Source organism: Chionomys nivalis, chromosome 18 (assembly GCF_950005125.1).
Source record: "Chionomys nivalis chromosome 18, mChiNiv1.1, whole genome shotgun sequence".
Taxonomy (NCBI): domain Eukaryota; kingdom Metazoa; phylum Chordata; class Mammalia; order Rodentia; family Cricetidae; genus Chionomys; species Chionomys nivalis.
This window is the reverse complement of record NC_080103.1, coordinates 17,899,229-18,042,618: the sequence shown is the minus strand read 5'-3', so window position 1 is coordinate 18,042,618 and position 143,390 is coordinate 17,899,229. Positions and strand designations below refer to the sequence as shown.

Sequence of the window (143,390 nt, the reverse complement as noted above, 5' to 3'; positions counted from 1 at the left end):
GGTATCGCTTTGTGTTGTATGGTATTTGCGTGTGATTCTGTTCAGTCACACAAAGACTCTCTCTGTTCCAAGTCTATATGGCTTTTTTCTGTGGTTCCCACAGCCTGAAAGCATGCTTGCTGCATGACCTATGGACCCACACTCCCTGTCTGGCCAAAGAAAATACTATTACCCGCACTCCTTTAAATTTTTAATGATGGAAACAAAAATATACCTAAAATTGAAGTTTCTAGAAAAACCACTTGTTCTTCCCTGTCTTTTACCTTTCCTCAAACTTGACTTTGGCCTCCTGCCTGGCCTTGGGTTTCAGAGCTCTTAAAGGGTCTCTGAGACATCCTTGTTGACAATGATTTTGTTCAAGGGACTGACCACAGAGTACCTTGTGGGCACGAGGGGATTGTAGTTATATATTTTACAAAGGATTTGATCTTTGATCTCTTGGTGGTTTCGTCTTGCCCACGGCAGCTGTCACACTTTGGGGATAGCGGTCAGTTCCAGCCACCAGAGCATGGCTGTGAGGGCGAAGGTCTAGGTACCATCATTGATGTTCTTCACCACAGCAGATTTGCATCTAGCAATCCAGCCCAGGACCAGCACCACTTCCCCAGGTTTCATGAACTTGTCCATTTCCACAGCAACTTTCTGGTACCCAACAGAAAGAAACAAAGGCTTATTTTTTATCCCACTTTACAAACGAGAGAGCTGAGGTCCTGGAGATGAAAGATTATTTAACCTTGGAGATTACTCTGTGATTACCAATACAACCATCCGCAGGCATCTCAAAGTTCTGTCTTCTTCCTTTGAGATGCAAAGCTCTCATCCTTTGGGGTCATGATGAGGATTAAACAAAAGGCCTATAGAAAGGGTTTCATAGATACGAACTGTGTCTGCATTATTGTTACAAAGTGCCTGTCAGTGCTAGTTCTAAGGCATCTAACAAACATCAGTAGCCTCTACCCAGCCTCACATGCAGCTTGGCTAAGGGTCAGGATCAATTGCTATCTCAGACAAGCTGACCTCAGCATATCGATTTATGATTCACGCACCTCCACAGTGTCTCACCTCTCTATTTAGCATATTAAATATGTCATTGGGTAGAGTATGGTGTGTGCCTTTATCCCGAAGTCTCTCCACCTTGAAAAGGATATCTAGATATTTTTCTTCAAATTTTTAATCCTTTATTTTTATTTCATGTGTATGCATGTTTCGCATGCATGCATGTCTGTGCACCCTGTTCCTGCAGTGCCCAGAGGCCAGGGGAGGGTGCTAAGTCTCCTAGTACTGGGGTTACAAGTGGTTGTGAGCTGCCATGTGGGTCCTGGGAATCGAACCAGGGTCCTCTGTTAGAGCAACCACTGCTCTTAATCACTGGGTCATCCTACCATTCCCAGTATTTATGTATCTTTAGAGCTGTTCAGAATCCCCAGCTGTCTTCCCTTCTGGGGGAAGGCAGTGTGAATCATTTGTATTCTAGCCTGGTATCTCAGGAGATGATGTTCCTCCTAATTCTTCTTAAGTTTGTGTACACAATCAATTCCATACACACAACAAAGAAGCCTGAACCAATATTATATATATATATATATATATATATATATATGCAGAAGTTTAATGTTGAAATCAATCTTAAAGCGAAGTTAATCAACACATAATCATCTTTGTGCTACATGGTGATTAGCTATAAATGAAAGCTATTTGTGTAAATGAAAATAGTCAGTAATATTTTGTATAATCAAGCTAAGCACTCACAGAAGTCAAGCCCTTCTAGAGCGATCAGCAGTCCTGAGCGTGGGTGGGTAGCACAGTCATAGCTCCCAGGGTCCCTAAATCGCTTGTGGAAGGGGTTGATCCGGGTCCCTCTGATCCTTACTGCAATGCCTTGTGGATGTGAGTGCGGTAATCTATTCTCTTCCTCTTCCATGTCCGTTTCTTCTTTCCTGTCTCTCTCACAACCGTTATTGTGGTCATCGTGGTATCTTAGCCTTAATTCAAACAGTCTCAGGACCACCCGTCCAGTGCTCAGTGCCCGAGGGTCTAGGACCATCCATCTTCTAGGTACTTTTAACATTTAACAAGGTTAGAGGCGTGGGAACAGAATAGCTATCATGGCAGAATGAAAAAATAAATGGCCGAAAGTGGGGCTGGAGAGATGGCTCAATGGTTAGGAACGCTTGCTGCTCTTGCAGAGAACCAGAGTTCAGTGCTCAGCACCCAAGTCAGGTGGTTCTGTAAGACCACCTTGTAATCCCCGCCTGCCCAAGGAGCAGGTAACTTCCTGGAATGCTGCCAGTTTTATGAAGCCCTATGGGAAATACTGTGGCCACATGATTTTGTCCTTATAATTCCATATGACATATGTCTCAGGGCCACTCACCGGGCAATCAGGAGCGGTCCTGACCAAAGTCCATCCTGGTCAGTATTTAATTAAAGTTTGCTTCAAATTTGGCTCAAAATTGTGGAATTGGTTTTTCTCTTGCAAATCTTTTTTTTTTTGTTTGTTTGTTTGTTTTTTGTTTTTCGAGACAGGGTTTCTCTGTGGCTTTGGAGCCTGTCCTGGAACTAGCTCTGTAGACCAGGCTGGTCTCGAACTCACAGAGATCCGCCTGCCTCTGCCTCCCGAGTGCTGGGATTAAAGGCGTGCGCCACCATCGCCCGGCCTTCTCTTGCAAATCTTAGGATTGATAGTTCACAGCTGCCTGTAACTCCAACTCCAAGAGATCTACCACCTTCTTCTGGCCTCCGTGGACATCTGCATGTATGTGTGCATTTGTGCATGCATACACGTGAACATTAAATAAATAATAAAAAGAGGTTCTATTTACTGGCGGTATGTCTAGCATGGTAATGCTATTTGGGAGGGTGCTGTCTAGACCTCAGTAACCTTGGCCTGCGACCCCTCCCTGTCTGGTCTGTCTAGTCACTGGGAAAGCTACCAAACACATACACATGTTTGTTTACCTGGCCAGCAGTGGATTAGATCAGGAGTAGATTCATACTCAAGCTGAGACTGCCAGAGTCTTCTTCCTCTGCACAGAACTGTGGTTCACAGAGAGAGACCCTGTGAGGGCTTAGAAACGGGACATCTGACCTTGGGCGTTGATCGCTAAAACTGCAGGGAGAAGCAGAAGCAGGAATCCACATCACTTTTCTCACCACCTGACAAGAAGCAATTTAAGGGATTAAGGATTTACATCTGCTCACAGTTTGAGGTACAGGCCAGCGTGGCAGGAAAGGCATGGTCACAGGGATGTGTTTTCTCACACTTCCCTGAACCAGGAAACAGAAACCAGACAGAAGCTTGGCCTGGCTACAAAAATCCAAAGGCTTCATCTCCTAAAGGCTCCATAGCCTTTAATATGTCACCATCTATCAGGGACCAAGAATTCATACATACGAAAATGAAGGGAACATGTCACATCTAAACCCACAAAAGGGTTAATATGATCTAGCGTGAAAGACAGAGAAGGGATGGGTTGGTTGGGTTCCTAGTGAACTTCCAGAACTTTTCTGAGACCACATTTCCTTCCTCATCCTCAGATCTATGAGGTACTCTAGTTTCTATACAGTTCATTTTTCTCTCTAGTGTAAGCCAAATGGGTTTTGTGATTTGCTAAAAAGACAGCCCTGACCAAAAATGTAGAGAAAGGCAGACTGTTTTCCCAATACCTTTTATAAAACAAAGAAGAATTTGAGAGGTTTTGCTGAGAGGTAATATTGTCCCCAAATTAACTCTGTTGCTTCTAAGAGGTGACTTCCAATCTTAGTTAACCTTCTTTAAAGCATTTCCCTTCCAACCGTGTTTGGAGGAATTAGACCCAAATGGGAGTAGGTGAGCAGAGTCTGGCATGGATGTGAACTCAGTCTCAGAAGAGCGGTGCCCATGTCCAGGACCCATCATCTGAGGTTTGGCTTCTCTCTGCCCACTGCTTCCTGTGGACTTTTGAAGGGCCTCGAGAAACTCGCTTCAGTGGGTCTGATTTCTGTGCCTGGACAGTCTACCCAGGATCTTTGGAGCTGGGGACAGAGATTTCAAAGTTAGTGGTCTGGGGCTGGCAAATGGCTCAGAACGTGAAGGTACTTTACTGGCAATCCTAAAGATCTGAGTTCAATTCCTGGCACCCATGTGGCGAAGGGAGAGGACCACTCCTGCAAATCGCCTTCTGACCTTCACACGTGTCCCTTCCGATAAATAAATAAATGTAATAAAAAATTTAAAGTCAATGGTCCATCAAAATAGAGCGCCGAGGGAAAGGGAGAAATCAATTTCAAGAAAACAAACATTTGCATTGATCATAGAAGATGCAGTGCATCTGAGAACAACACTAAATGCAGACTTCATTTTAAAATGGTCCTTGTTTTCTTTTGTTCTTTTTACTCTGTCTCCCGAGGCAAAAAAGCTCATTTTCTTCAGCGGCTTGGTGTGGTAAGAGATGCTGAATGACCGGCAAGGGGCTCTGAACGTGTCCTCTGTGCTGGAAGTAAAGATCCAGGAAGTGCTTACACATCCGAGCTTAGCTGGTCGGTCAGGTGCCACATTTGAGGCCGGTCAAGGCTTCATGCATGTGGAGGATGACCCCGTTTCCCAAGTGGAGACGTCCTTTATAGAAAAGAAATTGGGTGTGTGTTTCTGGGTCTTTCCTATGTGTATGTTTCTGGGTCTTTCCTATGTTTATGTTTCTGAATGTAAACTCCTTGAACTGCCAGAAAATTCTATATCCAAGAACAGAAACTTGGATATAGTTTCTGTTACACAGAAGAAAGACCTCTCTGTGTGGCCTATAAGGATTTGATGAATACCTGCGTGGACCTCAGTGGTGACCAAGGAGCAGCAGACAGAAGAGAGACACCAAAGGTGCAGGCTCCACCTGGGAACTCAAGGTTTTTTTCTTGCCAGGCAACCTTTATGAAACACCCATGGAGCCAGACTGTAATATGGGCATTAGAATAAAATGATGGACCAGGATTAAAAAGAAACTTGGTATCATGGAGGGACATGAAGGACAAGCCAAAAAGTAAGTTTATAAAAAAATATGTTAATTTTCAGAGACTGAAGGAGTTAAAACCAGGTAATTGGATGGATTGGAGCTAGGGGATGGGGATAGTTTTAATTGAGGGGTCAGGAAAGGACTCCGAGACCTGAATAAAGAGGAAGCAGCTAGATGAAGCTCTGGACAGGACAAGATTTTCATACCAAAGGCCCAAGAAAAGTTCCAGGACTACAGAAATGACTGATGGTGAGGCCACAGGGTAGGGCAGAGGTCAAAGGAGTCCCAGGGACCAGAAAAGTTGTTTCTTTAGTTCTTCCTCCTTCCTTATTTCCTTCCTCCTTCCTTCCTTCCCTCCCTCCCTCCCTCCCTCCCTTCCTTCCTTCCTTCTTTTGTCCTCCCTTCTTCTTCTTCTTCTTCTTCTTCTTCTTCTTCTTCTTCTTCTTCTTCTTCTTCTTCTTCTTCTTCTTCTTCTTCTTCTTCTTCTTCTTCTTCTTCTTCTTCTTCTTCTTCCTCTCTCTCTCTCTCTCTCTCTCTGCTTTTGACACAGAATATCATGTGATCCAGGCCAGCTTCAAACTCCCTGTGCAACTGAAACTGGCCTTGAATTTGTTATCCTTCTCTGTCTACTTTCCAGCCCTGGGATTATAAGTGTGTACCACCGTGCTCAGTTTCAAGCAGCATTGGGGACTGAGTCCATAGTCTCTGCATGCTAGGCAAGCCCTCCCCTAACCCAAGCGTTGGTTTTACTCAGAGGCTGATGACAGGGCTCTGGAAGATTCAGGCAGGAAGATTTCATAGAGCACTGAGCTCAGAGTAGGGACACTGGAAGCTAGAGCCAGGGTAATGGCCATGGAGACTGAGAGCCATCATTGGTCTTAGTATACAGCCAGCCGGGTCAGGATTTGATGGGGGAGGGAGTCAAAGTAAAGATGATTTGTGTTAATACACAAAACCACCAACTGTGTCTGGAGGGAAGGGGGAAGAAAAATGTCCTAATGGGAAACCAAAGAAGATAACTAAAAGGGAAAATGAAGATTGTGGTTTTGGACAAGCTAAATCTGCAGCACTTTACTGCACAGTTTCAACATCATTACAATCAAGTAAAACGAAACAGCAAGTTTAGAAAGTGTGGTGTCCAGAGAGACTTCAAATAGCCAACACCCTTCACACTAAGATCCTTATAATGGGATCCCATTTTTTTTATTGGTTTTATTGAGCTATATATTTATTTCCACTCTTCTTCCCTTCTACGCACGTCCATGGTCCCCATGTTCCCAATTTACTCATGAGATCTTGTCTTTTTCTACTTCCTATGTACATTGGATCCAAGTATGTCTCTCTTAGGGTCCTCTTTGTTGTCTAGGTTCTCTGGGATTGTGATTTGTAGGCTGTTTTTTTTTTTATTCCTTTCTTTTTTGTTTTATGTCTAAAACCCACTTATGAGTCGAGTACACATGATATTTGTCTTTCTGGGTTTGGGTTGCCTCATTCAGTATGATGTTTTCTAGATCCACCCACCCATTTGCCTTCAAATTTCAAGATGTCATTATTTTTTTTTCTTCTGTGTAGTATTTCATTGTGTAAATGTAACACATTTTCCTTATCCATCTTATGAGTGAGTACATGTGATAATTATCTTTCTGTGTCTGGGTTACCTCACTCAAAATAATGTTTTCTAGCTTCATCCATTTTCCTGTAAAATTCAAGATGTCATTTTTTTCTGCTGTGTAGTACTCCATTGTGTAAATGTACCACATTTTCCTTATCCACTCTTTGGTAGAGGGGCATTTAGGTTGTTTCCAGGTTCTGGCTATGACAAACAATGCTGCTATGAACATAGTTGAGCACAAGTTCTTGTGGCACGATTGAGCATCCTTTGGGTATATACCCAAAAGTGGTATCGTTGGGTCTTGAGGAAGGTTGTTTCCTAATTTTCTTAGAAATCGCCATACTGAAATCCAAAGGGGCTGTACCATCTTGCATTCCCACCAGCAATGCATGAGTGTTCCTTTTTCCCACATCCTCTCTAGCATAAGTTGTCATTAGTGTTTTTTGGGGGGTCCCAATTTTTAAAGATGAACTTCACCCTGGCATGGGTGGTTGTGGAGATATTTGTATATCATCATTTGTAAAACATGGCTAAAACATTGATGTCTTTCCAAGATTTCAGCAAAGATTGAGTGAGCAGCATGCAGAGCACTTGACATAGCTCCTGGTCTATAGTAAGCAGTTGAATAAGTCCTAGCTATTGGTGGGTACATTCATTCCCTAAGTCTGCTATAACAACGAGCTACCAACTGGCTGGTTCAAATAGAGCTTTGTTGCCTCATAGTTCTAGACTTGGGAGCTCGGGTACCATGTTAAGAATGGGGTTATGCTCCTCTTACAGCAGGACTCCTTCTGGCCTTTTCCAGCTTTTGGAGTTTGCTAGCAACTCTAGAATCCTGGGCTTGGAGCTAACTCTGCTGGTGCCTTTGTCTTCATGTGCTATTCAATCTCTATCTCCTCCCTTTCTATCAAGATACTGGTAATTTATTTAATTATTTTACATTATTTATTTCTTGGAGACAGGGTGTGTTAATTAATTTTCTCATTTAGTGTAATAAAATACCTGAGCAAGGGGAGGAAGGAGGGCTTTATTTCAGCTCACAGTCTGGTCGTGCAGTCCATCATGGTAGGGAAATGGCATGAGGGAACATGACATGGCTGGCCACACTGAATCACAGAGTTAAAGCAGAAAGGGAAGAATTCTGGTGACCATTTTTTTCTCCTGTTTTCCTTTTTATTAGCTCTGGGACCTTAGGTAATGAGGTGGTGCCACCCACTTCCCATTCACGGTGACCCCTTCCTCCTCAGGTAAGCCTCTCTAGAAGTGTCCTCATTGACAGATGCCTCTGATTCTAAGTCCATTCAATGTGACAGTAAATAAACATCAAGTGTGATTTCACTCTGTGTCCCAGGCTGGCCTTAAACTCATTACGTAGCATAGGCTAGCTCAAACTTACAGAATTTGCCTGCCTCAGGTCCCAAGTGCTGGGATTACAAGTGTATACCACCAGGCCCAGTCGAGACCTCAGTCATTTTAGATAGATCAAAGACGGATCCTACTCTAATGTGGTCATATAAGCTTACCCAGTTATATCTGCGGCAGCCCTATTCCCAGATGAGACCACAGTCGAAAGTACTGGAGACTTAGGAAAAAGAGTCCTGATTCTATCCCCCGTGATGATAGCATTAGTGTGATGGTCAGCACTAACTTCTGTATCTTGGTGCACAAAACCATCGACTACTGGTTCTTTCGATTTGAGTGGCAGTCTTCTCTAACAGTGGACACGATCACGGGCACTCGACATTTAGGTAAAAGGTTGAGACGATCTGTTTATATTTAGAATCATGGGATTTTTTTAAAGCGAATCTGAAGTGACTAGGAATAATTTAGTTCAGTTCCCTTATTTCACGGTTGAGAAGATTGAAGCCTAGAATTGTGATGTGATTTGACAGAGGGCACATATCTGGACAGTAGCCAGTCCAAGTCTAGAAACATTGTCTTGTGTGTGTGTGTGTGCCTGTTTGTATGTGTGTGTGCGCGTGTGTGCGTATGTTTGTGTGTATTTGTGTGAGTGTGCATGTTTGTGCATGTGTTTGTGTGAGTGTATGTGTGAGTGTGTGTGAGTGTATGTGAGTGCATGTACATATGTGTGTGTGTGCATGTTTGTGTCTGTGTGGGTGTGCATGCTCATGCATGTGTGTTTGTGTCTGTGTGGGTGTGCTTGTTCAAGTGTGTATGTGGGATGTTTGTGTGTGTTTGTGTGAACGTACGTGTGAGTGTGTCTGAGTGTCTGTACATGTTCGTGTGAGTGTGTGTGTGTGTTTCCCTTCAGTGTTGAAGATGTAAACTCCAAGTCTTGGGTGCACTATCTAAGGTCTCTATCATGGCCTATTGTCTCTGCAGCACTAAGAAATCTTGTCTTCTAAGATAATGCTCCTGCAGTTGAATAGAAATTACATTTCATTCCCTTCACCCATACTGAATCAAGTCCGCTCTCCCAAGGTATAGCACCCACCTGAGGCCGGCTGCATCTTGAAGAGAAAACATGCGCTGTGAAGATCCTGGAGTCAGGAGAGAAAGTACGCGCGTCCTTTCCCCTTCTCAGCTGGGTTCAGGGCGCCCGTCTTTGCTTTTTGCTTGATTCCGGGAAGGTTCTGTGGCAATGAATGAGGGCAAATTCTACAAAACTGGAAACAATTGTGAAGGGTCACTCCAATGCCCTCTGCAGTTCCTATAACCTTGGGGGTGATGTCATTTCAAGCGACGAACTCATTCTCTAAAGAGCAATTCTAGTTCAAGAACATAGGTCAGCGTTAGGAAATTTCTAGTAAACTGAAGGACAAGAGATCGTCCTAGGAAGACAGCACGATGATGGAACAGGAGAGGCTAAAGCAGGCATTTGCTAGCTCGTGGCGTGAGGACATCAGAGGTAGGCAGTTCAGGACTGCTCAACTTGGTAGCATAACTCAGCAGCTGGCTTCTCCCATGATCACAAAATGGTTGCAGCAACTCCAAAAGTAGTTGCTGCCTTCCGGATGTTCTTTGAACAAAGACCTTGTCCAGTGGGGATCTTGCTGTCTCCTGGAAAGCTTTCCTTTCAGGGACCCTCAGGTACTGGTCGCAGGAAGCTGCTTGTCCAGGTGTGTGTTGGCCTTCTTATGCAGATTAACTAATACAGAGTTCATGTTCCAAAGTACTTTTTGCCAGGCTCTTGTCCTTCGGGCCTCTCTCCACCAGCTCTAACCGCCCCACAGTCAGCCAGGAGGCAACTGGAGACAGTCTCTAGGCTCCAGAGCTAGCTGAAGTTCAGTTAGTCCTACACCTGGTCACACCACTGTTCACGCTGCAGAAGGACTTTAGGGGAACTTTCCTTAGCTCCCATCTCTTCCTGAATGCCCTTGGGGGTGTCCCCGTGTGGCACTGGGCACTGTGGCACACTGCTTTCTCTAGAAAACTGTGAGAACAAACTATTTTCTTTCCATGGCAACTAGAATCTTAATAAAGCCTATATTTTAAAACGGACCCAAACCACGAATGGGTACATAACAAGATTAAGTCCACTCTGAGGACACTGGGCTGAAGGTACCCGGAATGTCAGGTAGACAATTTCATTTCTGTCTTAAGCCCTAAAAGACTACAGCTAGAGAAAAGAGAAAAATGGAGTGGGTGTAATCAGGGCAGGTTTTCTGGGATGTGTGTGCTCCCAGGGAGAGCTGAGAGTCCCAGGTGGACTGGATGTGTGGCTCAAATGAGTTGGACCTTGATGGGGTGGCTAACAGGTGTACTTGATGTGAGGAGAGTGGTTGACTTGCCCAGAAAAAAAAAATGTGTTTGGGCCTTGGCTTGCAATCAATCATCTGCTTTGGGAATGGAACCAGACAGTCATCTCATCAAATGAAGCAACCTGGCTGTGCGGAGCGCTTGGATCCCTCCCCTCCTAGGAGTCCTGGTTGCAGAACTGAGATGCTGTGACAAAGAACAGTGGCTCATACGATCTATTTCTGCCTCCTGCGAGTGACTCACTGCATGACTCAAGGTGAATCTACCAATCTCCGAGTCCCGCCCCCTTCCACGGGGGAAAAGAGCTCGTCAGAGTTTCCCAGCGGGCAAGGTCGGCTGTCAGGAGGGGCTGGGCAAAGACCACCAGCCTGTCTTCCCGGTGTCTGTCTCCCCTCGGGCCTTTCTGACTCTTTCTCTCTTCCCTCCCCAGCTTTATTTCAGGCTTTTTCTTTTCCCAAATAGCACTGCTCCCAAGTAACCCAGGCATGCGTCCTGGGATGACATCGCCAACAGCGCAAACTCTGAAGGCTCCCCCTGATCTGCAGGGGAGCGAGCCCATGATTGCTTGTTGTTCGCAGGATAAATAATGCGAACCTGAGTGCTGGCCCCTGCGGGTTAGGGCAAATTTCCATTTTGCAGCAGGTCAGCTTCCCAAGCGCTGGAGCTTTGAATGCTAATAGGCGGTTCTCTCCAGGCACCCCTCTCCCTTCTTTACAACGGGCCCCGGTCCTGGTGGGACTTTGCATTAGAATCCAACGGAGAAACGATTGCACTTCTCATTGTTTTCCTTACAAATTAGTTTTCTAGATTTAATGGCTCTGGTTGCTGAGCAGATTGAGGAAATTGGGGCGGTTGGTGGGGTGAGCCGGAGAGGCCATTACAGGCGCTTGGTTATTGGTTGTTCCCCAAAACGGAGGGGTTTGAGATTTAGGTGGAATTAACTCTCACCAGAGTTGGGGGGCAGGTTGTGAAGTGGGGGTGAGTTTTCTCTTTCTTTGGAAGGGAATTTTATTTGTTGTTATTGCGTGCTAAAAAAAAATTAGAGAAATTGTGGTGTCACAATGTAATAGATGGAGAAGGTTCTCAATGGGGTGTGGGGGTGTGTTGTATTGCTCAGTTGTGGGAAGATCTTGTTATAGTCAGACCTGGGAATTGAGCATCTCCTGAAGATGGCTTCAATAATACCACGCAGCACAAAAATGAAAACCAAACAAGAGGGGACAGTCAACCCACGCTGGGAAGCCCTGGTCTAGAAATGTGGGCTTTGGTACATATTGGGTGGGTAGAGAAGGGCACAAGATGCAACTCTAGTTCCAGGAGACCAGGGGTGGGCTGGGCTGGGTCTTGGAGGAGGTCACCAGGTCTGGGAGAGAGTTGGCAGGAGCTGGTAACCTGGGTGATTTATCTTTGGGTTTAGAATGTGTTAGTCATCTCTGCAGCAAGCTGAGACCAAACAGTGCCTTTTAGGCTGGAAATCAATGCTGAGTGGGAGCTCCCACGCGGGGCTGAGCTTCCAAGTAGGGAGATGGAAGTGGACTGTGGGATGCGCAGCAAGGTAAGCAGCTCTTCTTAAAGGAGAAAGTGAGGAGCCGCGAAATTATACCAAGTGTTAGCAGCCTCTGCTTCGGGTGGAAGCCTTTTGGGGCCAACAAGGTGGTATTTTGCAATAAAAACTAAGCTAATAAGGAGGTGATAATGTCCCTGTAGGTAAGACTAAGCTAATTTCCCAAAGAGTAGGATTAAGACTGGGTTGATAGGAACACTATGTATCCCTTCTCTATCCTATACTTACTGCAGTCTTTGGAAAGAAAGAAATTTGTTATTGTACCCAGGGGTGTTTGTTTTCAGGTCATGCAGGGGAAAGCAGATTGTAACATTTGTTCTGGAGAGAGCAGAAAGAGTGGAAACGGTTCATCATGCCCCTCCCCCAACACACAGGCGTTGTTCTCGGCTGAGAACCCAGTGGTTGGAAGATCTCACACACATCCACTCAATGAATAGTGGGACCAAGAAGAAAATGGTGAGTCTTGCTCCATCCTGTGATGGCTAATCTTCATTGTCAAGCTGATTGGCTTTAGGATCACCATGGAAACATGCCCCTGGGTGTGTCCATGAGAGTGCTGGCAGAAAGGTTAAACTGAAGAGAGAAGACCTACCTTGAGTATGAGAAGGCTCATGCCTGTGGCTGAGGGCTCAGGTGAGTAAAAAGGAGATAGTAAATGGAGTACCACCATTTGGCGCTCTCTGCTTTCTGACTGTGGATATAATGTGACCAAATGCCTCACACGCCGACTGCCCTGCTATCCCCACCACGATAGACTGTATCTCCTTGAACTAAAAGCCAAAATAAACGCTTCCCAACTTGTGTTCCTTCTTGCCTGGTATTTTGGTCAGAGCAATGAGAAAGGTAACTAGTACACCATGGGAGGGGAAGAACAGCCCAGCTGTGGTGGTTTGAGTGAGAATGGTCTCCAGGGATGAATACGTTTGAATACTTGGTCACCAGTTTGTGGAACGGTTTGGAAAGGGTGTGGAGGAGGTGTGTTACTGGGAGCAGGCAAGCTTTGAGGTTTCAAAAGCCCACACCATTCCTAGTTAGCCCTCTGCCTTGTGGTTATGGATCAAGCTGTGAGCTCTCACCTATGTCCACTGCCATGGTTTTGCTCTGCCACCAAGACTCTAACCCTCTAAAACAGTAGGCTCAGTTAAATCTTCCTTTTGTAAGTTGCTTTGGTCATGATGTTTTATCACGGCATTAGAAACGTATCTAATACATCAGCAGAGGACAGGCTTTTTTTAAAAAAATATTTATTTATTCTGTATACAATATTCTGTCTATATGTATGCCTGCAGGCCATAAGAGGGCGCCAGACCTCATTACAGATGGTTGTGAGCCACCATGTGGTTGCCGGAAATTGAACTCAGGACCTTTGGAAGAACAGGCAATGCTCTTAACCACTGAGCCATCTCTCCAGCCCCAGGACAGGCTTTGAAGGAAGAGGCAGAAGGGATGGAGTGAGACAAAGAGCTGGGAGAGCGAGGGATGCTCACTTGGTCCTTGTCTTCCTTATATGCAAATACAGTATCTGTCATTGATCAGAGGACCTACTGTATTCTAAGTTCCTTTACACGGAGGTCTCATTTAACTCTCATAATAATACTAAGAAGGCACCAAAGGATGAAAAAGTTCTCTGATACTGAGAGGTGGTAGCAAATACTTATAATCCCAGCACTTGGGAGGCTGAGGCAGGAAGAGCACATGGTTTGTTTTGTTTAACTTTTTATTGATTCTTTATGAATTTTACATCCTGCACCCCAGTCCCACTCGTCTTCCCATCCTTCCATATCTGCCCTCTGCCTTTGCAGCCTTCCCCCCATGAAAGGAAAGAAAACAAATCTCGCCATGGATGCTGCACTGTGTCACCGTGTGTCACACAGCTTTACCTGCAAATGTTCATCGCTACGAACGAGTCATTGGTATTGTTTGAGGCCCCTGGCTTCTGTTACTCGGTTATCAATACTGGGTTATCAATACTGGATTATCAATACCAGGACTCCTCTTGGATATCCCGTTGTTCTGTGTCATGAGGTCCCACAGCTTTGGTTCTGCAGGACCGGTCCCTTCACATGCTCCAGCGGTTCCTAATGGGGTAGGTGTTGGGGTGGGCCAACTCAAAGCCTTGGATCTGCACTTGAGTGGTAGCTGAGTTAGTCAGCCTGCTCACTCTCTTGTGCCTGTGCCACCGGGGCCAGCTATCCCACTCTACCCAGGCAAGGGATGTGGCAGGTCTCCTACATCTATGACACCAGGGCCATCTCTCCCATGCTCCTGCCTTCAGGGCCCAGCTCTCCCACACCCATGCTACCAGGGCTAGCTCTACTGTGCTGCCTAGGTGAGGTGCAACCCCACCCCCACCCCAGGAAGGGGCAGGGCCAGCTCTCCCATGAGAAGAGCACATAGTTAAGGCCAACATGGGGTATGTAGTGAGATACCTATCTCAAAAAAAAAGTTCCTGTGACTTGTCCAAGGTCATTCCATTAGTCACTGGTGGATCCCAGCTCTGTCTCAGGCAATGGGACCCTAGAACTCAGGCTTCCCACAGTGTACATATGGTCCTAGGAAACAGAGTGGGAACATGAATTGACATTCTCTGAAGAAGCTGTATCTAAAGATCCAGTGAACTGTTTGGCTTTGGCCTTGACCTTGGAGACCATTGTGGCAGTGGAGATACGGAATGCTATAGGTAGGGCCGAGTCAAAATTATCTGGGATTATCTTAGGGCCTCTTATAGCCAATTACTTTAACTTTTATATGTGACCTAACACTTTTAGGACTGATAGATAAATTCCTCAGAATGCTTTATGGGGCTTAACCTCCACGAAGCCTAAAGTAGACAGTGCTGTCAGATAACATCTGAAGTCCACAGAGGAGGGTTATGGTTTCGTAACTGGAGTTTTTATGGAAAAAGCCTAAGCCCCGGCAGCATCCTCAGAATGCTGACTGGGCCGCCCATCATCACAGAAGCTCGCAAAGCAGCGAGAAGAGATTTGGTTGTGGGGACGCTGGGTGTGCGACCAATAGAGGGGTCTAGAGACAGCAACTTCAGGCTGAAGTAGAGAAAAAAATAGGGTACGTTCTGAATAATCAGGCAGTCTTGGTCAAGGTGTGGTCTCGTGGACCACTGCCTCTGTTCCGCCTGTGCAAGGCGGTCTTGAAGTTGTCCCTGCCCTCGTTGCTTGATGGGAGCAACCTGGTTCTCGTGAGCTGCCTCCGGCTCCAGGGCGCCGCCTCCTCAGCCTGGAGAACGGTACCCCGCTTCCCCCACCCTGCCTCCATCTTGGGCACAGCTGTTCTGGGAATCCCAGGTGTGACTGGAGAAAAGGTTAAGGATAATAATGACTCATCTGCACTTTCTGCCACAATAAGAACAGACAAGACACAGAAACCAAGACGCTGGTGTCAGGTGTTTGTCCTGCTTTAGTCACTGCTGTCATCTAGGGCCACTCCGTCTTGTAAAGCTCTTCCATTCTCGTTGAACTGTGACAATTCCAGAGACTGAAGTAATTTGATTCCTTGAGCTAAGCAACTTCCTTCTGCCCTCCCAGCCCTATCAACCCCTAGCAATGCCTTGCCGGGAAAGATGTTTATCCATCACTTGACATCCTTAAACTGCCATTCCCTGGTTACCCCTAGCAACGACCAACAGTGAGCCGAAAAAGGAAACTTCAATCTCCTTTCTCTAAATCCTATAAGAAAGGGCTTCTACTCTGGTCACCGGGGCCTGGGCTCCCCTACGGGGTCCTGCCATGCTTGTCTATCTGCCTGTCTGTGGAGTAAATAACTCGTCTAGTAATTCTCTTACCCAAAGGGATAGCCTCCCTCCGTGTCCCCCTCGAACCTCAAACCCAGAACCTTTCAAACTTGTCAGCCTGAGTGTGGAGTGTCAATGCTTTATAGCAAAAGCAGTTTCTAAGAGCTATGAGTTTAGATACCAAGGGTCCTCCCACATCCTGGCCCAAAGACTCATTGAGTTGAGGGCTTAGTTAATGGGTTTGGGGGAAGCCATTGGATCCTAAGGGCTCTGGCCTAACCAATGGCTAAATTGATAATCTGTCAGTATTATTAGGAGGTAGGAGAAAGAAGGAGGCAGGGGCTGATGGCAGGAAGTAGATCACTAGGGGCACGCCCTGGAAAGATGCCTCTTTGCTTCCTGCAGGCTGTGAGGTGAACAGCTCTGCTTGTCTAGGGCCCTGCTGCCGCTACCGTGTCTCTCGTCCCCTCAGGCCCAAAGCCACCCAGACAGCCAGCCATGGCCTATAATGTCTGCATCTGAACATTACCTCCAATTGAGGGGCTTATGCCAGGGGTTTGTCACAGTGACAGAAAGTGATGGAGAGAGACTCCTCCAATCCACTGCCACCAGCCGACCTGATGCTCCCACCCTGCAACCGAGAAACGAAGCCACAGATCTGTGACATTCTCTTGTTCGGTATCTATTAAAGTGGCTCAGAAGGACTTCCATGTGTGTTCCTGGATCATCATCCCTCATGGCGTAGAATAAATGTTTTTTTCTTATTTGTTCTAAAGTAGGATATTTATTGGAGGACTGGGGATTGAGTGCAGGGCTTTGTATGTGCTGGGCGAACACTGCACCACTGAGCAACACCCCTGCCCCTGAGCTCGTATTTTAGGTCCGCAGTAGTCACAACCTTCGGGGCTCTGCATCTTTCTAGCTTTGGGTTCCCCTGGTGAAGGACTGTCACCTGCTATTAGAGGTGGGACCATAGAGCCTCGTAAAGAACAGATAAACTGTTAGAAAAGGGGCAGTGGCCAAAGCCAGTGGTCACCCTGCAGACCTAGATGATAGCTTCTGTTAGAGAAGACGAAAATTATGACAGTCAGTCCCTTGTTCTTTGGGGACCTGTCACATGGGCCACAGTGGTCACTGTCGATTATGACACTGGGGTGCCACATTCCAGGCTTAACAAGACTCATCTGAAGGTGGTTCAGGACAGCAAAGGTCACAGAAGAACTGAGCTCCTTGGTGCTCATCTGTTCCCTAAGTCAGAGTTCTTCAGACAATTGTGTGTTACAGGAGAATAGGACCAAGGTAGACCTTCCAGAGAACTACCACGGACACCTGGGAGACAGATGTTGAAGGTAGGCCTTCCAGAGAACTACCACAGACACCTGGGAGACAGATGTTGAAGGTAGGCCTTCCAGAGAACTACCACGGACACCTGGGAGACAGATGTTGAGGGACCTCTGTTTGCTCATTTATTCATCCAGTTACTCGGATAACATTCACTCTGCAAGTACTGTGTGCCAAATACATTAAGAATAGAGGATCTAGGTTAGACCTTCAATGTTTTAACAGTATAGCTAGACCAGAGATATACAACTATGTGTGAAAAGTAAGAGCAAGTCCTGTGGGCTAACTTGGAGTAGGGGAAAGTGTAAAAGCACTCGGGAGGCAGAGGCAGGCAGATCTCTGTGAGTTCGAGACCAGGCTGGTTTACAAGAGCTAGTTCCAGGACAGGCTACAAAGCTACAGAGAAACCCTGTCTCCAAAAACCAAGCCAAGCCAAACCAAACCAAACAAAACAAAAAACCCCGACAGTCCTGTGGTGCCCTGTGTCACAGATCACAGGACCAGTTGCGTGAGCCGGAAACTGGCCTGGAGACTTAAAATCACATGCACACACAGACAGACAGAGGCACGAGTACACAGGTCACTCTTGATACAAGAATGCCAAGTTTATTGTGCTCAGGGGAAGCTTCTATAGTGCTCTGGCCACGCCCCAGCTCTCGGGATCTTTCAGCTGCAGGCCTCATCAGAACCCACTCCGCCATCAGGGCCTCATGCTCAGAGCAGCTGCAGGCTGATCAGAGCAGGGGAAAACAAGCTGTTTACAAGAAATTCAGGGTCTGGGGGTTGACAGCCCCCAACAACTCCCAACAGGAAAGCCAGACAGAACTCTTGAAAAAGATACTGTCTATGCTGACTCCTGAGAGCCAATGGGCATGAGGCTTGGTGAGAGGTAGGCAGACAGAGAGGTAAGCTTTCTCAGGTAGAGGAAACAACATGGATGAAGATCCACAAGGGAGGGATAACATGATAGGCCTAGTTCTCCCCACCTACTGAAAGTCCATATCAGGCTGTGTCAAGGAAAGCCTTGTGAACTTTGTCTAGAAAGAAATAACATTGCTTGGCCTTCAGATAGGACATCCACAACCCAGGGGAAAACGTTTGGGTGCTGTTTGGAGCCAAGATTTCCTTTGCCACTGTTCATGGATCAGGGTACGCCTAGAAGTGCCAGTGTGGGCAGAAGTCTAAAGTGGAATAGCTCAGAGGGATGTGGTACCTCACACTTGTAATCCCAGCACTTGGGAGGCTGATACAGGAAGATTAGGAGTTCAAGGCTAGTCTTGGCTTCCAGGGAGATCCTGCTTCAAAAATCAGAACAGTATCATAACTAGAGGTGGTTCTAGAAGAGACCAGAAATTCTATCAGATGTAGAAAAGTCAAGTAGATATCCTTGGGCTAAGGCCTTAGAAGCTCAGCAGCATAGCCAGGCAGGAAGCACAGGTGAGCCCAGGATGAGAACATCTGCAGGCACATGAAGTGAGGTCAGGGACACAGAACCAGGACATGGGGATCCATGAGTTTCCATCTCTGCTGTTTTGTCAGTTCTTGTGATTTTAAAATTTCTTTAGATCTGTCATTTCAACCCCTTTTGCCTCTATTGTCTGTGGGAATTGGTAATATGAATTTTTGAAAATGCAAAGGGTGGTTGCTTGTTTTGATGAGGTTGGTATGGTAGATATTGGGGCGGTGTCTATGTCTTACTTGGTAGGAGAAAGTTTATAGAGGAGGGGTTGGACAGAGGTGGTTCCTCTGGAGAAAATAAATGAATCAATTTGTTCACTACTTATTTTTTTAAGGCAGGGTCTTACTTCTAGCTGGCCTAGAACTCATTATGTAGACCTGGTTGGCTTTGAACTCACAGAGACCCACCCTACCTTCCAAGTGCAAGGATTAAAGAAAGGCATGCACTGCTACACCTGCTTCACAAATTCTTTTAAACCCATCCTTTCAAGAGGTGAGGTATAGTTTTTGTCCCCTGAAATACAGGTTAGGTTGAGCAATGTGTTTCTCATGACCTTCTAGAATATGGTGGAACTGACAGTGTGAAAGCCCTGAGGAGAGGTTATCAGTGACATTTCTCACGGCTCCCCTCAGATGATTTGCTCAGGGGAAGCCAGCAGCTATTTGTGAGGCTGCTCAGCTAGCTCTGTGGAGAGACACACAGAGGCAGTAACCCACTTGCCACGGGCATGGGAGGAAGCAGTGTCTGCCCCCAGTCAAGCCTTCAGGGGCAATCAGGTCCTGGCTTTCAGGTTTGCTAGCTGAGATCCCAGAGTGAAGAGCAGAAATGAGTCATTCCTGTTGGGCTCTGTCTACAGTTGTCACATAGGGAAATTGTCTTATGTTTGTCAGTCCTAGGGTGATTTGTTCCATAACGAAAGAGACTAACCCAGAGATGGAGTTGTATCTGACTGTGTTAACTATACTCTCATAAGAGAATAGAGGGAATATACCTTCTCACTTATGAGCTTCAGTCACTTATTCATCCATCTGCCCATCTATCCAATTACCTCTCAACCCACTCACCTACCAATCCATCTATTTATCCATCCATCCATCCATCCATCCATCCATCCATCCATCCATTCTCCCACCTATCCATCTGCCCATCAACCCACTCACCCATCTGTTCATCCATCCATCCTTCTACCCATCCACCCATCTGTCCATCTACCCATCAATCATCCATCCATCCATCCATCCATCCATCCATCCACCCACCCACCTACCCATCTACCCATCAACTGATCCATCCATCCATCCATCCATCCATCCACCTATCCATCCATCCATCCATCCATCCATCCATCCATCCACCCACCCACCCATCCATCCACTCATCCATCCATCCACCCACCCACCCATTCATCCACTCATCCATCCATCCATCCATCCATCCATCCATCCATCCATCATCCACCCACCCATCCATCCATCCACCCATCCATCCATCCATCCATCCACCCACCCACCCACCCACCCACCCATCCACCCACCCACCCATCCATCCACTCATCCATCCATCCACCCACCCACCCATTCATCCACTCATCCATCCATCCATCCATCCATCCATCCATCCATCCATCCATCCATCATCCACCCACCCATCCATCCATCCACCCATCCATCCATCCATCCACCCACCCACCCACCCACCCACCCACCCACCCACCCACCCATCTATCCATCCATTCATCCATCCACCCATCCATCCACCAAATTCTATCTAAGTTCTGGGAGAGCAGGAACTCTGCTGCCCACCCATTCCCCTCCTACTCTCTTTTCTTTTCAGGTTTTCTGAGACAGGGTTTTTGCCCAGCTGCTGAAACTGGCTCCTGCCTCCGTCTATTTAATGCTGGGACCACAGGCGCATCTCTCTACACCCAATTTTCTTTATTTGTTTTTATGTCTCTAACACCTAGCACACAATCAGAACTCAACATGTAACTGTTAAAGAGACAAAAATTGTCGCTTTCAGGTAGTTCTCAAGGTCAGGGTGTTAGATGAGAATATCAGCATTCAAAGAATGCTAGAGTAGGGATAGGTACCACAGAGGACAAGGTTGTTTAGGATGGTGGAGTCAGAAAAGGGTTGTTGACTGAGCTGAGTGTGTTTTTAAATTTGAAGCAGGATCTCACTATGGAGTCCAGGCAGACTTCAAATTCAGGGGAATCTTTTTATCTTGGCCTCCCAAGTGCTAGGATTATAGGCAAATGCCACCACCCTGAGCTTTGAGCCCAGTTTTACAGATAGACAATTGCATAGGAAGTTGAGGCAGGCTGTTGTGAGACCATGTGGCCCCATGGATTCTGATAGAGTTCTGGGTACCTGAAACCCTAACTTGGGTTCTTTAATTTGGAGGGGGCAGGACTTCTGAGGGGGCACACATGGAGGAGAGCCCCTACCCTGATCTCAGGAGCAGCAGCACAACCTTGTCATGGTGGTGCTGGGTGTTCTTCAAGGGGATGCAGCCTTTAGGTGTCTCACTCCCCTGCCCGTAGGGGTGCTCAGTCATGTCTCTCCAGCTTGATGTTTCTCCTCATTACTGGGCTTCACTCAGTTCATTTTCTTTGTCTGGTTAATACACAGTCACCCTTAGTACTCAGTGCATGAATCGTCCCCAATCAACCTGCCTGCTAGCCCATTTTACCCTGGTCCCATCCTTCCTTTTCATCCTGTTGGGTTCGATGCCCGCTACTGATGGGCTGCCTCATTCTCTTGGGCATTCTCAGGTCATGTTTCCCAGAGAGAGAACCTAATCTCTCAGCTTTCTCAGAAAACTGTTCTTTAACTAATTACGAGCTATCAGTCAACAGCTGTTGGGAGCACAGAGGTCCTTGTGCTCACAGATAACCACCAAGGGAACCAGAAATGTTAAACACACAGACTTACTCGTTCAAAGGAAAGGCTACATAATTTATGATCCACCCAAAAGGCTGGGAGTGGATGCGGTTAAAAACCAGGTGACATCTGCACTATCTGTATGGCCAAGACCACATTGGATCCTTCTCTGGATCCTTACTGTGAGCTTGTCAGTCTGTAGAACCTATCTTTATGGAGGGAGTCACATGTATTTTACAAAGAGTTTTGATGTAGTCATATCTTAAGCTTTATTGTGCATGTGGTATTGAGTTCATTATTACCAGGAAAGTTTTCATCAAATTATTCTATGCTTAAAAATGCCTGAGGTAAATTACACATAGTCAGACTCTCAAAGTTTGAGCCAACACCGGCTACCGAGTGGTGCTGAACTGAACTACCTTCCTACTTTCCTCAGATGGTTACTCTGTTGGCTGCGGTGGGTGTAGAGACCCTAACAGAGTAGCTCAGTGGCAGGGAAAGTTCCCTGAGGATCTAGGGAAAGATGTCCTAAGTCACTTTGTGCTGCTCTGCCAGGGTAGCATAGCCAAGGTCATTTAGAAACAATAAAAGTCTATTTGGACCATAATTTTGGAGACTTCAAAGTTCAAGATTGAGAGGCTGCATTTAATGAGCACCTTATGTTCTGTAATAACATAGCAGAAAGAAACAATAAATGATGTGTGTGTGTGTGTGTGAGAGAGAGAGAGAGAGAGAGAGAGAGAGAAGAGAGAGAGAGAGAGAGAGAGAGAGAGAGAGAGAGAGAGAGAGAGAGAAGAGAACTGAACTCTGAGTTATCAGATCCACTCCTGGGATAACTAACTCACTCCTGTGACAATGGCATTAGCCTATTCATATGCAAGAGCTGATCTCCTCTTGAAACAACATGACACTGTTGTCGATTAGAGATTGACTAGCCGACGTACCAACTTTGGGGGAAATGTTCCAAGTGCAGCTGACAACAAGCAGCAGACTGAAGGCATGGGCTTTTGTAGCAGACAGCCTTTGGTCATCACATCTCATCTACTCCAACGCCAGCTGCGGCAGTGTGGGAAGGTTATGACTGACCCTGTACTCAAGGAGTTCCACACTAAGCTCACCTTGCCTGCTGCTTCTGAGTATCAACAAAGCCATGTTCACTTGGAGCAAGGGAAGGTTGGTCAGTGTACCAGGACAACCTCTGACAGGGGAGATCCTGGAGCTGGTGGATAAATGTTCGACAGCCTGCCTTGTAGGTGGGCAGTTTGAGAAACGACTTGCAAGCCTGTGGTGGAGTCGATCCGTCCATTGTCTCCAACTGGCCATGTCCCCATTGCATTGTCTCTTCCTGTCCCCTCACCGCCCCCGTTTTGATAGCCGCACAAACACTGTTGCATTAGAATCCTAATCTTAAGACTGTTCGTAGGGGAACCGAGGATTTATTCTGAAGGCAATGAGGAATGCTCGCAGCGCTTTCCCTCTCTCCGATAATATCCCATGATAAACGCGATGTACTCTTCTGGGCAGAGAGGGTACAGGCAGAGTAGGTCACAGTCCTCCAGTATAAGGAGCTTATGGCCTCCCCTCTCTGTAAGCGCTTCTGGTGTTTGTATTTCTGTTATCTCCTTTGGCCCTCTTGGCAACCTTTGCAGAGAACCAGTGCAAACATCATTATCCTCATCTTACAGGGAAAGCAAGAGGAGACAGAGGCGGTCAACGCGGCCTACAAGGTCACACAGTGGTCAGTGGCCTTTTAAGCAATTAAAATCTTTAGCCAAGTATATGAATTATCTTAGTTACTCCGAGAAAGCAATGTTAAAAGCAATGCATTTGCAATAATTTAATTATCCGCTTGCCTTCATTATTTTTTTCTTTGCATTCTCTGTTTCTCCTTAACTTTCCAAATATTGTACTGGCTTTTAATCAGCGCTATATAATTTCTTCCGAGAAACTAGGTCAATCTACAACGTGTTAACACAGCTTTCCTTTCGCAGTTTAAACAAAATTTTAGTAAAATTTCATCTCACAAGGAGGGAGAAAAAAAAACCCTTTGAGTGCTATTGCATAATTTGAAGCCGAATGGCATGATTGCATATGCATTTTAGATGATCAGAGGGCGGAGGGCAGCATGGAGGGAGCCTGGCAGGGTAGGAGTCTACCTTCTCTCTGTAGGTGGTTCTAACCCGCTAGGGGCTTTAAATAACACCCTCAGGCTGGTGACTCACACATTTCCATCCCCAGCCCCGAGGAGGTCTCCTGCACTCCCGGCTGGCATATTCAGCCGGTAATTGACATTGCTTCTCTACTGGATGTCTCGCAGACACTCAGACTTTACGCGGCCAGAGCAGAAACTCTTGGTTTCCATTACCCTACCACGGAACTGCTTCTTTCCCAGTGTTTTGTCTCTTGGTGGGCGGCGCCACCCTGCTGCACTATTCAAGCTACAGGAACGTGGAAGCTGTCCCTCACTCTCTTCTCCCTCACCATTGGTTTCCATTCTGTTCCCAAGGCTGAGAGCTTGTGTCTCAGATCTGCGTCCTCTGCCCTATCCTGGCCTCCTCATTGGTGGAGCCACTGTCAGCTCTTGTCTGAGCTACGCCTGGGTCCTCCCAACACGTCTCTTCCTCTCTCACCCTTGCTTTCCGTTGAGTGAAGGGAAATTTTTCTTCCATTGTCTTGAATGTCCCTGTTAGATTGGGACACTGGATAAACAGTAGTGGCTGCTCTTGGTGATCCAGGGAGCCTAGGAGCTGGCTCATCTATTTGTCTTTTGTCTCTGAGAGATGCTGAACTTCAGCAGTGTTTTAAGAGCAAGAGATCCCGTCCTTCAGTTAGCCTTTCTGTTCCTGTGAGAAAACGTTGACCAAAAGCAACTTGGGGCAGGAAAGGGTTAATTTGGTTTACAGATTACAGCCCTTCATGGAGGGAAACCAGGGCAGGAACTTAAGGCAGGAACTGAAACAGAATCCACAGAGGAACGTCGTATACCGGCTTGTTCTCTACGGCTTACTTGACTTGCTTTCTTATAGAACCCAGGGCCCCTTGCCTAGGGGATGGCATTTCCCACGGTGGGCTGGGCTCTCCCATATTGATTGCTAATCAGGAAAATTCCCTCACAGACATGCCTAGATCCCAATCTGATAGAGGCAATTCCTGAATTGTAGTTCCTTCTCTTCAAGAGACTCTAGTTGGCGTCAAGTTGACGAACACTAGCCAGCACACCAAGAAGGACCCCCCACCCCAATGACTGGGCCACTCAGGAAAATTTATGTTTGGTCAGTTTGAATTGGGCCCTAGAATCGATGGTGTGTGTGTGTGTGTGTGTGTGTGTGTGTGTGTGTGTAGGGGAAGGGGAGGGGAGGGGACAACTTGCTAGAGTCAGTTTTCTCTTTCTACTTTGTGGGTTCAAGGATAGAAGTCATATCGTTAGGCTTGACAGCAGCACCTTTGCCTGCTCAGCCATCTTTCAGATTCCAGAACGTCTCCCTTAAGCTTTTGTATCTGAACCTTGGTCACTGGATGGTGGTGCTGTTTGGGGAGGCTGTGGGTTCTGGACATGGGACCTGGCAGGCAGACATAGGGCTTTAAGGATTATAGGGTGACAGTTCCAGCCCAGGCTCGGCTTTCTGACTGCTTACTGGATATAACAAGCTGCTTCTGACGCTGCCACAGCCATAAGCCACTCCGCTGCCAAGTCTTCTCTGCCGTGATGGGCCGTAACTCCTGAACAATGAGTCAGACTCGCTCTCACTCCCCGGAGCTGCTTCTGTTAGGTGTCCTGTCACAGGGAGGAGAGCGATAGCAAGTAGTCACCACCATGGGATCAGCCAGATCAATAGGTCTTCTCTTTATGATGCTGTTTATATGGCTAGATTGTCGATTTGACTAGCTTGATAAAATGGGCAACCCCACAGCTAGCAGAAATAGAGTGAGGTGACATGAAGGTGGGGGCAAGAGGACCAGGCTGGCAGTTGGGCTCACAGGTCATCCCGTTAGATATGGAAGCCAGGAAAAAAAGTGTGCCTACTGTGAGCTGAGCAAGAGTGAGAACCTTGGGAGACTTGGAATTGAGGTTGATGGGGAAATTAATAAAAGCCACCTCAACTGAGGCTGCGGGTGTGGCTCAGTGGGTGGAGTAGTCGTGTAGCATGAAGGAAACACTGCACTTGCTCCCCAGGTCTACAGAAAGCAGATGTGGTGGTGTACAGCTGTAATCCCAGCACTCTAGAGGCGGAGGCAGACAGACCAGGAGTTCAAGATCATTCTCAGCTACATAGCAAGTTTCGAAAGTCAAATCCAGCTTGGGATATATAAGGGCTTGTCTCAGAAACAAACAAGATAAAAAAGAACTACCAATGAATGTGATTCCCTTTGAGAATAATAGGAGAGTTTCTGGAATACAAAATCCACATCTCAGAGTAGGATGGAAATGATTGTAACTCAGGGTGTAACCCAGTGGTTAGGGTCTTACCATCGCAGCTGTTTTAGGGACAGTCTGTGAATGCTGAAGATTGATCAGGCTCGGCCACGATGAAAAGTTTCAAGTTTGGAGTTCAAGGAGACACTAAGGAAGATTGTCCTCTGGGGTAAGAGACTTATTAGAGGTTATTAATTCCATAGGCAGACAGACAGACAGTTACATGATGGAGGCTCTGAGGAGAGTTCAGGCCCCTGTGGTAGAGCGGCGTTAGTGAGCAGTCCACAGCATGTGGTTCTGTGCTGCAGTATTAGTGAGCAGTCCACGGCACGTGGTTCTGTGCTGCGGTGCTAGTGATCAGTCCATGGCACGTGGTTTTGTGCTGCGGTGTTAGTGAGCAAGCAGTTCATAGCACGTGATTCCGTGCTGCAGCATTAGTGAGCAGTCCATGGCACGTGGTTCTGTGATACAGTATTAGTGAGCAGTCTATGATGTGATGTTAGTGAGCAGTCCACAGCACGTGGTTCTGTGCTGCGGTGTTAATGAACAGTTCACAGCACGTGCTTGCAGACAGACTGTCTCTGAATCAGCTATGAGGATGGGCAAGCAAGAAACTAGAAAGTAAGTTCCTTTAGCTCTGAAAACAAAATTGCTGCAGTTTTGGAAATTGTTAAGGTTCATCCAAAATGGAGGAGCCTCACAAAATGATGTGACCCTGGCTAACTTTGAATACAGCTGGCCGCTTTTTGTAGTTTCTGCACATAGCAAAATGCTTCAAACGCGTATCCATTTGTAACCCTTGTTCCCTACTCTCTTTGCAGCGCCCCCTCGCCTTGCTCCTTCTCCACTCCTGTATCATCTGTACTTGACAGAGTCAGTACCTGAGCCAGGGACAACCATTTATGATCAGCTGTCTGCACCATACTTGTACGTGACCAATAGCACGGCAGGCGAGTTTACACTCCACAGATGCCTGAGCGTTGAGCTGAACTATGACATCACAAAGTCACTGTGTATGAAAGGTCTTAGATTCAGGTTCAAGAGGGACATTTAGGTGGATTGTTGGGGCAAGGAATTTATTAAAGGAGTTACTAACACCATGGACAGACAGACAGAAAGCAGCATGGCAGGGGCTGTGAGGAGAATTCGGGCTCTAGCACCAGAGAAAGATGATCAATGTGCTGGGGCCTCTCAAGAGAGGAATTGGGGTGTGGGCGGAATCTGCATGGCAGGAGTGTGGTCTCTTCTCTTCCCACAGCTTTCTTATTAAGGGGCGTGTTCCACAGCAAGAGTGTGCAACCAGACTTTCTGATTCCCAAACAGGCAGCATGCAAGGGGGTGGCCACCAAACTCACTTTTCCAGAAACCTAGAGAATCACAGACAAGGCCCTCGGGAGGCCTGTCCATGCCTGTGAGCCGGGAGGACAGCTGCAGGTGTCCTGGCCGGGGCACTCGGCTGGCCTGGATCCTAACATTTAATGTGTGTTAGCCAGGGTTTTCTAGAGGAAAGGAACACATGGAACATTGATATTGAATGAATGTATATTAAAAGAGGAGGATGTATCGATCGGCTTACACGATGTGGTCTGAATAGTTCAATCCTGGCTGTCTTCACACTAGGCAGGCTGAAAACCTGATATCTGCTTGATCAATGGGGCTGATGCTTCAGCGGTCCCAACCTGGTGCTGAAGGCCTGGAGGATTCCTGGAGAGTTGCTGGTCTCCAGGCCATGCTGGAAGCCCAAAGTGGGTACTTCTGTGAGCAAAGGAATGTGCCAGCAGCATCAGGGTAAATAAACGGGCGGCAAGACATAAAGCAAGCAGGCAAAAGCGTTCTTCCTGGGGCCTCCTGCTATTCAAGCTGCCTCATTTAAAATGAGTCTTCCCACTTCAGATAACCTGATCAAGGAAACCTCTGTGCCCTGCAGCCTGTCTTTAAGTTGCTTCTAGATCCAATCAAGTTGGCAATGGAGAGTCACCATCAGTCTACGCAATGAGAATTTTTCAGCTCCATGCTAACCTAATGGGCCCATAATCGTGTATATGTTCCTCACTGACTACAGCATCGCTACTACCTACTAATCAGGTGTCTGCAAGAGGGAAAGTCGGGCAGACCCTTCCTGTTCAGGTATGTGGGTCCTACCTCTAGAATAGAGGCCTCAGGCTTTCTCGCTGTGACCCACCAAAGAACAACACAAACCCCGAAACTTTTCAATCACCCCAAATTTCACAGGTGAAGAAAAATTTCGTGTTGCACAAATTATCACCAGTTAATCCAACGGCATGGAGCGATGAATACACATTTGCACTCATGAGGCAGGCTGATCCTTGTTTGGAACATAATAGTTTCAAAGTTATTCACAAATTATAGGCCCAAAAGATCATGATACACAATAACCATAACAAATTAAACTGGAAATTATAAAGGTAAATAATCATGAAACTAAATTTGCAGTGATTTATAGTAAATGCAAATTTTAATTAAAGGCCAGCATTATTAACCTATCAAAGCCTACAGTCAATTCAGAGCAGCACTGTTTAAAGCACCGACAATAATATGCCATTACCCCAAGCTGCAGGAGTCCCTGCTACCTGTGAGTCTGCACACAGGGAAAGCGCCATCTCATCTCCAGCTGTAACCTTAGCAGAATATCAAGTTGGAGTCCCGAGGAGACTCCGACCATAATCATTTTCCTTGGAGTATTCTAACTTTTAGTAGCCCTGGTGATGAGTTAGCCGGTTAGGTGGAAATAGTCCTGGCGTATAAAGTGTCTGGCGTGGATACAAAGGTCATTTGCATCTAGAATGATCCCAGACACACATGCATTTAGGGAGGCGGGAGACTCTGCAGGGAGCTACTGCCCCAGTGAGAGAAGCCCTGCTCTGGAGAAAGCTCACAGACACGTGTGTGTTACAAACGTGCAGCTCATCTTTCTTGACTCAGATTTTCAGATGTCCTGATGGCTTCAGCTTTAGTCATAGGTCCACTCTGGGGCAATCATCCGTGGGCTGGGGGTGGTGTGTCTCTGTGGGTGGGAAGGGCAATTCCTGAACGCCACGGAGGATTGTATATGATAACAGAAAATAGCAGAATAAGCTGTATCACGACTGGTAAAACCCATACCTTTGGAAACCCACAGAGACTTGGAATCTCTAGTTTTTCTCTAGCCTCGGGGTAGCTGGCGGTAAAATCTAGATTTCTGTTCACAACAAGACAACAAGCTAAACAGCACCGGTAGGATACTGCTAACCTTCCGGTGTAGAAATGCTTGCTTCCCCAGCCCTCTGGGCTCCATCTTGGGTTACTCGTCCTGGCCATAGCATGCATTGCCCGAAGCTGGCAGCTAGAGGGACTGGGGATCTGGTCTCTCTCAGCCTGGTCAGGTCCTATCATTATCTCCCTGCAGGCTTCAGAGTATCTCTGGATGGGTGTGTGTGTGGAGGGGGAGGCTTCTGAGTTTTCTGCTGGTCCCGTGTCCTGGCTCTGCTGTGGTCTTCTCTGCTGCATCTCTAGGAAGGATCTGGAACTGAGAGAAGTACAAGACAGCTGACCACACCGTCCTGCGTGGCCGGCTGCATGGCCCTCACGTCCAGGCTTCGTCAAATGAAGTCTCGATGTCCTTAGAGCTTGCCGTTTTATGTCGTTGTAGTCAACCTCAGTTCTCTGCCTCTTGGGGTAAGAGCCTGGACTCAGAGATCAGTGCTTTTCATAGAAATCTCACTTTAAATGTCAATAGCAGAATATTAACTTCTTATTTCTTTTTGCATCATTGTGTAGCAATTTAATCTTTCCCCAGACAGATGGATACATGGGACCAAGCATGGGAAAAGGTCAGGTCCACTGAAAGGCGAGTGAGAAAAGCACATTAATCATTTTTCCGAATATTGCTCTTCTTATCATAATAACAATAAAAAGAAAACAATTACACAGAAACATAAGAATTTGAGTGTGACGGGGGGAAACATAGACGATGCTCAACTAAACACTGAGCTTTTTCTTCCTGTTTTACAGTGTTTGAACATAGGGCCTTATACATGCTGGATGAGCACTCTACCCCAAGCCACAGCCCAGTTTCCAGGTCTGACCCTTGCCAGTGAGATGTCCTCACTGGGCTGCTCCTGATAAGAGCTCCTCGAACTATGTAGCAGAGAGATGTTATGTGAAGATGTCGAGAAGCCTCGAGAACTGCTCACTGAGGAACTCTTCTGACCACATATAATCACTCAAGTTTCTTACCCTGGGTAGGTGAACCTATCTAACCGTTATGTTTTCTGTGGTAGCTAAGCAGACCCGCATCCTGTGGCTAACAGGAGCGATTCCCAAGGGAAATCTCTTATTGATTCTGAGCTGTTGAATCCTGAATAGACACAGCTGAGAGGAATGGTGAACAAGCGCTCTCCCATGGGACACACCTGGGCAGCCAGGCGTTCCCAGAACCAGCCTCCTGCTCCTCAATCTGGGTTCTGTGATCAGAAAAGTGTCAGGAAACGGCTTCGGTGTGAGGCTCTGATTGATGGGTGCAAACTACAAAGCACAAACAAGAGCAAGGGGTTGGAGGCAAACATGGATAAAACTGAGTTTGAGTAAAGTAGGTAGCTGAGGACTGAGCAGCAGGGTTAGCAACCAGTCTATGGAAACTCTGAAGATGTGTGACACAGGGGGTGACAAGAGAGTGGGCTCTGGCCCCAGCTCTGCACCCGACAAGCCGTGTGATCTTGGACAAGTCATCAGTCAGCTCAGGAATCCAATTCTTCCTCTAAACCTTTTTAGGGAGGACCCAGGGCTCTAGGAGGCCGGGATGTTTACTCCCACCAGGAAAACCAAAGCAAACAAGTACAATCGGTGCTTGGCTGCTAGACCAGCTATGCCAGTGGATAAGATTGTTTTTTCCTCTTACAGAATGAGCATGGATGTCCTTACTGATGTAGCAGGTGGGTATTTGGTCCCTAAGACCTCTGATGAAATACCAGAGATTTATAGATAGTAGAACCTTTTGTGGGATGGGAACTAACAGCAAGCACCAAGAGGGATGAGTCTGGGGTCAGCAGAGATCCATGGTCTGGGTTCAGTTTACTGGAGAACTTATTTTTATTTTTTAGAAATATTTTATTTTTATTTTTAAATTGTATATATATATATATAAAATGTATGTATGTATGTATGTATGTATGTATGTATGTATGTATGTCTGAGTACTGGTTTATGCACATGAGTACAGCACCTGCAGAGGCCAGAGGAGAACATTGGATCTCCTGGGACTGCAGTTACATGCAGTTGTGATTCACCTGATGTGGGTGCTAGGAATCCAACTCAGGTCCTCTATAAGAGCACGTAACCACCGAGCCACCAGCCAGTCTTTCCATACAGGATGCTAATTGACCCTCAAGGATGCAAGCTCTGCTTCCACTGTTAGTACGTGGGACCATAGCAAATATTCAAACAACTCTTAGCACAGCAGGCTTTGTAGCTGCGGACTGAGCCCAGTCCAGTACCTGCTCTCCTGCTTTCCCAGGATACCCACGTTAGTCTTTGCGGGTAAGACTCGTATCTGACGCCTTTATCCCATCTCACTAACCATGGAAAGCAGATTGTAGGGTCTCTAGATGGCCCTGTGTCTTCAATACCCATGTACCTCTCAGGACAGCAACAACTCCTTCCAGAGAAGTCCTCCATAAATTCCCCCTTTGTTTCCCTGCATTTTTTTTTTTTTTTTTTTTTTTTTTTTTGATCAAGCTGAAGGCACCAAGAATCAGAGAAGGGCTCACGACCATTTCCTTGTAGATTTTGTTTTGTTTCGTTTTTTTCGAGATAAGGTTTCTCTATAGCTTTGGAGCCTGTCCTGGAACTCACTCTGTAGACCAGGCTGGCCTCAAACTCACAGAAATCTGCCTGCCTCTGTCTCCCAAGTGCTGGGATTAAAGGCGGGCACCACCACTGCCCGGTTTCCTTTGTATATTTTTATAGATGGTTACCTAGGCTCAATAACTCACATGTATTTCCTCAGTGTTTAGCTAGGGCACCTTTATTCTAACGTCTCATTACACAGGGAAGCAAACACATTAAGGGGAATGTAATTTCAGACAGTAATAAACTCCACGAAGAGATGGGAAAGATGATGTGATGGAGGGCAAGCTGGGGGAAGATGAGCTCATTTATAGCATGTCACCAGGGAAGTCATCTGTCTCCTCTCAGGCACCAGGGCATGAAGCCACTTCCACAAGATGTGGAGAGGATAAAGTATTCTGGGCGGTTGGAAAGGTAAGTAAAGAATTCTGGGTAAAAACAGGTGTGGGATGGACAGGCACTGGAGAGCCTTTGAGAGGGGTCATGGCAGCCATCAGGAGGGGCTGAGGGTGTGGTGAGGATTTGGGCTTTTATCTGCAAGAATAAGAGTCTGGGGCAGGGGAGTGGGATTAAGCCCAGACTGATCGGGTTTGATTTATGTTTTCTTTCTTTCCTTTTTAACATGTCAGACAAGTAATGTCATGCTGTGGTAACACAGTTTGAGAGAAACCTATCCCTCACAGTGATACGAAAACTCAATCATCGGATTTCTCAATCACAAGGAACATCTCAGTTTATATTTCAAAGAGAACAATGCCATGAGCGCACAGGAGGAGGGCTGTTGAGAATGAAAGAGCCTCAGGGAGAAAACCAAGCACTGCACCCCATCTCATTTACATCCTCTCGAAAACATCTTTGGAGCAAACCCAGGAACTCTGAATAGAGGTCACTATTCAACAATATTAGTATTTGTTTTGTCAGGTGCAATGATACCATGATTTCTAGGTTAAAGCCTGGAGAAGCTAGAGATACAAAAGGCAGGGATAGATATGAGTGATGTGCTATGATGCCTGAGATTTTCTTTGACATGTCTACAGAAAGAAAAAACAAGCAATCGGGGTTTTGGATTCTCCCTAATACAATTTGAAGACCTTTTTCTTTTTTTACATTTTCTTTTCTTTTTACGTGCATGCGTGTGTGTGTGTGTGTGTGTGTGTGTGTGTGTGTGTGTGTGTGTGTGTGTGAAGGGCTTTCCCTCCACTGGCCAGCAGCAATCAGTCCTGGAACAGATACTAGCAGGAGGTCCTCTAAGTCAGTCCAGTTTCTGCCTTGTCAGGCTAGCAATAGCTGCAGGTCTCCCAGACTGTGGGCACATGGCCCAAGATTGCTCCCAGCTGAGGTACCAGCTGCAAGCCTGGGCCTTTGGAACTTCTGATCAACTGCTACAGAATGAGGTTCTCACGACCCCTTCTTTGGGTTGGTTAATTTGCTAGAGAGGCTCAAAGAACTCGGGAAAAGACATTTACTGCTTTATTTTTCTATTGATTTTATTGAGCTATACATTTTTCTCTGCTTTGCTCCCTGTCTCTCCCCTTCCCTTCAGCCCTCTCCCATGGTCCCCATGCTCCCAATTTACTCAGGAGATCTTGTCTTTTTCTACTTCCCATGTAGATTAGATCCATATACGTCTCTCTTAGGGTCTTCATTGTTGTCTAGGTTTCCTGTGATTGTGATTTCTAGGCTGGTTTTCTTTGTTTATGTTTAAAGACCACTTATGAGTGAATATATATGATAATTATCTTTTGGGGTCTGGGTTACCTCACTCAATATGATGTTTTCTAGCTCCACCTATTTGCCTACAAATTTCAAGATATCATTATTTTTTTCTGCTATGTAGTACTGCATTGTGTAAATGTACCACGTTTTCCTTATCCATTCTTTGGTCGAGGGGCATTTAGGTTGTTTCCAGGTTCTGGCTATGACAAACAATGCTGCTACAAACATAGGAGAGCACATGTCCTTGTGGTATGATTGAGCATCCTTTGGGTATATAGCCAAAAGTGATATTGCTGGGCCTGAGGGAGGTTGTTTCCCAATTTTTAAAGAAATTGCCACACTGACATCCAAAGGGGCTGTACCAGCTTGCATTCCCACTAGTAATGCAGAAGTGTTCCCTTTACACCACAACCTCTCCAGCACAAGCTGTTATCAGTGTTTTTGATCTTGGCCATTCTTACAGGTTAGGTGTAAGATGGAATCTCAGAGTTGTTTTGATTTGCATTTCTCTGATGGCTAAGGATGTTGAGCATTTCCTTAAGTGCCTTTCAGCCCATTTTAGATTCCTCTGTTGAGAGTTCTCTGTTTAGGTCTGTACTCCATTTTTTTTTATTGGATTATTTGTTCTTTTGATGGCCAGTTTCTTGAGTTCTTTGTATATTTTGGAGATCAGTCCTCTGTCTGATAAGGAGTTGGTGAAGATCTTTTCCCATTCTGTAAGCTGCTGTTTTGTCTTGTTGACTGTGTCCTTTGCTTTACAGAAGCTTTTCAGTTTCAGGAGGTCCCATTTATTGTTTCTCTAGGTGTCTGTGCTACTGGGGTTATATTTAGGATGTGGTCTCCTGTGCCAATGCGTTCAAGTGTACTTCCCATTTTCTCTCCTATGAGATTCAGTGTGGCTGGCTTTATGTTGAGGTCTTTGATCCATTTGGACTTGAGTTTTGTGCATGGTGATAGATGTGGGTCTATTTTCATCCTTCTACATGTTGATATCCAGTTATGCCAGCACCATTTGTTAAATATGTTTTCTTTTTTCCATTTTATATTTTTTGCTTCTTCATCGAAAATCAGGTGTTCATAGGTGTGTGGATTAATCTGGGTCTTCGATTCATTTCCAATGGTCCTCCTGTCTGTTTTTATGCCAATACCAAGCTGTTTTCAGTACTGTAGCTCTGTAGTAGAGTTTGAAGTTAGGGACTGTGATGCCTCCAGAAGTTCCTTTATTGTACAGGATTGTTTTGGCTATCCTGGGTTTTTTGCTTTTCCATATGAAGTTGAATACCGTTCTTTCGAAGTTTGTGAAAAATTTTGTTGGGATTTCGATGGGCATTGCATTGAATTTGTAGATTGCTTTTGGTAAGATTGCCATTTTTACTATGTTAATTCTACCCACCCAAGAGCATGGGAGATCTTTCCACTTTCTGGTGTCTTCTTTAATTTTTTTCTTCAAAGCTTTAAAGTTATTGTCATACAAGTCTCCTACTTATTTGGTTAGGGTTACTCCAAGATATTTTATGCTATTTGTGGCTATTGTGAAGGGTGGTGTTTCTCTGATTTCTTTCTTGGCCCATTTATCCTCTGTGTACAGAAGGGCCACTGATTTTTTTTGAGTTAATCTTGTATCCTGCTGCATTACTGAAAGTGATTATGAGTTGTAGAAGTTCCTTGGTAAAATTTTTGGGATCACTTATGTAAACTATCATATCATCAGCAAATAGTGAGAGTTTGACTTCTTTTCTGTTTTGTATCCCCTTGATCTCCTTCTGTTGTCTTATTGCTCTAGCTAGGACCTCAAGAACTATATTGAATAAATGTGGAAAGAATGGAGAACTTTGTCTTGTTCCTGATTTCTGTGGGATTGCTGTGAGTTTCTCTCCTTTTAGTTTGATGTTGGCTGTTGACTTGCTGTATATTGCCTTAATTATGTTTAGGAATGTTCTTTGTATCCCTGCTCTCTTCAAGACCTTTATCATGAAGGGATGTTGAATTTTGTTGAAAGCTTTTTCGGCATCTAATGAGATGATCATGTGGTTTTTATTTTTCAATTTGTTTATATGGTGGATTACGTTGGCAGATTTTCATATGTTGAACCATCCCTGCATCTGTGGGATGAAGCCGATTTTATCATGGTGGATGATGTTTCTGATGTGTTCTTGGATTTGATTTGCCAGTACTGAGTATTTTTGCATCTATGTTCACGAAAGAGATTGGTCTGTAATTCTCTTTCTTAGTAATGTCTTTCTGTGGTTTGGGTATCAGGGTAATTGTATCTTCATAAAAAGAGTTTGGCAATGTTTCTTCTGTTTCTATTGTGTGGAACATTTTGAGGAGTATTGATATCAGTTCTTTTTTGAAAGTATTGTAGAATTCTGAGCTGAAACCATCTGGTTCTGGACTTTTTTTTGGTTGGGAGACTTTTTTTTTTTTTTGGTTTTTCGAGACAGGGTTTCTCTGTGGTTTTGGAGCCTGTCCTGGAACTAGCTTTTTTTTTTTTTTTTTTTTAAAGATTTATTTATTTATTATGTATACAACATTCCTTCCGTGTATGCTTGCATGCCAGAAGAGGGCACCAGATCTCATTATAGATGGCTTTGGGCCACCATGTGGTTGCTGGGAATTGAACTCAGGACCTCTGGAAGAACAGTCAGTGCTCTTAACCTCTGAGCCATTTCTCCAGCCCTGGTTGGGAGACTTTTGATGATGGTTTTTATTTCTTTAGCAGTCATAGGTCTATTTAATTTGTTTATCTGGTCTTGATTTAATTTTTTAAGTGATATTTATCCATAAAGTTGTCCATTTCCTTTAAGTTTTCCAATGTATTGGAGTAAGGGTTTTGAAATATGACCTCATGATTATCTGGATTTTCTCCATGTCTGTTGTTATGTCCCCCTTTTTATTTCTGATTTTGTTAATTTGGATGTTTTCTCTTTGCCTTTTGGTTAGTTTGGATAAAGGTTTGTCTATTTTGTTGATTTTCCTGAAGAACAAACTCTTTGTCTAATTGATTCTTTGTATTGTTTTCTTTGTTTCTATTTTGTTGATTTCAGCTCTCTATTTACTCCCATCTAGTTCTCCTGGGTGAATTTGCTTTTTTTTTGTTCTAAAGTTTTCAAATGTTCTGTTAATTCAGTAGTGTGGGATTTTTCCAGCTTCTTTATGTAGGCATTTAGGGATATGAACTTTCCTCTTAACACTGCTTTCATTGTGTCCCATAAATTTGGGTATGTTGTGTGGTCATTTTCATTGAATTTTAGGAAGTCTTTAATTTCTCCCTTTATTTCTTCCTTGACCCATTAATGCTTCAGGTGAGTATTGTTTAATTTCCATGTATTTGTGGGCTTTCTGAAATTAATGTTGCTGTTGAATTCTAATTTTAAGCCATAGTGACCTGGTAAGATACATGGGGTTTTTCCTTTCCTTTTTTTTTTTAATTTGTTGAGGTTTGTTCTGTTACCTAGTATGTGGTCAATTTTTGAGAAGGTTCCATGAGGTGCTGAGAAGAAGCTATATTCTTTTATGTTTGGATGGACTGTTCTATAGATGTCTGTTAAGTCCATTTGAGTCATTACATCTGTTAGTTCCCTTATTTCTCTATGAATTTTTTGTCTTTTTTATCTGACAGACCTTTCCAGTGGTGAGAGTGGAGTATTGAAGTCTCCCACTATTAGTCTGTGGGGTTTAATGTATGATTTAAGCTTTGGGAGTGGTTATATATATATATATATATATATATATATATATGAGGGTGCCCTTGTATTTGGGGCATAGATGTTCAGTATTGAGATTTCCTCTTGATGGATTTTTCCTGTGACTAATATAAAATGTCCTTCTTTGTCTCTTTTGATTGATTTTAGTTTAAAATCTATTCTGTTAGATATTAAGAAAGCTATGCCAGCTTGTTTCTTAGGTCCGTTTGATTGGAAAATTTTCCCCAACCCTTTACTCTGAGGCAATGTCTGTCTGTGAGGTTGAGGTGTGTTTCTTGTATGCAGCAGAAGGATGGATTCTGTTTTTGTATCCAATCTGTTAGCCTGTGACTTTTTATAGGTGTGTTGAGTCCATTTATATTAAGGAATATTAATAACCAGTGATTGCTATCTCCAGTTAATTTAGTTTTCATTGTTGGTGATGTTATTTTGTGTGTTTTCCCCTTCTTTGGGATTTGCTGCTGTGAGATCATCAAATGTCTCTGGTTTTGTTGATGTAGCCAACTTCCTTGGGTTGGAGTTTTCCTTCTAGTACTTTGTGTAGGGCTAGGTTTCTGGCTAGGTATTGGTTAAATCTGGTTTTGTCATGGAATATCTTGTTTTGTCCTTCTATGGTGATTTGAAGTTTTGTTGGGTATAGTAGTCTGGGCTGGCATCCATGGTCTCTTAATGTCTGCATAACACTTGACCAGGACCTTCTGGCTTTCATTGTTTCCATTGAGAAGTCAGATGTAATTCTGATAGGTCTGCCTTTATATGTTACTTCACCTTTTTCCTTTGCTGCTCTTAATATTATTTCTTTATTCTGTATGTTTAGTGTTTTGATTATTATGTGGCTAGGGGACTTTTTGATCCAGTCTATTTGGTGTTCTGTAAGCTTCTTGTATCTTCATAGGCATAGCTCTCTTTAGGTTGGGAAAATTTTTTATGATTTTGTTAAATATATTTTCTGTGCTTTTGAGTTGAACTTCTCCTTCTTCTATACCTATTATTCTTAGGTCTGGTCTTTTCTTGGTGGCCCATATTTCCTGGATATTTTGTGGTAAGCTTTTGTTAGATTTAATGCTTTCTTTGACAGATGAGTCTATTTCCTCTATTGTATCTTCAGCACTTGAGATTCTCTCTTCCATCTTTTGTATTCTGCTGTTTATGCTTGCATTTGTGGTTCCTGATTGTTTTCTCATGATTTCTGTTTCTATAATTCCCTTGGTTTGTATTTTCTTTATTGTCTCTATTTCAGTTTTCAAGTATTGAATAGTTTCTTTCATATGTTTGATTGTTTTTTTCTTGATTTTCTTTAAGGGACTTGTTGATGTCTTCCAATTTTTTGTTTGTCTTTTCCTGCATTTCTTTGAGGGAATTTTTCATTTCCTCTTTAAGGGCCTCAAACATTCTCCTAAAGTTCTATTTTAGGTCACTTTCTTCTGCTTCGTCTATATTTGGTTGTTCAGGTCTTGCTGTTGTAGGACTAGTTTTTACTGGTGTTGTGTTGTTCTTTGTGGTGTTGCATGTGTTTTTACCTTGTCTTCCCATCCTTTCCTCTGATTGGTGTAGCTGGGGCTGTCTGTGACCCTGGTGATCAGTTTTTCAGGTGCCAGTGGATCCAAGGCTCAGATGACTGCTCCTCATGGTGCAGTCAGGGCCACAGTTCCAGTCACCCTGTTGGTCACTCCATGTTCCTGGAGGTCTCTTGGCACTTCCGGGGTTTGCTCTGCAATTCCAGGGGTCATTCGGGCCTGCACCAGAGATTGCTTGCTTGGGGCTCTTCCTGCTAAAGTTACTTCCTTGGGCTTGCTCTGGCAGAAGGCCTGGCTCAGGTCTACTCTCTCAGCAGTTCCAGATTCGCGCCCGGGGACCAGCAGAGGCTTCTGGTTTCAGGGCATTCCCTCAGAAGTTCCAGACTCATGCCCGGACCTGCAGAGGTCCTGGCTCAGGTCTACTGCCTAGGAGGTTTCAGACTCATGCCCAGACCCACAGAGGTCTCTGATTCCAGCCCATTCCGTCAGCAGTTGCTCCCTTGTACCTGCTCCTGTGGAGTTCGCTGTCTCAAGCCTGCTCCACCCTAGGTTGCTGGCTCAGTCCTGTTTCCATAAATGTCCCTGGTCTGGATCCAGTCCTGGGGAGGTCCCTGGCTTGGGGCTGGTCCCACAAAGGTCTCTGGCTCCGGTCTACTCCCTCGGAGGTCCACTAACGCCTGGACTACAGAGATCTCAGGTTCCTGCCTACTCCCAAAGAGGTCCCAGACTCACGCCCAGACCCGTAGAGGTCCTGGCTCAGGCCTCTGTAAAAACATTTTAAAGGATACAAAAAAGCAGCCAGATGACGAGACGCATGGGATAAAGGTCAAGAAGCATCGTGAGCACAAGATCTCACCCTGGTGTTGGGATGGGCTGCTGGCTCATCACCTAAATGAATTCCTGTTCAACTTCCTGTACGCCTCGTGTGTTATGCTAATGAGAAGTTCTCCCAGCTCTGTCCTTTGGGGTTTTAGAAAGATTCTTTGAATAAGTGGGACAGAAATATAGATGCCAGTGTGGGAAGGTGACTGGATACAGAGAGTAGGAGCAGATGCTAATTAACAGTTGGAAACCTGGCAGGGATGTGGGTCCAGAATCTCCTTGCCTCCACTATGTAGCACTCCTTCCTCTAGGACTTAGGGCAGGCCCCTTCTGAAAAGAGCATGGCCTGCTGTTGGAGAATTTCCATATGACCACACAGAAAGTCCTCTGATTCTCTTCGGGGAAGAGATATTCTAACTTCTGTGGCTTTCCTCACGGAGAAAAAGGAGTAGGTTAGAGAAAAAGAGACTGCTCTGTGGACCACTTCTGGGGTCCCAGACTCCCTTCTACGCTCTTTAAAAAAAAGGACTATTTTTCATTTTTATTGCTCTGAAACCACTTCAGCCACTAAGGATGAGATGCCAATTATTCTGCTTCAACAGAACACATGCTCATTGTTCTAGTTGTTCAGGAAAATAACGAGGGTTATGATGGGAGTTGCAGTCCAGGATCTGTGCTAGGAAAACAAAGCGTCTATGTCCTATTATCACAAGGGACTGGAGGCCAGGCAGAGGCTGGCTTACAGCTCTTTGCAGTAATCTGATGAGGACCAGGGATGGTGAAGGGTGGTAGGGGTGGGCTGGAGATGGTGACAGTGACAGGCAGGGCTGGCAGGTTGGATGTGATAGATGTAATATCAGTCCTGGTAAGACTGATATGGAAGCGGCTCTGGGCACAGCGCTGAGGAACACAGGTCTTAAATTTACTCATTGTTAGATCAAGTATGTGAACACATGTTTATCTGTAGAACGATTCTGTCGGCGTTTAGGGAGCTTTAATTCAGTCTTAAGTCTTGGCCCCAGCAAAGGAATTTCAGCCTGTCTTGAGATCTGCCTGTAGACGAGGCTGCCTATTGGTAAGCCATTTGGTTTTGGTGTCACTGTTTTTTCCTTTCTGGACAGCTGATAATACAAATGGAGGTATGCATCTGTCACCACACACCTGCCGGTGGCTTGGGTTTCCTGGATATAACCTAATTTAATTAATGTCTTTTATTCCTGAGGCTGTCTACCCCCTGTATGTGAAGTGTTTTTGTTACTAATATGCTCTGATTTCCTGTCACTAAAATAACAATAATAATAATAAAACAGCTGCAATTCCGGTGGTGGTCCTATTGATCAGGTGTAGAGACTCTGAGTGGTGCTGGGAACGCAGATAACTGGGCTAGTGCTGTAAGACAGACAGACGTCACCCTCACGGGCAGTAAGACAAACAGACCTCACCCCTCATGGGCAGTAAGACAGACAGACCTCACTCCTCACGGGCAGTAAGACAGACAGACCTCACCCCTCACGGGCAGTAAGACAGAAAGACCTCACCCCTCACGGGCAGCCACTGTTTGATTCATTCTGTATTTGTTCTGTCGTCCTCCCTGGCCCTTGATTTCCCCCCTCTGCTTGGCCTACCTTGTCATGCTGTTCTCTAGAAAACCAGGTCACCCTCTACCTAACTTTTCCCTGGCCAATGATGTTTTAGCTGCTTACTGAGCCCGCTGTGTTGTACCTAATCCTCACTCAGCCCCAGCTCTGTGCACTGCCATTAGGAGCATTATAAATCACCACTTAAGGACCATAATACCTACGTTAATGGTTGGAACAAAAAGTCACCCCCTCCCTTGTGTCCAAGCGGCAGTCGCAGGCTCCCGGAAGAGGCTCTGCACTGTCTTCCTAGCCATGGCCGTGTCTTCCACATTCTCAGCCCTCACCACTCACAGAATATCCTACTCCAGAGCACGCTGCTGCTTGTCCTTTCTCTGCTACCAGAGATGGGGACCTGCTTTCCAACCACGGGGTTTCCCTGAAAGGAACTAACCACAACCACTTGCCAACAGATAAGATGCTTAATGTATTTAAGGCACACTTCCTTATATGTAAATAAAAGAGTTGTTGTTTCTTTGCTTTTTTTTCTTAACATTGTGCCAGGATTGGGAAGACTTTATTGATGATCCAAGGACATAAAATTTTTATCTTTCATAAAAAGACAAAGAAGAGGAAGAGTAGGAGGAGGAAGAAAAAGAGGAAGAAGGGGAAGAAGAAAAGGCCCTACACAGATGCTAACAGCTGCTGGAAAGATGAAGTACATACATGGGGCAGGTTACACATATATGTGTGCATGCATATGTATGTTTTATTTTATAATACTGAGTGGCATATGTGTCAAGTATAATGATAAAAAGATACTTTTCTGTGTAATTACTTTCTCTCTCTCTTTTGAGACAAGGTTTGATGTAGCCCAGAGTGACTGTGACTTTGGAGTTGCTATGATGATGACCTTGAATTCCTAATCCTTCTTGCCTTTGTAGAATTCCTGTGGACTGGGATTATAGACATCCGCCTCCACATTCACCTAAAAATTTCCTGAGACACAAACAGGCAAGGGAATAGGCACTTGCAACAAAATGATAGGAACTATCATAATGATGATTTCCTTATGAGAATGCACGGAACACAACACATACTAATTCAGTTGAAGATGGAGAGGTATTGGGCATGGTGCAACCAAAGAAAGGGAAAACAGGGACTCTGAGAGCTGAAAAACTCTTCAGAAAGGATCTCTCTAAGAGTGAAGTCAAACGGGAAGGCTGGAGGAGTAGGCAGAAGTCACATCGTAGAGGGGTTGGAACACTGGAGAGCTAATGGAAGGTTTTAAGCAGGGGTTCACATAATCAGATTTATCTCAGTGCTCTACGGGAAATATCTGGAAGGAGAAAGATGAATTAAGGGAGATCAGTTAGGAGGCTGCTAGGGTAAACTAGTCAAGAATATAATTTCCCGATCCAAGATAGTGCTGGAGGCTTACACAGAATGGGGTGGACTCGAGAGATATGAGGGAGGTAAAATCAATAAGACGTGATGTTTAATTAGATATAAGGGATGGAGTCGAGGAAAGAGTGAAGGAAAGAACACTCATTATATCTGGATAACCACAGGGTTGATGGTGCCCCCCACTGAGATCACAGTCATAGGCAGAGAAGGAGGTCTGGGGTGTGGAGAGATGATAATTTTGTTTGGGATGTAGCATGGGGAACTTTGGATTCCATGAGATGAAATAAATGTACACACGCACACACACAGATACGGAGACATTTTGCTATTTATATTTTCTGATGAATTCTTGGATGCTTCTAATTCCAGAAAAGGGACAGGATTACAGACTGCATGGCTCTCACATGACTGCCAGTGCTGACTAGACATGGGACAACTGTCAGGAACAACATCAACCAAATATGCTGGCTGACCAATAATTTGTGTGGTCAGGTTCAAATAAATGTCAATCAGATTCTTTCACTGGGTTGTTTCAACCAGGCAAGCTACCCAGAGCTTCCAGCCACAAATAGACAAGGGCATGGGATTGTCTTTCAGGCTTGGGCTGTGGTAGCTGCTGGGTCTCTGTGTAAATTGCTAAGAAGACAGCAAGATGCCACTATCATCTGCCTAAAAGATTTGAAAAGAGAGGAAGATGGAACAAAATACAGACTGATGGAGAACTTGGAAACCAAACCGCTATCCTTGAGTCTCTGAAAGAGAAAGACATGCAGAAAGAGACAGGGAAAGAGGAGACACTTGGTTTGTTCTGACTTTCAATTCCTGATTCCTTGAACATGACCACGTGCGTGCACACACACACACACACACACACACACACACTCGCACATATCGTACATGCTGAGTATTGTGATGGCTGCTCTTGGTTGTCAACTCAATTATATCTGGAGTTAACTAACCCAAGAGGCTGAATAGACCTGTGAGGGGTTTTTCTTTTTTTTTTTTTTTAATATTTATTTATTTATTATGTATATAATATCCTGTGTACATGTATGCCTGCAGGCCAGAAGAGGACAACAGACCTCATTACAGATGGTTGTGAGCCACCATGTGGTTGCTGGGAATTGAACTCAGGACCTTTGGAAGAGCAGGCAATGCTCTTAACTGCTGAGCCATCTCTCCAGCCCGAGGGGTTTTCTTAATCAAATCATTTGAAGTGGGAAGAACTGCCTCGATTCCAGATCTTCTGAGGTGGGAAGAGCCACCTTAAATCTGGGTCATACCTTCTGCTGGCAGCCTATAAAAGCACATGGAAGGAGGAAGCCCTTGCTCTTTGCCTGCTTGCCCACACACTTGCTGGCAAGTTCATTCCTTCACTGACACTAGATTCTACTTCCTCAGGATTCTGACATATACTGAAGAGCAGCTGAGACATCTAGTCTCCTGGACTGAACAACTGCTGGATTCTTGGGATTTCCACTGGCAGGCAGGCATTGTTGGACAAGCTGGAACTCAGCCTGCAAGCCACTCTAATAAATCACAATATAAATATATATTCATTATATCAGTTATATTACTTAAAGAGCCCTGACTAATACAAATACTTATTTTTTATCATTTTAGTTCTTTTGAGTATTTAGCCAGAGTTCTCATTAAAACAGAAATCAGTACCAGAAGTGGGGCTTCAAGTGATAAGGCCTTAAAATCTAAAGCTAAGCTATGATATCATTGGAATTATATATAATAAAAACATACTACAAGACAGGAAGTTTGCAGCCTGTGATTTGGGGTAAAGAAATAAATAATAGCCACATATAAGCCCTAAAAACCCAGGTCATGTGAATAGGTTAAACCCACTGAAGATTTTATGACTGAATTAAGAGAAAATGCATAAGACTATTTGTTGCTTATGGCTTTAGCTAAAGGCTAGCAGCAGAGAGACAGGGTTCTGTCTGGAAGGCCTGTCTATCAGAAAATGAGTGCAGGGTGCTTATATAATTTTGGTGCCAAGAGACCATTTTGCCTGTAGCTGAAGCTCTCTGATTACTCAGAACCAAGTTCAGAAACTAATGGTCCTTGCTAAACTATGGTCTAGTCCTAATTTTCTGTCTCATTGAGTTTCTAGTGCCAATGCTAAGTCCCTGATTGACAAAGACAGATATTGGGGCTGCGGGGAAAGGGCTGTTTGGGAGGAGACATTGCTGGGGCAACAGCCTCAAAAATCTCCTTCAAGATGTTTCTTATCTGCCTTCCCTACAAAACAAAAAGACCCCTTTACACTAAGTAGCTAAGGTTAGACCACAGAGGAGAGGAGCTTGGAGGGGCATACCCCGTGCTAAGTAGCTAAGGCTAGACTACAGAGGAGAGGAGCCTGGAGGGGCGTACCCCATGCTGGCCAGTTGCATCTCTTCATGTAACATGGTATCACCATTTGAGAGAAGGAAAACCAGGTTGAGGACGCCAATCCTGCGTTCTAAACAGCAGGAAATGTATGGACATGGTACTCAAAATTTATTTCAACTATTAAGAACAGGCACTATCCTAAGGACACCGTCCTTGTGGGGCCAGCCAAGGTGCTTTGTTATGGTAGTATTTAATGTATACGTGAATAAAAGCACGATGCTATTGTCTGTTCCCGAAGAGCTCTTCCTACCCCTATGCAACTATTTTGAATTCTGACTCCCTGCTTTTGCAGCTGTGCTGGTTGCTGGGGGTGTGGCCAAGGTTAAATCCACCATTTACTTTACAAATTGAAGACAAGAAGTTGCAGAATCTCACAGAACAAAAGAGAAATGGACCTAGTTTGAATATCGTGATGACTTCTTGACACGTACTGCCTCTGAATGAAGAGCAGGCTATACCTTCAAGATCTTCTGTAGGGAGAAGGGGTGTGGCTTGAAGTTACAGAGGTGATCAAGGTAAAGCACAGCGTCTCCCGGAAAATACTGGGACAGAGAAAAAGTCCCGTGTGTCAGGCAGGTGAGCAGAAAAACAGCACTGGCAGACTCGGATTATTTGTCCTGCCCGGTGATGTTGGAAGGGACAGCTCTGTGTGTCACTTAGACATCTCCCGCTGTGATGCCACAGTATGGGATCTGGGATGGATAGCTTATGCTGGGGATCTGGGCCTATGAACAAACAGGCTCATCGAACACCCTTGAGGTCTGAGCAAAGAGACATGGAGTCCGGAGCGTCCTCTGGAGCTGGGCTCCAAACCCTGGTAAGCCAGTGAGCGAGCTGAGGAAGGGGGTGGGGTATGGGATGAGAACAAAGCAGGTCTTCGGAGAGGAAGAGAACCTCATGCCTAGCCGGTTTCTCTGCTTCCCAGATCTTCTGAGGTCCCTGAAGTCCATTGTCTTCTGCTTTCTTAACTCAAGCATAAATATAATAAGCTCAAACTGCAAGTTCAAGAGCAAGATCTAGGCAAACATAGATTTTCCATATCCATTCATATCTCTATGCACCTAAGACCCTGAAAGTGTATGAAATCACACAATAAAAGTGTAGATGAAACACATTCTTATTCTGGTCATTACAAATGCCTTGTACTACGTAGTACATTCAAGAAAGTAAATATTTGCCTTTATTATTCTTTTTTTGGGGGGGGGTTCGAGACAGGGTTTCTCTGTGGTTTTGGAGCCTGTCCTGGAACTAGCTCTTGTAGACCAGGCTGGTCTCGAACTCACAGAGATCCGCCTGCCTCTGCCTCCCGAGTGCTGGGATTAAAGGCATGCGCCACCACCGCCCGGCTTGCCTTTATTATTCTGTCGAGCCGTCCAAGCTCCATGAGGAAGCTACTGCTGCTGCTCGCTCTCCTTTTATAATGAGCAAAGTGATGGAAAGGGTGGCACTACTTTGGCTGGGTCACACAGCCTACAGGAGTAACTGTGAAAGCCTGGGATGAGTCTATCTTTCAGTTCCTTAGCAACAGAAAGGACTCAGAGTTCACAGGGCAGAGTTATATGCCCTGGACTAGAATCTGGAGGAGCAATTCTTCTCTTAAAATGAGTACCACTTTGTAGCCACCAGGACTGCCATTGCATGACATTTGCAGAGATGTTGGAAGAGAGCGAGCGAATGACAGGATGTTTTGTCAGGAGCCACGTCCCCCCAAAAAATTATTATAGGGAGCATTGCCTTGAGAAGTTTGCAGAGGGCTCCACTTCCCAATTGTATTGAGAATTGTTTTATTGACAAAGCCTATCCCACACCCAAATTGTCTGTTAATAGAGAGCTATCTGTTAGCGGAACCTGCCTCACACTCTAATTATCTAGAGAACTAGGTGTGTGAACTTGTGAACTCCTGGCAGAGGAATTGTGACCTGACCGATCATAACCTCTTGGCCTACATGACGGACGTGGACCACGTGGCAAGACCCCGTGCCCCAGCCCCCCAAGCTCCTCATCCAGGGGCTATATAAGCTGTAACCATGACTCTAATAAACGGAGGCTTCGACAAATTTGCCTAGCCTCCTTCCTCTTATCGGCCCATGTCTTTCAGGTGGTACCTCTCCGTGACCCTGGAATAACTGACCAGCCAGGTGGGTTACAGACCCTAGACAGAGTAACCCGTCAAGGCGGTCTACAATGTTTGTCCCCAGAGTTTCTCAATTCCCCTGTGCGTGTGGGGGTTCTCGTCCCCCACTCCATTCACCCATCATTTCTAGTCTCACTGCTCTCTGTTCTCTCTGGGTGAGATGCACTAACCTGTCTGCCCACTCATGAAACAGAGAGAAGCTAGTGCCCCACATCTGTCCTTCCTCAGTCCTATCCCCACTATTCTTAGGGTAATGCCCCCAGTTTTACTAAGTGGAAGTGGGCAGTGGATAAGGACATTGGTAAATGGTATTTTGTGGGAAAATTTTACATAGCCCAAATCATTGGGGAAATGCTGAATTAAACAAAAGGAGATGTCTGTTCTTGATTCATATCTCTTAGACGAGGGCATGCCAAGAATGTCCCAGATGGACTTGACCAACCAACAGCTTTCTAATGTGGCAGGATTTTAAACAGTAATGGAGGAAGGGAGAAAGACATTGTGGAGGCGGGAGGTGGGAGGTGGGAGGCGGGAAGCGTTCGGGAACATCTCAGATCCTCCTCAAGGGTTTGCAACCACCCACTCTCCTGTTCATGTGCAGCTGACCTTGGCTGGGAATCGCAATAGGTAGGCAGGGGTTTGTCTGTGTGGGTTGAATGTGTGGTGCAGGCAACTGTGTGTTTGTACAGCTGTGCACCCACGCACCCAAGCACAATTGCCGGCAAGCAGTTCAAAGGTATGAACCGGGCGAGATTTTATTATTCGGCATTTGAAGGTTCCCATCGCCTAATATTTGCTCAGATCTCTTTGGGGACACTTTGATAAATAAAGCAGAGCCTACCTCGTGGTGGCTGCAGCTTGTTGCTTCTGGTTGGAGCTCTTATAGTTCTTCAAAGTCTGAGGTCGTTTGAGAGGGTATATGCTCCGACTCCTTCTCCTGCCCTACCTGCTGAGGACATTCTGGAAGAGCCTTGAACTTCTTCCCAACTTGACACCTCTGTTTATTTTTGCACCCCTAATTACCCTCTCAACTTGCCCTGGTTTATTTTTAGAGGTTTCCTATCCACCTCATTAACAACTTGCAAAAGCTCCTGTCTCATATTTCTCCCCTTTATACCCTTCATTAAACACAGTGGCCTTTGTTATCTCGGAGCAGGGGCCTTGTTAGGATTTAAATGGAATGACTGGAAGCTATTGCCTAACTGATTTTCAGGCGTGCCTTTCCAGTCCTCCAATCATTCTGTTTGCCTGGGAGTCCAGGGCCTGTCTCCCCAGGGTTCTCTCTGTTCTTTTTTGGTTGTTCTTTTTAGTAATCAAAGACTGAGCCTGGAGAAGAGGCTCGGCTTCTGGCTGCTCTGTTTTGGTCTTGTTGATTTGGGGGGTGGGGTGGACAGGCAGCTTGCACTTGTCCTCTTCCTCTGTTCCCACCAGGGGTTATGAGGAAAGAGGTTGGCTGGGATTTTACCCCCAAGCCTTGGCAGCCAATGTGTGAACCGAATGGAGATGCTTAATTAAATGAACACCAGGACCAAGGTACCGAGCATACACCTGCTGATCCGCCCATCTCATCAGGAAAACTCTGCCTCATTACTCCTTTCCTCTGGCCCAGTTTGTATTCAAGCCTTCTTGGTAGGACTGGCCAGCATATTGAAAGCATCCTTCATCAGAGATACAATATCCGGGTACCATCCTGCAGAGGGAGGAAGGGCTGCAAAAGCCAGAAGAGGGGCTTTCGGTATGGTGACCCTCAGTGGTCTGATCTGGGTTTTCTGGGCAGGGTTAGGAACTCTGAGGGAACCTGAGGTTTGACCAGAGCAGGGGAAGCCTGGTCAGTAAGCTGTCCTCTTTTGTGAGATTTCTGGTGTCCCTGGCAAGAGAGGAGCCCCACCATCTGTGCTACTGGCTCAGGACTGATGGGCGTGGAGAGAAGGAGCCAGGCTTCTGGAAGCAGGATGGAGTGGGTAGGACCAGACTCCTCTGTGTTGAAATCTTCGCTTCTTTCATGGTCTGGAAAGTTCTCTTACTTCTCTCGGACCCTCATATATGTGATAGGATGTTATCTCAGGAGATATCTCAAGGGTGATGGCAGAAATGATCATAGCAATGTATGCAAAGGGCTGGGCACAGTGCCTGGCACGTCATAATCCCTCAACAGACAGCAACCGATACGATTAGTATCATCAGTAGAAGGTAGCCCTCCTGGCTCTAAGTGACTTCCGGAGACCATAGGAGAGCATACTTAGAGAACTGAAGCGACCCGATCCTGTGCTCTGTGCATGGGACAGGACAATTTGTGTTTATTGTGAGGCTGCTGGTTTCAGTCTAGGGGACGTCATCTACTCATTCCTTCCTAGTTTTCTTTGGTGAACAAATATCTGTAAACACCATTCCATGTCAGGCACTTATGCAAGGCAGTCTGGAGACCTCAGCTCTTAAGCATCTCTAACTAGATTATACTCTAGAAGGAAGACACAGCCATTGGACTTGGAGAGGGAGAAAAGGGAGCTATTGATTTTGATCTGAAAAGTACAGAACTCTGGGCAGACATTGGAAGGATGTTTTGAGCAAGAACATCCTCTTAGTTCATTTTCCTGTTGGTATAGCAAATATTTAAAACTTAATAATTTATCATGATAGTGAATTTATTCAATTCATGGTTCTGGAGGCTGAAAGTCTTAAGATTGGGCAGCTGCAGTTATGGGGTGAGGGTGGCGTCTATTATGTCATGACATGGCAGAAAAGCAGAGCAAGTGGATATTCAAAAAACAGGCAAGACAGGTGACTCCATCTCATAAAAGCCCGCCCTTGCTCTATGAGTCCATAGTCATGAAAACGAACAAACTCCCGTGAGAAAGGCAACCCCTCTTGATGACTGCATCTCTCAGGGGACCCGCTTAACCAAACTACCACAATGGCCACCAAGCCTCACTGGACACGAGTACCAGAGAGGACAGCCCATGTTCAAACTGCAGCAAACGTGAACGATGAGAAGCCTTTTCATGGGCAAAGGAGGGACGGAAGAACATTCTAGAAGGACGGAAGAGTTTTAGTGAACTCCTGGAGAAGTGAAAATACATGGGTGCTTGGCGAATGCAGCCTGAGAGAAGAGAGGAAAGCAAGCACACAGGGCAGGACAGAAAACCTCAGACAACAGTTGATGACTCCCAGGTATGGAGGGTGCTAATCTGGGAGCCAAGGGAGTGGACAGTAGAATAGCAGAGACCCACAGACCACTTAATAAACCCCTATACTGCTTGGGGCCTAATGGAAGAAGCCTGGACTAAGGCATGTTGTGGTGTCCAGATGATACTGGAGACAAGTCTAGAACATTCTTTGGATGGAACAGTTAGGATTTGATAAGTAACTGGCCTGGGGAGAGGGTGAACCAGGAGTAGAATTGGAGGTTCTGGGCCTGGTGTTGAGACTATTAAGGTGCCACAACCAAGAGGAGATACCCAACGAGATTGGTAGTCTATTAGGGTGGGTACCGTGTATAAACATCCTGTGGAATCTGTATGGAATTCTCTAGCAGGAAATTGGGAGCTCCAGAGAGGTGACTGCTTTGGGCAGCTCAAAATACGTTCTCATGGGCTGAGCAGTGGAGGCTCAGCTAAACTCCCATTCTTGGGCTCAGTGGTTAAAACCAGTGTCTGCCCAGGCTCTCACTTTTACCTTCTGAATCCATCACTCCCTCATTGTCTAGCATCTGCTTCGTAAAGCCCTCCAGGATTTGCCCTTGGAGCCTGTGCACTGCTTGTTGGCTGTGGGAAGGTGAGGATTGGTGGAAGAAGATGGGCAGCTGAAGAGAAGCCCAAAGAGCTGCCTGGCCAGAGCAGCGTTGACCAGCTTCCTCATGTCCCTGTTTGTTCTCAGCCTGGGTTGTGAACACATGTCCTCAGTCAGGGCCAACTATCTGTCTGCCTTGTTTTTCTTTCAGTCTGGAAGACAGAAGTAAGGATGTGTTTGTGGGAAGGAGGTGGCTCACTCTGCTGCCATGGAGGCTGAGGTGTGTAACACCGATGAGAGCAGAATGTGACGTTCAGGGCCCTGGACAGAGCTTCTGGAATGGTCATCTCTGCCATGAAGACCTTCTTTCGTTTGTGTTGAGAACAAGGGCTGCCAGACAGATGCCGCCTGGGGTAGACCTGAGTCTACTTTCCTGTGACAACCTTGCGGGGAGAATTTGAGCACATCACCGCAGGAGCCAGGGCTGAGTAGAGGTCTTCTCAGAAATGACCATGCACACTCAAATCCAGTGTCTAAGTCTGAGACCAAATGCACCTGAAGACACAGACCTGGACTTCACACTACATCAGAACCAGCAGTCGGGAGCTGGGATCCAGGTTGCTATGTTACGACACAGGAGCTTCTGGCATTTCTGTGAGCAGTGAGTCCCATTTCTACCAAGCTTTCTGGTGGTTAGGGGCACATAAAGTTTAGATATTGCTGCCAGACCTTGCTCTCAGTTTCTGCTGAGCCTGGTGCTTGACCATCTGTCCCCTTCCAGTGATGGATTCTTCCCTCTAGCAGAATCCTACCTGACCCACATGCAGGGCAGCAGCAGGAAGGACCTGGATGATGAAAAGGCCCTGATTGGTTCCCTGGTAGAGGACAGATTTGATGAGAAAGCGGTAAAATAAGTATGTGGGTTCAGTGCCGGCTTCAGCTGTGGAGGGAGGAACAGCCCCTTTGGGACTTCCCAGAGAGGCTGAAGTTAGGCCCCAGACTCTGAGTGGGACTGGGAGCTTGGTTTGGCGAGGACAAGCTCAGTTACAGAGGGTTACTGGCTGGAGAGACAAGTGTGGAGATCTGTGACATACTTTGAATGTAAGATGAATGCATGCCAGTTTTATAGGCAGCAAAGGCCGTGCTAATTTTTAAAGCTCTCTGCAAACATTAATTATTCCTTTCTATGCCTGTGGGCAAAAGGAAAATCAGTAAACAGTTAACAGAAAGGTGTATGCCACAGTCTTATGGTGGCTGAACTGCAGGATAAGCGCAGGGAGGGCTTGGGTGCAAGGTCATTATCCAGGGGCCAAACATGATGAGTTTGCTTTAAAAAATTGTCTTTAAGTGAGTCTTCACTGTCTAGTTCCCACAGCCTGTCACTCTCTCTTCTTACACATCTATGCTACCTGCTCAGCCCCAGGACAGTACTGGAGTTCTCAAGTCCTGGATTTGCATAAAGGAGGATAAGCATTGAAATTCCAAGTAGGAGAGATTGCAGGAGTAATCCAGAAGGGATTTCATGAGACCTGGAGACAGAGTAGAATAGTGAGAAAGACTTAAAGGGGACAAGAAAGATGAAATACACACAGCACATGGAGAAGGAGATGGAGGGAGGGGAGTCAAAAGTCAAACCAAGGGACTAAGGAGCCGCAGAAAGGAGGTCTGCTGGCCGTGCGGGGACCAGGCTGCACAGTATATTTTAGGGCCTTTGGTGTGGGAGAATAGACTTGTCTATATTCTGTCAACTACGTTTTAAATCTCATGTTACAGAATAGCACCCACGTGGATAACTGCATCCATAGAAAGTCTGAGAAAGCTTGGGAAAGAATAGAGTAAAGCATGTTTTCTTTGTAGCAGCAATTTCTTGGGTCTGCTCTGCCTGCTAGAGGCAAGCGTAAGAGAGGCTTCCTGACTCAGCTTTAGCTGTAAAACCTTGCAGCTCTTTAAGAGGTCCTGCCACAAAACACTTAAATGGTGTTGATAAAAGCTGACTGCATGCTTTTCAGTTTTCAGCCATAGCAGGAAAAAAGTTGCGACATTTTAAAATGGCGGCCATCCTGCCAGGGCAAACTCTGACTCTTTCAGGCAGGCAGTCTGACTACAGACCATTTGAATGTGGCTTGTGAGCACACTGCTTCAGCTTGCTTGCTGGCAGGGACCATGAAATGCCACAGAGTTGTGGCAATAAACATGGCTCTGGCCGGTACCTCCGCCATGAGGCTGAAATCTCAGAAAGCTAAGAAATGGGCTGGATTCAGCCATCAAAGCCACAGCTTTAATTGTCTCCTTAAAGACTCATGCAGTCAGAAAAAGAGAGATATGCAGTAAAGAGAGATTCAAAGAAAAAAAGCCTCTAAATGGTTTACAATATGTTAAAAATATATGCAGGCTTGAAAAAAAAAGGTTAAAGTCCTTAATATAAAAAAGAAAGAAAGAGAGTTGTTGGGTGTGGTGGTACACACCTTTAATCCCAAAACTTGGGAGGCAGAGGTAGACTGACCTCTGTGAGTTCAAGGTGTGGTAGCACACACGTTTAATCCCAGCACTGGGGAGGCAGAGGCAGGCGGATCTCTGTGAGTTCGAGGACAGCCTGGTCTACAGAGGGAGTTCCAGGACAAAGATACACAGAAACCCTGACTCAAAAAGGCAAAAATTAAAACTAAAAGAAATAGAGGTTAAAATAAAGCCATATAAAGATGAAAAATACACAGAGAATCTTGATACTGTATGTTATTATGCTCTCTTTGAATTGCTTGAATGCTGAGGAAGGAACAATAGCTGCTAAAAGATATTTGCTTATAAATGCTGCTGAATTAATCCAAGATAGGTATTTTGAAAATACCTTGACTTCAGAACTGAAGTCAAAAGGTATGTTACTTTGGAGAAGAGATTTTGCTTTTGTTTCCACAGGAAATGAGAGGCTGTGGATTCATTCTGAATTAAGAAAAATCAGGTTTGATCAAGGAAGACCATCTGAGAAATCTCCGGTAGGAATGGATGGCCCAGATGTCAGAGTTCTACATCCAGAACAGATTCAAGACTGCTGCCTGAGATGATCAAGGCTCACAGGATACTCCAGTCAGGACTTGATCATAACTCTAAATTTTCTTTAGGTCCTCACAAGATTGTCAGCACCCCCAACCAGCAGGAAGTAGCCTGGAATACTATGCCCTCATTCTCCAAAAATGAACTATGGATATTTTCCTTTGTTTAAAAAAAAAGAGGGGGAAGTAGTGCAAGAGAACTGTCTGTATTATGTTTTAAATAAATGCTGATTGGCCGATAGCCAGGCAGGAAAACCAGACAGGAAGTAGAGGCAGATCAATGAGAACAGGAGTATTCTGGGAAGAAGGAAGCTCTTTCCCAAGTCCTGCCCAGATCACCGAAGAAGTAGGATGTGACCTATTCCACCAAAAAAGGTACTGAGCCATGTAACTAACATAGATAAGAATAATGTGTTAATATAAGTTATACAAGCTAATACGAAGCCTGAGCTAATGGGCCAATCAGTTTATAATTTATGGAGACCTCTGTGTAATTTCTTTGGGACTTAACGACTGTGGGAACTGGGCAGAACAGAAACCCCCACAAAGCAGGTCCTCCATGTTACAGGCCTTGCTGAAGGGACTTGGGTACTCAGCCAGGATGTGGGTCAGTTCTCCACAGGGTGGTCTGAGATGTGAAAAGGTCTAAGGACTAGACCATGGCTTCTCACTTGTAAGAGTGTGTGTGTAAACTGGGGTGACAGCAAAGATGGATCCCGTGATGGAGACCAGAGTCCCTTAAGGGGTGAACTCCAGGGGAACAGGGGGGCTACTATCTCTAGTGATAATCCACTGGTTCTCTGAGCTGTAGAGAAGGCAGAGCGGTGAGTACTCATGAGGTTTGGTAAAACTCCCTAATGAGTGTAGGAAGCAGAGCTCCAGTGTATTTGGCTTTGTTTACGGGGCTGGCATGGGCTCCCTGAACACCTGGATATAAGCCACTCCACGGAAGGGTGTGGCTGCCTCTCTGCAGGTCACTGTGTACTCACAGCAGCTGTGCTTGGCCAAGGCTGAGCTGTTAAGTGGCTTGGAATGTCATTGCCCTTCGTTCCAACCAGAGGAGCTGCGCGGTACATGAGCCGGGGTTGCTGGAGCTCCTACATCTGCCCAGGCCACTCCAACTTGCAGGTTGGCCAAACACCAGCCAGCTTTCTGTTTGATCTCAGCTGTTCCCACTTACCTAAAGCAGCCTGTGAGGTCAGAGAGACTAGCTCTCAACTGGGGCCCAAAGTGAGGAGCACACTTTCAGTGACAGAGGTTGTACGTCTGGGGTGAGAACAGCTTGGTACCACATGTCTTCACATTTCCCCTAAAGTGAAAATCCAGCTGGTGTGTTACCTGCTTGGTCTCTGAAGCAGAATCTGGTATTTACAAGGGACCAAACCAAGGGCCAGTCGGCTTCCAGAGGGAATTCCTGAGCCCAGAGTTCTCTGGAGCAAACACTGCCTGGCTTTCTCCCACTGGAGTTCAGCTAAGGTTTTCTCTGGAAAATGCAAAGCTCTATTTGGAGAAGTTTGAAGGAAGTTTGAAAGAGAGAGAGAGAGAGGCAGAGAGAGAGAGACAGAGACAGAGACTGAGAGGAAGGTGGAGACAGACAGACTGAGAGAGAGACCCATACGTGCTTGCTGGCACCAGATGCTCTGTGTTTATGCATACAGAGGCCAGAGAAGGGCTTGGGTGTCTTCTTCTGCCACTGATCTTTATTACTTCGAGACAAGAATCGCTCCCTAAACCTAAAACTGAGTTTTTTCAGTTAAGCCCCAGCAATCCTCCCATCTCAACCCTCCCATTAACACTGGGGCTTCAGGCTCAGGAGAGACCACCCTTGGCTTATTATATTGTTTCGGGGGTCTGAACTCGGGTCCTCATGCTTGTAAATGTTCTTAGTCACAAAGTTAACTCCAGCCCCACCTTGTCTTTCTTGATGGCAGGAAAGTGGGTGAAGTCTTGGAGAACGAATCAGTTGTGTGTATGTGTGTGTGTGTGTGTGTGTGTGTGTGGAGGGGGGATCCAGAGCTCTCTGGGTATGCCAGGCATTTTCCCTTTCCCCTGCAGCTGGCAGTACCCCCTGCCTCTGAAATAGTGCCTCAGCTAACTCACTGTGCAGAATCTAGGCCTGGTGGTTGTTATGTGCACGCGCACACACACACGCACGCACACGCACGCACACACCTGTCAGCTGCAGGGAAAAGGACTTGTGAGATAGCTGACATTTTAAAAGACAGCTGGAATGAGTGAGATATCGACTGACAATTCATTAAATGTCACCACTTTTTGTTTCTTTTCAATGCTCGGTGCTTAAGTTATTCCAAATTAATTACGCAGCCCCTTGATTTATTCCTCGCAAGCATCCCTCGTCCTGCCCCTCCCGCCTTTTCTCTGCTTCAGAGCAGCCCAGGGCCTTCTTCCCTTTGTGTTCAAATTACCCAGTTAAGAAAGGTGAGTGGAGGGAAGCCTTCCAAGTCCTGGGAGGCCAAGCAAGCGCTCGGGGCAGTGTGACCTCAGTGCACCCTGCCCTAGAAGCTCAGCTGAGCAGGGCATTGCTGCTGTTGAGCAGAAAAGAGGCTCCGAGAGGCTATGGGACCCACCAGGGAAGACTTATGTCACCTTAGTCCATTTTCTGATGCTATAACCGAATGTCACAGACTAGAGAACTCGCAAAGGAAAGAAATGTATTTGGTTCATGGTTCTGGAAGCCAGGGAGCCTAAGAATACGGTGGTGGCCTTTGCTTAAGGGCCTTGTGCTGGGTCATATTGTGATGGAAGGGCATGGGAACACTTATGGTGGAGCAGAAGATCCAGCAGGCTCATTTTTATTAGGAATCCATTTCCAAAAAAACCAACCCATACCCATGGCAGCAACACTGATCTGCTCGTGAGGCCACCACTCCTATGGATCTAGTAATTACCTGCAGGTCTCGGCTTTTAATAACATTAAGAAGGCAGTTATCTAACAGGAGAGTCTGGGAATACAGCTCAGTGGTTTAAGGCTTGCATAGCATGCATAAAGCTGGGACTCCAATACCCAATGACAACAGCACACACACACACACACACACACACACACACACACCACATTTTGGAGGGAACATTCAAACCACAACAAGATCAAAGAAATCCAAGAAGTCAGGAATTAACCCAGATCTTCTTGGATCCTGAGTTTACAACACATTGGAATCAAAGAGATAAATCCATTCCCACCAGGGAGATCTGGCAGGAAACAACGTCACATGGCAGGTGGCCATTGGGATTCAATAAGCTGGTGAATTCAATTGTACCCTTGCTTCCTCGGTAGGAGGGCAGGCGAGCAAAGGGCACAAGGGCATCTGCGAGCATGAGGACGCCTCTGCACAGGGAGCTGGGCATGTCTGAATCATGGGAAAGCGAACACTATTGGTAATTTAAGGAAGACAGTGTCTGAAGCTTGTGTGGCTCTTTGATTTCACAATCTATTTTAACTCCTGGGTGTCACTGTCAGGAATTCTTCCAGAGAGATGGAAGGCCAGGGCACAAAATGATTCTGTCCCCTTTTCTGGTGATTAGCAAGACTCCTGGCATCTCAGGGAGTCAATTTTCCAGAAATTCTTAGAATTTCTAGCCACAAGTTTCCTCCTCATTGTCCCAGCCTGAAGGGACCCCTCACACCTGGCTCTGGCGATTTTCAGGAAGAAGCCACAGAGAGGAGAAATGTTACAGGTCTCCAGAAAGCCTGAGGCACCCGCCCACGTGGATGCTCTTTGGGTGTCTGGATAGTCCCTGATATGTCACCAAACCTCCCCATCCACAGGAGTAAGAGAGAGCCACCTCAGGACACAGCGTCAGGCGCCCTCTCGGTGCCTCTCCGCAGGCAGCACTCATGTTCTGAGCGGGCTGTTTTCAGCTCAGAGCCCTACAGCAAAAGAGTCCCATTCTGGTACTGCGGGGAAGGAGACGCGTGACAGCTGGGGACTAAGTGGACCTGTGGAAGTGCCTCAGCTTGAAGGACGCCCCCAAACCCTGTCTTTCCTGACCTGTGATGGCTTACATCCAGCTGTCTATGTTTTGAGTCTAAGGGTACAGGTCTCGATTGGAGCTATACATGGTACTGGAGTGAGCATGCTTGCCTTTGTTGAGCCCCATGCTGCTTTCCAGTACAGCTGCCAGGGTACACCAGGGCTTTGCCTTCCTAGCATCAACCATCATAGAGCATGCATATGGGGTAATCGACGAGGGTGTTGAGCAGATCCCATGACATTTTAGTAGCTCCTGAAGGAAATAACCGATGTTGGGGACCAAGAGGCCATTGCCAGGCCCTGCCATGGAAAAGATGAGACTGGGGCTTCAGTTAGTTTTAGAGATGCCCAATGAAGAACAGATGTATAGATGTCTGGATTAGGCGACCCTTCTTTGGGAGGTCGCACATCTCTGCTGTATCCCTGGCATCTCCCTTGCCATGTTACAGGGAAATGAACCTCTGTGAATGTGGCTGTCTCCTTGGGACTGTGAGGTCCCTGAGAGCTGTGCTTCATTAGAAGGCAGCTAAACATCATGGTTGAGCATGTGACTCTGGGCTTTAATCATCTGGATTCAGTTATGTGACCTTGGAGAGGCTCTTTGATTTTATAGGATTGAAGAGAGACTTGGATGAGACGATGCCTGTGGAGCCCTTTGAATGTAGTCTGGCATAAAGTCAGTTCTTAGCGCATGCTAGCTGTTACTGTTATTGCCTGGCATATCCTCGGCCTTCACGTGATGCCTGATGCTCAGGAGGTGATCAGCAGGTTTACTGAGTAAGTGAATGAGCAAATACCTGCATGCATGCGGAAGAGGTTGGCCTCCAGTGATAGGAACTTTAAGGCAGCTGAAGTGGTTGAGCACTGGGGGCCTGGGATAAGGCAGCAAAGAGAAGCTGGGCTGGAGACTTGAATTTTGTTGGTAGTCGTGGGAGATGATTTCCCAAGGAAATGAGTGGAAGATAAGTGAGTGTTCAAGGTCTGGAGGGCTGAACTTGACCTCTAGACCTGAGCTTGGTCCTGAACTAAGGGTCACAGCCTACAGGATCCCCCAATGAGCTGAAGTGACTTTGTGAACAGAATGTGGGTGTATGGTATCTTGTGGGAATCATTATAGTGTCCTCAAGAGTGGGTCCCTATCAGCATTACTCAAAGCAATCCTCAGAGACATGACAATACCTGTCAGAATATAAGTGATGCTTTCTTAAAGAAATGGAAAGACTCATCCAAATAGTACTTATGTATTTGTGGTACTGAGGATCAAATCCAGAGCCTCACGTACGCTAGACAAGTGCTCTACCGTACAGCTATGGTATTTACAGGTTGGGAAAAGAATGAAGTTGGAGAAACGATGCTCTCGGATTTCAAAAGTTATACAAAGCTATGCTAATAAGAATGGCATGGTATTGACATGAGGATGAATCTGTGGAACAACGAACTAGATTTGAGGGCTTTGAAATAAATTGCTGCATGTGTGGTCAGATGATTTTTCAGTCTAAACAATTCAGTGTACAAGGGTCCGTCTTTTCAACAAATGCTGCTAGGAAAAGTGGGTATTCCCACGGAGTGGGTGCCTATCTCATAACACACACAAAGTGTAACTCAAAATGGGTCACGACTACACATAAAAAATGCTTAAAGGAAAACATTAGGTTTTCTTAGACATCAAAAGCACAAGCAACAGAAGACACAGTCATCAAAGCTTTTGGGTGTTAAAGGACACGGTCAATAGCGTTAAAGAGCAGGGCCTTCAGAGATGATTAAGCGGGTAGCAGCACCTGCTGCAAAGTCATCACGATGAATGGGAGTTCGGATCCCAGTACCAACAGAATGAGTCAGGCATCCCACCTGAAACGCCTGTGACTCAGCTCTGAGGGATCTGGTGCCCTCTTCTGGTCTCCAGGTGCCTGCAGGTGCAAACGCCACCCACACAAAGCAACACCAATGGGAGATGATTTTGTAAATCACGTACCTGAGAGAAGATTAGTTGTCCAGAATATGTAGAGAACCCCCACAGCTCAGCAGCAAACAAGCCAATTCAAAACGGGCAAAAAATTTGAATAGATATTTTTCCAAAGATGCTAAGTGGCCAATTAGCACATTGATGTTCAGCACACTAATTACTAGGAAATGCAAATCAAAACCGTAATCAGGCTGGGGCCGGGGCTCAGTCGGTAGGGTATTAGCCTAGCACACACAAAGCCCTCAGTTTGATTGCCAGCAGCATAGGAGACAAGGAACTGTGGTGAGTGCCTGGAAATTTAGCATCCACAGTGGAGTAAGAGGAGTGTGAGGCCATCTTTGAAGACATAGTTGGGTTACATAAAACTCCATCTTAATTAATTAATTCATTACCATAATTAGATACCACTTTACACCCAACAGTGTAAACAATAACAACAACAACAAAACCACCGTGGCCAAAATGTGGAGAAATCAGACATCTTATGTAGCCTGGATGAAGATAGTAAATGGTACTGTTGCTATGGAAATAAGGATGGGGGTTAAAAAAGAAACAAAGACATAAATTTTATAATCCTGCAATTAATTCTACTTTTAGGTATGTATAAATAAGAGTTGGAAGTAGGAATTGAAGGACTTTTGTACACCAGTTTTGAGAGAAGCATTGTTCACAATAGCCTAGAGGCAGAAGTAAGCAAGTTCCCACTGACAGATGAATGCATTAGCAAAATGTCATGTCTATACATAATGAAATATTAGCCATAAAAATGAAGAACATTCTAACATATACTGCAACATAACACATCTTGAAGATTTGCTAAGTGAAATAAGCCAGCCATAAAATGGCAAACTCTGAGATTCCACTCCTGTGAGGGACCTAGACTTGTCAAGTTTATAAAGACACAAAGCAGAGCTGCGGTTGCTAGGTTCTGGGGGTGGCGAGTTTTGGTTTTGCAAGATGAAACAAGCACTTTGCATAGACGGTAGTGACGACAGCTGCAGACCGCTGAGTTCTGCCCCAAAAAACGACCAAAACAGCCTGGTTTTGTGTGATGTATATTTTACCACAGTTTGTAAAAGGTAGGGCAGAGCAGAGGGGAGAAGAGGAAGAAAAAGAGTTGCAAACATGACCGAAATGGGCTTTTCTGAACAGGGTTATGTGTAAGCAACTCCGACGAGCCTGTTCTGAAGATCCATCTTCTGGAGCCCTTGACTGATCTGTTTTTGTTCATCAGCCTTGTCATTGATGACTCCTTTGTGGCCACCTCCCAACATTGTTCATGTTGCTGTCTTCTCCCCTGATCTCTGAAGGCCGATGGTTCCTGAAGGCCCTCCCTGCCCACTGGTACCCACTCGGCAGAGTCAGCTTCCTGTCCTCACATCACATTCTGGGCATGCAAGCTTTCGGTAATTATCATCTCAGGCCTGACCTCTCTGCCAGGCGGCATCTGGAACTGCAGCTGTCTGCTAGACTCTGCCCCAGCATCTCCAATTGTTCACCCCAAACTGAACTCTACCTTTGTTCTGCTGTTCCTGATGGTAGCAAACAAATCCGGACCACTTGGAGCTCAGGTGTAGAAGATAGACGCGGAATGGCTTCCTCCTGCCTGGCTACCAGCTCAGCTCAGCTGTCAGCACTGTGCTCGTCCCTCTGTGACTACATACTACACAGGCATCCCGCTTTCCCCATCTACTGTTTGTACTTGGCCTCCTTCTTTTTCTGAATCAACCATTCGGTAGCTGCCACGCTCCACAGGCGCTAACGTTTGCTGTGGTCTTCCCTAGGGCTATTCAAGTAAACATTTTCTTGTCTTCTTCCCCTGAACTCTTGAACCTCGCGTGTTCTGCGAGGTCATATGGGTAATTCTAGCAGTGGGTTGTGAAGGAATGTGATGTGAGTCACTTCACCAGAGCACATAGGCCAATATGATACCAGTGTTCTTTCCCCTTAGGCATGGTAACTAGCGATGTTTGAGAGGTTGGCTGCTTTGTTGTCTTGTGCCTCTGGATAAATATATCGAGCAGGCCCCCCCTTGTCGACGTGATGGACATGTAGAAAGAGTGAGAGATGTGCCTTTACTGCGTGAGCTGAAGGTTGTTAGTGCAGCGCAACCCAACCTGTACTGACGAATACGGACCATGTTAGGCTTTTTGTTTGTTTGTTTTTCTTTTTCTTTTTCGAGACAAGGTTTCTCTGTGTAGCTTTGGTGCCTGTCCTAGAACTAGCTCTTGTAGAGCAGGCTGGCCTTGAATTCACAGAGATCCACCTGTCTCTGCTTCCCAAGTGGTGGGGTCAAAGGCGTGTGCCACCCTCACCCCCCTCCGGCTAACCCTGTTAGTTTTTAAAGCTCTAGTTAGAAGAGGTGCCTCAGTGACTTCTGCTTGCTTGACCTGCTAGGAAAGTGGCAGAAGGCACACAACTGCTTGGCCATCAGAGCCCTTCTCTCAGCAGTTCGGTTCCCTGCAGAGTAGCAGCTATTCAGATACAGTTGTGCCTCTTCCACTCACCTCTCCCCAGGCCACCTTCTAAATGAATTAGAAGCTTGGGGTGAGCAGAGAAGCCATACTCTTAAGCTGGAGTGTTCTTTTAGAAATCTCAAGTCTACGATACTATTTTTTTTATATAGTTTTTTTCCCCCTGAGGCTTTCCTAAGTTGTGCTTTTACGAGAGTTAGCATCATTTCTCTCCTGGAAACACAAAATACAAAAGCAGTGTGTTTTCCAGCTAGGTGCGTGACCCATTTCTTCACAGAGGTTTCAGTCTCTATAGGGGTTGCCTGTGATGCCGCGTGGCTCTGGGATAGCCAGGTCTTATGTCCCAAATGCTCTGTGCTTCAGCCTGGCAGAAGGTAGGCAGGACCCAGCCTGTTGTGGTGCCCAGATGTCCTTTGGGCAGAGTGAAAACCCAACGGCCCTTCTGCCCATCTCTGACTGGAGAATTGGCTATCTACGTACGCGAATGAAGACAAAAACAGGAGTTATGTTGTGCCCTGTGTAAGTGCTGCCTGCTGAATCCCAGCAACATAAAAAGACAAGAAAAATGGGCAAGAGACAGAGATTTAATTGAATAAAAACTCCAGGCTGTGACAGGGGTGGGAAGACACAAAGCAGTAATTAACAACATAATTTTTTAAAATGATGATACAATTAATTAACATCCCGGATAAGTGCAAAGGGGGAGGGGAACATCTCTCAGCCAAGAAACACTGCAAACTAAAGGGGGAGAATCTGGCATCCTTTGCAAACCTCTGTATGCAAATGGCCCCAGTTATCACAACTTCAGCAAAGTCCCCCCCCCCAAAGGGTTTCTTGTGCTAGGGGAAGCCAGCAAGCCAGTCAACGCTGAATTTCAGTTTCTTCTGTATCAGCGTTCTAGGAATTCTCATCTGCGAGGGAGGAATCCTAGGCTGTTGGAAGGAGAAGCCCGTTTGTATCAATCATGCTTCAGGAAGAGGAGGACTGATCTGGCCACCCTTGGTGGGGCCTTGGGCGGCGGGGACCCAGGAGCTAAAAGCCTTCCTGGAGTGGGCTTCCATGCCTACTGCGTACTGTGGCTAATGGAACTAAAGCGGCTGACTGGGGTGGTAAGAGGGCTGGCTATAACCAGGGCACGGCTTCCTGAAGGTGTTGGGGTGTTCACTTAGCGGAAAGAGTAGCTGTGACATAGAAGGGTCTCTTGGACAGCCAGTGTTATTCCATAACCCATACAGACCACACCCTCCTCTCTAAAAATTTAGGATGGAGTATCCCACCGGCTTGAGGGTTTAGGGGTGGCAGCTGGGCATGCATTTGGAACCCACTTCTGGGAGGATGGGATGCTCACACTAACCTCTATGCTCCTTATCACCCAGAAAACCCTGTTTCCTTCCTAGTTGCACTGATGTATGGCTACAGTAGTTGCCTTCGTGTGGTCCATTTAGCGTCAGGAAACACAATGAAGCTGGCTGCTTGCTGGGACTCTTGTCATCACTTTGTGGGTTTTCTCCCTCTCAAGAGTACTTCCGAACAGGGGACTGCCTGACTAGAAAGACTTATCAGTTGTAAGATATCTGGGGAGACAATCTTTACACATCAGTCTCTAGCCCAAGGTTCATTCTCAGCGGAGTCCAGATTCCTCTACATTTACTAGAAAGTAGACGGCTTCTTTGTCACACTATCCTGTTGGCTCATTCCAACCTTCTTCTGGCTGGCAGGCACTACATAAAGTTAGAGCAGCAGAGAAACTTGGTGGTTTGGCTTAAACTGGGGGCTACTTTATTAAACCACTACTCCTATAGCATGGGGTCTATGCAGAGTAAGATACGAGGTGTGAGGATAGCATCTCTGTTCTTCTGTTGTTGAAAGAAGGGCTTTCTCCAAGCTTGCTTGCTTCCTGCAAGTCCTACAGTGCCGATAATCGGTCCTGTGGAGCCCCAAGTAGGGGTGGGAACCAACCTCGTGTGCTTACTTTAGACTGGGCCGATCACCCCACTAACAGGGTGCGGTGGGAAGGCCACGATAGGAATGTGCTATTATAAATACAGTCATTTTTTTTTCTAAACTGAACTTGTCCTATGGTAGAGAGCTAATAGAAAAACAAACAAGCAAAGATCCTCTCACTGAGACGGAAACAAACACCACAGAATACTTAATAGCTTCTAGAACTAAAGTTTAAGGTAAGCTACTGACCCAGAGTCCGTGGGGCTGAACTAGTCTCTGGCAGACTGGGTTTCAGCTAAGAGGAGGCTCTTCATAGACAGGCAGACTCAAAATTGTGGATTGGATTTCAAAATGCCCCATTCAGAAAAGAACGTGTTGTCTAGATTTTTCTTTGCTCTGTTTAGACATCGTAAACAGCTGCTTGGTACTTTGTGGAATTAGAAAGCTATGTATAACACAGAAATCACTCCGGAACATATGCGCTTCCTTTCTTTACAATGAAGGTTATTTTTGAGAACTAAGATCTTGTTTTCAAACAAATGTGATTATTAACTGCAGTGTGTGGGAAAACATATGGCGTGTTTAGTTTTAGCGGGATTGAAGTTTCCACGAGGGATCAAAACGTTCCCAGTTGGGGAAAGCCAACAAAGGGGCGCAGGGATCCCCTACAGAGTCACAAACATGGCCAAGGTCTCATGATTTCAACATGGAACAAGAGGACCCCGCCTTGGCTTGTGTCACAGCAGTGAAGAGAGGCCGGCTCCTAGATTGATAGACCCCATTCTTGCAGGGCACTGACAATACGGCCACAGCTCCATCCCACCGCTGCGCTCTTCAGGGGTGAGTACTTGGTGGAGGCACAAAATTTCAGATCCAGTCTGCCTTTCCACAAAAGACTGCTTATTTTACATCGTATTTCCCAGAGCTAACGTCTGGGCTCTCCACTCTCTGTTCTGTATCTCTCATCATTGCGTCTTTCTTCCTTTCTTGACAGCAGACCCAAACAAAGCGAAAAACCACGAAAACATCACCTTGGGAGACAGAAAAGACTAAGACAGGTCTGATCACAGACGACAAGGGTCTCGGCCTTGCCCTGCCCAGGAGCAGTGAAGACCGTGGGCTGGCAGGCAGTGGCGGCTGCTGCTGCCATCACTGTGACTGTACAGACACTGCGTCTAGACGGCTGAAACAAGTGTGAAAAAGAACATTGCTGAGTCCCGTTTGCGTGGCTTGGCTGCGCGGCTCATGGTGTTGGAGGTGGTTTCGGAGATGGGCATGAGCTCTCACTGTCAAAACTGGCAGCTCGGCCCTTCCACTGTGGGGAAAAGAAAGCCTGGTTATTGATGGCTGGGGCCACTGACATCTCAGAGTCACTGGCTCATGCATTGTGTCCACCTCTCCCGGCCTCAGGAAGCTTTCTAGACCATTGCTGTCAGCCATGCAAAAACAAAGATATAAGCTCAGAGCTTCCTGTTTGGAATGCTTGGTTCTTAGAAAAGATCTTCCACAGACCTAATTTCTGCTTCCTTTACAATATGGAGTGTGTGTGTGTGTGCATCTTTTAATGAGGTGCTATGACTGAACCATTTCTGAGTGCTTCGGCCATTTTTCACACACTGAAAATCAGATTATGTTAGCAGCAAAGAGAGGCAGTGTGTGCCCTTACTGCCAAGAACCTGCGATCATGAATTATTAGCAATTTGTCTGGGAGCTGTTAACACAGGAAAAAGCAACCCTGCTGCTGCTTTGGTTGGGGCTCCCTTCTTTAGTCTTAAAGCATCCTATGAGCATTTGCGCCAGCTTGGGAAGGGGCAGAAGGTGAGGAGACAGAGCCCCGCCCATTCCCTCTATGAGTCTCTCAGTGCCCGTCAGAGCCCCGTTGAAGCAGATGACATAATGAGGCAGATGGACTGAAAGAGCTGGCGGAGGATGGATGGCCCTGTGCCTGGAGCCATTCGACCCTTCTTTGGATGAAAAAGCCAGGCATAGCCATGCAATGTTTTCTGGCAGAGATCTGACCCTGTGAGTAGTCCTGACCTATCCGTCAGGGCTTTAACTTCAAAGTGAGTTAGTGTCCACTGCTCTCTCACTCTTCTGCAACTGGGAGAACCAGTATTTTCTCAGTACCTGCAGAGCAGGCTCCAGAAGGAGTGGGGCCAGGGCGGGAGGGAGGGAGGGAGGGAGGGAGGGAGGGAGGGAGGGAAGGAAGGAGGAAGAGTGCTAAGTGATCTACATGGTGTTCTGAACCACAAATGAAGCCCCTTTCTGCTTCTCATGAGATATAGGGATCTCTTTCCGGGTGAGATGGAGCGGAGGGGAGGGGGGCATGTGTTCGGATGCTGTGGGGGAATCCAGGACAAAGTTCCCCTTTCTCAACAATTTCCAGGCAGAGCTGAGCTACCTGAGAAGTAGACCATTTGACTTGCAGTACCACCTCCACAGTAAATGGGATGCCTACAGGGCCAAGGAGAGCCCATGGTTCTTCTCTGGGTGACTGTCTCCTTAGTTCTCTCTGGACAGTCACACTGAAGGTTTCTACAACCAGCCAAAGGGCTGTAGGTGTGATAACAACCACGACATGCCCCAACCTGAGCTACCCCCGTATGTCAGAACCACGGGTGAACTTGGGGCATCACCAAGTGGAACCCTCGTCTTCTGACAAGCAAGCAAGCAGAGACACAGAGAAGTCAAGATCCAGACAGTTAGGGGCAGAGCCAGGACCCAGTCGGGTCTCCTCACTCCCGGCATATGGTCCTTTCTTGTCCATCCTGCCACTGTGCTGGCGTGTGGCCACCCACTAGTGGAGGAAAGAGACACACGGTGTAACCAGAAGCCTAATCTCTTCAGGCCCACACCAGGTACTTACTCCTAACTCCAGTGGCTGTCTCTCCGCTTGCAGCATCCACGTGAGTGAAATCACAACCGAGGGGTTCCCTGGTGAAATATTGTAAATACATAAATGCCTGGTTCTTGAGCCCCCTGTGACTTCTGACTCCAGTGTCTCGTAACCAGAAGGTGACATGAGATGGCTCCTCGTACTTCCTTTCAGCAAAGCTTCAAACATCTCCCTTCCCACCTCTAGTGAGTGCAGTGTACAGAGCTATTACGGCTTCTCCCCTGGGCAAGCATACCACTTAAACAGCCTGAGCCACAGGCCAGGTCGGCAGAAAACATGAAATGATGAGGTGAAGGGCCCTTTTCCTTTCTACGACAGCCCAGAGGGTAGTCACACAGAGCATGACTGTTTATTCGGAACAAATGAGGGAACGCTGGCTCCCCTCCTAGTCCCTGATGCTCCTTATGAAGATAAACAAAGGGAAGAGATGAGCTTCACGGGCAATGCAGAGGTGAGTGATGCCAGCAGACTTATCAAGGTGGTTCTGAAATAGCACAAAAAGGGTCCCCAGCACACAGGAAGCTTATTGTTCTGGGGCAGCTATGTCCTATCTGGTCCTCTGCTGTACTGAAATGGGTACTGTGCCAACCGAGATCTCAAACCCTCTATGTCAGACCCTCTGAACATGACCCTTAGTTAATGAAGAACCTTGGATAAGGTCACTGGTCAAGCCAGCTCTGTGTGTGTGTGTGTGTTGTGTGTGTGTGTCGGGCGGGTGGGGAGTAACATTGACACATAGCCTTAGGAGGGAAGGGCACTGGGTGGCTTAATAGCTTTTTATTCATGAGAGATTCAAGCAGGGAAGAAATGCCTTTCCAGTTAATTTGTTTCCCTCAACCTTAATTTTAAACCCCAAACAGTTGAGCCCGCATGGTGCTCTCTGCTCTCATCAGTGAAAAAGAAATGATCACAGCATTGGGAACTCTGCTGAGAGAGGCGTGAGGGTAGGCCCTTTATCATCTCAAACGCTGGAAAGATCTCTTTCCGGGTTGTGCAAATACAAGATCTGAGTCTCTAGCTAAACGGGGCCCCAAAGAAGGCAAGACGGGAGGCCGCGGGAGGACTGGGAGCACACGGGTGAGAAGAACCTCAGGAGCAGAGTGACTGGGTGGTGTTAGCCAGGCAAGCCTGTAGACGCGTTTTTTTAAAAAGGTGCTTTCACTGAGAGGGGCAGTGAAAACCACACCGAATGCACACCGCCGAAACCCTAAGTTGCCAGGACAAATGTCCTTTTCAGCTTCTCCTTGCGGAGAGAAGCGATCCTCTGAGCAGAAAATGAGAGGAGAGCGGCTGGGGGAGGGGCGCTCTCCCCACTGCCAGGTCAAGAAAAAAAAGTAAACCCAAAGGATGTGAATCAATTTAATCTCTTTTTCGTTTTCCATATACAGTTACTTTCCCTTTACGGTCTCATCAAATATTCATTTTCAAGGGCTTCAATCTACTTTATCTTTCTTGCCTTTTTCATCTGGACTAGACAGTTGGAGTTTCTCAAAGAAAAGGCCCTTGGAATCAATTATTTGGCTTAATTGGATGGTATTCGTCATGATTCCAGGGTCAGGGCTTGGCACTTCTGCGGTACTCTGCCCTTAGCTCCGGCTACTGTTCTGGTGGTTTCTTTCTTTGTCAGAGGCAGACGGAGGACCTGGCAATGGTGGCCCTCCACTGCAGATTCAAGATGAGAGACGCAGCTATGGTCCAACATGTGGGTTCCTGGGCCCATCTGCCCTTGAGGGTTAGCATTTATCAGAAAAGCTGAGATGGGGGAGGGGTCTCTTTTCTTCTCATTTATCAACCGGAAAGCCAAAGACCAGAGGAGGGCGGTGAATTACTTATGTGAAGGGTCACAGCCCAACAAAGGCCTCTTAACTCACATTCCATGCCAGGCCACCAGACGACTATTCTTAAATATCTCCACAATATTACAACGGAAGGGGGGGGGGGGGGATTAAGGCTTCACATCCTGCTCCTGGGTTGAATCCACACAGACTTTGGTGAGGTGTTACAAGGGCTTCAGGTTGGCTAGTGCTCTGTCTAGTCATTCCTGCCTGTGACTGGGAGTAGAAGCCTCACTCACACCATGAAGAGAGCCTTCTCGCAGACAGGACAGGGCTCCACAAAGGGAGGAGGGGCCCCCGAGAGACTGGTCTTGCTCATTGAAGGGCCACAGGTGTGGTAAAGCCACTGCAGCCACAAGACTGGACGGAAAGACCTGAGTTGGCAGGATCCTTGGCCTACTCCTGGCTCCTTGATACTGTCTCAGGGTCTGGGGACGTAAGCTGACTAGTGTGACTCCCTGGAAGCCACCTCCTCCACAGATTTCAACGTGTCTAATCTCCTTAGCTTTTGTTCTTTCTGGGGACTGACACCGTGAACCATGATTGGGATTGCTCTTGCTATCCTGAGAAAGGAAGGGGTCTGCAGGTCCTCGGGTGTGCCAGGCCTTTTCTGGTCAAAGTGGGAAGGGGTTACTCGTAAAGGCTGTGTGGAAGAGGAGAGAACTCTTTAGTTTGGAATTAAGGATTTTCTGTTTTGTACAGTTCTCTAGACATAGCGAGCGCTCACTAAGCTGGAAGAATTATCACCAGGCTTTCCAGGATGGGTTGGGTAGGATACTGGAAATGAAGCCGACAGCTTGGCTGACCAGTACCTGGGGACCACCAAGAGAAGAAAGGGGGGACGGTTAGGAGGATGATAATTTAGGGTCCAGACTGTGAGAGGTTTGGACAACGGGAGCTATCAGTGAGTCTTCAGAAGGGCAGGACCAAGAGAAGTGTCCATGCAGATGTGTCCTGCATCTGGACAGACAATAAATCCTTCTCAAAGCTGCCACTGAGGGACAAGTAAGGGGCTCAGAGGAAGCCAAGACCGGAGGCCCAGCTCTGTTAGGATTCAGGCCTCCAGCTTCAGTGAGGTGTGACACTGGACACCACCCTCTCTCCGAGCTGCAGTAAGAAGCAGCGTGCAGGAGAGGACCATATTCTTTGGCTCTCTCATCTAAGTGGTAGCTGCCTGGAGCCACAGAGAACTTACTGCTCTGATGTTCCTTGCCAGTTCTGACCTCACCCCCTTTGGGGCTTACTCCTACAGGACAAAATTGGCCCAGGAGCTTTGAGAAAGCTTTTTAGGCCTGGCACAATGGACTTCTGGGAAGACTTCTTCAGAGTTCTTACTTTCCATTAAGAACTTGATGCTGCTTTTGAACTTCGCTCTTTTTCTGAGGCAAGGCCCGATGGAGCCCACGTTGGCCTCAAACCTGCTATGAAGCTGAGGATGACCTTAAGCTATATATCTCCTGCCAAACACTGGGGTTACAGGTGTGTGCCACCACGCCTGGCTTTAGGCAGCGCTGGAAACTGAACTCAGTCAGGGCTTCATGCATGCGAGGCCAGGAGTCTGAGCTACATCCCTAGCCCCATCATTGTTGCTTTTGAAATGCTCACAGTCAGGGCTGTTTTGCCAGGTGGCCTACATCTTCTTTCTCATCTGTGCTATACACTGGATGGTCCCCATGCCCCCTTTCCATTAAAGGTGGGGGACTCGCAGCAGCCAACTGCCATTCTCCAGCCCACGCCATCATGCAGGAAACATGCCAGTGGCCAGGCAACCTCACCCACCTCTTTGAAGGATTTCTTTACCTCCACCAAGGAGTGCCAGTGTGCGATGGGTTTCCGTGGATAAGCCAGCATCTCGTTCCAATGGTCCCTGCCGAGGCCTTCAGCATTGATCCCCACTCTACAGACTCCTATGATCTCATTGTGACCAACTCTGAAGGGGAAACAAAGGTACTGGTAGTGTTGGTCATTCAAAATGCCACTAGAATGGAGGTCCGGTCCTTTGGGGTGGAGGCGGGCTCTGTCTAGCACATCTAACTCAGAACCATGAGCTCTGAAGATCAATGCGTCAGGGTCTTCAGCTGCCAGTGGCCCTGAGGCTTTGCCTATCCTCTTATGGTAAGGGGCTTAAAGAACTGAGAAAAGGCTAAAAATTTATGTGGAATCTCAGGAAACAGTGGCAGAAGGCAGAAGGGTGTTAGGGGGTCTGTCTCTTCCCTTATTTGACAACCTCTTTATGTTACAACCTCTCTGAGGATCTCGGCACTTGGAAATAAACCAACCTGCCCTGAGCATCATTTCTCCATGCCACTAGAGGCTAGGCTGTGATTTATTCACTCAGCAAGAGCATAAATCATCCCTCAAGTGTGTTAGTCAAGCACCTACCATGCCTGAGAACTTGAGCTAAAAATCTAGGGTTGAGGCTTTATTGTGTAACTTCTGTATCCGTCAACTAGATGATACCTGGGGAGAAGAGTCATGGGAGACGGAGCAGTTGAAAATGTTTCTGAGCCAGCCTTAGGAATGAAGAATCAAAAAAGGAGAAGAAAAGGGAGGGGAGTTGGTGGATGGCAATTTGGGGTCCAGATCAAGGGATGTAGGGACACTGGGAGCCAGTGGTGATTCTACAGAAGGGCAGGACCAGGAGAAAGGTGTTCAGGCAGATGTGTCTCGAGTCTGGTCACTGACTTAGGGCAGAAAGTGATGGGGGCTGCACAGTCATCTTGCAGGAAAGGAGACTCGAAAGGGCAGAAGATGGGACTTGGCAGCAAGTAGAAGAAAAGAAGTAGTCAGGGATGAATTCAGGGAAGGTGGTAGATGGAGTCATCTCTGATGGGAGCAGACTGGGAAGGGAAGCCGGGAACTGGGGCAAGTCCATGCTCTTCCTCCAATTCCTACGTCTTCCTTAAGTGGAGCCATTTTGAAACCGATGGGCCCTGAACCCCAGGTCTAAGGTCAAGGGCACCTATGCTGCATTGGAGGAAAGTAGCCATGCGTTTCTGGGCAGGCACCTACCTATCATAGTCCATAACGGAGATGAGCAGGCTCACTTGATCCATGTTTTCTGGGGGGATGTCAAAGATGATGGCCTCGTTGTAGACGGGATTGAGGGTGTTCTTTTTGATGGTTGTTTTCTTCTTCTTCAGCCTCCGCCCGTCACACAGCAGGGATACTTTGACGTAGGGATCTGTGCCAAGGAAGGCAGGGCAAGAATATCGTGTGTTAAACAGATGGTTGTTGTCGCTTTGTTTGTTTGCTTTTAGACATGCGTTCTCCTCGGTAGGCCAGGCTGGCCTCAGACTCACAGCTGTGCACCTGCTTCACCTTTCCAAGTGCTGAGGTAACAGGTGTGAGCCACCATTAGACAGGTATTCTCCAACCATGATTGTCACAGAGGGACCGAAGCCCTGGACCTACCGCTGCTCATCAGATGGGATCGGTGGGTTCAGGTAATTAAGTCACCTTGTATTTATGTAGCACACCTGTCTCTGAGGACGCTCCACACTTAATAAACAGTCTCTGGCTACCTTTGTGTTCTTGGGAGAGTACCTAATGGTGTGTTACTAATAGGAAATCTAGCCCCAATTTAGACAAGACACTGTCAATGGTTATGTAGTTCCCAGCCCTAAATCTCAGCTGCACCACGGCCGGAGAGCTCAAAGAGAGTTGAGGCTAACAAAAAGCACTGTTTCTTTTACCTATACAGAATCATCTCCTCTGGAGGGTTGCCAGCTTTTTAACCAAAAGATCAGGGGGGTAAAAATAGGACTCAGTGCTGCACGAGGAGCAGCCACATGCTAGAAGGAAGCAACATCGGTTGCAAAGCTGTTCTTGTCCTCCCTGCTCGGAGACATGATTCTGGGTCCCACTGTCCCAGGAATCCCATTTCCATTTGGAGTCAAGAAACAGGGAAGTGGCCCCACTCTCTGCTTCCCTGGAAACCATTTCCTGGCCACTTCTGAGCAGTGAAGCTAGGAGGAACTGTGGCCAGGAGAGCGAGGGAGGCAGTCCCCCCCCTCCCCCCCGAGACTCGGGGCAGCTGGTTGACATTTTATTTCTCAGTGGGATCTTGGATTCTCTCCATGCTGCAAAGAGATGCCTTTTTATTAAACTCCCATGATCCTCCTAACCTTCTCTCCCTTTTAGCTTTCTGAATGGATATTTCATGGTCATTTTCTTTCTACTCTGAAATTTTCTACTCATCCAAATGAAGGGACAGCTATTATAGCTCATAGCACAGGTGTCTCAGTCATCGTCATAATGAGTATTTATGCTGCACAGCTCAAGAAAGAGGACAACTTGCAGGTAATAACAGCTTTGAGACCTTGATGAGCTCAGACATCTTCTTGTCCAGAAGCCAGGGCTCATGCAAACCCGTTAGGAGGCATGATCCAAAGTAGCCCCTCTCCTGGCCTTGTAGCTCTGCAGTACATAGTTGTGCCTCCTGGATCCCTGAGAACCCACTAGGCCTCACACTGTTGGGTATCATGTAGGGGAAAGGACAGATGAAGGCTGTACTTAGAATAAAAACTAGACACCGCGAGATGAGCCCAGCCAAGCTTCAAGCCTTGAAAGCATTCTCACAGACGTCCAAGCGAGCTGCTGACTAACCGGGACGACAGTGGCAGCTGTGCCGTAGCCACAGGGACACTTGGGTTTATGGAGGACCTGGGGAGACCATGAGGAATCTAATCAACCTCCTGTCCTGACTATACACTTTCAGCCCTCCAACCCCTACACACACTCTGGGGAGCATTTGGTAAAGAGGAAGAAGTGTTGCGAGCTCATGGGCCGCAGCTGTCTGGTTTCCACAGGCTCCCTTCCCTATGGCTCTTCCCTAGGACATGGATCAGGTCACCACAAGTGAAAAAGCGAAGCCCATGACCTGACTTTAATAGTCAAGTCTCTCCAGCTACACGTTGCTTTAGAAAGCGTCTCTAGATTGACGCCACATTGTCCCTCTTCCGTTCCCGGTTCCAGACACTCCATTCAGAACACATTTCCATTTAAGGAAAACAGAGGCATAGCCACTTATCCCATGAGCCACTGGGCCAGTGACTTCTCCAGATTTGTCCATCCCTACAAGGAATACCTGGTTTATAGCATTCAGTGAGCAGATTTCTTTCTGCAGGAACTGAGCTCGCACCACCCTCCCAGAGGCTAGTCAGAGAGCAGAGACTGCTCCCCAGGGTGCTTTTGGGAAATGTTTGAGGCATTGAATAGAATGTGGCCCCAGATGATCTTTGAGGTCTGCTCTACTCTATGGTGCCCTGAGCACCAGGGCCTAAAACCCAACACCGTATTCCTGCCCCATTGTGCAGGAGTCATTAGAATTCAGCATTTAGAGCATGCTCTTGTGATAAGAGATATCTATCATCAGGTTTACTTCCCATCTACCCTGCAACACATTTATCATTGATATCTCCATTTCATAGGCGGAAATGGAGGGTTAGAGAGATTAAATGACTTGCCTAGGAGTTGACCCAGGCCTGACTTCAAAGTCACTCTGGGCCACTAGATTCAATGCAGTATAAACCAAAGGCAGCAGAGACAAAGGGTGAATCCACACCTTTGCACCATACCGGTCTTTATAATTATTTTGTACTACTTTTACTGCCATGGTTCTAGAAAATAGGCTTAGGCAGTTGACTCTGGGCTACTTTGGATCAAATAGGAAGATCTTTGGGTTTAGAGGTCAGTGTCAGACCTCTAAGTCTAGAACAGAAATCAAGGAGCTCCATTTTCTTTCCACATTAGTCCAATGTCAGACCCTTCTGGGCTGAAAGGCAACCACAACCTCAAGCTCACGCGCAGACAATGCACCATGAGGTGCCCTGGGCATGCAGGTATCCACTTCATCACCTTGGGCTGGAGTCATTTGCTATATGTAAATCCATTCATTCAGAGTTCACCGGCTCATTCATTAATCCACAGTTAATGAAGGCTTATGGTGTTTCATGCATTGCTGCAGGGACTTGCACACCTCAATGAACAAAACAGGCATCTCTGTTGCAAAGAAGACCCTTGCGTTTGTGGAATCCAGCTGAAGTTTAACATAGGATTCCAGACCCCGGTAGGGAAGAGCAGAAGCTGTGCGGAGAGGTTAGAACTTAACACTAAGAACAAGCCTTTTACCCCAACCCCCCGATCTACAGCAGCCCTTGTTACTACCCATGGCTTCACTCTCTAACACATCAATTTGATTACAAGAAGAGAAGACAGGTTTGGGGACTGGGGCAGCAAAATCCTATTTCCCTCAGCCGCCTTGAGAGTCCTTAGTGAATTTCTGTCCTCGTGTGCACTTATTTTGGTATTAAAATGAAATCTACATTGGCTGTATTCGAGGGAAGCTGGCTTGCTGTCGCCTGAGAACTTTTTTCGATGTCAGCAGAGGTTTGTGATGCTCTCGGCTGCATCCTGATGTGAGTCAGCTGCCTTGGGGGAGGAAGAGCTTGGGGGCCCCAGCGAGGGCTTTGGACTCAAGTGGGTACCATAGCGACTGTGGGAGGTGGGAGCAGGAACTCAAAATGATTAAAAAAAAATTTAGTTCCCAAGCCCCCAGACCACTTCCTCCATCTCCATAAGGTGTACACTTAGGTGTTTTCAGCTGGACCATCAGCCTGCCTCTGTCTCTGTCTCTCTGTCTCTGTCTCTCTGTCTCTGTCTCTCTGTCTCTGTCTCTCTGTCTCTGTCTCTCTGTCTCTGTCTCTCTGTCTCTGTCTCTCTGTCTCTGTCTCTCTGTCTCTCTGTCTCTCTGTCTCTCTCTCTCTCTCTCTCTCTCTCTCTGTCTCCCTCTGCCATGGTGGATACTGAATCCAGGGTTTTGTTTATGCTAAGCAAGCATTCTCTCTAGCACTGTGCTACATACCTGGCTTTTGAGTTTTTGGGACAGGGTCATATTATGTAGCTCAGACTGGCCTTGAACTTGCTATGTGTCTAGACCAACCTCAAACTTGCAGGGTTCTTGCTTTCAGCCTCCCAGGTGCTGGGGATTCAGGCGTGTGCCACTGTGTTTGGTTCCACCATCACCATCTTTTCCTGGCACGTGTAGTCATGTTCCCAGGAAAACAAACAGTGAACACAAAGGAAGCACTTGGAAAACTCAACCATATTTTCATTCGAGTTCAGAGCTGCCTCCCGTATGGTTTTACACTGATAATCAGAACCATTTGAAGAGCCTCTTGGGTGGAGGTCTTGGGAAGCAAACCAAGCCTTTTCCCACGTCCAGCATCCTGATGCAGCCCCGTGTTTTTTGGGAAATACTCTGGAAGGCTTCACTTGTACACATCTCAGGGCAGTGTGAACTGACAGTGGGGGAGGAGGTTTCCAGGCCTCAAGCTACCACTTTGTTAACTCAAAACATAGATAAACTCCCCCAAGACAGTGGTTCTCAACCTTCCTAATGCTGCGATCCTTTAAACAGTACCTCTTGTTGTGGTAAACCCCCCAACCATAAAATTATTTTCGTTGCTACTTCATGACTGTAATTTGCTACTGTCATGAGTTGTAATGTAAAATGTCTGATATGCAGGACATCTAATATGTAAGCCCAAAGGGGTTTAGAACCGCTGCCCTATGACAGCCTGCAGCGTGGCAGGAAGGATCAAGCCTCCTGTACCACGTTGAGCCGGCGAGTTTCTGCAGCTGCCTCCACACAAGCGTCTCCCTGTGACTGGAACTGCACTAGGCTTCTCTTCAGTGAAGCTGCTGTGGTACTCAGGCCAATGCAGGAGCTTTGCCGGAAAACCACAGAGACTTGAATGCAAACGCACTTTGCTTTCCAGTGCATCCACTCCTTTGGTGAACGCAGTACGCAGACTGTTGCCCCAGGCCTGGGCGAACCTGCTACCATTTACATTCCAACTTCATATAACTTCTGCAGGCCCTGGAGCCCCATTTTAACTGGGAAGACTGACCCTCCCCGAGAATGATGCTAATAGAAACGGTATCTACCAAGTGCCCACAAGTACGTGGATTACCGAGCCTATTCTGAATCCAACTGGTGCACAGGATTAATATTTCCACTTTTCAGATGAAAAAACTGCTACAGTTTAGATCTTGACTGTCCCTCCCGGGCAGTGAAGCCCTGGGCCCCAGTCTGTGGGACTAGTCATGATAGAAATGCCGGGATCCTGGGGAACACACCCTTGAAAGGGATGATGGGACCTTGCCCCCACTCTTCTCTCCTCGTTTCCTGGCTGTCATGAGGGAGCATACTCCCCAACAGGTGCTGTGATATACTGTGCTACCCAGGCTCAAAGCAAGGGGATCAGATGACCTTTGAACCTGTGAGTCCAACAATCTTTTCCTCCTTCAAGTCGGTCATGGCAGAGCTCTGCCCACACGGAGGCAGAATGCCAGTACAGAATACACATCTTTACATAGGAAGGAGGTGGCAAAGGTGGCATTCGGATGCAGGGAGTTTGGCCCCTAAGAAGAGTGACAACTCTCGCCCTTTCTTCCTGAAGACTCTTCTGAACCCTATGGTTTGGACTTTAGGGAGGCCAAGTGACAACCCAGGGTAAGAGAGGTACCTGAGTAGCCCGTGATGTCCATGGCCTTGAGATTGCGGCACTTGATCACGGTGAGGGTGAGCCTGCCTGCTGTGGGCAGGTAGCAGAGGGAGAACATGATCTCTCCCAGGTCCACACTTTCCTGCAGAAGAAGCAGATGAGAGAGCAGGTGAGGGGTGCATACTTTCTAGGCAATGGCTCGGGCCCAGCATGTTTGGAACTGCAGTAGTCAATGTGTTTAAGACCTAAGGGACTGGTCTCGTCTTGGGTAGCTGGAAACAAAGGGTGAAGATTACAATGATGCCCCTTCCAATACTCACCTCTTCAGTGTTCTCTCTCTCTCTCTCTCTCTCTCTCTCTCTCTCTCTCTCTCTCTCTCTCCTCCCTCTCTGTTTTAAGTTTTGAGACTAGTTTGAGGGTGACCTCAAACTTTCTCTGCAGCTAAGGATGATCTTAAACTTCTAATTCTCCTCCTTCTTCCCTTTCTGCATTGGCTGGGCTTATAAGCTCGCATCATCGTAACCGGCTTCTGAGTTGCTAGGCAAGCCCTCTGCAAACTGAGCGGCCCTGCAGCCCATCCTTCTAGCTTTTGATCAGATTCTGGCCCTATCTTTGTATCCTGCTTTGGGCACTAGCTCTGTGCATGCCGGGGCTGCAGACGGCTGGTGTTTCTATGCCGTGCCCTGTTGCTGGGCCTTTGATGTCCCAGCTACCCAGTCATGTGGTCAGAACACACGCTCCAGCTCCCGGATCGTTCTTCTTGCAGGACATCTGCAACTCTTCTCTGCCCTGTTTCTCAGCTTGTTTGTCTTTCATCACCCGGTCGCCTTGACCCCAGGCTCTATCCTCCTGTCTCGCGCAAGGAATTGATACACTGCTGAGGCCATTCCGCCAACCAGCCAGATGCACACTTGCCATCCCGTGCTTTATGACCCGCCTCACATCCGGCTTGTCCTCTTCCCTTAAATGTGATGATCCTTCAGAAATGCACACACGCGCTGTCGCCTCTCCCACCCCAGAATCCCCCAGCCTAGGGATCCCCGGAAGCTTCTGTGCAAGCAGAGTATCCCTTCCTAGAAAGTCAGAGCATCTTTCTAGGGAGACGACAAGCATGCCCATCTGTTGTAGAGATGGGGCCTCAACAGATTGCTTTTTCTGCCTGCTTCCTACTTATTGAAAGAGGATACAGACAGTTTAGAATTCAAAGACATGGAGTTGTGTCCTAGAGGCACGTTAGTGGGAGGAGGCGGCAAAGGAAGAAGAGGAGGTCAGAGTTTGAGGGTTCTGGTTCCAACGGGGCCTTTTACTTGTTCATTCATCCACCCATTTATAAAACCAAAAGTATTTATTGAAAACCTGCCATGTGCTAGGTGTTGATTTATAGGAGAGAAAGAAGAAACAAAAATCCTCACCTTCACAGAGCTTACATTTTATTAGGGCCAGAGACTATATATATATATATATATATATATATATATATATATATGCTTTAAAGGCAAAAGTTAGTCAGAAGTATTAAGGGGAAAAAAGTCAGATAGAGAAGGGGTTAATAAATTACTATGGGGAGGTCATACTGGATTCAGGGGTACCCTGGCTCCACCCATCTGTTCACTGATTGGTCCCCTCTCCTCCTCCTCCTCTTTCTTCTCTCAGATTTATTTATTCAGTTTTATGCGTGTATTTTGTCCAGTGCAGCATGTATGTGCCTAGTGCCTATTAAGGTCAGAAGAGGGCATCAGATCCCCAGGAACTGGAGTTACAGATGGTTATGAGCCACCATGTAGGTGCCGTGAATCACCCGGGTCCTCGGCAAGAACAAGTGCTCTTAGCCTCTGAACCACCTTCCAGCCTGGACTGGCCTATTCTTATTTCATGAAAGCTTACTAGAGACATGCTTCAGGGCTGGGTGGATACAGTGCCCACACCCACACAGGCAACCAGTTCTCTGTCTTTCTCAGGTGTGCCTCTAGTCTTCCTAGACTCTTCATCAAATGAGGGAGACACAGAATTGCCCTATGCCCTAGACCTGTGTGAGCACGGTCCCCTTCTGTCCTGGGGTCTGTCGGCATGATCATCAGCACGTTTGGATAATACAGCATCTCAGACAGAAGCAGAGAGACACAAGCAGAAATCCATCTCTCCTTAGACCCCTTCACAGCGCTCTAAGTCCGACCCTGCCCAAAGTTCCAGAAACTGTTCAGACTCACAGCATATGGTAATAGGAGCCAAGACTGTGTGCGGCTCACTGCCTGTTATGTCCTGTGCTGCTTTCTCTCGGTGAGCCTCAGCAAAGCACTGCAATGTGGCTGCTCCTATTATGCCTGCCTCACACCCAAGGAAATGAATGTTCCTGAGGTTAAGGACTTGCCCGAGGTTGCATGACTAGCAAGTCCTTCAGTGCCAGACATACATATGTCAATGTCCTGCTTAGACACCTGCAGCTCTTCCCTTGTTCAGTTTCAGAATCAACACTCCACATCTTTGTTTGGGGGCAACTGAGTTCTTTCTTACTTCCTCATCTTACTGTCTTCTGTAGACCAACTTCTGCTCTGCATAACTTGTTTATCTTTGGTTACTCATGCCCAAATCCTTCTCTCTCTTCCTAAGATGACTCCATACCTGAAGAGCAGCTCACGGGAGTCACCAAGTCACTCTCTTTTCAGTTGTGGCCTCCCCTACCATGCAGTAATTAACCAAAGGCCCCTCCGGTGTAGGATCCTGGCCTAACAAACCACGTGTGCTTTGGAGACAGCAAACAGCACACACAAGAGGCTGCAGATGCCTGCAAGAAAGGATGATTGCATTTCAGTCAAAAGAATGCCGGTAGGAGGGACTGTTTGTACCAATGTTAAGATCAAGGTGGGGCCTTGGGAAGACTTCTGGAAGACCCTGTGGCTCCTCTAACAGGGAACAAGCAAAGGCTGCAGTCCCCGTGTCCTCATCATCGCCACACTGTGTCCCCATCATCGCCTTGCTACAGTGGCAGGACCGCACTTTCAGATGCTATCTCTTTTAGGGAGTATGCGCTGGTTTGTTTAAGAACTTGGGAAATTGGCTTTGGCTACCTGGGATCCATCAGGGTAAATGGAGTCTCCGGGAACAGCTCCCTCTGAGAAGCACTGACCCAAGGGACCCCCTCCGTTTGCAGGATGGTGCTTTCCCACGAGACGGTGAAGGCATGTGGGTGCTGGATGGTGTTACAGTATGGCATCCCCAGACTGTAATCCCGAAACTAATGGTGACTTTCACTCTCCACTGATGACCCAGATAGAAACAGGAACTGGCCCAGAATCCCATCATGATTCAGACAGGAAATGAGTCTGAGGGTCGAAGCCCAGTTTCAGGGGCTTCTGCTGAGGCAGCCTGGACCTCCTGGGCCTTCTGGCAAGCCGACTGCTGTGATTCAGTGGACTAAGAGGCATTGTTCCATTTCACAGGCAGACAACACAGGCCTGGGGTATTTGCTCAAGTGAAGTAGGTTAATTCTGAGTAAATCGAGAGGTGGGAGGCAAACAGCAGCCGGTCAGGCTTAGCTGGTCGTCACCTTTCCTAGCGGGAAATGAGGCCACAGCTGGGCCCCAGCCCTCTCTGCTCTGGCCTCTGTCTCAGGCTTCGACCCGGTTCTGCCCACCGTGCCCACCTTTTATCCTCATTAGGAATGTTTGAGACTTTGGCCTTTAATAAAAACCAGGGCTGGCAGGGGCTGAAGAGCAGCTGATGCCTTATTGCTTTCAGCCCCATCTGATGTCAGAGGCCGCCTTAGGGTAGACTGGTAGTGTGCTTCCCGTGTGGGAGAGGCTACCGATGTCCACAAAGCGGCAGAAATCAGCTCCAGCCCCCTCTACTAACCCAGGGGCGGATTGGACTGATCTGAGCTCACTATCAGCTTGGCTGAAGCTGGGAGGAGGCGGGCCTGATGCCAGGGGAGGAGAAGCAGAAAATTGGCTTCTGGAGAAACCTGTCCTAAGTGCAACACGCCTTCCACCCACCAGTGTTTCTGCCCATTATAGCAGCATGCTCCCTGGCTTCAGGGTCCAGGATGCCAGGGCAACAAGATCCTGAGGGCACATCCATTGCAATGCTGCTTTCATAGGCTGCACAGCAGCTTTCCGACACAGATGGGTGAAGTATTTCTTTCTCCTTGATGCACTTAATGTTACCCTAGACATAGTAGATAACAATGATGATGATGATGATGATAATGATAATAATAATAAATCCTATAGTATGTTAATCAGGAAAAAACAGTGGACCACAATCCAAGAGACCCAGGCTTTTCGTCCCTCTGCTGTTTATGAGCTGTGAGGCCTTGAACAAGTCTTTTTCCATCTCTGAACTCTCACCTGTGTAATGAAAGGGTGATGCTCCCTCTCTATCAGCCACAAGACCTAAGAGTCCACACTTGAGGGTCTAATGTATCAGCCATCCCCTGCTGAGATGGTCCAGGGATGCTGAACTAGTGTCCGCTGCCCATCTCTAGGAACCTAGCAATCTCGTTTGGCAGTCCAAACATTCTCAGTCCTTCTGCTCTCACAGCCCCCAAATGTTCTGCTGTTCTCCGGGGTTAATCGTGCTACTTCCTAAACGGGCAAGGAGCGGCGTCAATGCCCGGAGTCCGCCTGGGGAATCCAGGCTGAGCAAAGCAAGAATGATGCTTCCCCATCTTTTAGAGAACACTTCTAGTCTCTTAATCATTAAGTAGCTTGTCTGATTCTCTCATCATCAGCAGAGAAGCATCCGCTACACTTTCAGAGAAGCCACGGGAGACCTAAAAAGGCTCTTGGAAGCACTGGCCAGGAAGTGCTGTTAAGTTACTTTGGGCCAAGTGGACCTGGAAGGGAGATAGGGTGGAAGCCAAAATGGCTCTGATGGGTAAAGAAGCATGCAGTGATTAACCCCTCTGTGCAGGCCGGAGGTTTAGGGTGTGGAGACTGGACCCTCCGAGCCAGGCTGACTCCCCTGGTTTCTGCCTTTCTCTTCACAGTGTGGGTCATGACACATAACATTAACATTAAGTTCGGGGTGTTTTGATGGGGGCTTGTAGTCCCTCAGAGAGTAGGGGTGGGATCTGGCTTCACTGATCATTTTACCTTTCATGTCTAGCCCAGGGCCTGGCAGATGAGAATATGGATCTGGGATCAGGTAGCTCCGGGACCAAGTTCTAGCTCTGATTCATGAGTAACCACTTATGCAATCCTTCATGGACTTGGGGCTAATATCTAACCTACCTCATAGGGTTATTGAAAAGATTAAATAAGGTGATTCATGCAAAGTGCTTGGCTTGGTGTTTATCACAGAGTGTAAGTGCTCAGTATGGATTTGGCATTCTAATTATTACTATTATAAAAACCTCACGGTCTCCAGGTGGAGACAGAGGCGAGGAAGGCAGTCAGGGCTGGTCTGGGTAATAATATGGGCACAAAAGCAGAGTTGTGAGGATCTGGGGGAGCAATAAACTCAGGCAGAAGTCTCAGGACCGGCTTCCCAGAGGGGGTGACATCTGGCAGGATCTAGAGAGGTGAATAAAAGGCATTTGCTAGCAGATGGAAGCAAACAAGACCTTCCGGGCACATGGATCCGCAGTGTATGAAGACACAGTTGGACTTGAAAGGTACCATACAGCCAAAGGCTGTGGCAGGGGAAGGGATGGGGATAGATAGTAGCCTGGATGAGGTGGGAACAGGAGTAGGATCCATTCCCGAGTGCCCCATGGCCTATACATGAGTCTTCGCCCTTGATTCTTCAGGTGACGAGAGACTGTACATCTGCTCCTTCTGTCTCTGACTCACTGCCACCTTCTCCCCAAGCACCCACACTGTGTGGGTCTCTTATCCATCTCACATCTAGTAAATGTGTGTGTGTGTGTGTGTGTGTGGAGAGAGAGAGAGAGAGAGAGAGAGAGAGAGAGAGAGAGAGAGAGAATGTGTGGTGGTAAGACAAAACCAAATCCTCTGGGAGATTATATTTGTCGGGGATGGAGACAAAGATAGATGAAGGCAGATGCATCTGATTAGCCGGAACACTGAGTGGGGGTGAAAGGCTCTAACAGGCACAGTAGCTTTGAAAGCGAAGGAGACGAAGGTAGCCAAGAGTGGAAGGAGAGCTCTCAGTCAAAAGGCAGCAGGCCAGGAGCTTATGGGCCTGGTGCTCAGAGAAGGGGTGTGGCTCGGTCCTGGGCATAGTGAGGAAGGAGGAACGGGCTGAGAGGAGACTGTGGACAGGTGGACGGAAGCATTGATAGTCTTTAGGTATCATCCCCCATGACAGGCATGGAGGAACAGAAGCCGGTGGAGGACTTCAGCAGGTGTGTAAGCATGAATGGTGCACAAGGAAGGGACAGCGTGATTCTAGATTCCCACACGGTCTCGTGGCTGGGTTGACTTTCCCCTCTTCACGGCGCTCTTTTAGTTCTGACCCACACTGTCCCTCCGGCTTCTGCTACCTTCCCACCCCCTCTGCCCACACATCAGATCTGTCCTTTTTTGGAACCAGGACATTGCTCTTCTGTTTGAAATTCCTCAATGACGCCTGATTTCACGTGTGTTCTGTATAGCTGACAACCTCTTCTCCAAGTGAAATGTCATTCAAAAGCCCAAATATATACAACAGATGACCAGCGGCTCTGACTCAAGGCTCTTCCACCTCTGCCTCCAGATACCTCCTTGAAGACCAGACCTTCCTTGCCAGCCTCACTCACCTCCCGCCACTCTTCCCTGGTTGCCCCACGCCCAACCACAAAGCAGAACATTTATAGAGATTTTACTATATGCCATCCTGCCCTAAGTACTTTTGCCCATCAAGCTCCCGGTCATCATAAAAGCCTCATGAGATGGGTCCCAATGGTACCCTACATCCATCTTCGTTACGTGTCCTGTTGTCATAGTAAGGGACCCTGGCAAAGGCAACTTAAGGAAGAAATGACTATTTTTGGCTCACAGTTCAAGGCCATGATCCATCGTGGTTAGGAAGCCACGACATGAGGATCCTGAGGCAGCTGGTCATATTTCAATCACAGGAGAGAGAGGAGAGAGAGAGAGAGAGAGAGAGAGAGAGAGAGAGAGAGAGAGAGAGAGAGAGAGAGAGAGAGATACACATGCCAGTGTACTCAGCTCCCTTTCTTCATTTTATGCAATCCAGGAGCCATGTCCAGGAACTGGTTCCATTCACAGTTAAGGTATGTGTCTTCCTACATCAATGAGCTCAGTCAAGACAGTCCTCCCCAGGCTGACTAACCCTTCCCAGGTGGGCCTTGTCTCCTGGTGATTCCAAGCCAGTCAAGTTTGTGATGAGCATTGGCCGTCACATCCCCTACCCATGTGGGTGTGCTTCCTGCGCTTCCTGCATGGGTAAAAAGGCAATACGAGTAGCCCCAGGCAGGGCACACAGTTCTCAGTGGCAGAGCTAGGGTGTGAACTCAGGCTCAAGAGCCCACACTTTGAGCACTGTGCCATGCTGCCTCGTTAGTCCCCCCTCCTCAAACTTTCCCCGAACCCTCTGCACCTCAATGCCATCGCCTTCTTCTCCCCCACCGCCTGAAATGAAGCCTCACTGTTTCTGACTGTTGTCCTGGACAACATTGTCCTTCCAGACCAGCTGCCCTGTTACCACCTCTCGGGTCACCTTCCCTGACCTCGTGGCCTGTTATGAGGGTGTGTCCCCTGACCCTAGGGACAAGTGTGACACATGCCATAATGAAGAGCAGGCATATCTAAGATAAAAGCAATAGGATCTGGTGACCCACTGGATGACGGGGCTGGTGTAGAGGGGAATGAATGACACCTAGACCGCCCCATGCCCGCCTGGCTGGCTTGGCTTCCTGCTGAGAGAGTGAGCCATGGAGGTGGTAATGCATTCTAGGGTGCCAACTGGGGACGCCTGCTGTGAGCATCAGGCCCAGGGGATGGGTTGATTCCCTGTGTTCTTCAAGCCCAGGCTTCCAAGGCATCAGCGAGAAAGCCGGGGGTGGCAGAGGTGGAAAGCCGGGCTGTATCTGCTGGGTTGCTGGTTCTAGTTGCTTGGTGCTTCTCGCTGGGTGTTGGTACAGGTTCTATTTGTTCAGAATTTCTTGCCTGCTTTTCTCACAAGTGTTTTTCTGCCCCAAAGCCCTTGCAGGGTTATGAATAAATGATCAGTTAGGATGGAGGTGCCTTACAGGAGCTCAGCACTCTCTGGCTTCTGTTTCAGTGTGGATGCCAACATCTTGGGGTGGTTGTGGAAGAGCTGGTGACTGGTGCAGAGCAGGGGTGCAAGGAGGAAGAGTGAGGCCACCCAAGCTGTGCTTGCTCTCAGGGGACCCACTGAGAGACTAAAAGACCTCGGCGGGGGCCCAATATCCGAGTGTCTGGATGTCTTGAGGGACACCTAGGAAACCTCCCAGCCTCTCCTTTGAATCTGCCACTGGCAAGAGGTTCAGAGCCTGACACATGCTTTGTTTCAGACACCTTTGTCAGTCAGGATCGCACTTCCTAATGAATTCAAGAAGGTGGGTGGAGATGGGAGAGGGTATTTGAGCATGGGAGGAAGGGAGCTTGAGGAGAGCAGTTTGGGGAGGTCCTGAAGGACTGGAGGCAATGCCAGAGTCGGGAGCAGAAGATGTTCTGTCTAAGAGGGCCCAGGGCAGGGGTCTCCCCTCAGATCCACTGCTGTTACTGGTTTTCCATTAATGACACATGGGGGTGGTAGGAAGGAGTAAATGGCAAATTCATGATGCTAATGATGGGAATCTGTCTTCATTTCTTGCCGGCAAGTTGTCCTTCCAGGTGACTGTCAAACAGCTGTCAATTTTCCCAGGGAAGAAGGTGGCATCGCAGCAGTGAGTGATCTCAGCTCTCTGTCCCTCACTGGACTGTAGTGACAGGGTCTCTCCGAAAGATGCTCTGGTCCAAGTAGATGGTCCCCTAAGTGACTGGGGAATATTTCTACAAATAGTTACCCTGGAGGTGGCAAGTAGACAGAGCTCTGGTCTAAGCAAAGGTGCATGTTTGACAGCTTCTCTGACTCCAGGGTCTCTGGAGATTTGGGGCTGGGCATCCTGAAGCTTTAGGTCTTTACCAACCTCCTTCTCTTCTCACTCCAGAGCCTCTTGGTCTTGCTGATTACACTCCTCCAGTTCCGTTCCTAATTTAGGGGCTACTCCTGCCCAGCTCCTCTGTGGCTCTTCCTAGACACTGCCTCTGTCTACTGGGTCTCCATCATTGCCCCAGCCTGGGATATCTTCTCCCCTCAGGCATCCATGATGCTAACACTCATCACCAAAGTCCTGACTCCTGGGTAATGGGTCCTCCAGACATCACTCTTAGGCTCTAGACCAGCGACTCTCAACCTGTGGATCTCGACCCCTTTGAGGGTCGAACAACCATTTCACAGGGCTAGCCCAAGACTATTGGCATAGCAGCAGCAAAATTAGAATTATGAAGTAGCAATGAAAACAATTTGAGCCACCACAACATGAGGAACGGTTAAGGGGTCACAGCACTAGGAAGGTTGAGAATCACTGCACCAGACGGGCACACCTAGCATGGTATCCGCTGCCTGGTTGTCTCCCAGGAACCTTAGCATTCACAGGGGCTCAAAGTTGAGCTTCCCTTCTTTCGTTTACATTTTCCTTGGGTTTGCTCTTCATTGGTAAACGGCTCTTCCATCTACCCCGGTGCTCGAGCCAGAATGAGAAGCCATCATGAACCCCGGTTGCTCTCTTCTTTATGCTGAGTTCTTTACCAAGTTGAGCAAATTCTGTCTCCAGCTCTCAAGACCCTCACTTCTCTCCATCTCCCATGCCACGGGAAGCCACGGCACATCAACCATGCCTGCCTGACCTCCTTGCTTCTCTTTCTTCCCTCCAGGGTGCCAGAGTACTCTTTTCAGAACGTGGAGAGGACTGCCCCTGCTAAGCCTCCAATGCGTCCCTTGTGTTGGGGTTTGAGTGTGAGATGACCCCCTCAGGCTTGTGTATCTGAGGACTTGATGCCCAGATGATGGCTTCTCTGGGAATCTGTGGGACATTTAGGGGGGAAGGTGCTGAAGGAAGTGCGTTGTTAAGGGGCAAGCACTGAAGGTCGCCTCCAGCCCAGGCTCTCTGCCTCCTGCTTAGGTTCCATGTAACAGCAGCTGCTGTATGCTATCCCCTTCATGAAGCAGCCTGCCCCCACGCTCTCCCTGCCATGATGGATGGTATACCCTCAAACCATAAGCCCAAACAAATCCCTCTTCTCTTTTCCTGTCAGACATTCTGTCACGACCAGGAGGAAATAACTAACACACTCTGCGTTAGGAAAATGCTGTGAACTCTTGCCAAGCCCTGCAGGGCCTTCATGAACTGTGCTAGCTTCAGCCCCAGACTATCTCCTGGCTCTTCCCACACGCAGGGCTTCCTGTATCAGGACTTTGAACCCCGCTCCTTCTGGTGTCTACTCCTAAAGGACAGGGACTTACCAGGGTAAGAGAGAGGCAAAAGAGGTATTTACACACAAAAACGAACGAAACACTCATATTGGTTAGCTTCACGCAAGCCCTGGAGAATGGCTGCCCTTCAGATGACCCCCCCTCCCCCAGCTATTTCATCTGCCTTAGTCTAGTCCCGACCCTTTATTCTCCACCACTGTATTCCAGTACTGAGCCTGCTGCCTGCGACAGTACACATGCTGCCAAGGATCTGATGCACTAACGAGCAATTCCACATGGCAGGATCTCTTGTCTGGCTGAGAAAGTGACAGAAAGAACAGCCAATAAGGGAGTAGGGATGCTAAGCGGCTCAGTGGTAGAACACTTGCCTGGAGTACGCAAACCCCGGATCCAGTCCCCAAGCTTTGTAAAGGGAAACAGAGTGTTGACTGGGACAGCCACTTGTTTCACCCCGGCCCTCTACCTCCTCAGCAGTGCTGATTACAGAAAGCCTCAGGGTAGAGCCTTGTAGGTGTTTCTAGGCAGTGGTACGACTTCTGCATGAAGGCCACTTCAAGAGGTGAGGTCTTAGGGTTGTCTAAACGGGTCAGTGGATAAAAGGAGCTTGCTGTACAAGTCTAATGGCCTGGGTTTGATCCCTGGAACCCAAGTAAAGATAGAAGGCAAGAGAAACAATTCCACCAAGTTGGCCTCTGGCCTCTAAAATACACCCTATGATATGCCCACGCCTACGGGCATCATAAACATCTCTCTCCCCTCTCTCTCTCTCTCTCTCTCTCTCTCTCTCTCTCTCTCTCTCTCTCTCTCTCTCTCTCTCTTACACACACACACACACACACACACACATGCACAATGAAAATAACTTTTTTTCTAAGAGATGGGGGATTATCTCCTGAGAGTAGGATCTACGGTCTCTGAATCAGAATCTCTGAAAGAAGGGTCTAGGTGCTCAAATTATTGATGAACATAGCCTCAGGTTATAGAGAAAGGGAGAGACGAGCTTCTGAAACTGCCCTGGGACAGACCCTGTTGGGAATCATTGTAGCACAGAACATGGTCCAATGTACCCCAAATCATTAGACACCAAGGCAGAACTAAGGGATGATCCTATATGAGTGTACCTTTCGTTGGGTTTAAACAGGAACTCTGAGGACTGCAGCCTCAGCAGGTCCTGGCCCACTTGCAGCAGCTTGTTAAGCATCACCCTGGGCCTCTGCCAGTGCAACAAGAGGTACGCTGGGGAGTTCAATTTTAGCAAGAAAATGGCTAACCCAAATTTAAAGGGTTTAAAAGTAATGATGTTTAATTGTTATGGTTTAATTATTAAGGTAATTCCCAAGTGCACTTCTCTTTGATGGACAACATCAGCAGCACTTGGAGTTTATCAGGATCACTTCTCACCAGTGGGCAGGTCCCAGAGGTCTGTTCACACAAGCTCTAGCGACGTCAGGGAACTGACAGCCGTTGCTGCTACGTAGAGCAGTGGTTCTCAACCTTCCTAATGCTGCGACCCTTTAATATAGTTCCTCGTGTTGTAGGGACCCCAACCATAAAATTACTTTTTTTTTTTTTTGGATTTTCGAGACAGGGTTTCTTTGTAGCTTTTGGTTCCTGTCCTGGAACTAGCTCTTGTAGACCAGGCTGGCCTCGAACTCACAGAGATCCGCCTGCCTCTGCCTCCCGAGTGCTGGGATTAAAGGCGTGTGCCACCACTGCCCGGCATAAAATTACTTTCATTTCCACTTCATAACTCTAATTTTGCTATTGTGACGAATCATCATGCAAACAACTGTATTTTCTGATGGTCCCAGGCAAACCCTGTGAAAGGGTCATTGGAACCCCAAAGGGTCACGACCCACAGGCTGAGAACCGCTGAGTTAGAGGAATCAACTTGAGTAAAGACATTCTGGCCAGTGTTTTGAAGTTGCTTCTGCTTCTTTTTAACCTTTTCTCTTTATTTTTAATGATAAAAGTCAAAGTCAAGAAAGGAAATTCACAGTTGAGGAGTATCAGTGAGGGACCATGCTGGGAAATTAGTATGTATTCAGTTCATTTCGCTCGAAGGAGCCCACTCTCATGGGCACCTTGTTTCGGAACTCAGAGGAGTCAAATACCTGGCTCAGGCCTGAGTGGTCCACTTTGATTTGGTCTCAGATGGTAACTCTGGAGGTCCAACTCTTTCCGCCAGCCTCCTCTAGGATTGGCCAGGTCCCAGCCCACCTTCTGGCCCTGATCACTGAAGATCAAGGGATGCGAAGGACCCAGGGAAGTGACAGGTTTTTGGTGTTCTGGAAGCATTAGGCTTTTTAGAACACTTGCCCCTCTGCCTCTTCTCTACGACAGACTAGTTCACAGCATCATCCCATGTCACAGACGGCAAGAGAACTTGCCTCCTAGTCACTTGAACAGCTAGCGTGGCACTCTGGCGCCAGCCTGTCATTTCCCATGGAAAACATCTGGTACGTCGTCATTTTCTCAGATGCTAAACTGTTTCAGTGGTCAAGGAAGACATAAGGAAGCTTCTAGCAGGGGGCAGAACCCCTGAGTCAGAGCTCGTACCTGCATGGAGTAGCTGGGCGGAAGGACCCAGAACACCCTGTACAGACCTTTCCTCTTGGGTTGTTGGGGTGCAGTACCAGCATTGTGTCGGGGATACCATCGGTGAAGCAGGTCAAGTGTTGCCTCTCCGTCCCCCACACAGCTGGACTTAGCTTTCTGGCTGAGGAGGGACATGGACATAGTCTGCCATCCCTACAGGCTTCTTGGGGGAGCTGATGATGTCAAACTCTTGGAGTTCATTCCCTTAGAGTGATCTCTATAGTCTGCAACAAGACCATGCTAGACACATGCCACTAGGTGGAAAGGGACAGGTAACCAAACAACTCCTCCAGGCTCAGCTAGGAAGACCTTTCCCTTCCTTTTCTAGTCTGACACTGGAGTCATCAGGAAGTCGTCCCCTTGATGTCCTCACCGGTGTTCCCAGAGCTGTTTATGCCCTTTCCTCTGGTTATCAGCTACTGTTTTGTCCTAATTATGCCATTACGCTTTAAAAAACCTGTCTCCATTTCTTTCCCGTTGGTTTTCTGAGACAGGGTCTCATGTAGCTCAAGCTGCCTTGAGGTCACAAAGTAGCGGAGACTGACCTTAAATTCCTGGTTCCTTGCTTCTGCTTCCAAAGTCCTGGGATTACAGGCATGTACCACCACCCTTGGGTCCTGTGTTCATCTTTACTCCACCTACTTTTCTCTGAAAGAAACTCTTTGCTTGTGTTTTTTTTTTTTTTTAAATTTTCCAGCATATGAGCGACTTTCACCTACACTCATAATGAAGTATAAACAATAAGTTTGTGACTTGGATGAGGAACTGGGGTCTAGGCCTTTTGTTTAATCAAAGGGTAGGGATGGAGAGTCCATTACCCAGGAGCTATTGTAAACAACCCAAGAGGGGTTTGGGGTTCTGCTTCCCAGGAGTGTCACTCCTCTGGTGCTCTCTGACCGTGGGCCAGGGACAGCATTGTCATATTTGAGGCAGCTCTCTAGTGGGTCCTGTTGTTGAAGCACATGAGAGAGCCCCAGGGAGGGCCTGACCAGCTGCTCACAGACAAACCACCTCCCCTTTGCAGCAAGCACATGGCCTGTAAACCTCCTGCTCTCCTATCATGTTGGTTCCAGTGGTGGCTGTCACTCCTGGTGCCTGTCCTACCTGCCTGTTCTGTGGCCTAAGGGCTCAGGTGTGTGCCATGCAAGCCTGAGGCTATATGCAGGAGAGGAAGGAGCAGGGAGCGGCAGATTTGGGGTGCTTCCCAGGTGGAAGCTGGGAAGGGGGCCATCTTTCGACCTAGGTTTCTAAGGCTGTAGCTAGTGGTAGAGCCCCGGGCTGCTGTGTTATTTCCAGGCTTAACCCATCAGGCCACATGAGACTTACAAGTTAGGCTTCAAATTCTAACTCAGGTACCCCAGCAATGGATGAACTTAGGGGAAACATTAAACTGAGAGATGGGTGCAGGGGCTGGGTTCAAATTGCAGCTCAGTGCTTACTAGCAAAACGATGTGTGGCAAGTCACCAATCCTCCCTGAGCTTCAGCAGTAAAGCAGCACTGGGCCGTTTGACCTTGCCTCCCACGGAATGGGGTGAACCATGTGGCCAGGTGAAGGGGTGCTTTTGAGACTCTCTACTTGGTATGTTGTATATGACTCCAGACATTCTGTCAAGATGTAGACCCCCACTTCTGTGGAGCTGCTGGCTGGGGGTGGCTCCCGCAGCCTCTGAGCTGGTTTCTGACAGCCCATCATCAGAAGGCAAGTCTAGCAGTGCAGCAGAGAAGGACAAAGATGGAGGGAAAGGCCTCAGGATCCTGAAACGCCAGAGGAAGGACAGGACTCTTCATTGAGAGCTGTTCTGAAGCAGGCCCCAGGCTTCCCTTCCCCCTCCTGTGAGCCTGCCTGGGAGGATATGATGAAATGCCAAATTAGCTCCATTATTGTAACACCTCCAAAAATTATAGGCCGCGTGTTCTGCCAGAGCCAGCTAATGGCACCCACTGGTGAGCGGGCGACACTAATGGTTGTTTCCTCCTGTCCAGGCTCCGAGTGCAGTGGCAGAGCCGTGTGGGACAGAGGCTCAGGCCAGGAGGAACATATCCGCGGGGGTGGGGTGGGAAGCGGCCGTGGAGACTGCAAAGCGCAGCTTTTCCTAGAACCAGAGTTACAGGTGGAGATGCCTGAGAGCCACGGCAGGGGGAGGCCTCCGAGCCATCGCTGGGGGTGCCTGAGTTCCTCGGCAGTCTCTCCGAGGAAGTTCCTTTGCCCGGAAGGAGCATGGGATACCTAGCTACTGAGCCGACCATTCTGCAGGTCACAGCCCTGGTCCTCAGGGTGGCAGTTCCTGGGGCTCTCATCCTGGTTTTCTCCACAGCTCCTCTCCTGAGTGGGGCCCAGCATTTCCTGGCCTCCCACACAGCCACCAGCATTTCCTCTCTCACCTCTTCCTGCCTCCCCCACCCACATCTGCCTCTCCTCTCACACCCCGCCCAGCCATCTCCATCACTGTCAGTGTTAGCTGAGGCGACTCTTCCTCTAAGAGGCAAAGGCCCACACGGGGTGGAATTAATCGGTTCCAAGCAGACCCCAGTCCCTTCCTTCAAAGCCCAGCAATGGGGACTCACATGTTCCTGGAACTGGGGTGGTTCCTATAAATCTGTGACCACTGCTATCTGCATGCCCCAGATTTTGCTCTATTCCAGCCCACTTTTGTCCCTGAGACAACTGGCCCTGTCCCCCTGACCCTCTCTAAAGACTGTGTGGCGAGCCTGGTTCTTCCACAGTGTGTGGATTAGCCAGTGTTGGAGCGGTGGGTTCTGAAGATTAGAGATTCCTTCGCAGCTTGCATATCAGAAGGCTTCAAGGGGCCAGACAGCCCAGCTGATGCTAGACAGAGTTCCCATGCTGACACCTCTTTGCTAATATTCTAGTCCCATCTTTTCAAAGCAAGGCCAGAGTTCAGGGCTTCAGGGGACATTCAAAGAAATAAGCCGGATGGGCGGCCGGGGAAAGTTGAGCAGCCTGGATTCCGCAGCCTGTCTGCCTCAGATACAGAAGGGAGATGACCGATAAGTGAGGGAATACATTGCTCTTAGCCAGCGTTTACCAGAAGCTTGCCCTGTGCAGGCCATAAAGAACCTGGTGTGGTTCTCTTCTGTGATGCCCGACGTGGCTGTGCAGACTCTTCTTAGAACAGCTTTCCACAGAAGCAAACAGAAGCTAAATTAACCATCATGCTTAGCTCATCTCAGGGAGGCACAGCTCCAGTCCAAGCAGCCTGACCCAAGCTCCTTCTCTTTAAGCCTTATGCCAACGCAACCCAGTTCTCCGTAAGGCTTTACCCGAGGATCACACTCATTACACAAGTTATCCAAGACTTCTGGAATCTCAACCAATTCCATGAAGTCACTTTTCAAAAATGTTCTCTTTAGGATAGTCTCGTTTGGAGGGTGCATGGTGTCGAGGGACCCTCGAGGAAGCTGAGGACAGGGGATCAAGATCAAGGCCAGCTTGGTCTACACCAACTTTCAAAACCAGGCTCGTCTAGGTTGACAAGATGACTGAGTGGGTAAAGTCCTTGCCATACAAGTCTGACAACCTAACACGCAGCTTTACAAAGAAACACATAAAGCTTGCAGAAGAACAGACGCAACCCTACAAAGCTGTCCCTCTGGCCTCCACACGTGTGCACGACACAGGTAGGTACACACACACACACACACAATGTACACACATACATAATAGTAGTAATTAATAATGATGATAATGATAATAGATTTAAAACTTTTTTTCAAACCCAGCTCTTAAATTCGTGGTAACAAATAGATGATTTTTTTTTGTCTGTTTGTTTTCTTTTTGAGCTGGGTCTCTTTGTGCAGTCCCCGCTAGTGTGGAACTACTGTGTGGATTAGGCTAGCCTTGACCTAGCCTTGGCCTTACCATGATCTTTTTGGCTTTAGCATCCACATTGCTCGGATTACAGATGTATAATCCACACGCCTATCAAATGAAACTCTTTTGTTTTTGTTTCTGTTTGGTGTATTGAGAGAGCTTCACTGTGTGACCCTCTAGTTGGAATGAAACTTTGCTAGTTTGAGTTTGGGGCTATTATTGCTCCCACTTTACAGATGAAGAAACGGAGTCTAAACGAGATGAATAAAGTTTCAGAACTCAGAAACTGAGCTCGGTGATGTGTTGTTTTTCTGAGTGCCTCCCGTTCTAGGACTATTTTTCTTAGCATCTGGTTTATTTTACTTAATGGACGCTAAATTCTGTGCCTATGGTTTCCCCTCTGCATTTGCTGCCAGATGCCTCAAGTCAAGAGCGGGGGCCTGGAGCTCAGCGGTGCTTGGAGGCAGGGCGCGCCTGTGGTCTGGGGCCCTGCAGGATTCCATCCTGCGTTCTTTCGTTATCCTTTTGCTAATGTTGTACAAGGTTTAAGCACATTTTTAATCTTGCTCTTGTCTTAGGCGCTAGCTACGAGGTGACAACAAAGTAGATGGAAGGTTCTTATTGCCCTGTGAGCTCAGACAACTCAGCCTCTCTCCGCGTAATTGTCTCTTTCTGCAGAACTAGGATGATGCCTTGTACAAAAATTTGCTAAGGACCGAATGAAACAATAAGGCAAAAAGGCATTGTAAATCCAGCAGAGTGCTAGAAACGGAAGGTGGTCCTATTAGCTTGTTGCCACTCCCTGTTCCTCCAGTGCCTGCATCACGACTTGGGAAGGAGGGACAGCGCTGGCTGCTTGGATCCCAGGGCCGTGTCACTGGGATACCCAGAGTTGCTGGTGCAAAGAAGCTCAAAGGTGGACTCAAACTACCCATACCTGGGCAGCGGGCAGCTGAAGATCCGCCCACCAAGAAACTAACTGGCTGAAGACGGTTGCTCATCAGGTTATAGGAGGCCCTTAAGATAGAATCTGCGAGTTGCTTCAGCCTAACACCTCAAGATTCCAATTACAGGGGAGTAATAACCATGTGGCCACCAACCCGGCCTTCCTGCCCCACTTCTGAGCCTGCACACCAGCCCATCTCCTTTCTGCTCCTCTTCATAGTACCTGGTTCCCTTCCCTGCAGCATTTCCAAAGATGCATGCAAGCTTGGGGTTTATGCCGTGTGTAACAGCTGCCCCTGGAGCCCGGGAGAGGATGTCAGACTCCCTGTGGCTGGAGTTACAGGTAGCCATGGTCTACCTGGCAAGGGCTGTGGGAACCAAACTCAGGTTTTCTGGAGGAGCAGTAAATGCCCCTAACTGCAGAGACATCTTTTTAGCATCTCCCCCATTCAGCATTTTTTTTTTTTGAGAATTACTTAATTCTAGAAACTTCTAGGCCTCGCGCAGCTGATGCATCAGCCTCACAGGTCTGGATCTCTTCAGAGGGTTCCAGAACGCCTTCCTGACTATTGCATTCACACCGCTAGTGGTTTAGCAACAGGGAGTTTTGTGAAATTGTCGTCTACCTTCTCCTTCCTCCACACTTCTTTCCCTCTCTCTTTCCTTCTTTCCCTCTCTCTTTCATTTCTGTTGTCCAAAACATCCAAGACAAGTATGGAACCACTCCCCCTGAGCCAAAGGAAGAGATCAGTGTATTAGAACACCTGATTCAGCCAGGTCATAGCCCTCGTGGGGCCGAGGCAGGGGCATCATTGCAAGTTTCATGCCAATCGGAGTGATATGGTGAGAGTCAGACCAGCCTGGGCTATGGAGAAAGACTTTATGAATGAAGAAATGAAGAAATGAGAAACTGATCTTGATTTTGCTCCTCTGCTCCATTGCTTTAAAGCGATGTGGCTCCAGGGAATCCCCCCAGTTCTTCTCATCTATAAAATGGATTTCTTGCTATATTGAGAAGGTGAAATGAGGTAATGCATTTGGGAAGTTCTTTATAAACATGTTAGGTATTGGTGGTGTTAGATTCAGGAGCAATGAACTGTGGCCATTACCTGGGAAGTCCCTCTCCTTCTCTTGGCTTTTATTCTGCCCTAATTTCAGACCCGTGACAGTGGTCATTGTCCCACACCTGACTACCAAGGGAATAGATGGGGTTATTTGCTGAGACCACAGAAGCAAAGGCAATTTGAGTCCACCACAGCAGATTCCAAATAATGCTCACCAAAGGTCTTGGGAGGCTGGTACTGAGTCTAACCTCACACCCAAACCCTTTCCAAACCTCACGAATCCGGACTATGGCCTGGCTGACTTTGGCCTCCCTTATCAGCATCCCAGGGCTAAGACAGGGAGGGGTAATCTTCATCCTCCTTTGACAGCACTTGGTGAGACATAACCCTAAGTGGATGTAGCGTGAGACTTATAACCACATTCCTGGCTATTAATAAGATGCCCATTTCCCAACGCACAGAGTCCCCTAGAAATTCTCTTCTTCCAAATGTACTTTATTACAAGAATCAAAGTACCCCTCTCTGGGGTGGCAGGGGTCTCCTGGGAGGAGAGAGTGTATGGGCTAGACTGGGAGTGAGGCTCTCTCATTGCTTTCCCAGTGTGGTACAGATGTGAGGGGTGTGTGTGTGTGTGTGTGTGTGTGTGTGTGCGCATGCTCACCCTCCTTCCCTGTTTCATGCAAACAGAAGCAGAGCTCAGCCAGATTTTCTCTTATTAAAAAAAAAAGTCTTCCAAATCAGGTTGGAATGTTTTTCCTTGGGGTACTCTCATTCCCTGAAGAGGGCTAGGTGTTTACCCAGCCTTGGATAGGGGAGGGGAGGACACACGTGTGCATGTGCACACACACACACAGAGCAAGAGAGAGAGCGAGTGTGTGTGTGTGTGAGAGAGAGAGAGGGGAGAAAGAGAGAGAGAGAGAGAGAGAGAGAGAGAGAGAGAGAGAGAGAGAGAGAGAGAGAGAGAACAGCCTAGTTATAGTTAGCAAGACTGGATTAGGAAGGTATTCACAGCCTGCCCTTCCCTGGTTTAGCTCAAACCTACCCCCAAAGCACCAGAAACCCGAAGAAAGTTTGGTATTCATAATTTCTCCCTAAAAGCCACCTGCAGGATGCCCACACAGCCTGTCCCGCCTCGGCTTGCTAGCTGCAGAGTGTGCCACATCCATAGTGGCCTCTGGGCACCGTGCTGGCTGCTCTGTGCCCTTCCCTACACCTTTCTTACTGCCAGCCGCCTCTCAGCAGCTGACTGAAAGTGTTGATCCTGGGCGGACTGGGAAGGGCTGTTTCCAGTGTAGCTGCTCTCCTCAGTGACTCAGCTGGAGGCCAGTGGCGTGGGGGTGGCACTTCCAATCGGGTGCCTTGAGTCACAAAGCCAGCTCTGTCTCCAACTTCTCCAGAAGAGAAATGTGCCTCACACTGCCATGACACACCACAGAGCTGTTTTCTTCTTCTGAAGTTGGAGGAGCCCAATGTCTCACTAAGATGAGTCAGCCAAAGGCTCCAGGAGGATGGGGGCCCTGGCCAGCCTGCTGCAGGTGGGGCAAAGACAACTTCTCACCACACAGGTGGCCTCCAGGGGACAGAGAGGGCTCAAAGAAGCCTGCCAGAGTGTGAGGATGCCTGGAGCAGCAATCCTTGTCCACCCCAGGGTCTCCTTTTCAGCTTCTCTTTGATTCTGGCTACCAATACATGTTCTGTTTTTGAAACTGCCTAGGTGTAGCCCTCAGCACCTCTTTGGGTTTCTCCAGTGCCCTGGAGTTACCTGGTGGTCTGAAAAGGAACACCGTGCCAGGGTGACCAAAAGAAGATAAACACAGGCCATCAACTGACAAGGTCCAATAGTCCCCAGACCGTGGGAGCCCAACAAAGGCGAGACTTTTTAGAGGCCCCTCCCTGGCTTCTCCCTGGGAACTCTGCCTATTTCTGGGGGTCGGCACCCTCTCTTTTCTCCATACACATCTGCAATCTCTTCATAGCCACGCTTCCCAGGAAAGACACCCTTAGGTCTCTTCTTCGCCCGCTCAGGACCAGTTGTGGGTAAGAAGGACTAGCTGACTCCTAGTCAGTCACCGCTAGCATGGGATGGGCTGAGGTGGGGAGTGGCTCCCCCACCTCCCCCCCAAGTCTCAGGTACATAGAACACATCTTCCCAACAGCGGCCCCTCCCCCGTGTACCGGCAAATGGCCATGCAAAATACAACAATGCTTAGGTAACAAGAGAAAATAAATGTCCTTTGAAGGCGCAGAGGTCTCCTGGGGAGGACGGAGAGAACAGGCTGAGGCACTAGGTAGCAATCTCACTTCATGCCTTCAGGCTTTTGGGAGGGATGCGGGAAGGTAAGACTGGAACTGAGCCTGGGCAGGGCCAGAGGAAGCTCAGTTACCCTGGGTAATCTAAAGAGGGGTCTTGTGTGTTCACGTATTTGATCTTGAGGCCGGATAGGGTGGTGGGAGGGATCACTCTGTGAGAAGATCCTGGACAGGAGGCACAGCAGGTAGTCAGTGCACCACTAGAGCTTTGGTAGAGCAAACATGGTCCCCATCACTGCACCTCTCCAGGTGATGCCGCCACTCACCTTGTGTGGCATGGGAGTGCGGAGTGGGCTGGTATACACTGCCTGGGTCACTGAGGGAAGAGTCTTCAGAGGCAGAGAAAATAACGACATCTCAGAAGAGCCAGACAATGGGAACCAGAGGGGACTGTGAACACATAGGTTGGCAGAGGCCTCTCCCAGCCAGCTCCAGAGAGGCAGATCACAGGAGGGTCAGCTCACCCAGAATGACTCCTACCACTCACCCTGTAACCCTGAGTGGGCTGCCCAAGTCACTGTACATGGAAAGTGCGGGATAATAAAGCCCATTCTGCAGATGTTAAGGATTGCACTTTATCTCTGGCATTTCGCATCTCACACACAGAAGGCTAAGGAGCTCCAGCGGACATCATGACGCTACACATGTGGGGCATCTGGTTTTGTCCTCTCTCTTTCCTCAAGCTCACTCCACACCCCCTACTCAAATGCTTTGAGTTGATAACATACAATAACTCGTAGAAACCACTCCCAAAGGCACCTGCTGGTAACGTCCAGGGTCTGCCAGGCTCAGAAGATCAGTGGAACAGAACTCTAAAATGACAGATACGCAAGTTCTCTGGGGTAAGCTAGCATCTCTTGCTTCGTGAAAACTACGGAAAAAACTAGTCTGTGTTGACCAGAGAAGGCTGAAGGCCTTAACAATATGTCTGATGCTTCAGCCCTAGCAACTGGCCTTCATCTCAAGGCCAAGTGGACTCCATGGAGAACTCTCCATCCTGAGTGTTGGTGTGGCCCTGGAGACTCTCAAGACCTTAGGACTTTGTCTAAAAGGAAGAAATGAAATATTAATGAAGAATAAGTAGATGTCAATTCAGACACGAGAGGAAAATGAATGAGAGTCGCATGGGCATGGTATTTGGGAGACTCAGAGGTTGGGTCGGGACTGAGTGCTATACCTAGCACATTCTTCTACATAGTTGATACAAACACCATAAAAATATGCCAGCAACTGGACCAGCCTGACCTAGACTCTGCAGCTCGTGTGCCACCTTCTCCTTCAAGGTATGAATATTTATTGTGAACAAGGGGATGTTTTGAGCTGGGGGTCAGCTGGCTCGGCATCAAGGTACATTGATGGATGGCTTCTCTTTCGATCTTGCTTTACCTGCTGATATTGCCTTGCTCTGGGCCCTTTGACAGCTCACTGTATAGGCAGTGAGAGGATGGGGGCCTTGGGACGAAAGTAGAGTGTTAGGGAAAGCAAACAGGGCGTGAGAATTCCCTCTGAAAGGCTAGAGTCATGGCAGGTGGTGGGAAGGACACACACGGGGACTCCTCTGTCCATTAGCTTATGGAGTCACCTGGGCAGATTATGTGATCTCATGGTCTTAATGTATTTGTCTGTGGTGCGTACGAGTTGAGCTATATCATCTTTGAGAACTGTTCCAGCCTTGACATTTTTCAAGACCAAGAATGAGAACACAGAGTCAGAACACTGTGGTCCATGAGACAATACGAAGCCTGCCTCCAAACGGTCCCAGCGTTTCAAGTCCGTTGCTATTCTGATCACTCTTCTGCCTCAAGTCCCTGGTCTCTCTGAATTGTTGCTGATCTAGGGGACACAAGACAGTCCCTTCCCCCCAAAGTAAATCCTGGAGTTTCAAGTTGTGACAGTGTCCAGAGGGCCTAACAGTATCCCTCCAGGGGAAAATGTCACTGTGTGTTATCAGACGATGGAAGAAGCAGACAAGTGCATATGCTCTTTCAGTGCGGTAGAGAGATCGTGCAGAGAGTGCCCGGGCTGCAGGAGCAGAGTCTGGGCTTATTGCAGGAGGTAGGTGCCTAATGATTTCCCATTCATTCTTGTGTAAAGCAAAGATTAGCTATTTATACCACTGAGAGGCACAGAGTACTAATGAGGGGCACAGAGGGCTGGGTATGGGGCAGCATGGGCTTACCCAGTCAGCTCTATGCTGTCAAGATGCAAGAGCGGGGGGGGGGAGAGGTTGGGGTAAAACCTGGGTTGTGCTATGGTTGCCAGTGTAAGCTGGGCTCTGCAGCAGGCAAGCTCCAGCAGGCAGCAGGGCTTGTGGATGCGAAGGGACTTGTCACAGGAAGAGCAGACAGGTCTCCGCTGTTCTGAGCCTTGGGCAGTCGTAAGGCTATTTCCTCTAGAGCTACAAGAGAAAGCCTATTGCAAAAAGACAAGCTTAGAAATAGAGCACCCGTGGCCAGTAGCGCGGTTATTGAGTAACTATGCTTAAGGTCAGGTCACAGCCCTGTCTGCATCAATTAGCTTTGTACCACATAAGAAACCTTTTAACCTCAGGTACTCAGGAAAGGCTGCTGGTCCCAAGTGGCTAGGTAAAGCATGTGGAACAGTTGGTGCACAGCCATTACCTCTGTAGAAGGAAAAGTTCACAGACATGGGACATGGGCTCACCTTCTGCACCCATCATCGGGATCCTAGTGAAGACGAAGAATGGGATGCAGTCCTTGTCAACGACTCCCTCTCTTTCCCTTTCTGGGCCTTTGGTAGATTGTCACTAGACCTTTGCTTGAGGAATCTTGGTCCCTCAGGCAGTCTCAGAGAAGACAAAGCCTGTGAGGTATATACTATTCCCAGTATGGAAGGTCTCCCTGGCCAGGGTGGAAAGAATCCAATGAGGGTGGACACCTCCTCCCACTAGCCGGAGGGAGAAGATGCTCTGAGAGGATGCTGGGAGAGATCAGGGCATCCGGTGACTAATGAGGATAAGGGGGCTAAGTCAGAAGGAGGAGCGGTGAGCACCCAGCAGAGGCAACCAGACAGCCAGCAGCTCCCACTGGGCTGCGAGTAAGCAAGGGAGTCCTGCAGCCCCTGGTGGCTGTGTGGTTTCCAACGCAGGCAACTGTCAGGGAGGTTGCAGTTTGTGCTCATAGGAGAATTCCCAAGATGCAGGGCAGGGCAGGCCTAACCAGCCTTGTGAATTATTCAGGATGTTCTAGGTGTGGGATTTGCCCTAGGGAGCTGTCTTCGCAGCTCATGCAAGGCCACTCTGTTTCTTTTGTACCTTCTGGAGCTCTAGCAGGCCTATGAGTTGCCCCGAAGGACTCCTCTAGCAAGCTCTCCTTCAGTCCTGCATGTAAGCATACAGACACTTGGGGGTTTAAGGCTAAATTCTATGGACACCAAGGCCTCGCTGAAGCGTCCTGAAGAATTAATTTCCTTGGCCTGAGAGGTGCTGAAAGACTTGGGGAAGCTCATTCTTAGACTTGCCTACACCAATGCTTTTCCCACAGACAGAGTGGCCTTGTGGGTACACTGCAAAACCAACCTTCCTGGGCCTTCATGTCTCACGTCAAAAGCCATCCCCTTTAGGAAGCTCTCCTACGATGGCATACCCTGTCTTGTCTCCCATGAATGACCTTCCCCAGTCAGGCTCCACCAAGATGGTCTTTGTCCTGGCTTGTGGTGACCTTGATGCTGGGAATCATGGTCAAGTATCAGTCTGCCTTTCTCTCCATTACCCAGAGCAAATGATGCATTAGAGACTTGCTCCTCTCCTGGTAGGACGTCTTGTTTCCCAAGTCACTGTACCTTTCCAGCCTTGCTCCCATGGCATTGCTGCTAGCTTCCTAGCCCCTTGGCCGCTGTCTCTTCATGGTTCCCAAATCACTGACCCAGGCCCAGCTTGGGTCCTCTTCCCTATCCTTACTGGGACCTCCAGCAGTCTCAAGACTTTAGTTCCTAGTACACGCTGCCTCCTCTATTTATTTCTTCATCCCCAGAACTCTAGATTCTATATCCAGCTTCCTCCTGACATCTCCACACAGATGTCAAAAGCTGTCTCAACTACAGCGTGTCTAAGCCTGAGGTCTGATCACCCTTCCTATCCTAGGATTTCTCCACTCCGTGAATGGCGAGGTCCATCCTGGATTGTTCAGGTTGGGAACCTCAGTTCTTCTCTTTCCCCTACATTTTAGGCTCTAACACCCGATCTGCCAGCAGATAGTATTGCTTCTCCTTTCAAAACATGTCCAGATGCCAGACATGATAGCACATGCTTGTAATCCCAACACCCGGGAGGCAGAGATAGGAGGATCGCCCACAAGTTCAAGGCCAGCCTATGTTACACAACGAGTTTCAGGTCACTCATGGCTCCAGAATATGAGCCTATCTCAAAGAGCAAAACCAACCAAATAAATAGCAATAAAACTGTCCAGAAATTAGCCACATCTTCCATCGCTACCCTGACCCCATGCCTGTGGTGTTTCTCAAAGCTCTGTTCTTGTTCCTAGATCTCCTCCCTCCCCACCCATCCGTCCAGCTTCAGCCATCTTTCTCCCCGTTCCTTTACATTTAAGTCACTGAGCTCCTTTGGTCACATTTTGCTTCTCCTGCAACTTCTGTTTGAGTGCAACATCTGAGAGCAGGGGCTGTGCTTGTCCCTTTAATGTCCGGGTGTTGTAGGACCCAGGTCTGCTTCAGGAGGGAGCATAAAGACCTGATGCTTCTCTCTTAGAACTCCAGTCAGGTCACACCTGGAAACCCGGGATCCAAGACAGGCATTCTGAAGGAGAGTGTGAACCTCTGGCCAGCCTGCCCTTGGGAGGCTTTGTCTCATCAGTCAATGGTAAGAATCTCGCTTGGCACTTGAGAAAGCTTTTGTGGGTACTCTTGGGTCTCTCTTGACTTCAGAAAGTGGGCATGTGAAGAGGATGCAAGTGGAACACTTTCATTCCTGGAGGCCAGCCTTCCCTTGGCGTGCTGAGCCAGCAAGGACCTGTGTGTCCCCAAGACTACAGAAGGGCCCTCTTGCCTCTTCCATCAGACTGTGAGGCCAGATGTAAGGAAAGGTCTGGAGCTGAAGGCGTCTTATTCCCAGCCTGTTCCTGCTACCAGGAAACCACACTGCAAGGGGTTATGTCACAGTGCAAAGGAATCAAAATATATGTAGAGATGTTCTCTCTAGATCTTTCTTCCAAGCCAAAGAAGTCAGAGAAACAGACTCCCCTACTTCTGACCACCTTATCTATCTCGTCCTGGTACAGGTCTTCACTGCCATCAAAGCAGCCCCAAATTTCCTTTTCTAGACCAGCCTTGAGTGACTGTCCCCCCTTTCTCTACTGTCTGCAGCAGGACACAGCTTGCACAGCTGTGCTGTCAAGGACTGTGAATGAGTCTCTGGCCATGCGAGTGCTCCGTGTATGGGTGTGTGGAATCACACTAGGCATGCTTGTCTGTTCCTTCGCGATTGCACACTTGGAGGTTAGCGTCTTTGCAATCTTTCCTGTAGTGGCCAACAAGCACTCAGTGAAGCAGCTGACTATCACACGGTTAGTACTCAGAAAATGTTTAAGTGAGAGGGGAAGGACTACCAAAGCAGTGTCTCCGGGAAGCCAGTGTCACTGGAGGAAAGGGAAGGGAATGCACATGCACAGAAACTGTCTCTCCAAGAATCTGATTCGGAGACAAATGAAGCAGTCTAACCAAACCGCAGGGAAACAACCAACAAAACACCCAAATCCCTTGACGAGGCCCACAGTTTCAGCATCTAGTTTCTGCACCGAGCAGTGATCTAAACACACTGAAGACCTAGATCCAAATCTTGGTTTTACAGTTTTATCTCTGGGCGAAATTAGCCGGCTCACTTAACATTGCACCTTCATTTCTGTATTCACATGTAGAGGACAATCACTGGCTTATGGTGAGGATGAGCGCACCTCAGGAGATCGGGGAGTGTAAAAGCGGCTTTTCCCCAGGAGTGAAGGATCTGCAACGAGCTAAGTGGGAGGGAGCCAAGCAAGGGCAGTGGAAGCCTGAGCATGTTGGAAGAAGGAGGAAGAAAGCCTGGTGCTGTGGTGGGAACCATGGCTATTCCCCGGAGGCTCTGAGGGAGGACGATAGGAAAAATTAAGGGAGAAGAAGGAATGCCTGAACGAGGACCCATGTCTGTTACCACAGGTTCTAGGCTTCTAGGTGTACACAGCTCTATTTCCATGAAAGCAAGAAAGCCAGGGCTCTTTCTATGGGAGATACTGAGAAGGTAGGAAAAAAATGTCTCAGAACTTTGGCAAACTTTCCTGAACTGCACAGAGGTCTTCACTTTCTTAAGGTCACACATAGCATATGGTTAAGCCAAGAAATACAAAGATACAATACTCCTTGCTTATCTGTGGTTTCCCTTTCTGTGGTTTCAGTTACTCACAGTCAACCACAAACCTGAAATATTAAATGGGAAATTCCAGAAATAAACAATTTGTATTTTAAACTTAATGCCTTTCTAAGTAGCCCAACAAAACACTACGCCATCCGTCTCTGCCCTGCTAATCCCTTTGTCTAGTGTACCCGCACTGCATACATCACCCACCTATAAGTCCCTTGGTAATTGTCTTGGTTATGGACTAGACCAAGGTAGTACAATGGTGCTTGGGTCTAAGCAACCCTAATCTTACTTAATAATGGCCTAATATACAAATTAGCAATACTATTTTACTGTGTTTTATTGTTCTGTTTTATAATTATTGCTATCAATCTGTTACTGTGCATATTTATAAATGCTACTTTATCATAATGTATAGAGAGATTGGTACTAGGCACGTCCATAGAGGAGCCTTTGAATATGTTCATCTTTTGCCGGGTGGTGGTGGCGCACGCCTTTAATCCCAGCACTCGGGAAGCAGAGGCAGGCGGATCTCTGTGAGTTCGAAGCCAGCCTGGAGCTAGTTCCAGGACCGGAACCAAAAAAGCTATGGAGAAACCCTGTCTCGAAAATAAAAAATAAATAAATAAAAATGAATATGTTCATCTTGGATAAGCGTGTGGGGTGTGTATGCCCTTACAGGGTCTAACTACCAGCCAGACAGGTGACCCGCACTGAAGTGGACAATAAGGCCTGGGAATGGGAGAAAAGTGGCTCACAGGCTGAGCCAGCAGGAAAGGTACAGAAGAACAAAGTTCAAGCTCTGGGCCAGTGCTGCCCTAGGTAGGTCAGGAATAACGCTACCATTGCAGAACAGAAAAGACAAACTGCTCCAGTCTGTTGATGGTGAGTCGCAGTCTAAATACGCCCAAGGTCTCAGAGTGTGTAATCACAGAAGCTAGAAAGCAACACGAGTTTGTTTGGCCCCAGGAGGAAGGAAGCTCTTGGTGCATGGCCCCACTCCTTACTGTGCTAGAGGCTCTTCCGCCAGCTAAAGCATCCTTTCCCCACCCTGCACTGTGCAGGCTCCCTGGAATTATCATGTTTTCCCCACAAACAATCAATCCTCTCTCTCTCTCTCTCTCTCTCTCTCTCTCTCTCTCTCTCTCACACACACACACACACACACACACACACCTGGTAGAGACCCGGGAAAGCAGAAAGATATCCAAGTCAGTCGGTACCACCAAACACAACACACTGATGGCTCCGATTATAGCAGGGACAGTGACTGACAGAGACAGCTGCATGTGCTGGGCTCTGAGGCCTCTGTAACAATAACTACAAAACTACAGAGATGTTAGCAAACTCAGTGACAGTGGCTCTATTATAATGACAAATCTAGAGCTTTATATAGAAATAATGAGACAGGAGTAGGAGAGGGGAGGAAGGAAGAGTGGATGAGTTTAGTCAATCGGAGCTCTGGTTGGACAGACAGAGGCAACCCCCTAGGATTGCCGTGATGCCTGGGAGACTGGCAGGGGCCTTCTTCACGCCAGTAGGAGTGAGGGCTGCAGCGATGAGAGCCATGCCTCTGGCTGGAACGGATGCCATAAACTCCCTTGCTTTCTTTCCCAAGGCTAGGCTTGGAAATCACTGGGAGATTCGAGGGCTCCAAGTGCCCTAGAATATCCTGTCTGCCTGCCTCTCACCCTCCCACAAGCCAGTGCTGCGTATAGCTCAGAGGCTAGGCTCCCCTGGGACTTCAGTTTGCAATCAGTATAGCCAGACTACTCAGATGTTAACTTCCCTCTCACTGCCTTAAGTTTGGTATAGGCAATCATAAGGCTTTGCTACTTCAAACCAACTTGAGCACTGGGCCAGTGGGCCAGGCTGGCTCCACATGTTAGTGCTGAATGTGATTCCCAGAGTGCTCGAGGAGTTACTGGGACAACATCCGTGTCAGGGCATGCCACACAGCATCCTTCTAATCCTCTATGCTAATAGTGCCTCTTTCCACTCACCTGTGGGTTGCTGGCTCTCTGTTTCAGTCCAGACTGCCTTGCTAGTCAGTTTCTCGCCCTCACCAGAACAAGCTGTGTACCCCAATTCTGAGCAGGTGCACAGGGTGTCCCTTCCCAAGTTTGGTTGTACCTCCTCTAAAAAGATGACTGGAACTCCTCTAGGGAACCTTCCCAGGTTCACCTACAACACCAGTAGAAAGTCAACTGTGGACACAGCTGTTCCTGAATCCTTCACTGGGAAACTTTCCAATACAGAATATGATGGGAGACGTACCTTGGGGACACAGAGATACATGGGAGGGGCGGCTGCTGTGACATCGGAGGATTGCATTGTGGAGGGCTCCAGGGAAGGGTTGGAAGATGAACTGGTCTATCAGAGAGGTGGTGGGCAGACCTGTGTTACAGTCTGTGGCTGTTAGTTCTCGTCAGCGTGATACAGACTAAAGTCACGCGGGAAGAGAAAACCTCAGTGAAGGATTTGTCTCCATCATTTTGGCCTGGAGGTGTATCTGTGGGGCATTTTTTTGACTAATGGTGGATATGGAAGGGCCCAGCCCACTGTGGGTGGTGCCACCACTGGGCAGGTGGTCCTGGGTTGTATAACTGAGCAAACCATGAGAAGCAAGCCAGTAAACAGCATTCCTCCATGGCTTCTACCTCAGTTCCTGCCTCCAGATTCCTGCCTTGACTTCTCTTAACCATGAACTGTAAACTGTAGGCTGAAATAAACCCTTTTCTCCCCAAGTAGCTTTCAGCCAGTATTTTATCACAGCAACAGAAAGCAAAGTAAGGCAGAGTCCTTGTAAACCAAGACAGGACTGTTGGGCATTTGAGGGACCAGCCAGGCTGGAGCAGGAAAACTGGCATTCCAAGCTCGAGTCTGAAGTACCTTTCTGAGAATTAAAAATCAGAGGGGAGAAACAAGACCTGGTGTTGGCTGCACTCACACACACCCCCGCCCCCGCCCGCTGCACGGGCTACTGCATTTCACATACTCTGGGCATTCAGTCATTCCCTGTGACTGTGACTTGGGTCTCCCTGGTCCCCAAATAATTATATTTTCACAGCCAACATCACAACACAGGTAAAAATCACCAGCCTGTTTGCAACAGCTCTGTTCCCCTTGTTTGCGTTCTTGTCTGTGGGGTTTGAGTCATTTCTCCAGGCCCATGCTGACCGGTGAGGCTTTGGACTGTAGGATTCTCACTCGAAGAGGAAGCCCAGCTCAGACAGACTGCAGGCAAGCCCAAGTGGGAGTGTGGTACCCAGCTCTGCAGAGCCGGACATGCCTGGGCTGGCCTCCTTCTGCTCCTTAGCTAGAATACACCCACTGTTTTGGGCCTGGTGGGCTATTCGCACCCATCCTTACCCGTCGAGGTCAATTCCTCTCATTTAAGATCTTCCCCCCTGTCTTTCACTCTCATGGATTTGGAGATCGTGATGGGTAGACAGTAGTTTCTGGCCTGCAGCTGCTGAGCACAAATCACTGTCTCTTTGGTTAGATATTAAGTTCCTGTGAGTTCAAAAGGGTTGCCTTTTATCCCAGACCCAAACTCACCCGGGTCCCTCATAGTCCTCTCAGGATAAGGAGATGGAGGAAGACTCTTCCCACACTGACGAAGGGGGATCTGCCTTCTTCTGAACCTGGGCAGGGGAAGTGGCAATGGGACTAGGGAGGGGACAGCTACATTCCAGGAAGTGCAATGTTACATACAGGCAAGGAGTGTGCTTGCACACAGAGCTCCTGTTCCTGGATGAGGCCTGCTCTTCTGTACCAGACAGGAAGGCGGGGCGCTGTTCAGGGACAGAGGAGGCTCCTAGGAGGGCAGGGTAGACCATAGCTCCTGACCAGCAGAGCTCCCCACCCAGGACCACAGCCTCACTGTGAGAACGGAGCTGCCCTCCACCCACGCAGCCACCATGAGGAAAACCCGCTGTAGGTGAGCAAGGAGAAGGGATGCACCAGACGTGAACTTCAGAGAGATCGATGTTGCAGAGCTCCCGGGTCCACCCTGGTGTACGGAGGCTGTTTTGCCGTCCCCCACCCCAGCCCTAGCTTGTTGCTAGTCGGGCTGGCTGTTCACGCTGTTCCTGGGGATGGCATTTCAGGACAGCAAAGCTTGGGACAGCACTGGGACATCTCTGTGTCCAACAACAAGACTGGAGTGCCCCAGAGTTTCTTCCTGAGACGAACATACCAACTTTCTGAGCATATCATACTCTTCACCAATCAGGGTGGGGCTGCTTTCCCCAGAACCTCTCCTCACAAATCCCACAGGACGATGTTAAGTACAGACTGTGCCAGGGTACGGTTTGTATGTATCTGGTCACCTCTGCTAAGGTATATGATTCAAGAAACATCCAGGGAGACACTCCAGCAACCAACGCTCCAGGTCTTAGAGTTTGGCTAAGTGCCCCTGCAGACCTTCACCCACATGGGCGGGTGCAGAGGGTACAGCCTAGTGACATCTCCAGGGTGTCTTAAACAACCTCAGCATGGCATGCTGTCTGAGGCTCTGGGTAGGCCCCGCTAGGTCCTATATTAAGCTTAGCCTCCATTCTCTTAAAAACCCTGCTCTTGCAGAGGACCTGAGACTAGTTCCCAGCACCCATGCTGGGCAGCTCACAACCACCTTTAACTCCAGCTCCACAGGATCTGATGCCCTCTTCAAGCCTCTGCAGGAATTGCACGAACATGCACATCCTACCCTCCCTTTCGAACATGCACACACACAATTTGACTTCCAAATCTAAAAAGAAAGAAAGAAAGAAAGAAAGAAAGAAAGAAAGAAAGAAAGAAAGAAAGAAAGAAAGAAAGAAAATTAAACCTTGACGCTTTGAAACTTTACTGGCCAATTTCAAGTGATCATGGACAGGCCAGGAATCAGACCATGTGTGTGAACTCGGTCAGTCTTTCAGGCTAGCCTCCAGTATCTCCCAGACTAAGGAGAGGCCATGTCTAAGATGAGGGACTGTGTTATGAGCTGCAGCTTTCTTTCTGGACATAGCAGGGTTGCTTTGCTCCTGCCTCTTTGACATTGAGAATTGCCACGTGTCTTGTTTTGGCTAATGGAATATGAATGGAAGTGACGTATGTCACTTTTGCTTGGAAGCATTAAGGAAAACTGCATGGTTTGCCACAGCCTCTTCATCCTAATGTCTAACCGTGGGAGCACACATTGACACAGGGCCTCTTGGGCCCCTTGGTAACAAGGTCCAGTAGAACCCACAGGCAAGCTGTGAAGCATAGGGAACACAGACAAGAAACAAACTTTACTTGTCTTAAGCCACAAATTCCCAGGGTTGTTTGTTATTGCAGCACGACATGGCTCATGCTGATTGGCACAACCTGGTTTGATCACTGATTCCAAGCTTCTAAAATAATATCAGTGATTACTAGGCCCTACTGACTAGCTTGGTATGGACTTACCTTCAATTTAAAAGACTATAAATTAAAAAAATATGATTTTTTATAGATAACAAACTTAAAGTTTAGCAAACAGAGAGAAAAAAACACCCATACCATAGAATCAAAATCAAAAGACACAAATTCCCTTCCTTCCTTATCCCATCTAGGCAGAGTTCAAGGACTTCCTCACAATGAACTGGGCCACTGGGATGTTCCCATAGTTTCCTATGTATCTTTAGAGGAACAGAGATCTGGAGACATGACCCACCCAACTCAGAACTGCCAGTGCCCGGGCAGCCAAGAGGACAAACAGGGCTGTACTCACACTAGTGGCGTACTGGATGTCCTTCCAAATGGAGGTCTCCCGGGACAGGTCAGAGGCCTCAAAGAGATTGTCCAGGATGACCTCCCCGATCATGTCATGGCGGGAGAAGCGGTCAAAGTCAAAGACACTGAGATGCAGCTTGCGGTCAGCCAGTTCCTCATAGGGCACTGGGAAGTGGAAGTTCTCATCAAAGGTGGGGTTCAGGGTCTTGCGGTGCACCCGCGTCTGCAGCTTGCACTTGCGGTCAGGCAGGAGGTAGATCTTGACATAAGGGTCAGAACTTCCACAGAAGTCCTTGGCGGGGAGGTCAAAGGCCTTCAGGATACGCACAATCAGGGTCTCACTCTCGTAGTCGTAACGGAGGCTGAAGTTGATCTTCCCACAGCTCTTGGCGGCCTCGGACTTGGCATCCTCCCCATCCACTGACTTCTGCTTATAGAGCTCGGGCTTGATGCGGCCAATGCTGGTGGGCTGCTCGGCCGCTGGCGGCAGCTCATTGCCGTAGTCTACGCTGGAGACATGCATCTGCCGTGGCAGGTGGCGCTTGAAGGACGTGTGCCTGGTAGAAGACAGGAGGGGAAAAAAAGTGTGTCAGGGCTTGGGAAGGAGTGGGATAAAGATAGACCCAACCCTGGTGGCTCATCTTCCCACTCGTGGGCCCCCCTTCCTTCCCTCTCATTGACCCCACTTTTTCTCTTCATACACTTAGTGCACGGAGTTGGAAGCATTGTATGTCTTAATATATGTAAAGTAGTTGGAATGGGGCCTGCTGGACAGCAAGTTCAATAAATGTTAGCCATTGTTTTAATCACCGTTCCTGCTTTTCTGACATCTGCTTTCTAGGTTTCTTTCCTGGTAGGCATGACTATTTTCTCCATTAGAGCATGAACCTCTGTAAGAGGAGGGCTATCATTCCCACTGCCTGCATCTTCATCATCATCATCATCACATCATCATCATCACTGCTGTCACCATCATGATCATTTCTTTAGGATTTAGCCTCCAGCAGAAAGTCAATTAGTTAAAGGCACAGGCTTTGGAGATAGGCTACGTAGGTTCATTTTAGTCCAGCTACTTTGGGAGGTTAGCAAATTCTCTGCACTATAAAAATAAAGATAATAAAAGTAACAACTGCATAGAATTGAGGGTAAAGTAGATGCATACAAAGTGCTTCAAACAGGGCCACGTGTGCGGTTAGTAACGTGTTAGCTCTTAGCATTATCACACGGATTCTTTCCCTTGTTCCTTCCAACAACCTTAGCAGAGTCATTTGCCCTACTCTATAGTTTAGAAAGGGAGGCTTGAAAGGAGCTATATGCCCAAGGCCATACGGCAGACTCAGCCTGTGGGACCTTAGCATCTTTGTGCCTGGCCTCCCATCTGAAGACCACATCTCTTTCCCTTTGATTGGTGTCTCTGAGCCTGAAGGAACGTTTCAGGGATCCAGGAATCTACAAGACTCTCAGATTTTGAGGAAACACAGTGCCCATCCACATCTTTTAGAGATGCTTCTGGATTTACTTAGAGTAAGCAGGCAGCCATCATGTCTGCTATCGGCAGGCTTTTGAACTAGATGATGCCAGGTTATGCAACGGCTGTCATGTAGGGAACTCAAGGGGGTTTTACAGAAATCCTTAGCCTTAAAGAGCCTGGACTCTCTTGCTTTACCTCCAACACATGACAGGCTGTAGCTACTAGGCTTCACTGACCTAGCCTTTGGTGCGTCATGAACGTTCAAGTCTCTGGAACTTTGCCTATACTCTTCCCCTATCTGAAGTCCTTCCTCTCCTCACATCTCTCAAGCCAGCCTCTAGGCTAGTCTTCTGTGTCCGCACATTCGCAGCCACTTGCTAGCATGTTCACAGTATCTCACCTTGGAGGTGACCCTTTCACCACACCTGTCCTGATGCCACCTCCCCTCTAGATTGAAGTGTGGCTCACATCATCTGACCCATCCTCAAAGGACACATGCTATAATTTCTGGACCATGATTCTCAGAGGCTGAAAGCTCTTCGACGCGCTGTTCTGGAAAGTACACAAGGGGGTTAAGAAGCGAGGGGGACACACTTCACCTGGTAGAAGATGCTGGTTCTGTGGTCTGTCGCTGCAGCCTCGTGTGACGCATGATATGCTCTTTGACCGACATCTGCACCTCAGCTGGGATATCTGGGGACGTGTGGCTAATCTTCACAGCCGCTTCCAGGAAGCCCAGGGCACTGGGGTCCTTCAGCTTATCTGCCATGTTGCCTCTGGAGCTGGGACTCTGGAGGGTCTCTGAAGCAGGGTTAGCAGAAGAAGGGCTGGAGGCCTCCTTGTTCCTCCTGGGCATCCAGCACAGCTTCCAAAAGAGAAAGAGAAAAACTGCCACCAGGGCCACGCCACACACAATAACTACCACGGCGAGGAGGCTGACAGAGGGGCCTGCCCTCAGCATGAGGCAGGCAGGGAAGGACAGAGACATACAGAGGTGAGGATAAGCAGGTGAGGCATTGGAAGAAGGCACACACAGCAGGGACAAAGACGGAAGAAGAGAGAAGAACGGTCGTGAGCAAAGCCACCAAGTCACAGGAAGAGGAGATGGTTTGGGGGTTGACCACTGATGGTCCATTTTGTCAACTCTCTGCAGCCTGCTGTTCACCAGTCTGATTGCTTCAGCATCGCCCTGCCCCCACCTTTTACTAGCTTGGGGAGCACTGGCTGCTTGCCCTACTGCTCCTGGCTTGTGCCCAAGAAGGGGACAGTGATTGAAATGGGAATCTAACCAAATGTGCAAATTCCTGAAGCGTTTGTATTTGTACACTGTTTGAATTTCTATTAGAGCGGTTACTGTGGCCAGACTTACAAGTGTCTTGCTTTTCTTTTTAACTCATTTTATTTTGGTACCGGGGATGAAACCCAGAGTCTTGCCCTTGCTATGCAAGTAACCTCCCACTGAACTTTATTTCCAGTCCCCAACGGTAAGTTTGGCACACAACCCATACACAGTCTATGAGGTAGGGGGTAGATACTGGCTACCTCATGCTCCCTTCTTTGTCCAGGCTCTAGCCTTGTTCGATCCTGGAACAAAGCAGGAATTCAATAAACACCCAGCTCTCTCAGGGAGAGGAGCCCAGCTCCATTTCCCAGAGGGCAGGTGTGTTAGTGTCTGTTTTCTTAGAGCTTTCTACAAGCTGTAAGCTGACTGGGTACTTGTATTAAGTTTGAATCTGGTCACCAGGGTCTATACAGGCCAAAGCTAAGTACAAAATACAAATGAGTCCCATCACTGTCTTTTTCCATTCTGTGGTCCTTTGGAAGCTTTGCTGTAAACCTAGTATTTGTGAACAGCGTGACCGGGCTGGACGCAGGCACACAACCTTAACCTGTCCTATCCAGATCCAGGGGTGCCCATCATCTCACTAGAGCGATGCAGAGTGCCCCCTCATGTGCAGAGCGGATACCAGACTCCTACCCCACTCAGAAGGCTCTGAGCCAGGGGTATGCCTGGCAGCGCTGTCACGTGACGCCTGTGGATGAGCCAGCAGAGGAATTCGGTTTGGCTAACGTTGCGAGTGAGAAGCTACGAAATTCCGTAACTGCCATCACCCCAGATGTCTGACTTTCTTCCGGAAGAGGCCAATGACTTGCTAACCGGCCCTGGGCAGACTGGTGACATCCTCTGCACAGTTGTGTCCCATCAGCTCCACCCTCTGCTCTCTCTCAGCTGGCTCGCCCCTGCAGATCTGGAGGTTGGAACCTCTGGACCGGCGTTAACTTCCTTACAAATCTCAGGACTTACGGCATGTAATTAGTCAACAAGTACCAAGGCAAGGCTGCCTTTTCAAAGATGGCAGCAGTGGTCCAGAGGAGGAGCTCATAAGAGGCCGCAGGCTAGTCAGACCCAGAACTAGGGCCAAGGCTCAGGTGTTCCCTATCCTATTTACTATGACTTGTTTGTCCCAGATTAAACCCTAGACTCCTATGGGTTCCGATATAGTGTGTTTCCATTCATGAACCGGCATTTAAGCAGGCATACGTGAATGAGTAACAATTCTTTCTCTTTCAAGTTCAACTAGGCCAGATTGCCAGACTCTGAGCTAGGCTTGGCAAAATGCCTAGGCCCCTCCAGGTATGTTTATTGTATCCAGTACTTAAGGAAAGCCACCCTACATCGTGAAGACGTAGGAACTTTAGCCATGTTCTTGAGAAGCCACCACTGCCTTCCAGCTCCCTGTCCAGTCCTTGCCAGGATCAGTCACCAGGCACCTCCATGAAATGGGTGAAGAGGAGATTATCTGCAAGTCTCTTTCCGCCACCTCTGCCCCCACTCAGCCCAGTAGCTCTAGCCCGTCCCCTAGAGCAGCGGTTTTCAAGCAGTAGGTCATGACCCCTTTTGGGGCCAAGTGACCCTTTCACAGGGTCACCTAAGACCCTAAGAAAACACAGATGTTTGCACTACAATTCACAACAGGAGCAAAATTGCAGTTATGAAGTGGCAACAAAAAATAATTTCACAGTTGGGGGTCACCACAACACGAGGAACTATTTTAAAGGAACTGTATTAAAGGGTCACAGCACTAGGAAGGCTGAGAACCACTGCTCTGGAGGCTACCAAGTCTCCAATGAGGCGTACATGTTCCCCAAGAGAAAAAAATCCAAGATATTATAATATTTAGTATGTCATATAAGTAGTCAAAAAGTCATATATGGGTTGATAGTAATAAGCATTTTATTATTGGATTTAGTCAATTTATTCAAGATCATTATGCTCAACATTAAAGTGTTTTTTTTTATATCCAATCATGTGATTCTCTAATGAAACAGGTAAAATTATTGTCCTCCCTTTACATCTGCTACCACCCAGAGGATTCATAGCTTTCCGGGTCACACAGTCAGTAAGGTGGGCCTAGTCTCCAGCCTCGCCCACGGGACTCATCAATGTCACTTTGGTAGAGCGTGTATATCACTTGGAGACAAATACACATGCATTGGAAGTACTTACTCAAATGTTTTCCTGTTGCACATTTTTGATCTAACTGGCTTGGAGGCTGCTCTTCCGAGCCCTTACCCTTCTGGGAGCATCTGGAAAGCTCCTGTAGATATGTACGCCTTATCCTAAGTGTCTGGACACCACTGGACCCTCCACATCGGCTCTTTGTTACAGCTGCTCTGGGCCCATTTTCTGCAGTGAGTCACTTTAAAACAAAAGGTATTTCTAGGGCCGTGCTTTCCTTTGATCGTACATTTTACTTGCTCTGGTAATAATTAGAATTTTAATGAGAAGGGAGGAGGTGAGGGGGGAATCCAGAGAGTACAGAGTGCACTTAAATATTCAGCTTGACAAAAAAAAAAAAAAAAAAAAAAAGACCCTGAATTCATAAATGAAAGAAAGATGGGGGGGCAGGGTACCAAGGGATTCTTTTCCTCCCCTTCCTGTAGTTGCTATTTCAATTGTTCCTCCATGTGACCCCCAGCTGCTGTTCCCTTGGCTCTATGCTTAAGAGAAAACAGAGGGTATGGATTATTGGGAATCAGACCCTAGCACTCAATACTGATTATGAAAGAACAGGAGGGCCACCCCATGCCTGGAGAATCTTCTCCCAGGACTAGAAGAGCCTGGGCATTGGTATCTCACAAACAGGCATCTCAAGGAGAACTAGGAGGTTTTGGACACTGAAAGAGTTCATCCATACAGGAGGCATAAGGTGGAGAGAGAGAGAGAGACAGACAGACAGACAGACAGACAGACAGACAGAGACAGAGACAGAGCAGGCCAGGTGGTGGTGGTGGCACATGCCTTTGATCCCAGTCCTTGGGAAGGCAGAGAAAGGTGATCTCTGAGATCAAGGCCAGCCTGGTCTACATAGTGAGTTCTTGAACAGCCAGGAATACACCGGGAAACTTTGTCTCAAAAAACAAAAAATCAATAAATGAGAGACAGGAAGGAAAGAAGATGTTGTGGGATATTTGTACCGTGTGTGAAGGTGTATTGCTGTGATTGATATAACAAAAAGCCAAATGACCAATAGCTAGGCAGGAGGTATAGATGGGACTCTGGGCAGAGAGAGGAAAGAGGAGGAGGAATCCAGGCAAGTGAGAGACATGAGGAGACACAGAGGAACCAGGATGGCTGGTACGTGACAGAACGTAGATTAATAGAAATGGGTCTATCCGAGTTAGAAGAGCTAGTTAAAAATAAGCCAAGGCCAAGCTTTCATAATTAATAATGTCTCCATGTTATTATTTGTGAACTGGTAGCCAAAAGAAAAATCCAATGAAAGAAAGAAAGAAAGAAAGAAAGAAAGAAAGAAAGAAAGAAAAGATGGAGGGAAGGAGGGAGGAAGGGAGGGAGGGAAGGAGGGAGGGAGGGGAGAAAGATCAGATTTAGACAAGAAAAGTTGGTAATTGTAGAGGATTTAAAATAACTCTGAGTGGTCTTGAACTCAGTCAGCCTTCATCCCCTAGTGTGTTAATCAGCTCGCTGCCATTATAATAAATGACTGAGACAACCAACTTATGCCGAGAAAAGGTCCATTGTGGCTCACAGTTCTAGAGACCTTAGTCTATGATCCCTCGGTCCCATTGCGTGGCCCATGGTAGCACATCACAGTGGATGGCTGCGGTGAAACAAAATCTCGTCCATCATGACAGAGAAGCAAGAGAGAGAAAGAGAAGGGGGAAGGGGCTGGGGTCCTGATATCCCTGTAGGGCCTGCCACAAGATTTCCCACTAGACCTCATCTCTGGAGGGTTCCACCCCCTCCCATCAGGCCAACTTTAGGAAACAAGCTTGTAACACATGTTGAGCCTTTGGGTAGACACTAGAAATCCAAGCTATGGCACCTGCTTCCAGCCATCTGAGACTATCTACCACTTCTGGGAGAGAAAAAAAATGGATAGATCTATTTATGTTTTGGAGATATAATCTCAAGGACATTGTCTGGAATAAAGGCATGTGGCTTTAATCCTAGCTGGGGACCTGGACTTCACAAGGTACTCAGAAAATGGCAGGTATCTCAAGAGGTGTGTGTGTGTGTGTGATCTCAGGAAGGTGTGTGTGTGTGTGTGTGAGAGAGAGAGAGATCTCAGGAGGGTGTGTATGTGTATGTGATCTCAGGAGGGTATGTGTGTGTGTGTGTGTGATCTCAGGAGGGTGTGTGTGTGTATATGATCTCAGGAGGGTGTGCATGTGTGTGTGTGTGTGCACGTGATCTCAGGAAGGTATGTGTGTGTGTGTGTGTGTGTGTGTGTGTGTGTGTGAGAGAGAGAGAGAGAAAGAGAGAGATCGATCTCAGGAGGGTGTGTATGTGTATGTGATCTCAGGAGGGTATGTGTGATTTCAGGAGGGTGTGTGTGTGTGATCTCAGGAAGGTGTGTGTGTGTGTGTGTGTGAGAGAGAGAGAGAGAGAGAGAGAGAGAGAGAGAGAGAGAGAGAGAGAGAGAGAGATATCTCAGGAGGGTGTGTGTGTGATCTCAGGAGGGTGTGTGTGTGTTCTCAGGAGGGTATGTATGTGTGTGTGTGATCTCAGGAGGGTGTGTGTGTGATCTCAGGAAGGTGTGTGTGTGATCTCAGGAGGGTGTGTATGTGTGTGTGTATGATCTCAGGAGGGTATGTGTGTGTGTGTGATCTCAGGAGGGTGTGTGTGTGATCTCAGGAAGGTGTGTGTGTGTGATCTCAGGAGGGTATGTATGTGTGTGTGTGAGAGAGATCTCAGGAAGGTGTGTGTGTGTGTGTGTGTGTGTGTGTGTGTGATCTCAGGAGGGTATGTATGTGTGTGTGTGATCTCAGGAGGGTGTGTGTGTGTGTGTATGATCTCAGGAGGGTATGTATGTGTGTATGTGTGTGATCTCAGGAAGGTGTGTGTGTGTGATCTCAGGAGGGTGTGTGTGTGTGGGTGTGTGTATGATCTCAGGAGGGTATGTATGTATGTATGTGTGTGATCTCAGGAGGGTGTGTTTGTGTGTGTGTGTGTGTGTGTGTGTGTGAGAGAGAGAGAGAGAGAGAGAGAGAGAGAGAGAGAGAGAGATCTCAGGAGGGGAGGGGGCACCAGTACAGATGATTGAAAAGAGCCAGCCATCCACATTGCTTCCTGATGGTTCTTCCTACCTCGCTGGATCATTATGGAAATCAAATAAGCACAGCCCTAATATGTAGAGAATGTCTCCCAGACAGAAGCTGCCAGGACTTGGTTTTCTTTTCTGGTTAAGGATAATTGTTTGCTATGTAGGGTCAGGCCTCTGGAGAGAAACAGAGACCCTAGATCAGAGGGCAAAGTGTGGCAAAGTGGCCTCAGGCCCTCTTCCCTCCTGGGAAATTAAGATCCTCTCGAGGGTCTTAGTTAGGGTAGAGTCTGCTTGGTCACCGTAAGTGAGGCTATCTGGTAGGGTGTTGGCTCATGGCCTCCTTCCTCATCCAGAGATGTTAAGTTATTAATTAGCATCCCAGGGCCTGCTTATCTTCCCTGGTGACCCTTCATTCTCTAAAGACAGACCAGGTGCCCCCTCTTCTTCCCTGCATCCGTAGTCTTAGGATTCATCAGCAACTCTTATCGCTTGCTATTGTTCCCGTTTCTCTAATGTGTTCCTGTGTCAGGAAAATCCATTTGCAACCATCACGGGCATTCTTGCTAACAGATTGTAATTGAAAAGACAAACTAAAGGGAGAAGAATAACAAAGAAAGAACCAGGTCTCAGCTCACCCTAGTACCAGAGAAAGCCTGGCCCAGGGCTGGAGTTGCTGCTGGCCCCTCAGAAATGCAGGTGTCCAGCTGAGCTTTTCTTCACATCCTTATGCAAACATAGGTAAACCCCAGCTCAGAAACTAAGGAAGAAGGGATACAGAGGTCCAATAACATGGAGGGAACAGCACTTAGTCCAGGGAGGGAAGAGACTCCAGGCAGAACCATTCATATTAATATTAATGATAGTATTTGCTGTTCATTTCTATGCAGCAAGCACTGTGCTTTTCGTATCATCTCATTTAATCTTTACAGCCTCCTGAAGAAATTCATATTCACTTCTCACAGATAAACAAAGTACAGATGTGATAACTAAGTCCCTTGCTCAAGGTTTGCAGTGTGTTAAGCAGAAGAGCAGGGGTTTGAACGTGAGGCTTTCAGATACCAAAGTCCAGGCTCTTGAACCAGGCATCTCTGGGGACTGGAGGTGGGGCTGAAGCACTGCAGACCCAGGTCTGCACAGCACAGCCAGGGAGGCTCTTACTAGAATCTGGAGAGGGGGAGGGTGTTCTCCACACTTTGGTCTGGTATTTGAAACCAGGACAGACCCCTGCAATCTCAGATTGTCACTAGCCTCTACTCTGATTTGTCTTCTTCTCTCAGAAGTGCATGTCCTCAAGCTACCCATGAACTACCAGACAAATAGCCGGTGGCTTCTGAAAAGTCTCATCCAGTGATATTCCTGAGGAATACTCATGAGTGTGTGTGTGTGTGTGTTGAGAAAATTGTAGCTAGTCTTTACTGAGGCTAACAGACACGGTCCATTAATAATAAGCCCTGCCGTGGCTTGTAAATTTATTAGGAAAAGTGGGTGTAATTAAATTCAGAGTCAGGGGGAGGGGGAAGCAGAGGGCCATTGCTTCCTTTTCTTCTTTAGAGAGCCAGGCTGAGCTACCGATGGGGATAATTAGCAGAGTCCAAACAGAGAAGGAATTAATGCTCCTGAAAAAGCTGTGATGAGGAGAGACAATGCTGGGCTAATTACGGCCGCACCAAGCTTTATGACTGGGCGCCTGCTCCCACCATCACTAGAGGATTCAAGATAAACTGGAGGCTAATGTAAAATGCTATAACGAAAAGAGCTTTGGTGCTAAATCAGCTATTATTATTATTGTTCTCCTTATCATTATTATTATTATTACAGATGATCCTGTACCTTTCACCCATGGTACCCCTAAATGGGGAATTGAAGTTGGCATGGTGGAGGGGAGGAACAGTCAACCAATCTCTCTCTTCTGTTCTCCACCCGAATTTATAGCTGCAGCCATTGAGAGGAGAGAGCTGTGTGGAGAAGAAGGAGTTCCGTGCCCGAGACAGAGATGAGGGATAAGGTGTCATTTCAACCTGCAGTATCTGGGCTGGGTGCTCAGCTGCCTCACTTCTGACCATACTTCCTAAGAGGTTCAGTATTAGAGGTTCCTCTTACAACCTGCAGGGGTGATAGTGAGCCCAATTGGGTAAACCCAACTCAAGACAACCCTAAAGAAGCCTGGCTTGACCCTGAGCCCCAAAGTCAGTCCTAATCATCCACAGCCTCATACCTCACCCCCAGCTCAGTGGGCCAAGAAGACAAAGGAATGTTTGAGCAGTAAGAAGAGAAAGCACAGCTTTTGCACAGAGCTTGAAGGAATGAGACCCACTAGAACTACCAGCCCCACTCAGTCCTGTCAATCAGAGGGAGAACAAAACTTCGGGAGATATCTAGAACTCAAGGACTGTTAGATGTTGGACTTTCAACACTTGATATGCATTCTAAGTGTGGTGATGCTGTATCAGGAGGCTGGTACAGGAGGATTGTCACGAGTTCAAGGCCAGCCTGAGTTACGTAGCTGGATCCTGTCTCAAAACGTCAAGAGAGAAAAAAACACGAAGGCATGAAACATACTAGGATTGGAAAAGCATCCCACCAGTTGGTCAGGGTGGTGTGCTTCTTTCATAAACATACAATATAGTATTCCTTTTCTGCGTCTGGGAGCCAGGGAGGGTCTGGTTCTTCCGATGAGGAAATGGGACTCTGTTTTAGAGAAATGTGCATTTCATTTGCCAGCACACACAGGAAAAACAAAACATTCTCTGGGCTGCAAAAGCCAACTTCAAAGCCAGGTGGCTATATCACAGAGCATCTCTAGAGTCATCAGCAAAGCTAACAAACATCACATTCATTCAGGGCCATAGGTAGGCTGGGAACAACCGCTCCTGGCTGCCAGCCTGCTGCACCAGGCAGCTTGGGTCAGCTTTCAGGTTCCTGCATATTCTGGAACACTCTTAGATTTCTGCTGCACACGTTGCTCCCTGCACCTTGAACTATGTATAAAGTTCATTCACCTCCACAAGGAAAAGGACTGGAGGGAAGGCATGTTGGTGACCATTTGAGTGTGTGGGGCAGGTAAGGAGTACATTCAGAAAGAAAGAAGTCCTTTTATCCTTAGGGTTTTTAGAGAAAGTGGGGAATTTGCTTTGAATTGAGACGGTTCAGTATAGATCTTTCCAAGTCAGGGTCTGATTCATCCAGATGTCTGATGCAATTCCTTGCCCAGACCCTGGTCTATGGGAAATTCTGTGCCAATGGCAGTGGACTCTGAGTCTCAACTAGTGAAGCTAAGGATATTACCGGGAATATTAGGAGTGAGAGACTTTACAGCTGGCAGAAGGCAAGGGAGAAAAAGATAAAACGGAAAAGGGAGCTGAGCATATTCTGCCTGTTTACCTTTTTTTTTTCTCATAAAACTGCAGATGAAAAGACCCAGCATTGCTCTGGTCCGAGGATTGGATCCTAGATGGAGTCTCTGGGGTGCAGGCAGGGTGCGGAAGGAGGCACCCTGGCCTGAACACCACATCTCCATAGACCTAAATCCCCAAGGTCCTGGAGCCAGCTGAACCACTTTCTTGGGGTGTGATCCAGCACCCTCTCTACGTGCATCTCTTGCCCTACCGCGACCCCAGGATTTCTTGGGGTCTCGTGACAGACACCGGAACCAAGTTAACTCCCCAGGGCCAGGGCAGTTCATACAACTCAAACTCACCTTAGGGCAGGGTACTGATTCATCTGGTACCCCGTCTCTCACCCTGGCTTCACTCACCTCAGCTTGGCCATTCAGAATAAGGGAATCTTTCGGGAGTCAGAATACCACCGTCCCCGACCCCCCCAACACGACACACAACAACCTCCCCCCGCCCCCCTCCAGCATTTTTTCAGTGGACAGGTAGCAGCGCAGGACTCTGTAGATGTGTCCTGGCCCTCCATACTCTGAGGTATCAAGCCCTGAGGGAAGACTCCACTGCAGATGGAGCATTTGAGGAAAAGATGGGAAGGAGCGAAAGGAAAGGAGGGAGGGAGGAAGTGAGTGCTGAGGAAATTTCTGTCGTGGAAGTATATGGAGCTGGGGGGTGTAAAGGAGATGACACCAGAGAAGGAGTGTCTAATAACAGTCTGATCTGTTCTGAGAATACCAAAGAGGGAGCGCTAACTTTAATTACTGTCCTACTCGCAAAACTTCTTTAAGTCTAAGCTCGGTCTGTTCTGCTGCAGTCATCTACTCATTGATTAAATAGTACCAGAAATGGCCAGAAAGAGAGCAGCGGCCCTAATAACTCACAAGATGTGAGGTGGGCTCTATCATACAAGGCTGGATACAGCCTCCTAAAGGATACAGACAACCTTCCCTGGCCTGTCTACAAAAGCTATATCCCTAACCCGTAACCTACCTCTATCTTTGACCTTTAACCTCAAATGGAAACAGGGCTCTGGGATCTGAGGTCACTGGGGAGCTGACTGGTCCTGCACCTGCTCCTAGAACCTCTCCTCTGGTTCCTGGCCACTTGTCCCTGGGGAGAAGAGTCGGGACCATACTCCTGCCTCTAGCATTCCCCTCCGATCTTTCCTGCGTCAGCCTTATGGAACCAGGAAGCGACTCCCACTTAAGCCTAGGCCGAGAGCCACTAGGTTCCGAGCTCGGGTCTTGGTCGGGGACAAGGTTTAGTGAGTCTGCGGAGCTCCAAGGAACCCCAGTGCCTCGGTCTCTGCAGGATCTCCCAACCCCCACACCGCATTCACCCCGGGCCTCGCGCTGCCCCGGGCCCTTCCCTCCGAGGGGACACGACCCATACTCGTCTGTCCTGGACCCTCCTAATTGCGAGACAAAGGATCCCGCTGCAGCGGGCGAGCTTGGCGGCAAAGACTGGTGCAGCAGGTACATACCCGGGCCGGTCGGCTGCCACGCCGCGGACACTCCCGCGGCTCCCGCCGCCAGGGCGCGACACGCCACCCCTGCTGTCGCGACTCCCGCGAGACGTCGCGGCTGCACGCGGGACCCTCCCCGTGGGGCTCGGGCTCAAGACTCACCGGCTCCGGTGAGCTCGATTTGGCTCAGGCTGCCGCCTAGACTCGGCGGCCACCGGGGCTGCGTCCGGCGCAGGGTCCCGCACCGCCTGGGCAGGAGGTTCCCGCCTGGCAAAGTCGGCGAGAGGCACCGGCTCAGTTGCGCACCCGCCCAGAGTCCGAGTGAGTCAGAGAGAGACCGAGGGAGCGAGTTATAGGGGTGCCGGGGAGGGGGGTACGCCACGACACCCTCCCCACCCCGCCCCCCCCCCCCCCGGCGAGACGCAGACAGCCACTCGCTGCTGAGAGACCTGGACACAAAGACCGCGTGCCAGCTGCAGACGCAAGTTTTTCCCAAGCCCAGGGGCTCAACCCGCCTTCACCCAGTCACTGAAGGGCCCTGGACCCTTGAACCCCCGGGACACTTAGGCTACTCTGCAGCCAGGATGTCTCCTCCACCGCACTGGCCGATCGCCCCTGGGGTGAGCCTAAAGATACAAGGGAAACTGAGGCCCCGAGGGTGCCGCATCTAGGAGCTCTCGTATTAGTTACCCGAGGAGAGACAGGGGTTCCCCTTCGGATCTCTTCCTGCGGGCAGTGAGCCAGGGGACTGGTCCAGGCTGGGACCCCAAGCTAGATTTCTGAGGTTTCTGGGGCTCTTTGACCGGTGCCTTAGGGAGGGGAGGCCAATAGGCTGAAAATCCAGGAATGGAGGAGACTCTGGGTCTCCGGGTACCTGAGTCGGCCGCGCTCGGACTCTGCTCCGGGGGCTGCAGCTCAAAGCTCCGACAAGTCTCCACGTCCAGTCCGAGAGGGGGCGGCCGGGCTCGGCACAGAGAGGCCAGGACCGCGAGCGCCGCCTGGCACCGAGGCCCTCCGGCCCCCCAAACCCCACTCATGCCCCGTACGCTCAGGCCCGCGGAGCTGCGGCTCGAAACCCCCGCCACGGCCAGACCGGGGCGGGGCAAGGCGGCCCCAAGAAGACCCTTCCCGCAGCGGCCCCCTGCGGCTCGGCTCTGCTTTTATCACTTCCCCGCAGGGTCCCCGCCCCTCACGTGGCATCCCGCAGCAGCTGGCAAGTCTGGCGCCTCTCGGCCGCCCCCTCCACACGCAGGGACCTGCCTGAGTCCGGGAAGGTTCCAACCCCGCGCTGTCCCGCACGGTGCAGGATTCAAGGCTAGCTGAGAAATCATTGAGTATGTGACCTTGCGCCTTTCTGGGACTCAGTTTTCCTTTTCTTAAAAGAGATGTTATAATTACTGGTGCTTCATGAGCTCCCTGAGAATCTAGGTAGTACTGCCACACGCCACACAAGTGGGCATCGTAATAACACAACATACTGTACGGTGGAAGGACACTGCCAAGGTTGCTGGCAGGAGAAGTTAGCCAAACTTGCCGGGTCTCAGCTTCGGAGTTAGAAGACCCCAGGACTGCGGAGCGAGGGGAACTGTAAAGACTTTCAGAGCCCCACAATCTTGTGGTCCGAAGCACCCGCACGTTGCTATGGCGACGGAGGCAGCGGCCGTCTCTCTCCATGGCAACGAGAGGAGAAAGTTTCTGGCGAATAGGAATGGGGAGCATTTCAGGAAGGGGTTCGGTTCCCACCAGACCCACCTCCACGCATTGGACCAAACCCACCAGAAATCATACAATTTTCTATTTAGCATACATAACAAGGGCCAGAAAGACGGAAAACTAAATAGAAGGCTAAATTGTAAAAAGAGCTCCCCTCAGGAACCGTGAAGTGAGACTCAGAAGCAGGGTGGCTGGGATGCTTCACCCAACCCTGGAAATCCAGGAGCCATGGCTAACTGCCAGGGTTCCGAGACCCATAAGATTCCTGTGCTCACCTATCATCAATGTGTTACCTTCCTGAGGGGGGCGGGGGGGACTTTGGCCAGAGTTCCCGCATCTACCGGGCTGGTGTGTGCTGGAGAGAGTGGTCGGGGAGGAGGGTCTTTTCTCCGACTTACCACGCTAATTGGAAGTGGCTTGGGCTGTGACTCAGGTTCCGGGGGGAGGAGATTCGGAGCGCCGACTCCAGGCGATCCCCATCGAGCACCATCTGCACCAGCCTCATCAGCCGGCCCCTACAGTTGCAAAGCCCCAGACAGCCAGGGTTGGGTGCAGCAAGAGTAAGGCCCGAGGCTCTGTCCGTGGTGCTGAAGGTTTGGTTGCTACAACCAGCACGTGCAGACAGTTTTAGGGAATAGTGGGGAGGGGCGATTAATTAGAGCCTGTTCGCAGCTTCCACCTGGGTCCCGGGCCATAGAGAGGTGTAGGATTTCTGGCGGGAGGGACTGAGGAGGCTTGATCTATGGGCCTTCTGCAATCCGGACCACCTTCAGCGGGTGGTGCTGGGTTACTGTTTCAACACCAGGTTAGCTTCTGCCTCTCCACTTGCCTTCCACTCACCTAAGGGAGCCAAGACTCCCCGTCATCCTCCTCCCTCCACCGACAATACAAACCTCAGCCCCCAGGAGAGATCGAAGATCCGAGGCCCCAGGCTATGTGCTCAGTAGCAGCTTCCCAAGCGGGGGTTTTGTGTTTATGTAAAACACAAATGTAGAGTTGCTCACTGCCAGTGTTTACGGCAACTCTCACTCCGCGGCGGTTTCTCCCTCCCCCCCCTCTCGAGTTCCTGAGGACGTTTCGCAGAACAAAGCGCCTTGTTTTGCCTTTGCAGAGAATGAAACACACACACACACACACACACACACACACACACAGGACCACCTTTCCCAGGGCCCAGGTCTGTGATGCAAGGAAATCAATATTTTGGTTACATTGAGTGGGGAATTTGCCTCTAAACTAAAGGCAAAGAAGCCAGTTCGGAGCAGAGCAGGTGGCAGGAGCTGAGAATTAACAGATAATTTCTCATTGTTCCCGGATCCAGCCTCCACACTCCGCAGGCAGCTCTGCGTCTCTGGCATTTCTCAACCCAACAGAGCGAAAGAGGTTCTGCCCTGACAGGGCTGCAGGAAGAGGCCGGAGCTCTAGGCTCCGAGTGCCAGAGTAACTGCAGGAAAGAGACAGAGATTGGGGTAGAGGAGACAGTCACAGAGACTGTGGGTGGAGAAGTCACAGAGAAACCTAGTCAGACACCTACAAAGGCACGTATTCAGAAAGTGACTATGGCAAGCTTCACCTTAGCTGTTCTCTTCTGGCTCACGTCAGCTGCTGGTGCCACTGGTGAATAACCAGGATCAAAACAGAAGTTCACTTCCTCCTGAATCTCTCAACCCTTCCCCTAACCCCCAAACACATCTAAAAGTCTTCCCTCATGAAGAAGAAACCAGATTCAGACTCTCAGGGTGTCATCTGAATGCCAGAGGGGAAAGGGTTGAAAGAAATGGAATTGTAGACCATTCAACTGTAGAGAAAGACTATACTGAGTGTGGGTTGGGGTGTGGGGAAGAGAGAGGGGAGCACAGAAAATATGGCCAAACACCGAACAGGGATATCAGAGGGGGTAGTAGGAAGCCTGGGGCAGTCACAGCCGCTGTCTGAACTTCAGTGTCCTTCTGAAGCAGGCGCTCCCCAAGACTAGAAAGAGGATTATTTCCCACATGCCCAGCTCCCCTTAGTGTTTTCCTTTCCACTGGCTCTCTGATAGCTTTGGCCAGAACTGTCTGAATCCGGGGTCCCCAGGCCAGGTGGCTCAGAAACACAGACGGGTCTGGAAAAGGGGCCTGAGGCAGAATGAGAGATCTGACTCAGAAAACAAAGTCCTCCCACTCCACTGCTCTTGTCTTCCTCTCCCTGGATAGCCAAAGTGCACATTCCCCACCTCCATCCCCTTCTCTGCCCTCGGGGTGGGCGGGCACCCACCCTACTGAGAGCAGTGGTGTCTTGTTGAATTATGCTACAAATAAAAATAAATGAGGACCACATCATTTTTTTTTTTTAAATTTGAACCTTGGTAAGAAATTGCTGTAGGCGGGAAGAGAGAGCTCCTTTGACTTGAACTCATGTGTCATATCATCTTTCCATCTCAGTGCGGTTTCTAAATAGGGATCCCTCTCCCCATCCCCACCCCCCAGCCTTTCCGGTCCCAGCAGAGATGTAAAGGCGGCATCTGACGCTCCTAGCTGGATAGTCTGACGTGCAGGGAGATAACAAGGAACTAGACACAAAGGAGTTCAGTGCTATCCCAGGTACCTCAGAGCCACCGGGGCTCCCTGACCCAGCTTCTGTTCTCTCCACCTCCCTTACCCCCTGCTTTTGGAGGTGTTTTCTGAGATCAGAGAGGGTCATTCAGGAGGTGTGGTGTTCAAAGGCTCCACTCATTGGCTAGTCCCTGAAAACAGCCAAGCAGGACTTTATCTCATTCACATCAGAAAGGTGGTTCCCAGACCCTCTAACCATAGAGCAGTGTGCATCTTCCTGCTTCATAGTGAAAGAAGGTTGGTAGTGTTGCAAGATTTTTATATATTTTCCTTTAAAATGCTATGACATTTTAAAACAGACTTTCTTATATGTAAAATGTATTTAGAAATTAATTATAGAAGAATGGAAGATTTAGTCCTCTGTGTCTTTGCAAAGGTCTCGTCTCTCTGAACTTAGACATTCCAGTTGCCTCTGGGCCCCAGTTGCTGGCTTGGAGGAAAGTCAGTGTCATTGCTAAAACCCAGAGTCAGAACCTGGGCTGGCCAGCTCCTCCTAAAAACTTGCTTGACTATTTCACTTTTGGCAGAGCTGGGACTCTCCAGAGGGTGACTTAGAGAATCTCTACTATACCTGGGGTGTGTCCTGTGCTCAGAGCCCAGCTTCCAGGAAAGGACCTAGACCACAGCCCCAGTGTTGAGAATTCTCCCCAGGGAGCCTGCAGAGAATATGCAATCTCAAGACTCTGGCAGTTCTACTAATGAAAGAAAACCAAATAAAATGCCAAAAGTAATTAAAGTGACACGTTAGGAAAGGCCTGCCAAACGATGTCTTAATCCTTGATCTCAATAGAATTCAGACCTCAAATCAAGGGCTTGAAATCTCCCATGGAATGAAGGGGCCAGAGCCCATGGAAAGAACAATGTTTGTTTCCCTCTACACTGTGGGGTCAAGTTCATTCCCTATCCAAGACCCCAGGTGGCATCTGTGTTTCTGCTGTGTGCTGGCTGAGGCGTCACCTCTTTCCTTCATAACATGGCATTTGTAAAGTGAGAGGTCTCAAGTGTTAACTTCTGTAAGCAAACCTAAGAGCAAGGTATATTACTTAGTCTCATCTCACTGGTGAGCCCCCTGCCCCTGAGGGGGGGAGAGGACTGAGAGAGGAGAGAGGGAGGGGGAGAGAGAGAGAGAGAGAGAGAGAGAGAGAGAGAGAGAGAGAGAGAACAGAGAGAGGGGAGAGGAAGAGAGAGAGAACAGAGAGAGGGGAGAGGGAGGGTGGGAGGGAGTGAGAGAGAGAGAGAGAGAGAGAGAGAACAGAGAGAGAACAGAGAGAGAACAGAGAGAGGGGAGAGGAAGAGAGAGAGAGAGAACAGAGGGGGGAGAGACAACAGAGAGAGGGGAGAGAGAGAGAACAGAGAGAGGGGAGAGGGAGAGAGAACAGAGGGGGAGAGAGAACAGAGAGAGGGGAGAGAGAGAACAGAGAGAGGGGAGAGGAAGAGAGAGAGAGAGAGAGAACAGAGGGGGGGAGAGAACAGAGAGAGGGGAGAGAGAGAGAACAGAGAGAGGGGAGAGGAAGAGAGAGAGAGAGAGAACAGAGGGGGGAGAGAGAACAGAGGGGGGGAGAGAGAACACAGAGAGAACAGAGAAGGGGGAGAGAGGAGAGAGAGACAGAGAGAGAGAGAGAGAACGGGGGGGGGGAGAGAACAGAGAGAGGGGAGAGAGGAGAGAAAGAGAGAGAGGAGAGAGCAGAGAGAGGGGAGAGAGGAGAGAGAGAGAGAGCAGAGAGAGGGGAGAGAGGAGAGAAAGAGAGAGAGAGAGAGAGAGAGAGAGAGAGAGAGAGAGAGAGAGAGAGAGAGAGAGAGAGAGAGAGAGACACAGCAAAAGTAGAAGCAGAACCGGAACTCACACCTCACACCTGCATCTCTATTCTTGTGTGCCCTCTCTGGGAACTCATTAAGGTCTTCACTAAGACCCACTCTGAAGAAACCGAGACAGTCCTGGCACCTTCAGACACACCACACTGCATGCGGATCCCTAAGCTCTGCTCCAGGCTTATCCCGAGGGAGTGCACTGGATTGCTATAGAGAGAGGTCACGAGTGAAATTGATTTAAAATGAGTTCTTTGACCTCTGTGTTGTAGAGTGCCCATGTCGGTATTGACCAGAAAACACCCGTGGCATAATTCGCTCTAAATTTCCCTTCTCAGTTCTCCACTCTGAACCTACCCGTTTTCTCCAGGGTTTAGCTCTCTTCCTATGTCCTGTGCACTTTCTCCACGTGGCCCACTCTCCTCTTGAACTTTAAATATTAAACAATACTATTTTTGTTTGTTTAGCCTAGGCTAGCCTTCAACTAAATATGTTGCTGAGGATGGTCTTGGACTCCTGGTTCTCCTGGCCTCCACTTCCCAAGGGCTAAACTTATGGACATTTGCCATGCCCATCAATGATACTATTATCAGCAGATAAAGAGTCTACTGAGAAGCCTAACAGCCTGAGTTTGAACCCCAGAACCTGTGTGATGGGAGGATGAACTGACTCCTGCAAGTCTAGCAGGTTGTTCTCTGACTTCTAGGTGACCACTATGGGACACTTGCACCATGCACATAACATATGCATGTGCACATGAAGTAAGAAAAATGTAATGTAACATATATACACATATACATATATATGCATACACACACACATATATGCACCAAACATTCAATTAAGTCAATCTGGGTTCTGTGTTGTCTCCTTAATCCTCACAGCAGCCCTATTAGCCAAAGCTTCCAGGTGCCAAGACTGGAACCCAGGCCACCTCACTCCAGAGCCCTGCCCCTAAGGACCTCTCCTTCTGTGTCTCTGACTCCCTCTCCTTGCTCCAATGTGCACTTTTAACTCCAGTTCTGAACAACTTGGCCCTAGGTCTCTCCCATACAACCCATCCAAGCTGGTAATTATTTTATTTTGTGAACCTGCTCTTCCTCCCTAAAGGCAAGAACTGAGCTGGAGTCTTAACTGAGAGCCTCAGAGTCCTCCCGATGCCTCCCTCTCCTTGCCCACGTGCACGTAGTCAATCCCTGGGCCTTCTTCATCTCTAAACGTTTGACACCTTGCCCTGCTCTGATTGCCCGAAGCATCCTCACTACCCTAGTCTAGGCATTCAATACCCTTCCTCCAGATCATGGCAGATGCTACAAGATATCGTCTGATTGTACCATCCTCATCCTCAAAATCCCTCAGATTCTCTCTGCCCTTCACGGCAACTTTGGCCCTCCCCAGTAGGGCAGACAAAGACCTGACCTCCTTCCCTCTGTCCCTCTGTCTAGCTGCTTCTCCGTATACTCTGGTGTCCTCCACAGGCTGCCTGAGCAGTGGTATCAAAGGAACAATCCTTGTGTCTCCCTGTCCCTGTCTTGCCACCCCACCTTGCATGCCCCTATGCTTCTTCAGCTGCTCAAAGCTCTGGAACTTGGCAACCAACGAATTATATTATATATTATTGGTATTTTTTGTGCAACCATGGGCCACTTGCAAACCTCTCTGTGCCGTTGTTTTCTCATGAGTGGAGTGGAGATCTGGAGCCTGCTCCCCCATGAGTTGGTGTACAGACAACAGACTTCTGGAGCTGACTCGGGGGTCTCCCTCTGCACTCAGTGTTCTCCTTTGGCATGGCTTTTAGCAAGTTGTACTGTTGACAGTTCCTAGTCTGTATGCTTCTTAAACCAAGATTTGTCTGTCTCACAATCTTCAAACCCTTAGTGGTTCCCATCACGTCCACCTCCTACAGTGCAGGGGGAGGGTATGAGTGCCTGTGTGTGGGGGGTGAACTCCCAAAGTAGTTTCCCAGGCCAAACCAGGCAGGCTTCTTGAGTTCTTTGAGCACTCCAAGGTGTGTTATCTCTCTTGCTTTGCCAGGTGACTTGAGCTAGAAGGGATGGAAGAATATTCCAGGCTTGAAGGTTTCAAGCTAAAACAAATACTTGCTGGGAAAGAGAAGACAACAGACTCCCTTTCCAGGGCCAGGAGAGAGAGGGGACCCCAGACCCTCAGGTGTTTGGTGTTCACGCTCCCTCAGCTGTGGGGGAGGCCCCAACCTGGCCTTCTGTCTCAGCGTACCATCCCCATGGGAAGCTGGAGGCACCTGCTCTGAACCTCTCAGCACATACAGCAGAATTCAGGGACTAAGAAGTTTCTTTTAGGGACGAAATTGCTCATTCTCATGGGTGTCAAGCCATCGCTGTGAGGCAAGTGCGCGTCTGCTGGGGCAGCTGACTGTTTGCCAGGATAAATTTCTGATAATAACAGGAAGTCATTACTGTGCAATTAGCGCTGCTAATGAGGAATGCGAGATTCCCTCCCCGCCACCACCCCCATTTCCACCCGCTCTGATCTTTCTCCTCTCTTCTCCTTCCTTCTTCTTAGCCTCTTCCTTCCCAGACCTGGGGCTGAGATGGGGAGAGAAAGCATGGGGAGGGGCGTACATAGAGGAAGCTCCATTTGACTCTCCATCCTCCCAAATCCACAGAGCACCTGTGGGGCTGGGAGAGAGGGAGCGAACGGAGGTGTGAAGAGAGCGTGCAGCCTTGGACATGAGCACTGGTAATATTTTAAGGGGTCTCAGCAGTGACCTACCACCCAAGAGATCCCGTCTAGGGTCTGGGCAACAAGATCTCTGCCTCATCATGGAAGAGACAGCCAAGGCCTGGTAGCTGTGCTGTGGGAGAATGATGCTGTTTCTTTCTAAGAGCAGCAGCTGAGCTTAGTGAGATATATTTTGTTTCTTTCTGAGTGATTATTTTCCCCAACACACACACACACACACACACACACAAGATTTTTCAATCACAGTCCTGAACATATCTGATAGACACTCTGAAGTTCTCCTCAGGGGTAGCTGTCCAACTTTTGGGGTGCTTTAGCATCCCCAGGAGAGTGGTGGGGCAAAGTTAAAAACTCTGAGATAATCAGAGACTTCCATTCCTAAGGGTGCTTCCTCAGGGCGGACTGCTCTGGCATGCAGGAAGCTCCGTGGCAGGTAGAGCCCTCCTTAATCTCTAGGAAGAGCACAAGCAAGGAGAAAACGGCTCTATGAGGGATCTCGGGGAGAAGGCCTGGAACTAGGACCAGAATTCCAAGAACCCTTGCAGGGAGAGCAGCAGGCATGGGGGTGGCTGCAAGCCACAGTTCCAGAGCCCAGAGAGCCCGGAGTCCGTGAGCCTGTCACCCCAGCAGGAGGCGGATTTGATGGCCTGCTTGCCTCTGCCAATGCTTTATCGTTCTCGGGCATGGAAATTGCCAGAAACCAATTGTTTTGCTCATAGCTGTGCTCAGCTGGGGCAGGAGGGAGAATGGCCACCCTTGCGTCATTTCTCTGACTTAAAGCTCCAGCCCAAGCCGGGCGGTGATGGCACACACCTTTAATCCCAGCACTCGGGAGGCAGAGGCAGGTGGATCTCTGTGAGTTCAAGACGAGACCAGCCTGGTCTACAAGAGCTAGTTCCAGGACAGGCTCCAAAACCACAGAGAAACCCTGTCTCGAAAAAACCAAAAAAAAAAAAAAAAAAAAGCTCCAGCCCAACCGCACCACAAAGAGAACTGTCTGTCTTCCCCAGAAGCCATTCTAATATTGCAACTGAGTTGGGGAGGGAGAGGCCGGCCTGGGAGGTTCTGGGCTACTGCACCCTGAAAACTTTCTGCACCCCATAAGCTTCTCCGCTCATGCAGCAATCCAAATCGGACCGAATCAAACTGAATTAGAAAAGGCACAGGTTTAATGGATAAAACACTCCTAGATGATTTTCCAGCCTCCCCCCACCCCCCGCCCAGCGAGGAGACAGGACAGGAAGACCAGAAAACCACATGTCTGCTTTCTGGGGAGGGAGGCAGTTTAAATACTCTGTGGGAGTGGTCTTGAGCATCTCTGGGGGCGGGGTCATCATTTGGTGAGCTTTCTGAGATGTGGCAGGGTTTGGAAGAAGATGGGGAAGGGGCTTGGGGGGCAGCTTTCACCAGAACATTCCAGACTCTTTGGGTATATGGGTGCCAGTGGCTAGGGTGAAGCTCCCACCAAAACACACACAACACATACCCTGCCTCTAGGTAGTCGATAGTGCTGGGGCAAGGCTTTTCTTGGGTTCCCTCAAACTTTCTTAAGATAGTTTCTTAGTCAAAATATTTCTACAAGACCCTCCATTCCAATACCCTCTTTTTCCCCTACAGGGTCAGGCTCAGAGGCAGTGCACAGAGCCTTCCTCTTTGACACCTTCTTTCCTCCTTTGCTTAGCGCTCCCCCCCCCCCCGCCCCCAGAGTATGTTATTTCTATTGTTGTAACTGTCTTGGACAAAGATCCCAAAAAGTGACTGAGTAAATGGTGTGTGTTACCTAGTAAGTACTCAGTTTCATCCAAGTAGCTCAGCCAAGACAGGAGTTTGTGGGGTGGTGAGTTAATGTCTAATTAATCCCTCCTTGCCAGGAAGGCAAGTGGAGGCCACCAAGTACCTAAAGCTGAACACCAATCTGTTGAGCCCCGGGCTGGGAGGGGCTGTCTCCTCTTCTATCCTGGGTTTCTAAAGCTGGTCATTTGCTGAGAACAGCTGCTTTGAAGACCCTAGGCATATCTTGGAGCTCCTCCTACAGAGCTCGGCTACCTAGATTGACAGACACCCATCCCTCACCTCTATCTCCTTTCTTTGGCTCCCTGACATTGGTACTGGGGGCCTTCAGAGCCCTGCTGGGTTGTTGCTGCCCAGTGGGTTCCCTGCCTGCCAATCATCTTCCCTGCACCAATGGCCTCAGTTGCTTCCACCTGAGCCGTGTTGGAATCCTGCCGTCACTGCCGCATTCTTCCCAGGGCGGCTGCTCTATCTCTTAGTTCCCCCATCCAATTGAAGACCAGAATCCTCCTCCTTGATTTTTCTCAGCATGCCGCAAGTTGGCATTAGAAAAGGATTCCTGGAACTCTAAGGAAAGCACTATCCTAGCCATAATTTCTGGATAGGTTTCTGACCAGAAAGACCAGGTTCCATGCCCACAGACCTTTCCCAGGTCCAGGCCCCAGTGAGGATGAGTCGGTAAGGTGTCACCGAGGCTGAGTTCTCAGAGTACCGACTGAGCAACAGGAAGAAGAGTCCTGGAGTTTGCCGCATGCTCTCCAGCAACAGCCAAGTAGTGGCTTGTGTTATACAAGGAAGACAAATGCTAAAAGCTCCTGGGGACCAGAGGAGCCAGTGCCCCAGGTTCAGACCCAGAAGTGAGGAACGAATAGAGTTGGGTCAACACAAAGCAAGCCAGGTCCTGGGAGACAATTGCCACAAACACCCGTGAAGATTCAGAATTGCTTTCGGGGGGGGGGGGGGTGCTCGTGAGGTGTGGTACTGTACAGTCCCAAGAGAGAGACAGCAGAGGATCCCAAGCAAGGCAAGAAATCCTCACTTCCTTCTAGCTTCTGACTGCTTTCAGAGTGTTGAGCAAGCCACTCTGACTTCTCTGATAACAACTGCTAAGAAGACCAGAAGAAGCTCAGTTGGCCCTGGATGGCTCTCATATTAAGTCCAAGACAATTCTAGTTGGCAAAACAGAGAGGTTAAGTGTGTGGGCCTTGGAGCTGGTCGGAGACAGATCTAAATCCTGTTTGATTTGTTCAGTGTCTATAACCCATCTAAACCTCCATTCCCTGAACTGTAAAATGAAGATTATATGACCACTTACCTGAATTGGAATAATTCCTGGAGAGGGTCTGGCATACATTATGTGCTCAATAAATGGCAACAAGTGATTGTCACTCGGATTTGATCATGATCTATTGAATGGCCTCAAATTCAAGAGTGTGACCTTGATAACGTCCTCTATTAGGGGAACACCTTACCCACAGTTGAATAGCAAAGTCTGACAGCAGAAACTGCCTTTATCTGCTCTAAGGGGAGGAGACAGCCTTCAGGTGGCCCTTTCCCTTCCACACTGAGGTGGACACTAGTGGGGAAGTGGAGAGGCGGCTGCTGATTAAATCGAGCCCTTTAGACATGAATTATGGATCAGTGACCTTTCCTGACTTAATTACTCCCACTGCTGTGTGGCCTGGGCTGCTCTGGTGTGAGGCCCTGGAGGGGGACAGATTCCACACACAGCCAGCAAAACCCAGAGCCCCAAGCTGCTGCTTTTAACCACCGGGGTTCACATGGCTATTTCTGTGGCTGGGGATTCTCTCACTGTGATGAAGGTCGTGCCCTGGTCCAGGGGCAGACCCCCTCTTGTCTCTCTTAATCCTTTTGACCTTTTCAGAGCCATCCTTTTAAGCCTCCTGACACCAGCTCATTTTTAAAGGTAGAACCTGTGGGCTCTTAATGAAGCTGTCGCACTAACAGATCTACGGGTTCTTACTGCACTGGTACAGAGAAAGAGCACAGGGCGCTGGACGGAGGGTGACCCTCACGGCTTCATGAGGGGAAAGAAAGGGTCATGGAGTTTTGCTTGACAAGTGTTTTCAGACACACAGAAATAAAAGGAAAGAATAATGAAATGAAATCCCACATATCCATCACCTACCTTCAAAATATAATGATACTCCAGGCTTGTTCATCTCATAATTCATCTCTTTATTTTCCAAAGTTTTAAGGATTCCAGACATTATATTAGCATATCCATCAATTCATCTGCATACACTTCTGATATATACATATATGTATATATATATATATGGCTTTGCATACATTTGTAGTCATCACCCCCTCCCCAAAAAAACTAACAAAATAATTCTCTTATATTCAATATATAATTGTCATTCTGTTGTCTACAATGTCTTATAATAGTTGGCATATTTTGACCCAAAGTACACGGTGTGTCTGTGTGTGTGCTGTTTGCACGGGTGTGCCCACACACGTGTATGTGAAGGCTAGAGTAGGAGGACATTAGTATCTTCTTCTGTTGTTCTCTGTTGTTCTCTGCCCTATTACCCTGACAGAAGGTCTCTCACTGAAATGGCTAGGCTATTTTGCCTCGGCTGGCTATCCAGCAAGCTTCTGAGGAATCCTGTCTCTTTCCTGCTTCGCTGGGGTAACAGGCATCTATGGCCATGTTCAGCTATATATGTGGGTGCTGAGGATTTGAACTCTGGCCATCATACTTATGGAGCAGGTGTTTTTACCCACCAAACTATTATCTCCACTCAAGGACAAGGGTTTTAAGTTGTAACACTTGACTTTCTTCACCTCAAGGTCATGGTCCCCAGTAGTATTACCTAGATAGCTGAATATGGCCAGTCAGCTCATTAGTAGAGGGGTAAAGACGAGGACATGAAGAATAGCCAGCCTTTAGGCTATGTCTCCCATGGTCATTACAACACTTGACTTAGGGCTCTGCCCTGTCTCACAAGTGACAGCCATCTGTTCCTTCATGGGCCCCTTGGATCCTTATTCTGAGCTGAAAGTTGACGGAGCAGATAAGGAAGAGGCTGGCAGCTACAGGAACTCGCTCTCCGCCACTGTGACAGTCTGGTGTCTCGAGCCTAGGGTCAAGCATGTACAAAGAACGTTAGGCTAGAGAAGGGTTCTCAGGTCTGCAGGAGCCAGGGAGGCTTTAGAAATGATGGCCTTGTGAGGGCGGGGAGATGGCTTCATTAGTAACAGTGGTCACTTTGTAAGCATAAGGACCCGAGTTTGAATTCACAGCACCAGCATAAAACCCAATTGTGGTTGTGTGCCTGGAGCCTCCGCATTGGGTAGGAGTGGGGGTGGGGACTGGAGCCAGGAGTTCATTGGCCAGCCAGACTAAAATAGTTTCTGGTTCACTGAGAGCCTCGTCTAATAATAAGAGGGAGATGACATGGAACATCTTGTTCTAGTCTCTGCAAGCATACCCATGGGAACCTGCGCATGCATAAATCACACATGCGAGAGAGGGCGAGAGAGAGAGAGAGAGAGAGAGAGAGAAAGAGAGAGAGAGAGAACTGGGGCTACAGGTGTCCCCAAGAGACTCACATCTCCAGGTTCTAAGGCAGAAACAGACGCAGAGACCACAGTGAGATCAAACATCTGCTTTCTTCCAGGTGAAGCTGAAAAGGCGAACACAACTTAGACCCAAAGCCCAGAGGGCCTCCCTGCTCCTCATCGTGAAATCCGATAATTAATTGAGACTGCGCGGAGCGGATATGGACAAGAGAAGGAAACATTAAACAAACACCGCATCATTGTCGACAGGCCGGCACTACTAGAATGGGCCCTGGAGAGGGATCCTGAGAAGCTTGTCTTAGACCAGATGGTCTGTGGAGAGCAGCTGTGGTTCAGCTCCGGGAGACCTTACATCTGATAGGAGAGGAGGCTCCTGTCTGCCTGTGGCCTCCATGTCCTTTCTCAAGGCCCTGGCCTGGGCACTGTGCCCAAATCTTCTCAGGCGAATCATTCCCCACATGGGTTGTTCTCTGGAAGTCTCATGCTTCACTTCCTGCTCTCCGTATTGACTCCTTAGGCCACACTCAGCCTGACTCTCGCTGCTCAGCTCCCCCACACTCTGCTCAAACACCTGCCGCTGGTCCTTAGGCCCATGTGCAGGTTCCTTCAGATCACAGACGTCCCCCACGCTGTATTAAAGTCAATGCTCGTGAACTTCTGACGGCTCTCTGCCTCTTTTCACTCCAACACTGCTCAGGTGCTTACTCTGGGCAAAGGCCTGTCCTCCGTTGAACACCTTCAGCCAGTTACCGAATCCACATCTAAGCCTAGGAGTCGCTGCAATGGTTGAACCCAGACTCCCAGCCCTCAGAAGCTCATATGATCATAGATGAGAGGGAGGATGAGCCAGGATCAGGCCGTCACAAATGTCAGGGTGAACAACTAGGCCTGAGAACGGAGATGAAGAGCCACAGGTGATACCTTGGGGGGACAGTGCTCAGGAAATAATTTATAAAGAGATGACATTTGACCAGGACGAAATGAGGGAGTGAGACGTTTGAGAACCAGAACAAGAAATTCCAGACAGGGAGAGAAACAAGTACAATGGGCACGGTGTGCTTAGATGTTCAAGGAGCATCAAGAAGGTCGGTGTGCCTGGAGCCAAAGGAAAGAAAGAAAAATGGGGCCTGGGGGTGGGGGTGGGGGTGCCTGCTGCCAAACCTAAGACCTGACTTAAAGCCCTGGAACCTACATATTGGAAGGAGAGAACCAACTCCCAAAAGTTGTCCTTGGATTTCCCTGTATGTACTATTGTGGTACATGTGCGCTCTCTCTCTCTCTCTCTCTCTCTCTCTCTCTCTCTCTCTGTCTCTCTCTCTCACACACATAAATAAATAAATAAATAAATAAATAAATAAATAAATAAATAAGAAGGGGTGGGAATGCATCTCATAGTGGAACATTGAGTGAGGTGTGCACTCAGCATCTATCCCAGCAGCTATTACAGAAGTGTGTGCAGGAATGAACAATTAGGAGGCAAAAGTCAGGCACGTAGGTTAAACCATCCAATATAAATAAGCACGTTTTGCTATTTAAATTTAAAATAATTAGAAGGGAATGAAATTAAACTTTTTTTTTTTTAATCAAGAGACTGGAAAGATGGCTCAGCAGTTAAGAGCACTTGCTGTTCTTGCAGAGGACCTGAGTTCAGTACTCACCATACACACTGTGTGACTTACCACCTGTAACTCCAGTTCCGGGTGATCTGATGCCCTCTTCGGGTCTCCCCAGGGGCCTGAGCGTATGTGGTAAACATACATACAATCAGGCACAAATACACACATAAGATAAAATTTAAGTCTTTAAGAAAAGAAGCGTGGGAAAATGACTCAGGGGGTAATGTTGGCTCCTGCCAAACCTGGCGACCTGAGTTTCACCACTAGCGCCTAGGAGGTAGGAGAAGAGAGAACTAACTCTTGTAAGTTGCCCTCTGACCTTCATGTACCATGCCATGTGCGTGTGCTCACACACACAATAAGTAAATGTAAAAGTATCTTTTCATTTGAATTCAGTTTTTTGGCTGCTGTAGCCTTCTTATCAGCAGCGGCCTGTGGTGCCACACCGGCCAGAAAAGAGGGAGACGCTCTCATCCCTGCAGAAAGCACCAAGCCCTAGCAGACAGAGGAAGTAGGTCACTGGGGGCCATGTCCTTGGGGGTGATATCTTGTGACAGAGCGATCTCTCCCTCCTGGCCACCCTCTCTCATCATCCTGTCTGCCATGATGTCCGTACTCTCCTCTACACAAACTTCTGATGCCAGCATGTTCTGCCTTACTGCCACAGGACAGAAAAGATGGCTGGGGAATTTTTACAGTCTGTATCATAAGGACACTCCTATCCTGTGCGGTATATGCACGTGCGTGTTGTTACTACGTACACCAGCCGGCCAAACGAGGTGGATACTAGCAGCCACAATTTAGGTCCAGCACTGGGAGAAGTCCCTGAGCCCAGATGTCCACAGGATGAGTCAGAGGGCAAGGATGACAGGAGAAGCACTGACATCCCAAGCTTCAGAAATGCAGCTGACCACCTGAGCAGAGGGGCAAACTCAAACTCTGGAAGGATCAGCTGCTTCTGGTCCCCACCCCCGACTGCCAAATAATCTGCTGGCTGGAGCCGAGATGTAGGCAGTATGTCTAAGATACCAACCCAGTGCCTTAGGTTGCCAGCTTGCTGAGTAAAATGCAACTAAGACCCAGTCCCTGGCACTGCTCACTGACCAATCTGGTCCCAGGCAGCACAAACTCTGGTAAATCTGGCAACTCCACAGGGACAGCTTCAAGACCACCCCAAAAGCCACCAAGTCAATGAAGCATCCTCATTGATGCCTAGACTTGGGGAGCCTAAGTTCTGGGCAGGAACACTCTTGGCAACTACTGGGGTGCTTCTTCTTTCCCAGATCCCTGGCACATAACCTATGTCGCTTTGAGTTCACAAACTGAATCACTGAGTTTTCTGGTTCTGTGCCTGGGTTAAGGCTTGCTTGGCCTTTGATTTCAAAGCACAGTCTGTACCATTTTCACTCCCAGTTTATGGGCCATGTGGGCTGTGTTCCCTTCTGCTCCATTGTGTTCTGTTGTCCAGGTTGTTTCAGAGTTCTGACTTTTAGAATGGCTGACACAGCTTCATTTCTGGAAACAGCCTCTTGGGGCATGTTCTTATAAGTTGGTCTGACTGTGCTTATGACTTTAGTTTTGTTTATTGTTATCATTATCATCATCATTGTTTGCTTTGGTGAGACAGGGTTTCTCATAGCTTTGGGGGCTGTCCTGAAATTCGCTCTGTAGAACTCACATAGATCCCCCTGCCTCTGCCTTCCAAGTGTTGGAATTAAAGTGTGTGCCACCACCACATGGCTGTGCCTCTATTTTTAAAAGGTAGCTGTTCATATATTCCCCAAGTCATCAGGGGAGCAAATGTCTTTTGTACCCCAAACTTAATTACAGAGTTAACATAGGAAGATTTTCTACGCATTTTCTCTCAGTTTGGCCTGTTTTCTTATACAAGGTAGCTTACTGTTCAGTCTGTCATCTTGACCAGCTTTTGCTGGAATATAATATTCTTTCACTCTCAGACTTTTGTGAAAGTTTTGAGACAAAAATGTAAGAATCTAAAAAAAAATTCAAGTAAAGTCTGCTTAGGGTTTATAACAAACAAGAAAAGTATGTTTTAATGATATGTGGTCAGATTATGTTAGTTTGATATACTATCTCAAAAATGTAATTTGGATTCAACTCTCCTTTAATAAAAGCAGGTGAACTTGTTTGTTATGTTGCTCTCATGATATTATGGAAAGAAATACAGTACAGAGAAAATAGCAAGTAGGAATGAAAGGATATATAGAGAAGGCTAATCTGAAGATATGACTTTGAGTAAGGAAAACTGAATAGAAAAGAGAATTTTCTAATAAGGAGAAAGATTTTATATGGTAAAATAAAGTTTTCTCCTTAGATAAAATGACTATAATTTTCCAAAATACAAAAGGAAAGATGTGGACAAACCCAGAAGGCTTAAGCATGTTGGAAAGCATCTCAGCAAATCACACAAGGCTTGAGAGGGAGGCAACTAAATATGGTATATGTATGCTAATTAAAGGTCATTAAAATATCCAGCCAGAATTCAATGGATGGGTATTAGACTAAAATATAGTCCTCTGTTTAAAACAATGAGGTCAGAACCAAAACAAAGTCATGATGGGTACTTGCAAGACTGAAACAGGGAGGTTATAAGTTCAAGGCCAGCCTGGACTTCATAGGAAGACCATGTCTCAAAGCCAATTGCTAAAATGGAGTCAGTTTATTACAACCATTTCAAAAGCACCTCCCGTTTTCAAAACAAAAGCTCTGAATCTAATCTCCTTTGATTAGCTTTTTTTCCTGACCATTATCCATAACAACTTGTAACCAACATTCTAAACAAAGGCAAACATCCATAATCCATTTTTTGGGAATGTGGGCATAGTTTTCCAGGCTACTTCCTGCTGATAATCTCATGGGAACCTAAAGAAAATTTAGAATTATGATCAAGTCCTGACTAGAGTATCCTGTGAGGCTTGATCATCTCAGTCAGCAGTCTTCAAACTGTTCTGGATGTAGAACTCAGACATCTGGACCATCCACTTCTATCAGAGATTTCTCAGGAGGTCTTTCTTGATCAAACCTGATTTTTCTTAACCCAGAATGAATTCACAGCCTTTCATTTTCTGTAGAAACAAAAGCAAAACCTCTTCTCCAAAGTAACATATATCTTTTGACTTAAATTTTGAAGTCAAGGCATTTTCAAAATATATATGTTGGATTAATTCAGCAGCATTTATAATCAAATGTCTTTTAGCAGCTGTTGTTCCTTCCTCAGCCAGCAAACAATTCAAAGACAACACAATAACATACAATATCCAGACTCTGTGTATTTTTCATCTTTACTTGGCTTTATTTTAAACTTTATTTTTTCTTTTTAAAATTTTTTTTTTTTTTTGGTTTTTTGAGATAGGATTTCTCTGTGTATCTTTGGCTGCCCTGGAACTCTCTCTGTAGACCAGGATATCCTTGAACTCACAGAGATCTGCCTGCCTCTGCCTCCCAAGTGCTGGGATTAAAGGTATGTGCCACCACACCCAACTACTCTCTTTCTTTTTTATTTTAAGGACTTTATCCTCTTTCTTTTCTCTCTCAAGCCTACACATATTTTTAAACACACTATAAACTGTTTAGAGGGTTTTTTTCTGTATATCTCTCTTTTCCTGACCACATGAGTCTTTAATTTGTTAAGCCATATGGGTAGGATTAAAGCCATGACTTTGACTGCTGGATCGACCCGATTCCTTAGCTTTCTGAGAGTCTAGCCTCATGGCAGAGGTACTGGCCAGAGCTATGTTTATTGCCACAATTTTACGGAGTTTCAAGGTCCCTGCCACCACCAAAAAGCATGCTGTCAGCTATTCATAGACACCATTTGTGTTTGGTGGTGGGGCCTCTTAAAAGAGTTGCAAGGTTTTTGCAGCTAAAGCTGAGTCAGGAAGTCTCTCTTAAATGAGACACACTTGTCTCAAACAGAGCCCTCCTGAGAAAATGCTGCTACCAAGAATCTATGCTTAACTCTGTTCTTTTGTGTCTAGAATTACTTCCCAAGCTCTCTCAGGTTTTATGTGGATACAGTTGTCCATGTGGGTGTCATTTGTTGCCTGAGATTTCTGTCCTGCCCAGTCCTGCAGTCGTTCAGTCCCAAAGAAACATACAGAGGCCTACATTAGTTATAAACTGGTTGACCTATTAGATCAGGCTTCTTACTAACTCTTACATTCTACATTAACCCATAATTCTTGTCTGT

General features: G+C 47.9%; 1 protein-coding gene across 7 annotated transcripts; it reads right to left on the bottom strand.

Annotated features, from left to right (window-relative positions):
- Nucleotides 1–62,630: 62,630 nt before the first annotated feature.
- Nucleotides 62,631–125,574, bottom strand: Syt6 (synaptotagmin 6). Of its 7 annotated transcripts, none has more exons than XR_009058597.1 (8): nt 124,265–124,513; nt 112,567–112,832; nt 110,495–111,053; nt 77,261–77,381; nt 71,742–71,913; nt 70,509–70,659; nt 66,865–66,932; nt 62,631–65,313 (listed from the first exon to the last, which is right to left on the bottom strand). XR_009058597.1 is itself a non-coding variant. In XM_057793329.1 (7 exons), the coding sequence occupies exons 2-7, from the start codon at nt 112,821–112,823 to the stop codon at nt 65,242–65,244; spliced, it is 1,332 nt and encodes a 443-aa protein (XP_057649312.1). In that variant the 5' UTR covers nt 112,824–112,832; nt 125,502–125,574; the 3' UTR covers nt 62,631–65,241. The 7 variants fall into 7 exon arrangements, 5 of the variants coding, with proteins under 5 accessions (XP_057649312.1, XP_057649315.1, XP_057649311.1 ...); XR_009058598.1 differs by having other exon boundaries at nt 70,530–70,659; XM_057793329.1 differs by lacking the exons at nt 66,865–66,932; nt 124,265–124,513 and adding an exon at nt 125,502–125,574.
- Between the last annotated feature and the right edge of the window lie 17,816 nt (nt 125,575–143,390).

Coding starts and splice junctions, on each gene's coding strand:
- Syt6 (XM_057793332.1), bottom strand. CDS start 124,427: ATGAGTGGGGTTTGGGGGGCCGGAGGGCCTCGGTGCCAGGCGGCGCTC. Junction 111,054..112,566: donor GAACCAGCATCTTCTACCAG/GTGAAGTGTGTC, acceptor GTCTTCTACCAG/GCACACGTCCTTCAAGCGCC. Junction 65,314..70,508: donor TAAAGAAATCCTTCAAAGAG/GTGGGTGAGGTT, acceptor TTTTCCCCACAG/TGGAAGGGCCGAGCTGCCAG.